Below are 103464 nucleotides of genomic sequence, written 5' to 3' on the forward strand. Positions count from 1 at the left end.
GTTTTTTTTTTTTTTTTTTTTAATTGAGGATTGGAGGGAAGATTAACAAATTCATTCTAGCTCAGCTTTAATTTATACCATAATTTTTGATGACACTTCATTGCAGGATTTTATACTTGACCTTGGATAGGTAAGGATTTTACAGGCTTTCCATTAATTACAATAATTTTGAAAAGTTCCCATTCGCGCTCTGATAAATGTTGGGCCAGGATTTGAGAAAAATATAATTCACTTTGAGGAAATAAGGGAGAGGATTCATAGGGTGAAAGTGAACATCTGTAGAGTGACTTACTGAATATATGGTTTTTGAAACTAACCCGCCTGAGTTATAACGAGAAAGCAGCTGTGGGGGAAGTTGTCACGTTGCATACCGATAAGCATTGTGCAGATGGGCCAGCGTTCCCCTTGCACGCATACACCCATACACTCTGTCATACCTATCCAAAGGTGAGTGCATCACTCAGTATGTGATTCATAAATTTGTTAGCTTCTTACAGCAGAAAATTTGGAAAAATATCATCATATTAGTGCTAAAACTTATTTGGCAATGAAATTAAAACAACAATTAGCCTAAGGTAGTGCTTTTTTTTTTTTTTCCTTTCTCTTTGATTTCCTGGTATTACACAAGCTTATGTATAATACGTTTTATTGTAAGTTCTTTAATGAAACTAGCCTAAGGGTGCTTTTTTTTTTTTTTCCTTTCTCTTTGATTTCCTGGTATTACACAAGCTTATGTATAATACGTTTTATTGTAAGTTCTTTAATGAAACGATGGCAAACCTCTGTACTTCAATGATATTCAGTCGCTGCCAGCCCCACCTCTTGCTGTTGTACACCTCTGCTGCCTCAACAGTTCAGCTGGTGACAGCAGTGCCAACTCCCCATTGCCAGGCACGTTCCAGCTCACCTTATGAATCAGACTTTCTTCTATGCCTTTCACAGGAAATCCACTTAAGTGTAAAAATATACAGTGTATTGTACTTGCATCTCTAAGGAAGCTGAAGCACATATACGTATTAATAAAACTGTTGAGAGTCAAGTATATCAGAGCATGTACCTCCTGCTTTTTTAGAAACTGACAGAATTAATCAATTAAACTCCGATGCTCTATTCATAGCTCAGGTTTTTTATGGTACAAAGATTTGCATTCCAATTAGTGCTTGCAAAGGAAGTTTCCACGTTAACCTGATCAGTAGTATTTCCCCCTCCTCGGTGTCTATCTTACCCTATTGAGACTGCAGCGATGTGTCAGGAAGAGCATCTCTGTTACCTTCTGATTGAACAGAACTCTCTTAGGCTTCCTTTGAAATCTTGAGGGCTTGTCACTTGAGATGTTATTTTTTTAAGCATGAACAAATCTTGTCAGCCTAAGCTGAGAAATCAGCTGTATTTTATCAGCACTTTGGGATCAAACTTCACATTCAGTATTCAGCACTGGGTGCTGTATGTGAGACAAAACTAGAGGTTACAGTCTGCTTTAGGAAGACCATCTCTGGTGGCAGGGGGGATCGGTTTCTTACTGTTTACAGAATACGTTTACAAAAAAATAACTCAGATACTTCCATTTGTGTGATATATAAAGTGCTTAATATCTTGCAACACTTGCTTATTTATGTAAGCATATTATGTTGAATTAACTACAGCTTCTTTGACTTAAAGTGCCTTGAATCCACACACAACTTTTTAAAGAGAATTAATTGGCATCATAGGTCTTTTGTAATTAATCCTTCTTGAGGCTGAGGTAATGCTGCTTTGCAGCAGGTCTATCACTTACCCAATTACACACTGATTGCTGCGCTCCCTAGTCTTCCATCTGGACATCTGTAGAGCTCTGGGACTCAAAGAGCTGCATGCTCAGTCCCATCTGGAGGAGTGTCACAAAAGCAAATGTCTACAAGACGTTGTTGGAGTAAATAAAACCAAGATGGTAATTCCTGTTCCTCTTCCCAGTGCCAAGTCAAAGGAAAAATGCTCTGTGATAGTGACTGAAGACAGGACAGGACTAAGCCTCGGTCAGTGCTCCCAACACCTGCCCATTTTCTTGGGAAACGGAGAGTACTTTGGCAAGTCATTCTACCAATGCACATATACAGCATGTTTACCAACACACAGGAAAGATTCTCACAAATTGGTGTAACCCAACAGGCACCCAGTAGAAGGTGACAGGCTCCCAAAATACCATAAAGGGAAGAAAACAACCCTTTCTACATACATGCTGAGGTCTGACCAGGAGGAGACTTTTAACAACGATCATAAACCATATGACCTAGCAGACAGGCAAGAGCTCTTCGTGCACAGATATTTCTGAGTCTGTGCTGTGGAGCTTGTAAAAGCCAGGAATGGAAGCTGGGTCCCAAGACTGAGCTGTATGCCAGTGCTATAGCGCAGAGAGAGCATCGGGGCTGAAATGCTGCGTGGCATCCACAAATCAGAATATACAGATGTGGCCGTTGATGGGCTAACGTCTGAATTGGGAGCACTTCTTAAGAAATATTGATAATTTTTAAAGCATACTTTGTACTGTGGGTGCAAAGTGAGATCTGTGGGTGTGGGTTTCATAAAGGAGAGCTCATGGCAAAGCAGATTTTTTTTTTAGCATGCCCATTTCAAGACAGGCTTCATCCTTAGAATTGTCCTTCTAACCAGGTCTTCTTCCATTTCTGAGGCAGTCATTTCTGAGGCAGTCATTTCTCACGCAGTGGCAGCTCTGTATATTACAGGCCTAGCTGAATTTGCTTAATGCCTATAGGGAACATCCAAACTACCCAGTACATTCCCTGTTTGTGGCTGCTGCCTTTCAAGTTTTTCCTCCTTCAGTATTGTAGGCAACAAGAGTATCCCACCCCTTTAAATTTGGGGGAGAAAAAGGGTTTTTGCGTGGATGTTCTGTCACTTCAAATGAGTGCCAAACAGCTTAGCAGGATCATCACCTTCTCCAGCATAAAATTCTTCAGCACTGCCTTTCCTCCCAGGATTGCATCCTAGCAGACATTCACAGCTCGCTGAGTAAAGCAGCAATGTTGCACTTTGTGAAAGCATTTGCAGAGAAAAGACTCCAAGGGAAAAAAAAACCCAAACCACACACTGCTTTTTACTTCATCCTCCAGATTTCCTTCTCCTGAAACCATAATTCTACTCCTCCAAAGCTACAAAGCCAAATCCATCTGACTGTGTGAGTGCCAATACGAGACATTATCCTGTTTATATTAAAGACTGCTGTAAGTGAGCAGTGTGTCTTCCAGGCTGCTCTCATGGCAGTTTAGAAATGGAGCTGGCAAAACACAGCTGAGTTATGGGAGAAGCATCATGGCAGTTTAACACAGCAAGTCTCAGGCCTCCTGCAGTTCTAGGAGGCATCTCATAAAGCACAGTGAGAAAAATCACGAGCTGACATGCAAAAGTTTGCACTGGGTTCCTGGCCAAAATTTCCAACTATGAAGTCAAACAAACAGAATCTGTAAAGGAAATGGTTAACATGGGAATTTCTGTAAATCAGCTTTAGGAAGCGGTGTGGAAGCCCTTACTTCCGTTTAACATAGTCTAGCACTGACTTCTTTTCCTCATGTTAAAATCCCCATGTAGACAAGCCTAATATGCTAATAAAACGTCAAGATAGCTTAAAGTTTAGAAGACTTTATTTTTATCCAGCGTAGCTTAAATCAGCTTCTTTTGGCCTTTTATGCATTACATCAGAGAGCAAGAAATATTAAACATTTCTTATTTCATCTAGCATCTTGAGCACACCCATAAATATATATTTTAAATAAATGCTTAAAACATCTTTTTCTTATAATGTAGACCAGTGTGAGAACCCTGAGAAAAGAATAAATTACAAGCATGCATAACAACCACACGTCAGTTTAAAAACCATGCAATAGCTAAGCATGAAAGGGAGAGTTAAGGGATTATATGTGGAAGCAGTAACTCTAACATTTGTATTATTCTAGGCTTAAGTCCCACCATTATCATTATTTTTAACGGTGTTTTTATACGCTGTTGAGTAATAGTTTGTCCACATCCTGGCTTTTATCGAAGGAACTGCTTGTGCAGCAGTTGTGCTGGCAATAACCTCTAATACAGTTATGGTCATATGGTCACTTAATTAAACAATTTGGAAGCTTACTTTAGGTGACATTTAAAATTGAAATTTTAAGTACGTTATTCTACCATGTTCTCTCTTGGTATTGTTCAGTAAAACGCCATATTCAAGGAAATCCATGAAATTACAATTCAAAGCCTGTGATAAGAATGGATTAGTTTTGTACCATTTTTAGCTTTCATTACAATTTTTGTTGCAAGACTAAGTGTACAGATTGAGTATAAAGTATATCAGGCTTTAAATTCAGTGATAAGTCATTGTTAGGACAGAGAATTTTGTGATAACACAGGCAGAAGATTAATCCACTCTGATGACAGCCTTGCAAGTCTATGAGGAACAGAACACAGAGAAAGATTTATCCATCTCATTGACAAGGATGGTAAGGGGAATGGGAAATGGAACAAAATGAGTCCATTTGCATGACAACCTAAGACTATAATCATATGGTTCCACTCAAATCCTACAGTAATGGACCATAAAGGAAAAAGCATAAACAAGGCACATCATTTAAAACTATCTTGTACTCATCAACCTTTCCAGTGTCTGTGGAAGACATAATCAGGGAAGAAAAATTAATTTCAGTCTGCTAAACTACACTGTAAATGCAGAGGGGATACAACAGAATTGTTCAAACAAAGTTATTCATGTGGCTTTCATAAGTTTGAATAAATTCATTCTGCTCTGTATTCACAAAGATGAGACTATCAAACTAGATCCTCAGCTTGCATAAAGCAGCATAGTTCCCTTGACTTCAGTGAGCTCAAAATCTTCTCAAAATCTCCAAGGAAACCCTCTTCTTGATAGGGAGGCTTTGAAAATACTGAAATAAAAGATAATTCAAGATACCTAGGGGAGAATTTTAAAGAATGGAGATTGGCAAACAATGTGAAATATAGAATAACAAATGTACATGTGCATCTTCCACATCCCTGTAGTTCCCTGAAACACACTGGAACTTCTCACACATATCCATTTGTGTGCCCAGAGGTTTCTAGGATCGTGGCTGTAAGGCTGTAGGGAAGGGACTAGTGAGCTGAAGTCCAGCATATCCTCATTCGAATTAAAGCAACTGTGATGAGTGTTAGGGTTATAACATATATAGTATATCATGCGTATACTATAAATCTATAGCTGTTTTATTCCTTAAGTAGTTAAAATAATGCAAACTAAGGCATAGGCACCAAGTGAATATGATGTCATTATTGGAAAGCTCTTAAATGCTTTGTCTAAAGGTCAAAATCAGAATTACATTAATTTAGTCATGAACCTTTGCACTTTCTCATCTAAACAATGGAACCTCATTTTAATTTCCTTTTACTTTAAATACAGGCATTTGTGTGAAGGAAGTTGCATATGAGCATCTGCACGTCTCCTTTCCTGCAACCTTAGGAAAAAAGCTGTGTCATGGGGTATAATCAGCACTGACTATGCCACATACATATAGCAGCAGTGTATTTTGAAAATACTTAAAATAGTTAGTCTGAAAAATCTGAATTAGTAAGTGAAGACTTCAGTGTACCAGTTGAAGCAGTACATGACTAGACTCATTTATTTCAGTTCTTTTAAAGAACAAGTCCTATAGCCATGCATAAAAAAAATTTCCACTAACTTTAGTTTGCAGGTAGGAATTTATTCAGGAACTGCCTGCCATACCTGGGCGTTCACATAGTGAACTATATATAACAGAGGCAAATACATATTTCTTCCTGCTTTTTGAGCATTGCAGACTGTATTCCATTCTGTTTTCGTCATTATACTAATGTGCAGAACAGATCTTAAAACAATTTAGGCTAATCATCCAAAAGGACAAATGGTCCTCTGTGAGTGTGCGTGTGAGAACTTTGACATTGTGTTCACCCAGAGCTTAATGTGGAGCATAGATTTGAATTTACTGAAGCAACTGAAGAGGCTTCTTGTCCTTCTGTGCGCACTTAACACAGTATCAATGCTACTTAAAAATAACAAGGAATAAAGGATGGGGGAAATCAAATTAAACTGCTCACCAGCTACCTCTGTTCAACCTCTTCTTGGCATACGGAAGTCAAATCAATTTAATCTCTCTGCTATAGCAATGTTTCTCATGCATTGTGTCACAGTATTGCAAATTCCCTGCCTTATTCACAGGCTTTGCTTCTCTGTTTTCCCTTTCTAGCATCTGCGTGGATTTCAAAGATAACCTTGATCTAGGTTAGCGCTGCTGTGCAACGCATAACAGAAGTGGTAATAGACTGGACCGGTTCTTAACTGCTATTATAAAATATCTCATTCTTTTATGATCTTGATTTATGACATATTTTATGACGCTGTTTTAGAAATACATGGGGCCACATTTAAAAAGAAGCTGTGCCTCATGTAAGCAGTGCAGGGTGAGGGAGACTTACTTCTTGAAATGGCCAAGATCGGCAGGGGCCCTCTAGGACCGGTTGCCTGCCTGGGGCTTCGTCTGGGTGTGTAGCTGCAGAGGAGAGCAGAGATGTGGTGGCCAGCAGCCTGTTAGCAGGAGCTGCGAATGGCTCAGTTGACCAGTACCAGGTAGCACCTGTGCAACCAAGCCTTCTGGGAGTCCATAATCCCCTACCAGATGGGACTGAACCAGAATGCCAGGACGCATGGAACAGCCAATCCATAAGCCAAAACAGTTGGAAATATGGGATTGGTCAGGAGCCAGTGCAGATGGCAACGGAGGGCTGGTCAGGACTGCAGGTCTTTGCTTGGCATTGGATGGGCGCTGATACAGATGGCGAACGGGACGTGTCAGAAATGCAGTTCTCTTCTTACTTGCCTTGTGTCAGATTGTCTCTGCATGAGAAAGGGAGAGGTCTTCCAAAACATACTCTTAGCTTCTGGGACTCTGTCCCCTCTCTAGAGATAGCCCCTCTATCCCTGAAATGTGAGATTTGCCTAGAAACATGCAGGTTAAATTTTGTTTGGAGGGATTATTTGTATATGGGAGTAAAATGTGAATTTCCTGCATGCTTTGCACCAGTAAATCTTTAGCGCTCAACTGTTTGCAGAAAGTGAACAAGGACTAGTCACAAATGCTGTCAAAATGGAATTTGCTTTTAACTTCAAATGAATATTCATGAATAATTTCCTCCACTATTTGCTCACCACTCATATTTAATGATATGGGAAATGGGATGAATAACAAGGTGCTGAAATTTGCTGACAATACACAATTATTTAAGTTAATATAAACCAAGGAGCAAAGTAAGGAATTTCAGGAGGAGCTAATAAAACCGGAGTGACTGAATACCAAGATACCAGATGAAGTTCAATGCAGACAAGTACAGGATAATGAACGTTGGAAGAAATCATTTGAACTACTTTTATGTATTGATGGGGCATGAATTAGCTCTAACCTCTCTGGGTTAGGATGGACGTACTGTCCAGAGGCAGTGAGGAAGGAAAAAAGGCCGCAGTCCACTCCTGGGGAAGGGTGAGTCCAGATCAGAAGGATCTCTTCAGCCCTCCTTCAGCTGTAAGCAGGGCAAATGTAAGATAGAAATAGTGACCTCTAGACATCTGTGCAGGAGTCCAAGCTGGGGAAAAAAATACTAGATTTATTTATTTATAATTAATTTCTCATCTCAGGGATGGAATTACACCATTTTAAGCCAAAAGGCAACTCTGAAAGGACATAGTCAAAATAAACAACTCCAGAGGAAAGGGCAGACATATGTGAAAAGCAGTCTGAAGGATGCAAGTTAAACAAACAGTTTACTTTCAGAGTCAAAAGAGCATCAGCATCATACAAAATAATATGCAACTCTGTGATGGGCATATTTTGAGTTTCTTCAAGACATGTCACAATCCAGCAGTTATCATTAGAGAACAAACAGAAAGGTTTAGCAGTGAGTAATTAGATTTAAATTAAGATGTTAAGCTTTTCATTGAAGCAACTGAGATAAATTGTTTTGGTGGTGGTCTCTAGCAGAGGGTCAAACCAGCATACTACAGGCTTTAATTTTAAACTGCTTCAGCAGGATTTGCCAGAGCTCAGCCATCAGTGCCCTAACACCACAGGAACATGAGCCTCTAGCATGAAGAAGTGAGTAAGAATATGGCTCTAAGTCACTGTTCCAGGCAGCAACAAAGCCTGAACTTTTCTGTAGCTGCTACGAACTCTCAGCTGTGTAGTACTGGGGTCCAGAGGAAGCTCTTTCTGGAGTCAGTCCACATGAACGATGTGGCTTGCCAAGTGAGTGGGATGCTAGAAAATCAATTAGGTAATAGCGGGGACGCCTGAGGACCTGTCCCTCCTGTTCCTTCTGCTCTTCTCTCTGTCAGAGCATTGTCCATGCTGTCACTGAGTGGAGGGACTTCACTTGTGCTCTGTGGGCTACTGCCAACTTTTCTCCAAACTTTACAACTTCCCGGTGAACTACCATGTTCCTGAAACCTTGAATGAAGGAGGTGATATCACAGAGAAAGACTATTGCAGAATAATTGGTTTCTTGGCCCATGCATCACAGAGAACCTTCTGCCTAGGAAGGGATAATGCAAAAAGTCAATGATGACACAATTGTTTTTAATGCAGGTGTTTTGACTTATAGGACTCTTGGCAGTTCATAGGATGAACTTTCCACTCTAAGTCCTAAACAATCGTCCAATACTTTCCTCTTCTGAGTATTATTTTGCCAAGTATTATTTTGTTCCCTGCTTGTTCCCTCAAGCATTTTTCCTTCTGCAAGAGTTCTCGGATAGGAAGTGCACAAATTCCTGAGGAGTCACTGGGAGAAAGGAGGGAGGGATGCAGCTGGTGGGAGGTGGTGAGGAAGGAATGGGGGCAGGGGGAAGAGGGCTCTGGCCATGACAGGACAGTGAGAAGGGGGGCAGAGCACAAAAGTAGCAGAGAGCCGGCCCTTCTAGGAGCAGTTAACCAGGACATTTGTAACTGTGAGGGACTGAGAGGATGGAAAAGAGCATCTCTATTCCAGCATTGTGTATACCTCATCTAACCACAGTCTTCTCCACCCCTGTGGCCACATCTAGCTGGTCACACCTCCTCCTCTGCTCCCTTTGGGCCTGCATCTCTGCAAGATACAAACCCACAGCAGCTGGAGGTTCCTGGGAAGTGTAGGATCAAATCCCAAGATCCTCACTTAGGATCTAGTCATTCCTCAACAGACATGGAAGTCAATTCAATAAGGATCCAAACCTATGTCATAATTTAACCATTTTTCAGCCTGTTACCTGAGGAGAAAAAATCCAGGTTGGCTTTGTGGGATATTGGCCTGCTGGAATATTGACTGGAACGTTGTGAGGGTAAAAACCTGGACAGGTTAGGACAGTGACTGCCACTACTTCAAGTCTAAGACTGTATGATAGACGAACAAGAAGTGTCAGAACTCTTGTCCCGTGTAAGAAGAAGAAAGAAGACATAATTGTGCTCTTCTAGGAGCTAGTCTGGTTATCTGGTAGTTAACATATTAGCACTGCACTGTAAAAGCCCTTCACATCTAATGCTCTGGCATAAAATGAGTGTGGATTAAAAGCAACTGGTAATCTGGCATTTCATTGGTGTAATTATTCATGGGGTTCACTCTATTCCTCCTGCAGAGACGTGACTATCATTAGCACTACCATAGCATGACCAGTCCCAGAAGAACATAAACAGACATGGAAACTGAATTACTTTATCCCTTTTAGCTGTGAGGATCTTTATACTCAGTCCGTACATCTCTTCTGTATTATAGCAGATGCGGAAACAGAGCCCAATTTCAGGGTAGTTAATCTGGCTTTCAGAAACATTGCATTCACTTTAAATTCCCTCATTTCATGACTTCATCCAAGGTAAAGCAAAGAGCAGAAAGAAACTGGCTCTGAACACTGAAATGTGCAATTTCTTTCAGATGGACATAGCTACGCAGATTTAGTAGGATGTGTGCCTGCATAAGTTTATGTGTGTTTGTGTGTTTATTGCTTCAGAATTGCCTAGAGTTACATCATCCCAAGAGATATATTCAGCCCTGTATGCTCAGATGGAATATGATGTTTGCACATAAAACAATAAGGATTCGTGAGGCACTCAGACAAGAAGGTGAGGCCGTTATAAAACAGATGCTAACACTACTTTTGGGATAGAGTCCTCTGAGGTAGGCTGCTCTATGATAGAGTAGTCGGTGTTCGGAAAATGTTTTCCCTGGATTTTTTTATTTGAAAATAGTTTTAACCAACCATGGAAATTCATTATTTTGATCTGACATTTAAGTACATTTTCAATTGTATCCAGATTTTATTGACTAGAAAAAAAAACTATAATTGCTCTAGTGACTAGGATAAATGAAACATTTCTGAAGTAGTATAAAGACCATCCAAATTCTTGAAGTGATAGGATTTGGTTTGAAACCAATAAATTAATTTGATATTTAAAAAAAACAGCAAGCATCAGAGAAAAATCTTTATCCAAGGCATTTGTGCATCCTCAGTCTGTTTTACATCCCATTTTCCTTTTGGCAGCAAACTTGGTGATTCAAGTGAACAGTCATTTGTCAAAAAATGCAAAGGCTGAAAGGAAAGATCATGATCCTTTTTTAATTATTGGCATTAAATATTTATCAGCCCAATTCAGTAATAGATATATTTATGTGCTTATGTGATAGAGATAAATGTGTGTGTGCATGCACGTGCATGTGGCTGGGGGGGGGGTGGGGGGGGGGGTATATTGGAGCACACTGTTGATGGGTTAGATACCAGAGTCTGAGGGTGCTGAATATATGTGGAACTCAACAGCAAGGAGGCTAAAGATATGTGAACCCTACCTGGAGCATTCAGGATCACTCAGTCTGATACACACTCTCACCATCCCCTCTCAGGATGATCCACAGTGGCCTGAAAGTGGGGTCCGCAACCTATGGCAGATACATGTGTAAGATGCCCATCAGACGACATCTTTTGGCTCTTGCTAAGTATCTACTGGCATATTTAACTTGTAATTTGAGAAAGAAATATATATCCTGATATACCACACTTGTTTTTCCTCACTGTAATATAAAACTGCAAATGTGATGAGACTCTTTGGTATATATCACACCAAATGAATAAATATCTTTAATACTGTAGATCATACTTATGTTAATTTAAAGGAAAAACACCTAATACTAGCTCTGTTCAGTTTTTGCTCCTTTGTTGGTACTATAGGCAGTTTCTGGAATGAAAGCAGTTGCTCTATATTTATCTATATTTATCTTTTGAAAGCTACCAAAGACTGAGCTCTTGGAAGTGTTAACTTCCCTCCCTCATCAGCTGTGGGTGTTAGTTTCATGGCATTGTCTGTACAATCAGCATCCCAATTACCTTTAAAACCACTGTGAATAAATGCATTTTTTCACGATGCCAAGCTTGGAAAATAACCAGTAATTTCTAAGAGCAGGCTGATGTCTTCCTATCCGTTCACCAGCAAAAAACCCAACTTGAGAATTCTACAGTCACACATAAGATATTGTAATCACAGTGATCAGTAACCAAAAATGCGTGGTTTGAAGTCAAGCATGTTAACCTGTGTATATTCATTTACTTATGCTCTCCTAACTCAGTCTTGCAAAGATAAATGAGCCCATTTATAAAATGAACAACACATTTAAGTATAGAATTGGGGTTTTGCTTCCCATGTGTAAGAATGGAAAGGTTGTCTTTTGGAGTGTTTCCACAAACTATTTATTTTTAATGCTTCTTTATTTGGAGGCAAGCAGGGATGGATTCTGCAGTACTGATATTCCACGTTCTTGTACTCTTTTTATTTAGTTCAGACATATTCTCCAGTCTTCCAGGAATATGCATGTTTGTGCATGCCCCTCATCCCTGCCTATAAAGACAGGCACCCATCAATACTTCAATTTTATGACACCTCAATACTTTTTTCTCAGCATATTTTGAAAATTTTGACAGCACAAATTTGAAAGTGTCTTCTTTCTCATGTGTTCACCTGCTCATCTCCACTTGTCTAACTCCTTATCCCTATATGCCAATAGATATTATCAATAAATCCTCCTGGTTTAATCTCCAAAATGTCTCAGAAATCTCCCCTTTCCTCTTCATTCTCCCCATAAAATCTTTGCAAGTCCACCCTTCTCCACATCCATGCCTACTGCGATCTGGCTGTCTTCAGCCTCTAACTGACACTCACATTAGCCAGTTTTTAAAGTAGTCTAATGCAAAAGTAATCCACTGCTCCCAGTATTGAGATCTCATTAAGATATTCCTAAATCCCTCTTCTTCACTGTCTCCCTATTGCCTTCTAAATCTGATCGAAGCTCCTTTTATCACCCAGAGTTCTTCTTGACCTAACCTCCCTTCTTCTGTCCTTGCTCTGTTCTTCCACATCTTTCTTCTTTATGTGCTCCCTCCTCACCCATTGCCTGTCACAATGTAAACCACTTGCCAATTAGACCTATGCACCGCTTTCGATGCTGTCCGCTATACCTGTGAGTGGAGTAGTTCAGCTACACTATTCTGGATCGAAAGTATCCTGATCTGATTGGCATAGTCCCCTTGATAGGTTTGAACCATTGACTACTAAAAAGCAAGTTATCATGTGCTTTTCTACCAAAAAGGAAAGGAGGCATTTGTCTTCTTATAGTGAGATTATGGGGTTTTTTCTGAGTTATCCACAATTTCTCCTGTGTTCTTAGGCCTTGAATCAGAAAAGGAATTAAAGTTTTTACTATAAATTTACTATCTTTATTCTTTATTCATGAAATTGCTCTCCAACCAGTCTATCCAAACACTCATTGCAGAAAGCTGATGTCTAGACAAAGTTGAAATGTACATCTCTGACTTTTCAAAAATATGTTTCCAGCTCTTAAGACCTGAATTTTATGTTGTGACTCCACTCACTTACTACTAAAACATCTCTTAGCTTGATTTTGGGGAGTAAAAAGACACCGGGCAATAAGATATAATTTCTGCATTATAGGCTTTCCAAACCAAGCCCTTAGTAGTCAGCTGAAATTCAGCAGCAGGATCTGTAAGTTCGTTCAGACAAGCCAAGCTTACAATACAGCGCATGTCAGCACGAAGGACAGGATGTGCAGATCAAAGCTCCCCTCAGTTCATCTGACTTTCTGTTCCTCTATGTCTCTGTGCATTCGATTACGGGAAAACTTAAAACAAACTAACTCCTAGTCCCTTCCTCTCTTCCCCTTTAAGTCCTCCCCCCCCTCACAAAATCAAACAGGAGAAAAACAGTCTTCCTACACCTGGACCCTTTGTTCATTATTCTCTGGTTCATCGAAAATTAACATCCGGTTACTGGAGCTTCCTCTCTCCTTGCCAAGGTGCTACAGAAGTATTTTGTGCCAACCAGACACCTACGTGCTATGTCTACATGTCTCACACCTCCCTGGCCTGAGTAGAGTTTAACCCGTTGAACTCCAGCCAGCAGCGATCGTGAAGCTAGAAAATGACGGTGAGGAAATAGTTCTTAACAAGGTTAGAAAAAATGTTTTGACATCCACAGATAATCTCTAAGAGCAAGCTGATGCCTTCCCGTCAGTTCCCTACCAAAGTCCCAGCTTCAAAACTTTCTAGTCAGACAGGAGATATTTTGTCACAGTGACATTCCACAGCCTCGTGTCCATTTTATTTAGTTTAGAGATATTCTCCACTTTTCCAGCAGCATGCCTGTTTGTGCATGTCCCTCTGCTTCCATCTATAAAGACAGGCATACATCAATGCCTCAGTTTTATAATGTTTCAATACGTGAGTCACATCTCCAGGAAGCTGGGAAATGATGGTATGCGCATCATCCGTAACAAGATTAGAGACAATATTGCCATGTCCATGTATAATATAAGTACATGCTGAAGTCTCGTCAATTCGGATGCTGTAACAAGGATACAACTGCTCTCATGTTTAACCCAAAGACATGCCAAACACTTTAGCAAACTGGCTATATTGAATATGTCCTACTGCACAACACCCTGTTACGGTCCCACAAACCCATAGAAACTTCAGCTCCTTTGGCTCCTGAGATTCCCGGCCATACAATTGCCTTCCTGCCTCTTTCCTCCCTGCCTATACGTCTTTGTTTTCCTCACAAAGCAGAGTTCAGTGGATTTCCTGTACCTCCTCACAGGCCATTACCCTTAAAGCAACATTGCTTGGCTGCGGTAAGGATCTATCTCAAAACCGAAGAAAGCAGTGGAAAGAACGATTGCAGTCAGCCAAGATTGTCTCCAAAAAAAATGGGTCTTGGGGCTCACGTATACTCAGCTCACCAGGAAAAGGTGGAAGGAAGCATGTAGACCGTTAACCTCCAAGCTCGTAAACCCTGAGCTATTTACTAATCTCCTCCACCTCTTCCTCACCCTCCCTGATCTGCTCCACCATCCTTCTGTTGCTCCTTCACTCCTTCTGCCAGCGGGCTGCGGCTCACCCCTTGGATCTTCATCCTCCCCCTGTCCCAGGCACTCTCCCGAGCAGCTCCTTTAACCCATGCTTCTCTAACCCACTCACCCCTGCATCTTCTCTGACACCCCCTGCAAGACCCAGGCTCCTGCTTCTCTTTTGCTTTCTTATTTATTCCCTTCTCATTTATTCCCTACTTGCCAGAAGACCAGGTCCCCAGCCCCTCTTGACCCTCCCTGTCCTGCCTGTGAGTCTCAGGAGCTTTTGGAAACGTGAAGCTCGGGACAAAGGGCAGTGTCAGGGCTACGCCTGCACCAGGACGTCGCTTTCCTGATAGGCATGTGTGCGTATTTTGCACATGGTCATACATTTTAAGGCAGGGAGGTTTTTTCTGTGACACAGGGGCTCTGCACCAGGCACCACACAGCAACAGCATCACCAATGAAACTGCTTCCATTCCTAGGTAGGTGAAATCTCCTTCCCTGGGACTGAATGGCAGGTGGGAAGGGAGTGGGGTCTGACAAGGAGAAATGAGTGTGTGGAGATGGTGGAAAACTGCTGGGTACGTGGGACTGAAAGTCCCCGTAGCTTTGATCAGTGCTGCTACTGGATTCGGTAATTGCATGGCTAGGATCATCCCGAAACCAAATCCCACAAATGCCTGTCTTTATCTCACTGTGGGTTTTGTTCTGTAAAAAACAGAAACAATGTGGGTTTCCGTGGGTTTGGGTTTGTTTTTTTTTTCTCTCTCTCTCCATCTGCATGGGAGATTTTTAGATTTCACATTTTATGAACAGTAAAATGACAACAGAATCCCACAGGTTTCTGCTGTAAGCTCTAGAAGATGGTCTCCTCTCTCAAAAACAGAAGGAAAAGATGAAACTTGATACCTAAATTGTTTTGGATTATATATAATTGTTAAAAAGTGTGTGTAATTTTTAGTCTTTTGCAAGAATTGTTTTGGATTATATATAATTGTTTAAAAGTGTGTGTAATTTTTAGTCTTTTGAAATTTTAATGAAATTTTAATTTGTCCAAGGAAACAATGTCTCAGTGAGATTTCCTGAAGCAATGAAACCTGTAACTGTAACACTGAGCTAGAAAATATCCAGAATAATATTTGGGTAGGGAAAAGCAGAACTGCAGGGGAAGACAGTTTCCAAACGGGTCTTATGTGTTCTACAACTTTCGTTATGTCCTGCTAATAATTTATAAAGTACAAAGTAAAAAACTTACTCTGCCTTCCGAGTTAACCACCTCATTTCTAACTTATTACAGGGTGTGTATAATTATTCAGTGAGCTGTTAGTTTTCTCAAAGGGAGAGATTCCTTTTGTCTTTGTGTTGAAAACCATATGCATACATACAATGGGAAATTAGTTATACCATTTAGGAATCATTCAGTGGATGGAAAAAAGAAGACAATACTTTCATAACATGGAAACGGTATTTTAAGATATTAACTTCAAATAATTTGGATAAGTTTTTAAACCCTGGTGTCATAATGCTGTAAATACTGTGACATGTCATTTTAATCTCTCAGACCGTGCATATGTGTTAGCTACACAAGTATGGAAGTGCTTTTAAAAATAAAAACTCTGATCAGGGGAACCCTCTGGTATTTTTCACTTGATCTGTGTAGGGCAGTTTGGATTACACTCAATACATAATTCAGAGTGCAAATAAGTGTCTGTGCTTTACTGGAAAGTACTAGAGAGCTTTGAAAGCCTTTCAAATGTTTTCCCCAGATCACTGAGTAACTTCTACATTGTTTACCAATTTTATACTAGTTGAGCACATATACAAGTTCTTAATCTACAGTGTCTGCTCTTTCTAGTCCCTGGGTAGTTTTATCAAAGTCCCTGTAGTTGATGGACCTTGACCCATCCTGCAATATAGCTGAATCTGTGATGAAGTTAAGTTTACTGGAATATACCAATTTTGTGGATGCTTTTTGCTCAGATCTGGTTTTAGAGCTCGGGATGAAGTTTTGAGATGAAGAAACAAGTCTGTTTTTCCTTTGTTCCAGTTCTGATTTCCAGTCTGCTGGACTATGGCTGCACTTCTGCAAGCTGCAACATGACATGCCACAAAGACGCCAGGTGTCAAGTTCAGGGTGGGACAACAGGCTGCTATTGCTCCCAAGGATATACGGGAAACGGCATAACGTTCTGTTACGGTAAACAGATTTTACCTACATGCATTTCTGTTATGTGCTTGCTTGAAAAACTTACTCAAGAGCCCATTAGCTCAAGGATTAAACTTTATGTCACAACACCTTACAGGAATATGTTCTCAAAGCCAAAAACTTTAGCAGTTTCTGAGAAATTCTACAACTTACTTATGAGACATGCCCACATGTGAGGCCAATATTAATTTTTCCACTACAGCTGCTTGCAAGGGAAATATACCAGAAATCCTACAGAGGGGTCTGCCTATGGATGCCTCTATCTTCCATCCAAAGAAAAGGATATTTTCCCTGCTTTCATTTTTGAGTTGTCCTCCGCTATGAATAGCTCTAGTCCTTATTTCCACTGTTAGATATAGCTATTCCCAGCTGCAGGCAGGCTGAAATCCATATGAATCTTGTCAGTTTTCAGTGTCCAGAGAAGTAGTTATGAATATTAACCATCCATTTGGTCAGGTTTTGTGTTTCATGCATCTTGGGAAATTTAGCAGTAACAGAGGCACTTTGCTTTGGTATGAGCACAGGTAAGCGGCCCACCTTTAGTTTGGATTTTTATAGCTCATTTGCCATGGTGTACTTGGAAGTATTCTTGTTTTAGAATGCAAAGACCTTTTTCCAAAGAAAGCTGCCTAACCTTTTATAAGCTGGGAATGCTTAGAGAGAAATATAGCTGGCTAAAATAATAAACAATAAGGAATAACAAAAATTGTAGAAGAATTTAGTTTGGAAGAGACCTCTGGAGGTCATCTGGTCCAGCTCCCTACTTTGAGCAGGTCCAACTTTGAGAATATTGCTCAGGGCCTTGTCCAGCTGAGTTTTGAGTATCTCCAAGGATGAAAATTGCACACCTCTCTGGGCCCCTGTTCCAGTGTCCGACTACCATAATTTTGAAAACTTTTTTCTCATATCTAGTTGCAATTTTTCTTGTTGCAGCTTGCAACTTTTGCCTCTCATGTGCACTTACCGCTGTACATTTCTAATAATAGCTTAGCGTCATCTCCTCTATAAACCCCCGTGACCCCCCATTCGGTAGCTGTAGACAGCAATATGGTTTCCCCTTTGCCTTCTCTTCTTAAGCCTGAACAAACACTGTTCTCTCAGCCTCTTCTTTGCATCACATGTCATGTAGTCGTTAAACATATTTCTTGAATTTAATGCTAACCTTGCCCAAAATATAGGTCAATCATTATTTGTCTATTGAGCTGGTCAAATGAAAATAAGAAGGAATGGCCTTCACCACACTAGTATTGTATTTGCACTAATTCAATTTTACTACCGTGAGTAAGCTGGTTGATTTGAAAGTTAAGTGCACATTATGTTTGCAGAGTCAAGGGCCTACGCTTGTGAATAATGCAGAGAAAGAAGAAAACCGAGTCAATTTTCAGCAGTACTACCTGGAACAAATCAAACCAGCATTTACTTATGTACCATGATCTGGTATCCACTACATTGTCTGTATTTTTCTAGAAAGTTGTGATTATGAATCATCAGTTCAATTTACGGTAAAGATACCTGTTGTTCACTGACATTACTGATGTTCTTAAATCCGTCCATTATATATGTACCCATTATGGCGTTATTAAATCCATTTGTGTGAGGATGGATTTATCTTACCTTCCATGTTCTTTTTTTTTCATACAGTATCTTTTTCTTGCTTTCTTTTTTGCCTGTGTTTTCTTAAGGAGTTATACATACAAAATTCATAAAAACATTTATTGATCATTTAAAGAAAATTCAGTACAGTGAAATATACATTCACAAGTCTTGTGAATCAATTAATTGTTTATTAAGAATTATACTAAGTGTTTGGAAACTCAATCTTTAAAATAAAATTTCCAATCTCAGTCCAGGCAAACCAGCTACTAGATGTATTTGTGGTGCTTTGCAGTTAAGTGGCAATGTTTTGAAGCAAGCTTCATGTCAGGAGACCAACATTTTCTCTGGTAAAATACCTCAACAACCACCAAAGTCACTTACCCTCCAGCTAAGCAGCGAAGCTTGTATCAGAACTATGTGGCTGTTGCCCCTGAAAGAGAGACATCTCTCTAGGGCAGCACGTTACACGGTGCATTATTAATACTGTGCAGTAGTCCTCTAATAGCATAAACAAGTAACCTGAATTTTAATTGCGTAGGCTCTAAAAAGGATTAGAAATGTTAGAAATATAGGCTAAACCCTATCATAAATACTTTAAAGCTACAAAAACGTAAAACAAAGCCTCAGTTGTTTAATGATGTATTAGATCTTGCTGTTTTGTGTGACGAAAGCAGCAGGTGTATCTGCTGTTCTAGAGAGAGCTACCCATTTTTCTTCAGTTAATAATCTTAGGCTTTTACAATGATAGTCCAGGCACCTTCAAGGAGATCATCAATTATGTGCTAATACAGGCATTTTCTAAAGAGTATATATGTTATGTTGTGTTTACATATTTGCCCTTTTAGTTATTTAGATAGGTTGTGAGAGTTGTAATTACTGTCAACAACATTAATAATTTCGCATAGCGTAGAACCAACTTCTTCATTGTGCTTATCCTGGTAGACACTTAAACCAGAACAGTGTTTGTTTTGAGAGTTTATTCTGGAACAAGCAATTCAAAAAACATGTAAAAATGTTGAACAACAAAAAATGGTAGTTTCCAGGTTAGCCCTCTTAAGCTTCTATAGCTGGAAAACTGTCCCTTTTTATTTACAGGTACATTCTCACTGTATTTAAAAGGTTTACATTTGTTTCTCTACTTTCACTTACTTGTAGCACCTCTTAAATACTTGTAAAAGTTATTTCTTTGCTAGCTCTTTTCGATGTGATACACGTAGACATTTTCCCTTGAGTTTACTGTGCTGCAAAAGGCAATAATGCCCTGTTACATTTATTTCCTAGCACCATTATTGATGAATCATGAATCACTGATGTCAGCATACCTTAGGAATGGAGTTTGTTAGTTTTTACTTTGCTCCCTTTGCCAGCTGGCTAAGTGTCTGCAGAGAGCTCAAGATTATTGGATTTGCTGTGTATAGATAAAGACATATAGATATGAATTTAATTTCCTGGTGTCAAAGTCATGGCTTTTAAAATAATTATCCTCTTACAATCTTTCCCACAAGATTTCAACCACTTTAAATTAGGTCATGTTTTGGACTTTCCGAAGGCATACTTTGGCCAGTCTACCAAAAAGCTAATCCTCTTCATAATCCCATTGTCTTCAGTAAGAATATGTGCAGGAATGCACATAGTCAGGAGAATAACTGATTGTAGGATCTGGCCTCTTTTATATATTGGAATTATAACTTACATAGCAATAAATTCCTTCTGCACAGTATCTTCCAGAAAGCCATAAATGAGTCACCTTGTCAAGCTTTACACCTCTGAGGTACAAAATACTATCCCATTCTTCTTATTTCTTCTCTTTGTATTTATATTCCTTGCTTTATGTAGTATAAGATGAGAGAAAACGGCCTCTGAAAATATAACTATTTGCCTTTTAGGACTCAGTTCTTGGCCAGATGTGTATTCTGAATGTAATGCATGAGGCTTTAGCTTCACATTATTATACACCTAATTGAAGTAGCACAGCTAACGCTCTTGGCATAAAAATAAAAATATATCCAGATAAGACTGATTTATAGACAAGTTAACTTCCTCTTGTGCAAAAATGCCATGGATTTTTTACAGATAAATAGCATATATTTGCCACTTTTGTAAATCCATTTCTTTATATGAGAAGAGTTGGCCATATAAATTAGGTGTTGCTCATAATCCCAGCTTTCTTCCAAAAGAAAATTAAAGAAAACAAACAAAATTTCAGATCCTTTAGAGAAGATTGAGGTGGAAGTAAAACTTCATAGAAGCCAATATTTTATTTTTAAAACAGAGGGGAAAATGAGTTGGCATCATTGATGCTTTCCTAAGCAGCTCTGCTGTTTCAATACTGGCTGCTTCTTGATTGCTGACTGCCAATTTGCTGCTTTGCTGGCACACTGCAGGAAATTAAAGTAAACAGTGTGATCACAGTGTTTACTTTAACTTTGTAAAATAAGGAAGGAAAATGAAGCAGTGCTGTTTGTTCCAGGAGGGTAGGCAGGCAAGCAGGAAAAGTCTGAATACAATATCCCTCCCAGATATCCCCACACAATATTTCCTTGTAAATGTCACCTGCAAATTATACTGCAAAATTAATCAGTCTTACTTGTAAAATAGTTACAGCTCTTCCAGAAATAGTGAGCAGGGACTTAGGCTATCAGGGAAACTTTGTACTGAAGCAAGACACCGACTCTCTTTCTGAAGTGCAGTGCAGGAGGATTTATCTTTTTCCAGAGGCAAGAAATAGTATCATAGAATCATAGAATCGGTTAGGTTGGAAAAGACTTTAAGATCATTGAGTCCAACCATATACATCAGTGCAAAGTGGTATTTTATATCAAAATACATAATCCCTGTTAGAACACAAGGCAATTTGTATAAACTCAGCTGAATCAAATTGAAAGCCTACTCAATATCCGAACACAAACATATTTTCTTGTTTTACCGAGGGTCATACGACAAACTCTCTGGCTTTTGCCAGCTCTAAAAAGGAGCGTTCCTTTGAGACATCAGCTCCTCGCTCTAAGGGTCATATGACAAACTCTCTGGCTTTTGCCAGAGAACTCTCCAGTTCAAAGGAGCGTTCCTTTGAGACATCAGCTCCTCGCTCTAAGGTGATGTTGCTGTGTCCCACTGACTGTTATTGCAGTCACTGAATTTGTTTTGGTGTCACCGTTGCCATTCTGCAGCACCTGATAGGTGTATAGTTTTGAGGGAAATTTTACCTTTCAAATTAACATGGCCCTGTAAAACCACTGTGTATAATCATTTCATTCTATCCAGAAGTGTCCTTCAATAGAAAACGATCTAATCCAAATGCTGGTTCACCAGTGGAGAATTTTTTTTTTTGTTACCAGCAGGCATACATCACTGGATGTCACTTCTGTGTTTACCAAATAGTCTGAAATCACTGATATGGAAGATCCAATCCACACACTTCCTAAATTCATTTCACTGCTATCCGTTACCACAAGCTATAAAAAGGCAAATTGCAGCTGCTCTAGCATAGCACAGCAGGAGAAAGATATGCCTTAGCCAAACACAAATAACAGGGCTCAACACAGTGGGTGACAGCTTGGAAACCTTGGGATATGCTATGCAGGAGGCCAAAGCAGACCACGGATTCCCAGCCCTTTTGACACGCTCCTCATAGCCTCTGGGCTCATCTCTTACTCTTCCTTACCCTTTTTGCTTTTCCCCCTCTCCTCCTGTGTCTCCCAGTCTCTGCTGCTTTGCCTTCAAATGCTGTTGGATCTTTTTCATGGTTTCAAGGTGGAGTGTCATAAAACCAGTGTGCGGGCTGCGTGAAAGGACAGAAATCATCTTCAAATTCAGAATTCCTACTCCAGGCTTAGGTGTCTGGCTTTTTGGTGATCCCAGGAAGTGTTAGGAGGCACCATCCTGTTTGTTGCCTATGTAGGTATTATATTTAATTAATCCCATGCCTTCAGGGTTCCTCTTGCCTTCCATGTCTTCATTGGCCATAATGTAGCTGAATGGTTTTCACCTTTTCTTGAAGTGCAGAGGTTGACTGCTGAGCTGTGTGATGTTACCCAGCTGACATATCTTGATCCCACATTCCGGATTAAACCTGTAGGCAGATCATGGAATTGAAAAGCCTGGACAAATTAGCCGGGAGGATTTGATATTCCGGCGCATGATGGTCCCCTTGCCTGGGAAGGCATGGATGTTAATATATGGGTTAACATAGCAGGCTCCTGGCCATTTGGGGACCTATGGCTTTATGTATGACTTTTGCCTTTTCATGTGCAAGATGTTACACTTCTCTGTGAATTTGGGAAGAGTTTGATGGCTGAGATGTATGTAGACTGCTGGGGACTAACCAGCTGTTGCGTGGTTGCCTTCCAGTTGCAAAGGACAGAGCTATGTTTATGTTCCTGAAAATAGCCATACCCTTGGCTAACATTGTTAGTCAAAACAGTTTTTGTAGAGTTGACTTTACTTTTTATGACTGAAATTGTTTATTGTAACTAGCTACTATTGAAAGTATATTTTAGTTGAAGCTTTTAAGAGTAGATCGGGAATTTGAAAGGGGAGAGTGTGTTACAACAGTGCCTGGTGATGCATGAGAACATTAGTCAGATGGAAAGCAGTGCAATATGTTCGAAGTAACAATACAATCCTGCTGAATAAGACACAGTGGAGTCTGTCTTACTCCAATTGTCTTACCTCTGTAAATGGCTGAGTCCATAAAATTTTTACTCGAAGCATTTTATGCATTCAAAGTGCCAAATCCAGTTTTCTCACTCATATGAAAAAATATCTCCCAGTTTCTCACTTGAATGAGAGAGAGAAATCTTCAGAGGGTTAGCTCTCCTTCCTACTGCTAGAAAACACAGTTTGCCTGGGCCAGAGATACAGCCCACTATAATAACTTGCAAGATTGACCCTGACTTTAATAAGCTTTGGACCAAGCCCATGACAGACTCATTACATTCACAGATTTGGGGGGGGGGGAGAAGAAAAAAAAGGCAGCTCTATTTTTTTTCCATGCTTTTTGTTTACATTTTCTTGAAATGGTACTTTAAGCATGACTAAAATACAGTAATGCATTTTTTGAATGGGCCAGGAAGAAACAAAACTTCCTCTTGTTACATCTTTAATCATATCCAGTCTCTCTTTTAAATTGGTCCTGTTTGCATCTAAAAAGAGTTTTAAAAACGTGTGTAGATGATGTGGTAGAAAAGAGTTAGTTGTCTCTCTCAAAAATGTACCCAAACTTTCAAGCTGATCAGCTGCGCATGGATGGTTTCTTATTTGTTTAATTCAAAATGTGTTTTAACCCTTGCCAAATAATGCTAATTTCCTTGCTTGAGAAAATACTCTTTTCATCCTTCTTTATGGTCCTAAGAATCAATCAATATGTTACATGTTTAGAGGATGTGGGAAAATTAATTTAAGGAGCTTTAAACTTATTATCTCAGCGTCTGCTTACTTTGTGTCTGCCAGAGATATGATTCACTTCCTGTATCTCCAGCATCTGAAGTGGTCCCAAAAGGTCCAACAGTAACAATACATTCTTCTCACTTGCTGGTTTGAAGTAAAAGGATGGAAGATATTTCCAGAACATGTATACTCATACATGTATACTAAATGTACACAAATGTGCACACAGGGACCTATATATAAGTGGATATGTGAATAAAAAGCAACCTTTTCCATGAAAAAAATTTAAAGCAATCTCAGAATTGTCAGTTTTACTCATTCTGTGGTTGTAGAGTTGAAATTAGCTTTTGTTAAGGAAAGACTGGGATTTGTTGGAAAGAAATTGCTTCCATAAATTCCACTTCCTTGAGACACCTTCTGTACCTAGGCCTGCATCACGGTAGAGCCTGCTACAGCTATCAGATTCTGCAGCTGCCTTTGGGGCTATGAAGTCAGTGTTACCCACATAACAAGGAAAGTATCATAAGGAATTACACACATAAGAGACAATTATGTCATTTCTGTGCAGCTACATTGATTTCCATATAGTATTCCACCAATCTGGCATACTGATTTTACTTTTGTCTCTGTTCAGTAAGTCATAGAGTTCAGTAGTAGAAAAGCGTTCTCTTTAGGATTGGTTTATTTTGTTTGTTTGTTTTCCTCTTCCAGAATAAACTGGCCAGGAGTGGTGAAGTTGTCTGTAACCTCATTTGAAATGTGTAATTTATCTAGGATGATTTGCTGGTGCACAATTTTTCTGTGTATGACTGTGAAAAATTGCCGACTGAGCTGTTGGCAGACAGAATATCAAACCCCGCTCAGCCCTGTGTGTATGAAAGTTTAAGAAGGTAATTGACACTTTGGGCCTCTATTTGCCAAAGAAAGAGATAATGACGTCCTCCAAGAAGATTAGAATCTAACCAAACATTGTGCTCTAAATATAGAGCACAAAGCCAGGTGATGTTTGTGAAAATGCTGCTCAGCTGCAGGAGGGGGAGGGGGCTGAAGGACTGCAATTTTGCACTGTATATTTTTTAGGTACACAGATTTAATTTAGAGATTATGGCTTGAAAATGAAATTTACAGTACGTGTGTTTTTCGGCGATAAGAAATTGATTTTGTGACCTTGGTACACACTAATTGAAATATCTGGCACTGTGTTTTGCTGAGGTTAAAGGAAGCCATATATGCCTGGAACCGCATTCTTCTTTCACCTTGAACCACGCAGTTAATCACAACCACAATCACTGGCAGGAAGGAAGCTGCTGTTTCGCTGTGGTACAAGGAAGCTGAATAATCTCTGTTCATTGTCTAATGGATAGGTTGTTGTGTGATTACTTCAGGCTAAGTTTAAGAGATTCACGATAAGTTCAAAATGGAGACTTTTGGTGGAATTAACATTCAACGAGCACCAGGGGCCGGAGCTTCACCTGCTGCCATGCAGCGGATGGAGCAGGCAGGCAGGTCTGCACGGCAGAGGCACGGGGGCTTCTCCTTTGATCTGCCCACCGCAAGCGCGGCTGCTCATTTAGGGCTGAGACAGCTCTGTCCTGTGCTCTCTGCCGCTGTTCCAGGAGATGATACAGGGAAAAGGCTCTCTGGTTGTGCTCTCCCACATGCTGTTCCAGCGACCGGGAGGAGAGAGCAGCACATGGGCTGCTCTGCCCTTGGACTGTTATTCCCGTACATCCTCCCACTTGAAAGACCAGTTGTAGCATTTAGGAACAGCAGCTATGCCCCAAGGGACTCCGCTGGTGGGGTTTTGATTTAATATGTCTGCTTTATTTAACTGGGTTTCTGTCTTAGCTTAGACTTGTACAACTGTGACAGTCTAAAGTTGTCTATAAACTAGTGTGGCAGGGTGGCCCGTTATTTTGCTTATTACTTAATGTTACACATTTGTTAGGTTGGCACAGGATCATGTTTTTCGAAAAGGAAAATGAAAGCTCCTGAAAAGCCTTGACAATAAATGGTTATTTGTTCAAAAACAGCCGAGTCCAATCTTTGTTTATGTTAGTAGGCTTCATGTAATGGTGTTGCAATAAAGAAAAATAGCTCTTCAGGATATGCATTGGCTTTTACGTTTTATTTGCAATGAAAGCTATGCACATAGGCAGCAATCTACATAAGTTACATTGAGGGAAAACATAAGCATAGGCGATGACTTGCATGTTTATATTTTTAATATTTATTTGTGGCAAAGTGTCTGGATCTTGATTTTAAAGGATGCAAAATTAGGCTGAGGTATTGCAGTTTTCATTCCCAGAAAGTTACCAAAGGAAGACTAAGAGAAAAGGTGAATTCATCCTACGCCAGGAGACCACTGCTTCTCTCCTGCCCCACCCATGCAGAGGTGCTGCAGGTCCATTCCCATGACCATTGCACTATCTTCTCGTATTCTCTCCCAGGTTAGGAGAGAGTCCAGTGATCCTCACTGCCCTCTTAATGTTGCAATGGTTTTTGGGTACCCCCAAAGTTCAAATGTGCTGAGGGTAGCCCAGCCCTGGCTCACAGCTTGCGTCAGGAGCATCGTGGGCAGGGGGAGTTATTACAGCAGTGATCTCTGCACCGCATGAAGGTCTTCATCACTGATCTCTTTAACATCAGAGGCCCTAAAAAATTGCCAGAGAAATTCTTCAGGATGTTGGCATGAACTGAAAGAGAAGTTCAGCTAAGCTCTGCGGGCCTAAATAGGAGCTCTGAGCCTTGCATTAGTTCTTCGTGGTGATGGGAAAGGAGTAGGTGGAAAATCATATTACAGTGGAGGCTTTGCCTTACTTTTTGTCTTGAATAAATCATTTTGGTGGGTAGCATTGATCCTGAGGAAGCTCTACCTTTTCAAAATCAGGCTGTAAGAAGTTCAGAAGGGAGATCTGTGGAAGCTGGAGGTACTCAGGTGAACAGGTTTGGGCCCTTTGTACCTATCCAAAACATTTCATTATTTAGAGCTATGACGAAGCATGCATCAATTCATAAATATGACTGACTGTGCAATATAAAAATATCAATATTTCTGTCCCATTGTGTAAGGGATATCTGGTGCATACAGAAAGAATTTCATCTCCTTAGCTACCACAGAGAAAATGGAAAAGGCAAATAGTGTTCAAAAGTGTATTGACTTGAAAGCAGAGATGGGGAGAAGTTTCTAAAACTTAACACAGCTTTTCATCTGTGCCAATCAAAATAGAAACTATGCGGGGTAGCAGTTGTAAATGACGCAGAGCTGCGATTTGGCTGCTTTTTTAGGGTTGTCATGCAAATCTTGGTACTTGATTCCACAAAGCTTGCATCATACTCAGCTCCATGGTTAAAATCTAGAAATTCTTAGTAAAGCTGTCTTTAGAAAATAAGGTCGCTTCAGGGGTGCATTATACAGCATCACTGCTCTCATAGGAGAAGCTAGATATTCAGTCCTAGGTGTGTCGGGACACAGTGGTGAGCTACAGAAGTGTTGAGCTCCATTTGTATCATTTTGCACATGAGGTCTGAGGCTCCGATGGATGTTAGAGGAGAGGCTGGCATAATATTTACACAGCTGTGGGCTGCAAAGAAAAGAACTGTTAACTGAACTTTTTGTACATCCTCTAGAATAAACAGGTAGTACGCTAATACCACCAAATGCTTCTTATTGGAGGGGAGGTATGAGCTAAAAGGCCTCTGGGCTGTATTCTCTGCTCTCAGAGAAGGCTATTGCTGCTTTTATTAGCTGTAAAGTGCTCTTGAATTATTACTCAGGCTTTGGCCTTAGACTGATGAACATTCAGAAAACTTTTAACCTGACAATAGCACATTACCCTCAAGGAATGCCATGCAGACAGCAGGATTCAAGTTTGAGCTTGATATTCAAACTAGTAAGAGGTCTGTGCTGCAATATGGACATCTGGTTATGAGTGCTGCAGCAGAAATCCAAGTGCAGGGCTATCGCTGCTTTCACTGGCAGCGTGTTAAAAATAGTCTCTTGATATACCTGCTGCCTCTGTTCTTGTTACAGTAAGCAATGGCAAGAGCACGGATGACTACAGTAATGTATTTTATTACAGTTTCCTGCAGAAGGGGTGATGCTGATGACTTTCCTCCAACAGGGAGGTGACTTGCGATTGACTCTTGCAAGCCACAATGGCTGTAGGACACAAAGCCACAGCTAGGGGTGGATTTTCCAAAGAAATATTTGTTGAGCACTTTTGAACTGTCTGGCTCTATCCTAGGTGCCTAAAGGAGGACTGAGTTGTTTCAAAAGAATAATCCCAGTTGTGGGTGCTGAGCAATTGAAAATCTGTCCCTGAAGTGCCTTTTTATTTTTTTTTTTCCCCTATCATCTGTTGGCAGTTTGGGCTTTTGATTGATTTATTACTTTATTTTTAACTGCAAAGACCCTTTAATTAGGGAGGGGAACTATGTGAATGAGCTGGAGCTGCTGGCGGTAGCAGCTCCTTGCTGTCGGAGATTCAGGCATCAAATAAGTAGATAATATCCTCCTTATTGAGAAGATTTAAAAAATCATAAGGACGTTGCATTATTACAGTGTTTAACATCCACAAATGGAGGAAAAAAAAACATAATGGCAATTTTCATTAGCTGCAATGCATGTGGAGGGCTCTTTTTCTTTCTTTGAACAGCCAAACACTAAACAGTTCCTAAATCCCTCCTTGTTACTTATGTTTCTTCGTGGTGGTTAAAAACCCCATAAAGCAGAAATTGAAGACTTGCTATTAAAATACTTGCTGACAGCTCCATTCAAAACATCCTTTCAAATAGTGCTATCATGTCATGATTCATCTGCTATTCTGATATAGTTGCTTTAACAACAAGTACCTTCTTTCTTGGTTAGGGCCCATCTCTTTTCTTTGGAAAATTCTTCCTTTAGACACTTTATTGAATCTCTGCTGTAAACAAGTCTTTCTCTGGTGTGGTACTGTTTGTGTTACAGAACACATGTAACCCCCCAAAAAGCACAGAAACAGACTCATTGGGGATGAAAAATGAGAGATGGTCACAGCACAAGAAAGAAACACTAGCCTTATTCAGTTCTTCACCTGGAGTATATTGCCCTGTACAATTAGCATAACAAGTAAGGGGTTCTGGCTCAGCATAATGAGCCCACATCCCTCTGTACCCAGCAAGCGCATGCTGCCCTGTTGGCTGCAGAGCTAGCGTGCAGCACTGCACCTCTGTGCACTGACTCTGCCAGGGCCAGATCTTCACCTGGTGTAAAGCAGCACAGCTCTATCGATTACAGCAGAGTTATGCAGCTGAAGACCAAACCAAGGAACATCCTGGGGATTAAGTGGTCCCCAGTGAAGCAGGGTGAATTTCACTCTTGAAGCTTGAAGTTAGAATTATTTACAGTCACTTTAACAGGACAACAGCTGCTCTTTACCTAGAGATGAGCCAACAGCACTGAAAGAATTTGGATCTGAATTGCAGATGGATGGATTTCAATTTGATTCAAGTAGCTGGACTGCACGATCCTGTACTGTAAGCTCTCAAAGTCAGAGCTTGAGAGAAAAATCATTAATTTGGAAGCTGATACTCTGAAAGACTTTTATGAAGCAATATATTTTCATAGCAGACACAGATCAATTTAAAAGTAGTAATCAAGGGCCATGTGCTACGTGTTCACGGACAGAAAATGTAGGGAATCCAGCCAGAGCCAGACACTTAACATTCAGAGCATTTAGACTAGCACTGAGGATATTGCCTCTATGGAAAATAGTATGGTCCAGAATTAAAGTATTGTGAATTTGTGAGATAATCACAATGCTGTGCAGACATAAAGATGCTGCCGGATCACTGCCAGAAATAAACTCAACATAACTTTTCTAGGGAAATTTGGGTTTAACTTCTGTACAAATTTTGGTGGAAGGAAAAGTCTCTGCAAATATTCCACAGAAAATATGTGTTCAATTCTTAAGACAAAAGAAAAAATTGTAATATAATAAAACCCATTGAAATGACTTTTTACCATCTTTGAAAGGCATTCTCTAAATTCAAAGTAACTACACCAGTTTTCATCAAATGAGATTCAGACCCAGGGATTTTTCCCTTGCTAGTCCTAAGAATTTTATGAGATGTAACATTCCCTTAAAAAATAAAGCATCCACACACTACTGTTTTATGTCATGCAAGTAATAGCATTGTACAAAACCAAAATTTATATTTACTTGGGTACTACTACAACTAAACTCCTCCTGGAAATTTTTAACCTTGTTCCCTTAGTAGTCTCTTTGGGGATACTTACATGAAAAAATAGTGGCCACTGGCACTGATAGATATTTCAAAAGGCTGATTCATTTCATCTCTCATGGCAGTCATTGACAGACTCTGCTCCATACCATGCTAAGTGTCTGAAATCAGATCCTCAAGCATTCAGGATTTGTACTTGGAGCCAGACATGGTTTTCACTCCTTTGCTGAAGTCGTCCTCTGTCATAACTTGAAGCAACCCAAAGGCACCTCCGTGTGAATTACTTACGCCCTCTCAGGTTGATTTTTCTCCTGGTTTTCCATATCAGTCTTTACCAGCCAGGAAGGAAAGTAGAGAATAATGAAATCTTTAATGGGTGGCTTTATTTTAACTGATGTGTTAAGGTTTTCTGTGGGAGTGACATTGAAGTGTGATCATCCACAGTACCTTTTGAACTCAGTTGTCTTCCACTAAATTAAAAAAAAAAAAAAAAAAAAAAGTTTTTTTAAAAAGTTGAAAGTTTTGCATAAATAATCTGATGTGAAAAGTTAAACTGTAAACTCACATATACTGAAGAATCCACATGGAAGGGTAATTTTACTTTGGATCGAGCCATGAAAAAAATTTGACCTTGAGCTTGCATTTCCCTAGCCACCAAAGTCAAGCAAACTCAAGATGTAAAATGGTAAGAAGCCAGGTCTCAACAGTTGCAGGTCTTGTGGAACACTTTTTTTGCTGCAAGTATTCAGAAGCATTTTTATGTGAGATGTTCCTATCTATTTTGCTTGGCTTCATTTTGAGTAATACAATGTTATCTTAAGAGGCAAAATTTTATTTGAACTGAAGAGTCTCGTTAGACCTACAGTCTATTTAGATTTTTTCTACTCCTTGGGCTATAAAGTAGTAGGGAAAGATTCTTTACGAATATACACACGTATATAGACCATACTGTCTATGTACACTTAACAGGCATTGAAACCATCTGAATTCCTTTAATCTATATAAAAGGTCCAAAAACTTAATTCACAAAATTTAGATCAATATCCAATTCATCATACAAATGTGCTCTATAAATGAATAAGAAATAAATAAAAACATATTGTAGTTAAGCACTCTGTACATAGTTTCACTGAAATAGATTAGGACAATGGAATACTTTCACAGGTTTTTCTATAGCACATAGAGCATAGTGCTTGAAAAAAATCTTTTTTTTTTAATTCTGTGATGTGGGATCTATTAGGCAGCTGCTGCAAATAGCTAGAGAATTCATTTTTGCTTTAACACCTCTAAGCAGATTCAGTTGGGGGGGGTTAAGTTGCTTGTGGAGAGCGAAATTCCTGAAAGAGCTTATTACCTCTGTGTCAGTTTTTACTACTTCTGTTCTCCTCATGTTAATAGTATAAGTATTATAGGGATACAAAGAAAATGGTGAGATTTTTACAACTGATTTCTCCTCAGAAAAGTGACGTAATATAGTGATGTGAAGACAGATGACTCTATTACATCACTATATGCTACTTTATAGTAGACAAAATCTCAGAAAATCCCAAACATTTAAACTTATTGAGACTAGAAAATGAGTGTGAAGCCTTTTCTGGGATCGTTTGGGGAAATGTTATAATTAATAATTATCTCCTAGCTGGTTTTGTTGTTATTTCCCTGCTCCGGCCTTTGACAGACCAGATGTAAGCTGCTTTTGGCTGGTCTGTCAGTGGGCTCCCGTTATTACCAGTTGGGACATAAAACCCTCCCTCACATATTGGTATAGGTAAATCTGGTCACTGACTCTTCCCATTCCCGTCCTCTCTGCTTTCCCTCTATATAATATCTCTGTCCTGACTGGTGTTAACAACATCTAGTAATTTAGTATCATCTGTGAATTTAATTCTCAGGCTGTTCATCTCTTTTTCCAGAGCATTAATAAATATGTAAAATAAAACTGGGCTCAACACCAACTCCTGTGGCAACCCAACTGGATACCTCTTCACAGCTCTGCGCAGTGCTGTTTGTCATGACTCATTATCCTTTGTTTACATTCCTTCAGCCAGTTTTCAATCCACATGACAGCACTCTTATCCAAGACATTATAAATTATTTTTCTAATAAGATTTTGTGAGCCACTGTATCAAATGCTATACTACAGCCCAGATATATTGCAGCCACTCTGTTCCTTCCGTACGCTAACCCAGAAAATGGTGAAGAAGCAATTACATTTGTTTGGCATGATCTGTTCTTTGAAAATACAAACTATTTATTGATCATGGTTCCCCTGTTGTTCCAGATGATTTTTACGCTCATAATATTTATTCCATTATTTTAGAAGAGATTGAGAGCAATCATACCAGAAGATAACTGCGGGTCTGCTCTCCCTCTCTTCCCCTTTTTTCTTGGAAGACTTTCAGCAATCGTTGAGATTCACACCTAGGGTTTTCAGGCAAAGGGGGCAGTGTATCCCAAATGCATACCCTTCAGCAACGGGGCGTCACATGTGAGGAGTACTGCCAGAGCACGAGGAATGGCAGAGAGATGGGACTAACTATAATCTAGGCGATACAGTCAGAGAGGAAGGACCGAAAGGCATAGCATGGCTGTTAGGAGGGGGAGGAGGACTGCCATGGTGGTCTGAACAGAAGAAAGGAGCAGGTGAAGTCAAAGACAGTCTCAAAACTGGGAGTTGATTTGACGGGGGAATTCTGGAGCTGTTGGCTCTAGGAGAGGATCCCTAAGCTGTCGTTCATTCAGTGATTTTGTCCGGTGCAGTTCAAACCAGGAGACATGCCTTGCTCTCTTTCATAGTAATTCTTGTGCTGCTGCTTGCATCACATGTCACTTGGGGCTTTGGAAAACAAAAAAATAACCCAGTTTCTCTGTATGAATTCAGATGTAGGCATCATGTTTGTGCACTGTGCAGTTTGCATCTGCAGCCCATCTCTTCTCATGCCATCTGGGCCATGTGGATTACTGGGGACAGGAGCTTTTGCTCTCATAACCCCACGTTTGGGGCTTGTCCCTTACTCAAAACAGAAAAACATGGACAGACCTCGCACTGGCTTTACTGAGAGCTATTCTTGCCTGAGAACTGCAGGATCACACCAAGGATCAAATCCTCTTTGTGGAGGGATTACATTTCCTGCCAAATATGTGACATGGTTCAGTTTCAAGCACATACAGAATAAATCTGTGACAAGACAGACATTTTACAGTGGCTTAGTATCCAGGACTGTCATGGGAGACAGCTCTCAGCATCTGATCTAGCAAGATCTTCTGGTCAATGTCTGCATGACCTTGGGATCTACCTCTCTCAAATAATTTCTAGGGATGGTGTCTAATGGAGTTTTAGTACTAATTTATATATACTGCACAAGTGTGGATTCCTACAGTTAAATTACATTGGGAGATGACTCCTGAGAAGCCACTTCTAAAGAGACTAGTTTTCCTTTCTGCTAGCTCTTGTCACTGCTCTGCAAATCTTCAGTCTTCTTTGTGTTGCTTACCCACGCTTATCCTTGGACTTTAAAATGCATTCATCAAAGAGATAACAGGTTTCATTTTGTATATCACTAGGATTATGCTGTGAAAACAATGCTACTGAAAATATGTGATGTCTGACTTGTAAGGAATGTGTGGACACTTTGTACATATTACAAAAATTTCAGTCCAGCTCCTGGAAAAAAAATGACATAAACTTGCTCAAGTGATTCCTGTTTCTTGCAGCGCTGACTGCCTGTTCTGGGAGCTCCCGAAAGCCAAACTTCCCGTGCTGGGGACAAGCAGAGGCAGATGCTGTCACTTCCACCCTGGAAACTAACAGCTAATGCAGTTAATACCCTGCTCAGACTACTCACTTAGGAAATTATGGGTAATAGCGTAATGAGATTCTTCTTTATACAACTATGCAAAAACAAAAGACAAAAGAAAAAAAAAAGGAAAAAAAATTATAAGGAAGTTTTAAACCAGATATGACAGCCTTAAAGTTTTTGTACCACCTTCCTCCTCTGGAACTAAAGAATGTTTAAAGCAGACTAACTTGGGGTATGTCAGCATGGCTATATGATCCCAGGATCCAGCCCATACTTCAAGATTGCACCGATTGGAATAATGCTCTCATGAATAAAGTAATGCAGGATAAAGTGTTGTTTATTATTTCTTTTCTCAGCAGATTAGCTATGTACATCTTGTAACACAGGCTGGCTCTGTGGAATATCAAGCACAGCAAGAGACCTGTTAGAAAATGAATTACATTATCCAGCCAAAGCAATATCAGAAATGTCCCGGAGTCTACACTATCTTAATGTTGATTTAAAATCATACATTCATATTACCTTTTTATGTCTAGTAAAGCAATGTGATGGAGCCTTTCTTTTGCCAAAGTTGTATTATCTCATTTCTCTGAGTTAGGTAGACCGTAATGTGTCTGCTTTACAGATGGGTAAACTTAGCATAAAGAGAGGGAAGCCATTGTTTTCAGTCAAGAATGCCTAAATGTAAGCACTTTCATCTATATTGGCCATCCATAGTGGCAGGGGGGTTGAAAATGAGCCTCTTTCCATTCAGAATGCTTATGTAAGCCCTTTCATCTATATTGGCCATCCATAGTGGCAGTGGCTCTGAAAATGAGCCTCTCATTCATTTATATGACAGATTATTTTACTTTAGACAATTCTTGGAAAAAATACATCAGGCGGCAGCCCTTTCATCTATATTGGCCACCCATAGTGGCAGTGGCTCTGAAAATGAGCCTCTTTCCATTCATTTATATGACAGATTATTTTACTTTAGACAATTCTTGGAAAAAATACATCAGGCATCCCTAGGGCAGGAACTTGAAATCAAGACTCCTGCATGAAGACGCTACGTGCCCGGCTGGAGAGATGTGCTCATGGGCTCAGGGTGATTGAATTGCTTTTGCCAACTGGAGTAGCTTCAGTAGGAGGGGTGGGGTGCATTTCTGCTGAGGTACTGCCTGCAGTTGGGTGATTGGGGTGCTTTTCAGGACCAGGGGAGAGCAGGTTTGTTTAGGACTTCCTTTAAACTCCTGCATGCTAAAACACTGCTTATGAAGAGGACATTGCCACTACCTCCTTCTCTTTCTCCTTTTCTTCTTCCTGTCTTTGAATACAAGTGACTGCTGCTGTGTGGAGCACAGAGCAGGTTCCCATAGGTGTGTTAGGCATATTATGTTTATAGGACCCCATCCCCTTGGCAAAGAGTTCCCAGTGGAATTGAGGCATTGCTAAAAAATACAGACTGGGCTGCTTATTGCTGGCAGGGTCAAGGTGGTCCCGAGCATATCAAGAAGCACCACACAGGCATTTGTCAAAGTCCTGCTTTTGGTGCCAAAATCCTTTTGTCAAGTTGTGACTAAAGAACTAAGTAGCCACCGAGCAAGGAGTTAAATGAGTACCCCAGTCAGTAGCCAGTCCTTTCCAGCCGGCATTTTGATAAATGTTGTATAAATTATAGTACAGTATAAATTATAGGCATATAAATTGCGACTTGTAGCATGGGATACTGGACCTGCTGGGGGTTTTAGCCTGCATGTATGGCATAACCAACATATTGTTTCCATCATTTTAAAATCCTTTATAGAGCAGGTGGCTCATGCAGTTAATGCTGCTATCATTTTTCTTTCCTTGTGTGATTTGCTGTGATGACAGTTCCATCGTTTCATTTTGAGTATTTAAAGCTATTAGGAAGAATTTTTAGGCAATCATCTAGCGTAGGTATTTTCAAGCATGCCTAAAGCACACAGGGAGTCACCCCCTTTCACACTGCATATTTCTAAATAAGTATACAACCTGTTCCATGTTAATCTGTGGAAAAACTATGGACAAGATCACCAGCTGTGATAAACTGCCTAAGCTTAATTTAGTTAGACAAAGTTATGCCCTTATGTTCCAGATGGGGATCAAGTCCAACATCTTACAATTGCAAAGATTTCAAAGATATGAAACATTTCTAAGATCATTGAAATATATATTTTGCATTTCAAAGATAAAATACAGAAACCAATATGTCATCAAACCATTTAATTTTCTTCCAAGTTTGGGAGTAAATTGACAAGAGATCAGCAATTGGCAGGAGAACAAATGAAACATATTGAAAGAGCCAATTTGCTAGTATCAAGGGAGGCAGATGTGTCAGTTTTACATCTGCTGAAGCAAAGTCCTTGTTGGTGAATTTTTCCCCTCCTCCTTTTAAATTTTTTTTCATTATCTAAAGGTTTAATTATTAGATAATTGAATAATCCTTTGTAAGTGACCAAGGAGCACTGTTCATTGAAGAGCCCCTTTCATCACCGTGCTGTGATTCTGGCAGTTGCAGTTCGTTTGTGGAAGTTTCTGATTTTTTCCCAGAACTCGTCACACCTGACACACACCAGATTTCAATTGCAGCTGAGTAGTTTCCTGGGCCCCAATACTCCAGATGCCAATTTACTGCCTCTTTCTTGAACTAGCTATTAAAAAGGAAGGAAGCGGAAACAGCACTGAGATTTCTACTGACAGTCTGCTTCAGGATATAGGCAGACATCATGGCAATGAGCAGCAGAAGGAAAAAAAGCAGGCAAGGGTAAGCACTTCCATGTTTTTAAATGCAGACAGCAAAGTGGAACCCTTACACGGTTACTTTCTCTGTGAAGCAGGTAGGCAGGCATAAGCTAAGTCTGTCAATAGGTGTTAATCAGAGCTGTAAGTCTGAAGCGTGGCAGCAGCCACTCAATTACAATGAGTAATTCTCTGCCCTTGACTTTCCCAGTAACTATTCGCTAGTCTCTATTCTCTTTATTGTTAGTTTATCATCTGTCAAATTCTTGTGAGGAGGATTTTAAAAATGCATTAACAAAAGGAGGTAGCTCAATTATGTAATTCTTAATATTTCATTAATTTTCAAGAGGTTTGATATGTGGTACACCCAGGGTGTGCAAGCAGAATTGGAAAACCAAAGAATTTCATGAGAAGTGGTAGGACCTCTGGATTTGCAGAAGCTTTGTTGCCAAGTTACATATCTGTGAATCAGATCTCATGTATGCATGCACCCTGCAAACCAGGAAACCGGAAACATGAAAATATGTGATTTTCTTTTATTTAAAATAGATGGTTTTTGTTGCTAGGAGTTTGATACTTGGGTTTTGTTTTGTCTTGTATAAGCTTTGAGTATTAGAGTTGTTAATGTGACTTTAGGAGTTAAAGCTTTAAGTAAAAAAAAAAAAAAAACCCTGAATATTGCAAAAGTATTTGTTTTATATACCGAAGGCATTTCTGAAGCACTGAGCACTGTAGCCTTGAGGTGCCCATTGATGCTTAAAAATAACAAGCAATTCTGCTCAAAATAGACTATCACAACCCTCTTTTTTGTCCACAATTTTTATCTTAAATTCCATTCTAGACAATTTTTTCCACAGGAGAAGAAACCACTTGAGGGAGCAGTTTGGTCTGCTTGAGAGATGCATTACTCAGTTACTGCAAGGAGGGCATCCATTGACTGGGCTGGAGTACCTCCCCTCTGTGCCTCCAGACCATCTCCAGTACTCAGCAATGGGAACAACAGCACAGGGCTTAGAAATGAGTACGTGCAATGTGTAACTTCTCTGCAATATCAAAAGGGTATTCAAGGTTAAATCTCCCAACCACTTGAATCCATGACAGAATTTCCTTTTTAGCCCTGCCTGTTAGTGGGGAAACAAGGTACCCTTCTAACTGTGCAACTTATTCTTGCACCACCCTTCACTCAAAGGAAAAACATTCTGAGGAGCAGTGCTTGAAAGGAAGTTTCAGTTTGTTTCATTTCTTAAGATTCGTTATTTGCTTTATGCTTACCTAAACAAGATCAAGGTGCCAAATGAGTTCATATTGCTATCGAAGCACATGTGACCTTTAGGAGTTTGGGTCTGTTTTGTTTAAATCAAAACAGACAAGGTAGAAGAAAGGATTTGTAGATGGGGAACTGAGACAAAAGCAGGTTAAGTGATTCCCCAGACTTCCACCCACAGTCTATAGCAAAGTCAATAAATGAAAATGAAACCTGTAAGTCTCTTGAGGTCACCTCTCCAAGGCTGCATCCAGCTCACAACTTCCAGTTGCGGAGGTGGCTTCAGGAGCATGGATGGAGGTGGAAAATCAGGAAAGGAGACAACTGTGTAAAGGAAGGAGCAGGATCTGCCTTCCAGGAGAAGGAAGAGCAACATAGACCTGGAAAAATGTGGCAGAACCCACCTTTTGTATCTGGGAATTACTTTGGGGGAAGGGGGGGTGTCATTACGTCAGGACTGTTGGATTCGGAACCAATGAAAATGCCTCTTGACTGTCTAGAGGCATATTGTACATGTAGAACCTTGAAGGTCAACAGAGATTCCTGTATTTGCCAGAACAGTTTATACTTACCTACTTTGCCCTTTGTTATCAGGGGCACCCTCTTGCTGAGTAGCCACCAAAGATGAGATTTTCTGCTGGGCTGATGACTTCTAACTGTGCTGTTCCCATTATCATCCCAACAACATCCCTCAGCAGAAATTTGTGTGCTAGAGCACTGCTGACATAAAAGATGTGGACAGTATTTGTCATGCAGTCCATTGGAGAGTCCACAGCCCTTCCCCGTGATTAATATATATGGGAAGTCTTCAGTAGCAGCTGGAAAACGTTGAATTATTAAATTGTGTCTACAGCACTTCATATAATTATTGCCCAAGTGATAGTACAGTGAGATAAGCATGGTGTCGACAAGCAGACTTTCCACCTTTGGAGTTTAGTTAACAGGCTTGCTGTTTTGAAATTCAAGAACAGTCCACTCTGTCAGGGAGGATTTAAATAGAAAATTAAATGGGTTTGCATATTGCTCTGCATGACAGATTTTTCGTTAGCCTTCAAAGTCTGCATGACCTAACCGAGCATGTGGAAGTAAGATACATATTTCTGAGTGCTGTAATAGCTGTAGTTATTGTGGAGAAGCGTTAAGTATAAGCAGTTACCCCAAATGTTATTTTAATCCATTAAATATTCTGTGGATGAATAATACTGTATGTGGAGGCAGGAGAACAGGGATGGTTTAAATCATTTTTGGGTGGCTTCTCAGTTGGCTGTCCATTCAGAGGGAATTCACTCTCCGGTGATCTTTTCTTCCTCAAGGAAACAAGCGTAGACAAGAGAGATGACTCCATAATTATGTCTTGGCTAGAAATAACTGCGGCAGAAATTCCGTTTGCTCTTCCCATCTCTTTCTGATAAAGTGCAATTAGTACACCTCTTGCCTCTTTCTGTGAGATGTTTGTAGGCAGTGTTATTGTGAAGGAACATAAGCTGCCACCGCAGCCGCTCTTTAAACATGCAGTTGAAAACGACAGCTCTGCTATGGTGACAGAAAACATCAAAGCAGCAAAACACGCTATTTTATCTGATGGGGGTAACAATATCTCAGCTAATAAAATGGCTGTCATCCCTGCCCATTGTATAGATAAGGAAGCTGAGAATGTTTGGATGTTCTTTGTTGGTACGCCAAGTTGCAATTATCCTATGACAGAGCCCTTCTGGGCTATGATTGATGAAAAATTTTGAGGGGGGAAGCGCTTCAATAAGTGAATTTCATTGGATTTGATGATGACACCGCTTGCACAATGGTTGGCAAAAACATTTTAAGTAGGACGAGGAAAACATGGCCTCATTTAATCTGCCTGAGATGTCCTTGCCACATTCATTTATTTGTGTTGTTTGTTGGATGTAAACAAGTCTAATTCTGAAGTTCTTGTGTTGACCTTTTCTGGCAGTGAGATCAAAGTACTGCCTGCAATAAAGATGAGAAGACTTTAAAGACTTCAGTGGCTTGTCAGAGTAGGGTATGTTTAAACATAAAATAACACAACAGTGCAGCCTTTGGCTAAAACAGGCACCAAATGAAGTTCTAAAGAAATTTGTTGCTCCTCAAGAAACCCATCATTATCTTGCAGTTTAATGGCCTAAAAGTGGACCTGCTTTGGAGAAATTTTTTCCTTCTTTCCTGGGCTTTAACTCACAGGGTGACTCTGCCACTTGCCTCTAACAGATATAACGTGGATGTCACCAGTTAAGAGAAAAGGAATGCCCTTTCCTTACTCAAATTCCTGGGTGGATTTGAGGACTGGTAAAGCCCTCATCTGAACAATAGTCAGCCCTCTGTAAAATGCCGGCCTTTCCAAAGCACGGCATTACCCTTTTTGCAACAGTGTGTGCTGCTGTCGCATCCCCAACATGCCCTTTACCCTGGCTCCAGCTGTCCCCTATCCCAGATTTTTCAGTGGGTCTCTGGAGGAGATCCTGAAGGTTGACTTTACGGTGGCTGATCTGGAGCCAAGGCAGCTGGAGTAAGAATTTAAGCTCTAATCCAGTATTTTCATATTTAACAGCTTGAACATTTGAAAATAAATGTCTTTTAAACACTACTTTCTCTGTGCATAGTCTGTATTTAGATTTGAGATGTAAACCTACTCCACTTGACTGAATAAACAAAAGAAATGTTTAATGCTTACTGTAACATAAAGTTTGCAGCAAATCCGAGTGCAGAGAACCTTTCCCAACAAACTATTCTGGGATCTTCAGTATCTTGACTGAACTGAGACTTTTGGAGCAAAACTAAGGATATCCTATAGAACTGCCTGTGCTGGTACATCCAGAGACGGGCGCAGAGGACAAAAGGCAATGACTTTTCTTAATGAACAAAACATTTGATACATGATGTAATAGTTTTCCTGTATTAAAAATAAAGTAACAGTCTTTACTGTTGCTTTTTGCTAAACCAGTTTCTTGACCAACACTTTCCAAAAAGAAGCTTGCAGCTCTTTTCCACATATCTAATAAATGGCCTAATTTTCAGGGATGCTTAATATGCTGTAGAAATCTACCCAATGCTTCTGCAAGTTCAGTCTATTTGATAATCAAGATGTTTATCTTGATTATGTTTGCTTGAACTTAGATTTAGGCACTTACTTTGAGAGGTTTATTTCAATAAATGAAGGGAAGCTACTTTTTTTTTTTGAGTGATTTGCTTGGGAAACAAGTTTTTAGCATTTCCAACTGAGAACTTTGCAGCTGAGTAATACTTAGAAAAATAGTAGTGAAGGTTTCTGCAGTGCCTCCCTCTCTGACAGATCCCCAGCATGGCAGTCTGTGGAAATCTGTTATGTTTTACATGCCTTTATTCAGTACCTTATGACAATCCTCCTTTTCTGTGGCTTCTGCCTTCTTAGTATGTAAATTATACCCCTCACTTTAATCAGTGGCAGCAGTGTTTTCTCTGTGTTTTGTAATTGGGACTTTGTCTCCAAGTGTCTGCTGAGCTGACACAGTGCAGTACTGGATAAACCAAGTCAAGCAATAGCAAGCAGTGTGGCTGTGCAGCATGGTGCTATGCCCAGGCTAATAGAGACTGTGTTTAAAGGGCTAATTAGCCTGGCTAGAGAGCGGCACTAATGCAGCATCGCTGCTTGTGGTATGACCTGCCTCAGAGCTCCACGCAGCCCTCCAGTGTGGCATACAGGCATATCTCCAGTTGCCGAAAGATACACTGCGTTTATACAACATATTTACACCCTCCCGCCTGTCAGTACTCCCAGGCATAAAATGCACATAATAACACTTTATGTGGCAGGTTGTATTATGGTAGACAAACTTGAAAGTGTTTTCAGTTCTGACTTGTGCCACGTTTCAACATTATTCCCTGTTGTAAGTATTACTTCTGACCAAACTGTAGATATGTTTTTAATGGAACTTTTACATTTTTGCCTAAGTGTGTTTCATATCTTTGGGATAATAAAGTCCTTAGCCCCTGTATCTAAGAATAAACACCCTCACTAGAAAATGACAAAGTTATGTAGACAACAGTGGTTAAGAATAAATAGAATATTTCAACCTAGCATGTAATAACTATTGAAGAGCAGAGCTGTTGGTATAGTCAGCAAGGGAAAAGTCATTTTAGATTGAATTAGGATGTTATATACTCCCCTCACATTCAAAATTCATTAAGGGACTTGAGTGGGTTAACTCGTTCTGCCATTTGACATGGAGCTAAGGTTTTCCAGATTGCATGCCTTGGAAAGAAAGGTCCAGAAAAAGCTGTCAAGACCACTTGGCATGAGGAGACCGTGGGCTCCATCACTTCAAAGTTGTAGGGTTCAGGAGAGAGAGATGAAAGAGGAAATCTGGCCTTTAAAGTAGTCTGGTTTTTGGAAGAGGTTGCTCCAGGAAGGAAGAGCGCTATATACTTTTCAAATGAGCAAATTCCACTAAGATGATATTTGGTTATTATATGGGAAAATGACTGTGATTACCCAAAAATCCGCAACCCTTTAACCGAGCCTGAGCAGGCCTAACTTCTTCCAACTTCTATAACCTCTAATTCCACTTGCATCATTATATTTAGCTTTAATTCACTTCAGAAGAAAAAGAGGGGGGGGAGGGCAAACCCTATATGTTTTTAGTGACTTTTTCTTATCAGAAATGAATCGCTGGGGTGGGTCTCTAAGAATATGACTTTCAGTAGTTAAGACATTTTCACCATGGAGTTAAATGCTTACAGCATTGACAGTAGCTGGAAATACTTCAGTAGTTATTGTTGAAGTCATTAGTCTAGCTGAAGTAATGCTGGCATGTTTTCCCTCTGGGTAGAATTCCTCAGTCTAATTGTCTCCTCCTTGCCAGACCATATTTGATATCTTCAGGTTTGGAGACTGGATGTTTTCCAGTAATTAATGGCTTTTCTCAGTTATAGATTGAAATTATTTCCTTTTGTAAATTAGTCTATTATCCAGTAGTGAAGCTATTGAATTCCAGAGCGTTTAAATAGGATAACTTACAAATAGAGCTAATATAAAAAACACAGTCACAAAGCCACATGAAAGCTATGTGGGGCCCTGTAGAAGATGCTTAGTTCACGTGTAATTTTTGACAGGAATGAAACAGTATTGACTTAAAAAAAAAAACCACACTGTTCTTTGCTATTGGTGTTATCTTCTCCTAATGACCTAACCTTAATATTAACTTAGAGCAATATAGGTCCATGCATCTCATAGACTAGCATTAGGTCACCTCATCTAACCTCCTGAATAGTACTGGCAATCGAATTTCATCAAGCTACTCTTGTCTTGAGTATTGTAACTTGGGTTTGACAAAAGTACATCATGAACTCGATGTCTCTGATGCCCAGACTAGACTACTTAAAGTACTTTGTCCACTTGGAGCATAATTAGCCTGTGGTTTCAGAAATCAATGAATACTGTTCCACAATGGAAAAAAAATAGCTTCTCCTGTAGTCACTGTTTTATGGCCTTCCATGTTATTTGAGCTATTACTTCTCTCAAAGCAATTTTACCACATCTTTTACTGTATTCTGCTTTTTAAATCCAAAATGGAACATAATACAGATCTCAAAGCTGAAAGCAAGAAATGTTTTTAATATTGTTTCAGATATGTTACAGCAAATTATCTTCAATAAATTTTGTCCTTTGAAAAATAATGTAGTACAATGATACTTGCACTTCATAATGTACCACCTATTTTTAAGTAGCAGATTCAAAAGCATGAAGAGGGACTTCTAGTTAAACACAGCCCAGTTGTCCTTTCTACATATGGATCTGTCCTTGTTGCCCAAATAAAGACTTCCTACTAAAGCTCTTAAATCATGTTATATCATGATTTAGCAAAAACCTTTTTGGTAGAGGTTCAGTTTTTCTTTTCCTTTCCAAAAATGCTGCTAAAGTGGTAAATGTAAACTGACAGAGTTTATCTCCCCAGCTCCAGGAAGGTAGTCTGGAAATGTGAGACGTAGGAACTCATGTTCATCCTGACTTCCAGCCCCGTGTTTCACTTGCTGTTAGATGGGGTGTTGTTGAAGAAGCCAGAGAGATCACAACCTCTGAGTGATGGTCCTTGTGTAACTGGCTGTAGGAGAAATCCATCTAGTAGTTGTTGGGGATTAGATATGGATAGAGTAATCCTGATATGGTTATACTGCCTTTCTTTAGATGCATTTAACATCTGTTGGATGCAGTTCAGATGGATCCCAAGATTTGGTGTATGGCAGTGTCCAATCTCTTTGCAGCTACTGGGGAACTATTTCCTGTACAAGAAGAGAGTTTAGCGATTCTGTTGTAATACGCAAAAGAAAGTTTGGATTTAGGCAAATACCAGAATGTGCTATACTGAGTTTATGTATTTTGGTTCTGAAAGTTCTGCAAACAGAGTTTTCAGAAATTAGTGTTGGAAATAATAAGAACCAGGTGCATTGGGAATTGAACAACAACTTTGAGTCCTGTTTTCCTGAATGCTATTATACAATGGCTTCTGGAGTATTGGGGGGATATGTGTATGCAGCATAAATAAATCATGGCATTTATTTATATAAACTGAAGAAAGGGTTAAACAATGTAATCAAGATTTCAGCCTCACATTCTGATACATCTTCTTTCATGGTGCTGATTCTCTGCCAGCGTTATGGTAAATGGAAAATGCAATGGGAAGTCTGAAAGAAATTACAATGCAGATATTGTCTGGCTATAGGTTGTTTGGGGTTTGTTTTTGTGGGGTTTTTGGGTTTTTTTAAAACAGTTCTATTTGCAGTGCTAAAATAGAACTTCTACTTGGGCTGCCCATTCAGTTCTGCAGGGGACATAGCTATCCACTGGTAAAACCCTCTCAGTAAGGGACCTCTGTGCTGCTCGCTTTCCTTTAAGCAAAAATATTCTGATTGTGTATGTGCTGTTTTATTTTTCAGTTAAAGGATGAGTTTCAGTGAAAACAAGCAAGTGAGCAACAAAACTGAAAACTGGATTGGGAATGATGTAATTAAATAACAGGGAAGTTTCTAAAACCCTTCTGCTGGTAGCACTGAGAAAAACATTGACACCTGCACACTGCTGGCAGTTCGAATCCAGCATATTCCCATTCAGCTGCACTTCACCTTGTTATAATTCCATGTTTTTGAAGGAGGCAAACCAAGAAATTGATGATGTGTCTCAATTACATTCTGCCTAATCCTTGAGTAGTAAACTTGACACAGGGTGCCTGCCAGGGCGTTGAGGATGCGTCTCGGTAATTAGATCTGTGTGGGGTGAGGAAAGGAAGAGCAATGTGGTCTTCATTCTTGACTTCTTCTCTTGGCAGGTTTTGCCCCTTTGCTTCTATAAAAGCAAAGATGCAGGTTAATGGGAGCCAATCCTTGGACTTCAGTGAGTTTGAGGTCAGGCTTTGTTATGGAAACAGACTTTTCACACACTTAAACCAAACATGAGCATATTGTTGTTCTGTTCACTCAGAAGTAAATGCAGAAACAATCCTGCTGTTTCAGAGCCTGCCACAAGAAGGAGTGATGGAGCAGTGAGGGAAAACCGCCTTCAGAATTAGTTAGAGATGAACCTGAGCTTGCCCTTCAGTTCATACATATCCATCTGCCTGCTCCAGGGAGGAATTCAGCAACTGGATCTTAATTTCTGGCTCACAAAGGTATAATTTGAACTACCCCAAACAAAATGACAGTCGATAGTTCCCATCAACTCCAATTAAATATACCTTTAACATACAACTAGCTCTGTGCCTGGATCCAGTGCCATGGAACTCGTATGCCTCAGTGTCACCAGCATTCACTATTTGAAACTGCCTGTCGTGCTCTGCGGAGGGCTCCCAGAGCAGCACAGTGACAATCCTGCGTGAGCATCTGGGTGCTTCCAGCCCCGGCTCCCTGGCACGGTGGGAACACAGAGCTTCTGTTGCTACATGGCATTCACTTAGTCCTGTATGACTGAAGGGTAAGTCCATATCCTGACAGAGAACAGTGTTATTTCTTATCACAGCCTTTGCTGCATGCTTGTAGCGAGTTCAATAAGGCTCACCAGATAATGCTTAATGTTCCTCTGCCTCATTCAAGCCGTGCTGTCTCTCGCTTACCCCCTTTTTCACATCTTGCTTACCCATACTGTGATGGTGCCACAGTGGTTTTCATATACAAGTTGTAAAGTGGTGATGCATTTCCCAGCTGTGTTTGCTGAATAAATATCTTTCTTTTTTTGTTTTGAAATTTGGGAAAGTGCTGCCTGGAAGTTTTTCTTCCCCCTTAATCAAACTGTTTGCTAAGCTGTTTTCCTTCTGTCTTATCTCTTGCTTGGGACCAAAGTGTTTAGATTTGAGTGGTGATGTCTCACTCATTCACATCCTGTCAGATGGGAGCCTTGGGTTGTTTGAGTTCACAGTATGGCTAACTGGGAGCTACATGTGACTGGAACTGAAAATGGGATTATTGTTTTATCCCCTCCTATTCAGTGTTTATAATCCAGTTTTCCAGATAATTCATCTGGTCATCACTCCTCACCTCCAAAGCCAGTCCGAGAACTCCAGCAGACCATCTTCATTCTGGATTTTTTTCCATTTTACTGTCTCTGGCATTATTCTGCTACAGTCTCTCTCCTTCTTTAGCTTTGCATTTTAACAGCTTATCAGGCCAGGTGCTCAGCTGGTGAATTAATGCCACATTCCTGGGAGGAAGGCAGAAGGGGAGCCTGGAGTGCTCCAGGTGCAAGGAGGTCATGGTCTGCTTCCCTGAAGAGTGAGTGGCAGCTCCCAGTCCCTTGTGCCTGAGCTGCAATGTGGGTTTGCTCTTCACTTGCACCCCTGACAGGTGCCCCAAGACCCCGATCACCACATCAGCAGGGGATGCCTGACCAGCTCTGAGTTTTGCCTGTAATAGAAGGGATGAATCTTCATAGCGCTCACAGGTCTTCCCCTCATGATCCGGTCACGGAAGGAGTGCAGCCAAACAATAAGTAACTACTTTGGGGTTTGGACACCCAAACTGAAGCTCCCCACTTGCAGCTGCACAGCTCTGAAGCTTTCTTCCTGAGTCTCCACTGGTCAGTGCAGCTCTAAGGTCTCCTCTGGGGGGAGCGGTGAGGGTGCGTTGCTGCTGTCTGCAGTGCACGTAGACCCCTGCTCTCCAGAGGAGGAGAGGAGGCAGTGCTGGGGAAAAGGTGGGACAGGGCCACTCAACAGCTATTTATTCCCCCCTTTCCTTCTGTTTCACTAATTTGAGCACCCTGTTCCTTTTTATTCTCAAATTCCTGCAGATGCTCGTCTGGGTAAATGCTTTGTTTCCAGTCAAGGACTAGCACTTTTAAAGATTTCCCCCACTTATTCTTCACATACGAGTGATCACAAATCATAGATTTTCTTTTTTTGATACTTCACAAGTGTTGAAAAGTCAGGTTGATCTGTGTGGCTAAACAAATGACAACTTCATCACTGGCACTTACCCAATAATAAATGCTTTTCATGTTTAATTTGTAATGTCTGAAAATAACAGCAAGACATGAGGGAAGCCATTTAGATAATATATTAACCTCTCTGAACCTTGTCCATTCTCTGAAACAACCTGAGTGTGTGCTGAATATGTAGGAACATGCCTTTCCTTCTTCTTTCAGACTGTTCTGCCCTGTTCCTTAAACTGGGAGTAAGGGAATTTTTTGTTATGAGGCTCTTTAGTTCAGCCAGACATGAAAGAACTGCTGAGCCAAAATAATCTCTGCGTATACACATAGCTTGTGAAGAATGTGAGAGAAAAATACTTGTTTGCTGAACTAAGGACTTCCAGGAGTCCAGCTAGCTGCAGAGCCATCAAGTTCAAACCAGTTGAAAACTCCTGCCAAGCTATAAAAACATCCTGAGAAGGCATTGTGAAAAGCTCTTGCAAGGAGGTAGAGAGTTATGAAATTTTAGCAAGACAGAGCTTGCAGTGGCAAGATTTCCTATGCACCAACTGCACGGTCCCCTGTCCCAGTGTAGGACAAAGATGAATCGGGCCCATTATGAAAGCAATTCATATTTAAATGAGATTTCCAGCCCAGTTCTGCAGTCTCAAGTGGTTTTTCTAAGCATCTGCTCTTTCATGCTGATTTAGACCAAACTTGAATGCTGAATCTTTGGAGAATCATAAACAAATTGTGTTAAATTACCATTAATGGAAACATATCACAAGGAAGGAAAGGCAAGGTTGTTAGTGGTATCACTGTTCTTAACTCGGGCTGTGATGGCTGTAGATGCACAGTCCTGCAGCACAGAAGTAATGTATGTAAGATTACCCACTGTTCTGAGACCTCCAGACAAGCTAAGCACAGCGGGGTGAGTAGCACTGGAATTTGTTTTACAGGAAGCCTTTCATTTCCTTGCTTTTGAGGGGTTAAGTGAGGCACTTCAAGTACTGTTCCCCCATGAGGGTTACACTAGGGAAGGGTAGTTTTAGTTTCCCCCAGGGGCTCCATAGCAGATTTGGCAGCAGAAGCTGCTGTTGAAAGAGAACAGCCGGATGCAATGAATCAATGTATTCCCCAGCTGCTCTGGTTGCGTTTCCTTCCTACCCAACGCTGTCCACTTTTCAGACTACTGTGTCCGATACTGGTCCCCAGCCCTGTGCTGCTGTTCTTGACAGATGGGTATGCCCCAGAGGCCTCCAACCTTGGTTTCAAAAGGCCTGGATTGGGGCAAAATTAATTGTTGATGTTTTAATTGCTTCTTTCTATGTCATTCGGGGAATGCGCTGAATGGAGTAGTGTACAGTTGTATACAGTAATGGCCTCAGTATGAGCTGCTTGTGGTCCTTAGTAACACCAAGTTTTCATTAAACTTATGAAAATCACACTGTCGTGCCTATGCTTGTTCAGGCATGGCTTTCGGAAAACTCAGGTTATCAAACTCAAGCCCTGGTCAGAAGTTTTTAATTCATAAAAATCCTTCTCTAGAATGTCAAGGTGCCAAAAGAGTTCACCTGCAACAGCCAGATTTCTGCTGCCCTAGGAAGCTGCTTGCCTCTCTGGCCAGCTTGGCTGGGTATCCAGGTCAGACCCCGCAAAGCACCCTCACCGCAGCACAGATTACCTTGTGTGGGGAGCCAGGACTGTGGGCCCTGCCAAAGCAGCAGAGGAACAAGAGCCTCGAGTGCTCTGCCTGTAGCAAGGCCCCAGTAGAAAGCCTTGGGAGATATACATCTAGTTGGCAGATTTTGATCCAAGACTTCGGGAATTCCATTTCTTCTGCAGAAGAGCCGGGAGTCAAGCATGGAAGTCAAGGGCTGAGCTGACAGGCTGTGCAGCTCCAGGGCAGGCTTTCCATGTGGTGGGCTCCCAGGCGGCAATCTCCTTCAGCCATGGGCCATCCCACCACAGGAGTCTTCCAGCTAGCTATCACCAGTGACCAAACTCCAAATTCAATATTGCTATTTTTCCAAGTAAAGGTCGCTTACCAATTAAAAAAAGACCATCAGCCTGACTGATATCAATTTAATTCAATGCCAGAGAGCCCAGAATATATTCTATAATACAAAGTTTCACTTCTAAAAAAATCTCATTTTGCATGGATTGGTGAGGACTGAATAGGCACAAATCACTCTGTTTAACTTGGATGGCTTCAACCTTGTTTGCCAGTTACTTGAAGTGAAGGGAGAAACAGTTTACTTCAAAATTTACAAAAAGGAAAAAAAAACTTCTGTGTGTTTGTGAACAATATGGTAAGTTTCACCCCAAAACTAACTCTTCCTATTATATGTCATCATATCATCAAAAAAGTCTATCATAGAGATGTGCTCAGTGCAATGGAATCCCTTCAAAGCTATTTTGATAAATCCACTGCCATAAGACTTTCCCTCATGACATTTTTCATGTAAAATATGTAAACAGTACTACAAAAAATCTTATATCTAAAACTGATAATTCAAAGCATTTTCTCATGCTTGTCACATTAATAACAAATTATGTCATTTTGTAGCTGTAGTTGCCCCAGCATTTTCATATTGTAGATTATCACTTTATAATGACCCAGTATTAAAACAGGATATATGACAGGGTAAAACTTGCACGTTAGAAAGTATATAGAATATGATAGAAGAAATTTTCCCTATCCTTTTTTCCTAAAATCTTATTAGATTCCTCTAGCTTCAACTGTATCATGGCCTTAAAATCCACAAATCATTCTTCCTTTTTGTATTTCATATGTTTTAAAATTTCTAAAAGAATTGAATGTTCTTTATTCATTGTTAAGTAAAATGTGTATGAATTTTGTTTAGCCTTGTTATAATACATTTTTGTATAATGTTACCTGATGTAAAAGAGTGATTGTTCAAGCACTGGATCCAATTTATAGCCCTCTGTGACAGGGGAAGACTTCCTTCAATGCCCAAACTTCTGAGTGGGGCTACTCAATCCTAAACCAATGGTGTTCTCATATTAATGAACACATGCAGTTTTAATACAGAATTACCATCCTCAAATCAAATTGAGTTTGAAAGGGGTATAACAGCTTTTCAGATTTTCTTGCTTTTGAAGATCCTTACACATTTTCAAGAGACGAGTAGAGAAATGATTACATGCAGCTAGTAGCTGATTCCCTCTAACCATAATTACATCTACAGTAAAATACATAGTAGCTGCATTTTTAAGGTGGAAATGGAGAATCAGTTTTAATTTACACCTGTATCATGTAAGCATCCTACCAATATTCAGGTGCATATACATACACATTCCTGTATTCACATTCCTGTATTCACCCTTCTTTGGGTTATTTAACACAAATTTCCTAGGAAACTATAACCTTCCTCACACTGTGATTTTTAATGATAAGGTTTTAGAGCAATCCAAATAGCATAGAACTGCCATGTAAAAAAACAAACAAACAAAAAAACCAAAAACCAAAACAAAACAATACCAACAAACAGCAACCTGCTCCCCACGCCCCCCCCAAAGAAAAACATTTCTCAAGACAGTTCAGCTATTCAGAAAATTTCTTGTGTACCAAACAGACTTGAATGCAGTATTACCATTTAGCCACAATAATCAACCTTGTCATTTGGCCAATCTTGTTTCTAAAAGTCTCCAAATTTTTCATCAGTTACCGGAATAAAAGAAAAAATCTTTAAAGGAACACGCATTCCTGAAATACTGCCTGTAGTGTTCAATGGGTATCTGTGCCAGCAATGAATGCACATGACATAATTAAATTAGGTAGCAACAAAGCAGGTGGATTATACACTTGCTGTCATTTAAAATATCCTCTCTGTATAGACAGAAAATTTTCTTTAACAAAAAAAACACCTAAAACATTTTTCCATCTGTAAATCCTGTTGTTCTTTTCCTGATGTCCTTTAAATCACAAATCCAATAATACCATAAATCATGTAAAATTTGGAAAATTACTTTAAGCCCCTGGGCTTCACATTGAACTGCTGTCTGAAGAAAAAACTCAAATTGTTTATACAGAGAACTAGAAGATATTTTTCCCATCGTTGTTGATCTTCTAAAATATTTTGTGTGAAATTAGGCAGATTATTTAAACACATCTAGTCAAACTGTATATGAAGCTCCTTTTTCTTGAAAACTTCTTCCTTGCTTGCCTTTCTCATTAACCCAGAAGTTTTCCATAGCGAGCACCACCCTGGGCCTACTTACATCAGTGACTTTTATGCAATTAATTTCAACGGAAGCACGATGTGGTCCAGTAAATTATCCCCCAGCATGGTCTGCTCGCTATTACATTAGACCATGGGCATAGTGAAAAGAAAGCTCCTTATGAATTTAACTCTTTAAAAATATCCATTCTTGTGTTTGCAATGTAAGTTACTGCTATTTTTCTTCAACGTTCTAAAGGTTTCTCACATTATCAAAAAGGTTCTCTCAATAGGGAAGCCTTCTAAGGCAATATAGTCACCATTAAACCCCTTACAGACATCCTAAATACTGAGGAAAAACACCAATAAACCAGTAGAGTTAACTAAGCATAATTGTAAAGAATTTATTGATGACCACTGCATGAGTCATTTTAATATTGCTTATAAACTTTTTGGATCACCTGAAAAAGGTACTAGTGCTGGATTTTGAGGACTATAGCTGAGCTCCTAGAAAACAAATCCAAAAGAAAAGTTCTTGTATGTAGCCTGTAGCTTTTCTCTCATCAGCTCTGTTATTCCTCTGCTTTGAATGAAGTCCTGCAGTGATCGGTGTCCTTCTACTTCTCATCTTCCATGACTACTATCCCATGAGCTTTCCAAAGTCAACACGTTATTTTCTAGGATCTATAATATTTTCCCAAGAACAAGTTTACTTGGCAGGTAAAATAGGGTAGTCCACTTCTTTTTGTCATGAAATGCCAGGGTCCAGGAGCAAACTGGGATTGCAAAAGAACCAAACACACAGACACACACAAATGATATTCGAACAAGTGGACCTTGCTACCAGGATTTGTAAAGTGTTCTGGGGCCTGCTTTTCGCAACGCCGTGTGCCAAACTGGTTTCTTCGTATTTTCATGCTACGTTTTGAACTTGGATTAACACCACATTTTTTCCTCCCTATCATAATTGCACTTAGACTAATTCAGTTTTACTTTGGCATTCTTTAAATAAGATCCAAATCATCCACCTTCTCTGCTGTATTCTCATGAATACCGAAGCTGTAGAATAAATATTGTTGACATGTGTTGGCAAAGTGCTTTTATACTTGGATTCCTCATTAAATTACATTCAATTTTAGTTATAATGAGCATAATCCGTTTGATACTGTTGACCCAAATTCCCCTGAGGAAAGCTGCAGTTCTGAATTGATATTTGCATTTCTGAGTCAACTGAGTAACATTCAAAATCACGTCAGACTTCAGATCTGAAAAATGTCCTTTTCCAATGTTATTCTAGGGGTTGTGACTAAGTTATATTGCAGAAATATATTCCTGCAACGCTTTACAGCTCTTGGTGTACTTTAATCTTGCCACTTCCCTAGCTTACGTGACATTTTACTTATCTGTACCCTATCTCTGTAAACACCTTATGAGAACACTGACCATCAGGAAGCAGAAGCACCTTTCTGAAACTCGTCCCTGGGTGTCTTTTCTGAAATCATATTTCTTCTCCCTGTCACGCTCCTTAATCGTTCCTCTTCTGCAATAAATTGTTATTTCTCTCCCTGTTAGAATTCTTTCCTGTCATTCATCATCTTATGAGTACCTTTTGCTTGAGAACAGGAACAAAATCAAAATCCCAGTAGACTTCAGGAAGCCTTTAACTCTTTTCCTTTCTTGTGATGTAGAAAATAGAGAACTCCACTCAGAGTGTCATCTTTGGAAGAGTTTCATTGATTTGTTTGTTTCAGACTTTTGGGGTGCTTTGGGAGAAATGGGCTATTTGGAAAGATGGAATTAACAGTATTGTGAGTGTTACTCTCAGCTTCCTAAGTAGAGTGTCTGGATAAGGAAGCTTTTGAAATTTTTCTCAAGTTTGGTTTGAAAATTATTTAATAGACAACAGGGACCTTGGAAGATTCTGGAGAGGAAACAGTTTTATTGAGTCATTGCAGAAGATCAACTATACAGTTCAAAGCATGAGTTTATGATTTCATTTGACCTTTGATCAAGCTAGCTGGATCCCCGTGCTCACAATGATAGCACACACAGAGGCTCTGCAGAGAGGAAGTAGTCTTAAAACTTGTGTATATAGTTCCTTTTTCATGTATCATTGGGGACACAGGATTAGCCCTGTAAAATAGATCATGTAATTTTGCAGGTACAAAATTGATGACTTGCACAGCAATTGCTAAGAGGTAAAGATCAAGTCATGAATCTTGCTCATCTGTTTGTTAAGATCTTTGGGATAACTAAGAAAAAACAATACACTTGAAGGCTCAGGTCAGTCAGTAGGACAGTCTTTGTAAGTTTGTTATCTGGGACTGCTGAGAAACACCACAGAAGGTCTTCAAAAACAGGCCAGAAAAAAACCTGTCAGTTTAGCTATATTGATCCTGCTTTGAAGGAATGGGTGATTTCTTGATATCCTTTTGAGCTCTGTTTTCTATAATTCTAAAATTCCCAGATGCATCCTCAGGGTGACTCTCTACCTGTAGGTTTTTGGATAGCAAAAAATGTTATCAAATACAACCATGGCAGAACATGTACTTGTCTCAATCCTTTATTCCAAGTGAATATCCAATTAAACCATTCATTTCAGTATCCCACTGGTTTTCTCATTTGTTGACTCACGCAGGACGAGGGCAGAAGAGTGCTGCTGAACACCTGATTACATCCTTGGCAATGGGAAAACTATATAGACAAACACCAAGAGTGCCAGCTCAGCATTCAAAACTTACCTAAATAAAATACTGGAGGCCAAATCAAGCTTTACTGTTTTCTTCAACTGGCAAATGCAAATATATGTCTCCATAATTTATGTCTTGACAGATGATAATGAATGTGAAAATGCTACTCAGCCTTGTGGAGAGCATGCCAATTGCACAAACACGGTGGGAAGTTATTTCTGCATGTGTGCACCTGGTTTCAAATCCAGCAACGGTCAACAAACTTTTGTACCTAATGATGGAACCTCCTGCGTGGGTAAGTTATTAATGTCTGCCAGCTAGCTTTACGTTGTCACTCTTCTCTTATTGCTTCTGTTAATTATAGAAATCTAACAAAATGCTTTCGGATTTGTTAAGTTTGGTGTCTAGATATAAAATTCCCACAATTCGGACTGGTACAGGCTTAATATTCCAGTTCAGGCCCACACTTCTCACTGATAACACAGCAGCTGCCATTGCTTTCAGTAACACTTCAATCTTGACTCTGCCTACGATATTTTTAATCCACGTCACAGTTTTAGATGATGACTATATAGTTAAGGTAACACAGAAATCCCCAATTCTCCCAATTATGCCCCTGCTTCACTGATCTGTGAGCAAGGTTGTCATATTCTTAAAACAAAGCAGAGTGACAAAGTATTCTGCATTCAGGTTGCTCAGGACCAACAAAATTCCCTATACATTTGACCTACTGTGCTCCAAATAACTTTTGTTTGGGGGCTTTGGTTGGGATATTTTTGGTAATTTTTCAAGTCTGATCAAAAGCAATGAGCAAGATCAGTAGTTATCCTGCCTCCTGTGCCATCCATCAGCCTCTGTTTCTGTAGCAGTTGGATGGAACATGTTCAAGATTACAGGGGAGGAAAAGTTCTCTGGAAAAATGTTATTTCTGAAGAACTATGCAATCCTTTAGGATTTCCTTTGAATGGAAGAACTGTAACTATTTCTCTTTTTTCAAACTCCTGGTAATTTTCTCTGTATGTTGCAACAGTCCTTAGAGAATGGGAAAATGAGAAATAAATCTATTGCCCTTTACACCTTTATGCTGACTGTGTCTCATTCTAGATATGTCTCCTGTGAGCTTGTGAGTGCTGACAACCTCTCTTCTTACTGCTTTTAATATCAGCAGAATGGCTGCATATTAAGCCAGAAAGTGATCTAATCAACATTTCTTGCCCATTGCTCACATTCATCTAAAAAAGCTCTGCTTTATCCAGCCGCTATGAATCGTTCTTAAATTAGCTGGGACTGAGACTGTTAGCACATTGAGCTGTAAATATTCTCGCAGTTTCTGGTCCAGGCTTTGATTTTTAAGTTATGACATTTCCTCAGCTTCAGAAGTTTTGTCTTCAAAGTTACTTCTCTGACTGTTCTTGTGTCACTTTAGCTTTTTACCATTAGCTTGTAAATTTCTTTTTTTTTTGCCCTCTTTTCTTTACTGGGCGGACTGATCTTTTTTTATCCTCTACTGGGGGTTAGTTTACCACTTTTCTTCTTTTTGCAAATCCATATGGGAGGAGCTGAGAGCTTCCAAAACTCACACTGAAATAAAGAATTACCTGTGGGCACCTTTTCTCATTAAACAAGTGTACCAATTACTTTACCAAGCAGTGAGTCCTAAAGACAACCTTTTGATCCACAATTAATTTTCTATTTTATCTGTCAGGGAAACCATAATAGGATATTTTGTACCCAATGGATCTGCTGCTACAGGTAGTAGATATGACTTGCACACAAGCAGCTGACAGTAGTGTATTCAGGGTGTACTATACACAGCTGAAGCAAACACCGAAGCTGTCATTGTAAATACAGTGCAAGTTATCCGGTACAAGTCGGAGACAGAGCTACCAAGTATCCCTCCTACCCAAGTTTATAGGGCCCCAAAATATTTTCAGATTCTGCAAAGTCTTAAGTTTTCTTTTTAATATATGTGTATAATGTATATGGCAGTAACTTTAAAAATACAGCAGTTGAATTTTGGAGAGTATGCCATTATGCAACCTGTTTGTTTATGCCATCAAACCTATCTGGAGTTCCCAGTGGTGCAAGTGTGGTACATCACTGTGTGTGTGTGAGTCCATTTCAAAGTCCATGTGCATACGCATGTGTGTTCCTCCCCTGTTTGGATATTATACTAAACTTCCAATTATAAAGTGATTATAACTCTCAAGGTAGTGGATAAAAAGAAAACTTGGGACAACGGCTTTGGGAAATGTCAGTTCACCCTTAATCCAACCAGCATGTTGAGGTTCGAGTTGAGGGTCAGTAGTATTTCATCCATGTTACCAGGCAGAATTGAAGAGATGACAATGAAACATGCAGATAGAGGAGGAACTGCAGGGTAGGAAGGGAGAGAGAGAAAAAGAGAAGGAGAAAGGAAATGGAGGAGAGAGGAATGCAGAGATGTGCTATTTCTGAAGATTATACTTTTGTGCTGTCCTGAACATGAGCTATTAAAATCTATTTACTGTGTAAAAGCCATGCTTTTCCTTAGACTTCACATTTTATTGAATGTTCATCTGCAGATAAAAAGGTGAAATATAAACCTACTTTTTTCACTCCGGTCAACAGAGTAAAACTGTGAAAATGGCCATCTGTAAAATGAAAGTGGCATCCGTGCCACTCTGTCTTTTCCAGGAACATGCTATTAGTTTTCTTCAGGTGTTTCTGAGAGCACTGGGAAGGCACCATTCTCCATCGCATCCTTTTCTGTGACAGGGGAGTTGTACGGTGGATGGGACGTGGCATTATGCCACATTGCTAACTTTTCTTTTACCTGTGCCATTCGTAGGCTTTTTCATTTCTACTTTGTGTGTGCTGCTGCCTTCCACAGTATGGAGACATGGGGAGGGAACATCTAGTCCTTTGCAATTGGACTTTTCAATCACTTGCAAGCTACTAATAAGCAGAAGGTATAATGTAGACATCAAGCTGTCTTGACTGACTGGTGAAGAATCAAAGCGATGTAGGTACAATCCAGTAATTGGCAAGACTGAACATAATAACTGTTCTCAGTACTTTTAATTTAATTGGAATTTCCTTGCCTGCTGCAGAAAATGAGGAGTGACAAAGCACAGAAATAAAATAAAAGGTTATAAATCTATTTTCACACTGGCCTAAGTGGTGTTGGTGATATTATTTTTCTGATCTGAGCTATCATAAAAGCTTCAAAGTTCAGCTCCAGGATTTGTTTTGAATATTTGCTAAAAGGCCAGGGCTTTTTGCAGAGCTATGGCAAATGCTCTTCTGTTTAAAAAGCTGCTGTTCTTCAACCTTTGCTCAGGAATGTTGTCTGTGAAGACTGCTCACGCAAGCCTTGGCAGCCCAGTCCCGCTTCCATAGTAGATCAAGGAGGACGGTTTGAGATCCTTGCCCCAAAGCTCCAGTAAAATTGGATTGCTGAAAGCACTGACAAGCTGTTGTCCGTGTGTGGTCCAACAATTGCATATTCGGTTAAAAAGGCATAACTACAAAATATAAAGAAACAAAAACCTACAGCTACTGCACACAGTATTTCAAAGCAGGAACTTAAAAGCAGCATTCTTGCAACTGTCACAAATTGTTGGCTGCCCCTGACAATCTCATTGATTTAAAAGGGATACAAAGCTGATTAGTACCTTGCAAGATCAGGCACATTGCCTTTTAATTTTGTCATCCAGGAGATTTTTTTCCTCCAGGAAACAGTAAATTAGATAGGCGTGATATGGACTCATTCCATATGGACGACTCAACTGCAGAAAGTCTATTTGCATATACTCGACAGGGTGTCTCTATCAGACTTTAAATAGCCATCCTGTTGCCAGAGATGTGCCTTGGTGCTTAAGTTTCTGCTGTCGTTTTGGATAATCCTGACTTCTCATTAAAATCTCCATTACGCTTAATATCTGACATAATTACAAAAGGAAGGGTAATTTGTATGAATGCCCAATAATGACAAATAAATGATTTACCAAACTAAAGGCTCACAAAGCAAAATATCAGAATAATTTTGAAATATTTGCATCAGTAAATCACATGAAAACCTAATACTTAGCAATGGTAGTCTGGAAAGTATTCAAATATTTATTTATTTATAAGTCGTTGTAAGTTTTAGCAAAGCTTGTTGTCATTTGCTGGTGTTTTAGCACTGCATTACATGCTGAATATCTTAAGATGTACATGTCCTTCTCCTTGTAGCTGACAAGGCCAAAAAAGTCTTTGGTATAAGGCTGATGTGTGTTCTTGTTATACAAACTGGTATTGTCATGGTTTTCACCCTTGCCACTTCAATTCATTCAAAGTTTGACTGTCTTACACAGAGTCACACAACAGGGCACTGACAGGCACCCACTTGTTTCAAAAAGAGCTTTATAATTTACTGATGTGAGAGGTTATTTAAATGCCAAGAGTAAGAACTTTAGCCTTATGTCTTTAAATGACAGCATTTAATTATGAGGTAGCCTGTGTGTAGCACTATATCACGCTTTTTTCCCCTCTTTTCTTCACTTTTGCCAGATTCATTGATGTACAGCCTGGTTAGCTCCATGACTATATGACAATCCAAACGATACAAAGACAGATAATGCAAAACTCAGCCATTAAAGAGAAACATTTGCAGTTTGGGGCATTAAATACGGAAACAAACTATTGCCCTAATGCAGATAATTACAATTTAACCTCATACATTAAACTTCGTGCTTGTGCCAACCCATTCAAACACACAGCCTCCTTGGCGGCTCCCCCTGAAGAGCAGAGGTGGTTGCGCTGGGGAGGGCAAATGCGCTTCCAGCCCCACCTTTCCTTCCCGCCTGTGCCGTGTGGGAGTCTGAATGGCTTTTCAATGGGAGCTTCTGAACCTCATTTCAGGTGCAAAGCAGAGCCACTGCTCAGTGAGGAACACAGGGATGTGAAAGTGAGGTGGGACCCCAACCATCTCCTTGAACCCCAGGAACACCTCTAGGATTACGAGCAGAAGAAAGGGAGCTGAGAATCAAGCACAAAACAGCAAAAATTGTGTGTGCAAACTGTTGGGATACTCCATTAAAAGTTTAAATGCATTTTACAGTTACCCTGTATTAAAAAAAAAAAAAAGTCATCTGATTATTTATAGAGGCTCTCTTGTCATTAGTAAAGAATGTTCTACAAAGTTACCAAAAACGCTCTGCAAATAGGCAGATGGCCCCCAGGTATCCTTCAGACATCCTGCTTTCCCTAGATATATTCACAGAGATGCAGTACATTTTTTCCATTCTTCCACAATTTCCGTTTCTCTAGCAACCTTATTTCACATACGTTATTGCTCATTTTTGTTCTACTCCTTTTTGAAAACCACCAACAATCTTGTATCAAAATAAGAGTGCAAAAATAGTTCCTATATGCTAATAGTGCATTTCCAGCCCCCTATATCTGCTTTCTGTCTGTCTGTCCTTAACACCCATCTGGCTGCACAAAGGCCTCCTGTCAATTCAGGCAGCTATTCTCCTCTGCTGATCGGTTAATCAGTTCTCTTTTTTCACTAATTTCTTTTCCAAATTCAGTGTCATGCCAGTTCTTAACTGAGGTTGTCTTCCTCTCTGGTTCATCCATTCCCCTCTCTACCTTTACCGTCCTTCAGTTCAGTTCTCAGCATCTTCTCCTCTCAGGCTGTTCCTTTAAATCTGCTCATGTGTCACTTCTTCATTTTTCAAGTCTTTTCGTCAGATATACCTGTCCCAAAGCTGTTTGCTTTTTTCTCCTTTCCAGCACAGCATTTCACAGTCCATTACTTCATTCTTCAGAATTATTTGGTATTGTTCCCAGTTTACTTTCTCCGTTGAGTTATTTGATCTTTATCCTCAGCCAACCAAATAATGCAAAAGAATCCCTACGCCAGCCAGAGAGTTAGTACCCAGCTCTCCTAAATTGATCAATTCATTGATTCCCTTACCGGAATTCATCGGTTTTACTCTTGGACTGTGCCCCACCCAGTTACTGAACCTGTCTACCTAATGGCAAATTATTTAGAAGCACAAAAGCCATTTTAGGCAAATGTAATTTAAATGTGGATTAAAAAAAAGACTTGCCAAGCACTTTAAAGGGCACAGAGCTTAAAGTTTAGATTAACGAGATGGATAGAGTGATCTTTTGTAGCATCTTTTTAAAGCCGTGACTTAAAAGAAAAGACTGCAGTTTTCTTTCTCTTTTCTAACTGAATCATAAGGCTGAGAAAATCTATTTAGCCTAATCTCTGGAAAATGCATTTTAGATGATTTGCATCATGCCGAGCATTTTGTTATGATAGAATTAATATTTGCACTCATGGTTTTAAAACATGATCAATGCAGTATTATACAGTAATAAAAGTGGTGGTATAAAAATAAGATCAATTATGATTTATCCTTCTAATCCCTAAGTATTATAATTGGCAGGTGTTTTGCCATTAAGTTTGCCTTTTCAGGTTTTGCTTTTTTTTATTCCATGAAATTTTATTATGAAACTGCTTGCAGTGTGCAGGGCTATTATCGACAAAGCAGCAAGGCGTTAGTCTGTAAATACTTAATAAAAAATTCAATTTCTCACGATATTTGCAGATGTAGATGAGTGCAGCAATGAAGGAACTGTTGCCTGTGGAGATCATGCAAAATGTGAAAACGTGGATGGAGGGTTTAACTGCTCCTGTAAGGAAGGTTTTCAACCATCCACAGGAAAATTGCAGTTTAAGCCAAATGATGGCACTTCCTGCCAAGGTACATGATATTATAAAGGTTTATGTGTTATTATAGAGCTATATCTTCTGAGAAACCCACCAGTGCCTCTTTATCTTCAGTTAGATTAATCAGCGAGACATGAAAAAGAGGCAAGGCAGCGGCATCTACATTTCCCGAGAATAGAATCATTTCGTAAATGTATTTTTGCTAAACAATGTGATTAAATCCATTTGAAATAATGGTTACCTCCTCCTAGTTGTCAGATCTGAACTCCTCTCTGTAAATTTGAGCTGTCTCTTAACTTCACCTGTGGAAGTCCCAAGGAAAGGCGCCAAACCCTACCTGAGTAAAACAAAAACTCAGAGTCCAGTCCAGTGCTGTAACTTTGGCCAAGATAAAGTCTTAGTAGCTGACGTTTTTGAATGGAGTGCTGCGTCTTATGTGCATAAATTCAGAATGCTGGTGGTTTGGGGAATTACTTAGACAAGAGCTCTGACAATGAGTGTATATTGAATATTGATTAAACTGCAATTTATAATTAGTTTCTTTTTAATTTCTACAGAAAATCCAAAGGCCAAGTGTGAGTTATACAAAGACTGTATAACTGAACATATTAATAGAACTTTAGCTGGAGTAAGTAGCATTGGTTTATAGATTAATTTCCAAATCTCTTAATTGCTTCTGTTTGAAACTGTTATTTCAATTATAATAGTTCTTAAGGAGCTTTTAACAAATGCTTGAAGCATACAATTGAACTTAAGCATGTTTACAGAAATCTTTTTAATAATTTCAAATTATTTGAACTGGGTTGTATGTTCAAATCATGATAATAACTTGCTGGGAATCTGTGTGTTCCGTTTCCAGCAAAGTGAGTCATGATGCATGAAAAATTCAGAAGTGTGGTAATCACTCAACTGTTTCTGTAATTTCTGAAGTTACACACTGCTGCATTTACTGATGTGCAATTATTTGCTTGTTCAGAGTGAAAGGCAGCAAGAGAGCTTACAAAAGTAATGTCAACAAGTGACAAAATAGAAAATGGAGCAATAACATCCTGGTATGCTAGTATATTTACTCCTCAAAGCATAGTATGTAAAATGGTACAGAATTTATAGACTCAAAGACTCTGGACTTAAGATTTTTTTTTTCCACCAGAAGCAGAGATTCCTGAAGCAAATTAAAAAAAAAAAAAAATGAATTCACTATTCATTAGTCTACAGCTATAGTATTGTTTAATTTAAAAGGATAAATGAAACATAAGCATAAATAAATTAAAACCAATTGTATATGTTTGCATTTTATATTAAGCAGTTTGTCGAAGTTACGAGATTCAGAAAGATTCATTTAAAGACTTTTATTAACCTAGTGTAAGATATACATCGTATTAACATGCTTTCTATGTTAACCTGCAATGTAATACATTATATTAAATATAATACGTGCTTACCACATTTACGTGCAAAGACGTGGTATATGTCACAGCAGGATCTTAGAGTGAGATTTTTTTTTTAAATATGTAGTCAAACTAAACTTAAAGTAATAAGTCAAAATACCTCAATTTTATGTAAATAACAGCGTGTCAGATTTTAGCCTAGTTTTTAGCCTGTGTTGTAGTTCTATTCAGCTTCAGTCAAAAATGAAGCAAGCCCCATAAAAGCTGTTCAGCAGCAGAGACTACAGATCTTACAAAACCTGGTGTTGGGGGGCTTTTTGCTGGATAAAATCTCATGAGATTTCAGAATTGTGAAGTACGAATTCTTTTCTTATTCAGCCATGAGACTGAAACGTGCAATCTTAATCATCTCACCCTCTCTAGCCTACTACTTTTTAAACTAATTGTTTTATGTAAGTACATTTAGCAGTTCATAAATTGAAGTAGTGAAGGTGAAATAGGCAGTACAGTTTCACTAAACTACGTGCTTTATAATCTGCATTTGAAAAAAACCAACCACAAAATATACTAATGCTGCCCATCTGCTCCCACCTCTTCAGCTAAAATTTAACAGAAAAGAGTCAACAGAGTAACCATTTCACTGATATTTAAATATTTTTGCAGAATGTTTAAAAGTTCATTTTGGAGCATTAGGATAAATAAAACTGAGCTGCAGTAGTAAAAAAAAAAAATTAAGGATTGCACATGACTCTTTTTTTAATCATAGTTGCTTGCTAGGGTTATACCAGACATGTGTAACACCATTACTTTATAGGTCAACCTGTTGATTTAAATAGTGCCTCTTTTTATGCACAAGCATCTTAAAAGCCAGTGTGTTAATTCACAGAAATCAGTCATTTGCAGAAATGTGTCTTTACTTGTTTCATTAAGATGCAAGTTCTTGTATTTTTCAGATTAGTCATTTAAAAACACCCCTGATGATGCTGCAAGAAATTAATAAAAATACGTTGGGACCGCTTTTACCTGTAGATGTGATTTCATATGTTGAAGCACTATCTTATTCATCGCTGAATACCATGCATTACCCTGTTTCTGACAATGAAGCACTTCGTAATACAACCATTAATGTGAGTAGATCAAGCCTTAAAGATGTGGGGTTTTTTCTTATTTTACAAATAGCATATGACTCCTCCGCTTAAAAATATTCTTTTATTTATAGGTTTTGGTTAACACCGTGAACAATTTTTTACAAAAAGACAAAATTACAGTCTGGGAAGCTCTTCCTGTAGATAACCAAAGACGGAGCCTGACTAAGCTGCTGCATACTGCAGAACAAGCGACGCTTCTCATGTCGCAGAACTTCAAAAAGACAACACAGCTAGATGCTAATGCAAGTGACATAGGTAAAATAAAGACAATTAATCTAAGGTATACTTCAGATGTGGATTACACTGAGGAGTTTTTCAGCACAATTATGAAGATTAGAAATGGTGTTATGTGAAACACACAGGTGTTAATTTGTATGAGTTTCATAACTAACACCTGACTTTCAGCGTAGGTATCATAATTTTCAAAGATTGAACATTTGAGCCTAGAAAAAACTTGAGAGGCTGTGGGAAGTTGTCCTTTCAGATTCTCTTTCAATCTCTCATTATAGTCACACCGTCACAGTGAACCTGGATTCATCTTACATGCAGAAAATTATCCTGTGCACCTTATATGCACAAAAAACACCAGTGGAATGAAATTTGGATTTGCTCTATACAGTTTTTTTACTCTTTTTGGTTCAGTGAAGGTATTATAAATGAACTTGGAATAAGGATTGTACCTAGTGAGTCAAATCTTGCGTGGCTTTACTTTCAGAGAAATTTCTCATTTTAAGACAAATTTCAGAGGAGGGAAATTGGTTAGTCTCAATTGCACCATTTTGCTCTCCTACCTTCTTCCTGTGTGCTGGTGTCTTCACATCAATTCCTACTGATTTTCCTGTGGTAATAATAGTTTTACCATTCCTTCGATGGGAGCAGAGTAAGGCTAATACCAGCCGCTTTTGAAAATCCTAACAAAGCACTGCTGATTCCTTTGGCAATGGCCACTCTTTCATTTTTGTTTTTCTGAATGTATCCAAACTGTATGTGACCTGATTTCTTATTTTAGATTCAGTACAGTCCTTCAGTGCCTCTTACTGGTTTGCCGTTTTATAAGATGACTTGATGAGAAAGATTCCTCTTTTGGTTTCGAGGCAGGTCAAACCACCTGTTCTTCCCTCATCTTTCTGAAACTAAATTAGCGAGAGTGATGAAAAAGTAGGGAGGGATTTGTTCCATGACATAAACTCTGTAGAAGCAGATTTATGTTAGTGCAGAGCACCTCTGGTTCTGCAGCAGATCCAGAGCGGTGCCAGGAGCTGGCTGTAAAGCCCCTGTTCCCCCACCACCCTGGCTGAAAGCAGGAGGTCTCTTGGCCACAGAGCTGAGGCCATGAAGGTCGAGAAGAGAGGATTTGGGTGCAGCCTTTGGTGGCAGTGTAGACATCAGTCAGACCCTGGCAACAAAAAAAGTCAGATAAAGAGAATGGGGAGGAATTTCCATGTTGAAAGGTCGATGATTTTTTGGCTTGCTTTTGGTTTAAAATGGGAAACTGTGTAAGCTCCTTTCCAAATTGGCCCCAAACTAAATTTTTTTGTTATTGTTTTTCAGCATGAATAGATTTTCCACGGGGCTCATATGTGCCCCACACATCTATTTTGGGACAAGACCTACAACATTCCCCCTCTCTCTCCACTACTTTTTATGGTGCAAACTCTTGAACAACAAGCTTTTCAAAACTCCAGCCACAGAAAACTATTTCTTACATCCTGACAAACATTTTCTGACAGCTGGTCTATTGAATAGCTCATATTATTTTTGTGTGCTGTGCTATGAGCAATGCAGATGGTCTAGCTTAGTGATATTCCTCCATCAGTCAAGTTTTAGATTTGTTTGTTGTTGTTTTGTTTTATTTTTAAAAAAAGGCCTGATTGACTTTTTTTTGTTCCCATCCTGGGTGATTGAAACTCGGCACTATAATGAACCAAGTAAAGAGCTCAATGTCCTCTAATGTAGTTTTTGTCCTGAGGGGTGATGCTTGTTTGTTTGCTTTTTGACAAGACACATCATTATTTCATGGTGCAATGTGCATTTGGTAGCATGGATAGATAACTATAAAATATATACTTTTAAAAAATTGGCTCTTATCAAATGTTACTATTCAGTAGAGAATTTTATGCTTTGCTTTTTACAATTGTGATTTGTGGTCCCTTTCAGAAATGCATTTTTAATAAAGCAATAGCTCTTCCTAAAGTAACCTACATTATTCTTTCCAGTGCCTAATTTAATGCAAGGTAAATAAAAGACTATATTTTTCATGGAAAGAGTAAAAAGTATGAGAGCAAACTGTATGCATGAAAATGAAAAAACATAGAGGTTTAAGCAAACATGTTATATTAATAGCATTTTTCCTGAAAGATTTGGCACAATGATATATTCTTAAAATTCACGGTAATTATGCAATCCAATAGCACATTTATTAACCCAACTGTAAATTATGGTAGACCATAATGGCACTGTGATTTGTACAGTATTTTTCTTCTTTTGCAGCACTCAAGGTTTTTGCTTTTGATTCACACCACATGAAACACATTCACCCTCATGTGTACACGGGGGGAGATTACATAAAGATCTCTCCAAAGAAGAGAGAGGAATCTCATCCTAATGGTAAGAAACAAAGGTTAGAGAGTAGGTGGGTTAATAAACACCTTGGATAGACTTGTACCCACTAGTAAATAACCAAATGTGCAGTTTACCAAGACTGAGCTTCAGCCCTGCTAACTACAGAGGAGTCAAGGTATTTTTATCACCATCTCTCTTACCCCTTTATTGTCTCAAGACTGATATTTCTAACGTTTCCAGAGACACAGTGAGTATCCAGTGACTTTTAACACTGGATATTGGTACCAAAGACCTGAGCTTTATCCTTTCTCAGCCACTGTGTGACTTTGGACTGGCCCCTTCAACTCTCTGTGTTACTTCTCCTCCAAAAATTGGTGCATCTTTTCTATTTAGAGAGTAGCTCACTGGGGCAAGAACATGTACTCTTCAGTACCAAAACCAGCAGGGCCCAGATCTTGGCTTGGACCTCAGAGTGCTACAGAAATGGCTTACAACTACTGTCATCACTAAAAATAAATAAATGTGTTTAAACAGCTCTGGAATTAAACAACCTAACATAGAAAAGATTTTTTTTAATCTTAATCTTCCAGCTAATCTGAATCTCACCACCTATCAGTACCTAAAAATTTGGTTTATCTTGGTACCAGGGAGAAAAATCACATTTTTTCAGATCAGCACTGCATCCTAAAATACCTTTTGCTTTGTTTTTCCCTACGTGTCTTCCACCCTGGCTCGACTATAATGGAAGTCAAAGCAAGCCAGGTACTTCAGAGAGGCCCACTATTTACCTTAGGTCTGAGCCATTTTAGTTTATGAGGCCTAACACCACACATGTAGCCAACTGCAGAACAGCAGCAAGCATATATTACTCTAGAAAAAATATATATGCGTATATCTAATTAGAATTTCCAATGCGAACACACATTTTTATTTCTAATGGCAGTTACATTGTTTTAAATAAAGCTATATTTCATTGTCTCTAAAACATTTTTATAAGTATTCCACAAAGATTCCATCTGTTTTGCATATTTTATGCAATAGCAGTAATAATGTCTATTGTTTATCGTTTCCTTAATGTCTTCAATTTTGTTCTTCTATAAAAAACCCACAAACTACTAAACGTGGTCTGTTTGATTGATAGGCACCGTTGCAGTTGTCTTTCTGCGGTATACCAATATTGGTTCTTTGCTTTCATCGCCTAAAAACCGCTCCTCGAAAGATACTTCAGAGCAGAGACAGACAGTAAGCTCATCAGTTATAGCTGTTGCAATTAGCTCAAATCCACCTACACTCTATGAGCTCGAGAAAATAACATTCACCTTAAAGTATGCCAAGGTAAGGGCTTTTTATTATCAACTTCATATAAAACAAAACAATAGCTAATCATTTTATGTGATGTAACCATACCTGCAGTGTATGATATATTGAGACATAATTCTGTTGTTTGCTGATGTTTGTCATTTATTTTTCTAATAAGATTAATCTCAAATGTGACATCCTAAGTGCAATATACTAAATATAATACAGCTGAAAATTGCTGTGGCACTAAAGCAAGGGCAACAATGCCATCTTTGCTGAGTTGTAGTATGAATAAAATGTAGATGCTGGAACCAGAGAGTATTACAGGTCTTGACTATTCTGTATTTAGATGGGTTTTTTTCTGAAAGTTTATCAGATGGTTAAGCATGCGTACTAAAAAAAGCGAAGAAATGCTTGAAAGTTCACGCAAAAAGTTAACCTGGAGCTAGGAGGTAGTAGCAGAACCTATCGTATTGCAACTTTGTTATTTCTGAAATCTGAACACATTTATTTAAAACTGAGAATTTTACTTCCAGTATATATAGATGTTGCTGACTTCACTTGTATGTGAAGAATCACCTTACATGGCACAAAGGATCATCAGAAACATAACAAGAAAGTGACTCTGTAGGGAAGTGGGCAGTGGGGCAAGGTGTTAATCTTGGTTATGCAGCTTTTAAATTTGTTACTTGCCTTCTAATATTTGAGCTAGAGATCACCTTTATATAAAGTTGCATATATTTATACAGCCTCTAATACAGTGGGGACCTTATCTTTGACTAGAGTTAGTAAGCACTAACTGTAATAAATAATACTAATGGTCTTATTCATCTCTGTCGTTGCACCTGATATAGCAGGTGTGATATGACCCTGGCTGTATCCCAGATTACTTTGTAAAATGCACAGAATAAGTCTCGGTTTTTGAACCGCTCGTTTGGAAGGGACTATGAGCAGGACAAGTAATGTGGCTGTAACCTTGGGGTTTAGTCCATGTTCAGCAGGTGCAGGGGTATATATAACAATGTTTTCAGTAGGTAAAAATTCCAGCACCTTTGCAAGTGCCAGAAGGGTTCAGTAATCTGATTAGCCTACATGTTTGATGGGGCGTTAGTTGTGTGGATAAAATGCTTCCATCCCCAGCCATGTTTTAATTGCCTGGAATAGGCCTTGCAGAATGTGCTTTTTGTTTCCCAACCTTCCAATGGTAACAAGCAATTTTTAATGAATTGCTCTGGCTAACGTAAGAAAGGTCTCCTGATGGGAAGTATCCTGCCTTTTGCCATCAGTAAAACATCTTGTTTCTGTTCCAGACTGCGGATAAAGATATTAAATGTGCATTTTGGAACTACTCAGCAGACACAATGAATGGCAACTGGGCTACAGAAGGCTGTGAGCTGACACATTCCAACTCCACTCATATCTCATGCAAATGTAATCATCTGACTCATTTCGCTGTTTTGATGTCCTCAGGTGGCTCTGTTGTAAGTGCTATTTTAATTTAGTGTTTTACCTGATACTTTCTCCTGTCTTCATTCCTTATGTTTTTATTTCAGCGTGACTTATGTGCTTCCCCCCCTTTAGATTGTCTCTTCTTTTTGTTCAGCAAACACACAATTTATTGTGCACAAAGCAAACAAAATTCCTCCCATATGCGTTTGAATTTCCTTATGTCCTTTCTGCAGCATTACAGAGCAGTGATGCAGCAAAGTATCTTGCTCCAAATACACAGTCTGTTGTGCTTATTTTTGGTGCATTGCTTTTAATTTTAAATCCCACTTTAAGACTGCTGTGGGATTTAACTGGCATTCATTGGTGGTCAGTAACCATATGGCCCTGAATTTCTCTCTCACAAAACTTTGCCACCCATTTGTCTAACCTTGGCATCTAAAAATCTGCTTTAAGTTCTCTCCTGAGAGTTTGCAACAGCATAATCAATTTGAAGTTTATGACTATTAAACATGGACACTCATGACCAGCACAAAACCATGAGAATGACCACTCAATTTATGTCTTTCTTATATTAAGAGGCCCCATAGATTTCCAGGGTCTACATGGGGATCTGCAGGAGCTCAGGTCCTGCCTCAGGAGGCAGCTTTATAAGGTATCAGAACAGACAGCATGCAGAATATTAGCATGAATATACTGTATTGAGACAGTTCTCTCACACTGTGAATTTCATGCTGATAGAGGCTGTTTCCTGGTTGCTAAATAGCATCCTAAGTCTTCAGTTGAAATTTAAAACCTTTGCAGGTACTTATATAGTTATTTTGAAAAGGAAAGCTGGGAGGAGAATAATCTCTGGTCCTTTACTTAGAAAAAAAATACTTACTTGGATACTTTTATGGTCAGCTGAATACCATCCTTATGCTGATGCACAGTGATGTATTTCAGAGATTCTTTGTGCAAATACCAAGCAGCAAATGTAACTGTATTCCTATACAGAAAATATTCACAAGCAATATTAAAATAGCCTGTGTTTCTTTAGAGAATGTTCATGTTACATACCTTGGAATAGCATTTGTTTGAAGTGATTGTTATTTCAGAGTCTTGTTTTGATCATGTTGCAAATTCAGTAAGACGGTTATTCAATTTTGCTTATCTAAGTCACTGCTGTGATAAGTCCTTTTATATTAGAAAATGTTCATGTCATATTAATATACATCCTACTGCCAGTGTATTTGTCGTTCACTAAAATGATCCGATTTTTAAAATCATATTAGGATATACTGATGGTAATAAAAAGGTTTGTTAAGAAATATCAGAAAATGCAAGAGCAGGAATGTATACAGTTAGTTACTAATTTCCCCTAGAGAATTATCTGTCTCACAAAAAAACAATACTTTTTAGATTATCAAAAGTGTACATTTGCAGTGAAACTCTACAAACAGTTTTGATTAATACTTTGTAGAAAAGAAGAAAAGAACTGTATTATAGAATGAGGTCTTTCTTGAGAAGGTACAAAGCGCTATTTTTAAATATTATATTATAATTTTCCCCCAGGGTGTTACAAATTATAACATTCTTACAAGAATCACTCAGCTAGGAATAATTATTTCGTTGATTTGCCTCTCCATGTGCATTTTTACATTCTGGTTCTTCAGTGAAATTCAAAGCACTAGAACGACAATTCACAAAAACCTCTGCTGCAGCCTTTTCCTGGCGGAACTTATTTTTCTGATTGGAATTAATATGAACAATAATAAGGTGGGTAGTTTTCACTTGTATCTTGATTTTGTGTTGTAAAGTAAATATACGGTATAAGATACAATCTTCCATCTACTTCCAGTATTTCCTAGTATCAGTATGAATATTCTAGTGACACTGACTTCCCAGTCTAGTAACAGGAAATATAAAATGGTCATTTAAAGAAGTAGGGCCTTCATCTGAGCTGGTGTATATTGACTTTGCTCCAGGGGTTTAATTTAAACTTTGTCACCTTAACCGAGACTGTGGTCTCAATGTGTTCAGCATTTTCACTTTTTACATCCGTTTGGATGCTGTACAAAGCCACATTGGTGGCTCTCTGTGTGACAATTTTCCCTAAAATCCAGGCCAGAGCTGCAGTCCCAAGCTGGCATTTAAGATATTGCGCTGTTGGCTGGAGGACTCCTTTCCCTTCTACATGTGAGGTAGCCTGTCCCTGTTACTTTTCATACAAGTTGGGCTGATGACTTTTACACCTCAGATTAGTTTTAGGAAATTAAATTATGCCTAAATTATCAAAATACCCCTACTATAAGTAGCTGAATACGATTTAAAATGACTTGAAAAAATACGAGCTGCTATCCCTGAGGTAGCACTCTAGTATTGATTGACTGAGAAATATAATTTTAAAAACACTTCATAATAACAAAAGTTATTGTGGAAATAATTCCTTGTGATGCCTAATTACACTTAGCAAAATCATAAAAATTTGTCTAGATCAGGAAAGCATATAGACTACTCAGCTGTAACTGTGGGATCAACTTTATCAATTTGTTTATACAGTTTTTCTGGGAAGACATGCACCAATTTTAAAAGTTGAACGTTGTCTATTTTACCAGTTGCTACGGAAAACACTAATGAACAGGTGTGCTCATGGGTATAGGTCAAGTTCTTGTCAATCAGCATTACATCTGGACTGCTGGACCACCACTTTAGAGTCACTAGGTTGCTGTGCATATGCTATTATATTACAGAGACATATTAATAGAATTATGACTCTTGCTTTCTCTGATTGAATTTCTAGCTCTTCTGTTCAATTACTGCTGGATTACTCCATTATTTCCTTCTAGCTGCTTTTGCATGGATGTGCATTGAAGGTATTCACCTCTACCTTATAGTTGTGGGAGTCATCTACAACAAGGGTTTCTTGCACAAGAATTTCTATGTCTTTGGCTACGTCAGTCCAGCCGTGGTCGTTGGAATCTCCGCCGCACTGGGATACAAGTACTACGGTACCACAGAAGTGTAAGTTGCTGTTTCTGTGTCCAAATTAACATACCCAAGAATGCAGTAGTCACAATAGCACATTTCAAGGCATTTTCTGCTGTTTACTTCTCAGATGTTGGCTCAGCACAAAGAATAACTTTATATGGAGCTTTATAGGACCAGCATGTCTAATAATTCTTGTAAGTATAATTTTCATTTTTTATTGTAGTACATAAAACCGATAATAAAAGGTGTTTAATAATCACCCACCCATTGCCAGCATAGCTGTGAGTGCTAATTATAGGGCAGAATTGGCTAATTTAGACCTTTTTATAGTGTCTCTAAATTATTTATATGCTGTACATTTAAATACATTACTAGCCTGAGAAATGAATGTTTGACAAAAAAAGCTCAATATAAGATTAGAGCTTTTTTTCTTACTTGCTTTCCTTCTTTTAACCCAAATGGTTCGAGAAATTCTGTGAAGCATTTCTGGTTTTTAAGAAGTAGCATCTTTGTATGTCGTTGGCATCCCAGCATGGCTCGGCAGGAGGTGTACACAGACATCTATCCTAGCAGAGACATAATCTGGTTTTTCAAATGTTGTGTGACTTAATCTCTTACCAGTGATCGGTCATCTTTGTAAGATTAGATTGTCGTCTTTATGGTTTTATCACTCGCGTGTACCCTGTCATCATCAAAGCTATTTTAAACTAAATTGCGACGTCAGAGAAAAGAACCCGCTATTTCACATGGGCAGACGAGTCAAGTATTGATAGCCCTATTTCAGCTGTGAAGAGGGCCTTTTTAATTCTTACTGGAAGTGGTTTCAAACCTGCAAATTTGGCAGGTATTACATGCTCAATTCTGAATTGAGACATTTTTGGTGCCTCGGGAGCATTTCTAAGTGCTATAAAGTTTAACAAACCATTCCAACTGTAATGGGGCATTATTGTGTATGACTGGGTTGACAGTGATCTGGCAATAGCTGGAGCTAACAGGAGGAGAAGATACAACGGTGAGGCCTCGCGACATCTATGGTCAAGTCAGTTATAACCCTTCACTGCTTTTTAAGCTATTTGGTGATAAATGTGAGGATTTGTAAAAAGGAAGAAGTGGCAGTGCTTAACACACACAAGATGATAATAAAACAGTTTTATTTCAATACATTAGCCATCTCAAAGCTGAATAAAGTAGGTATAATTCTGGTCAAATTCCACCCCAGATTCCTACTGTAGATTGGGGATAGGCCGGGAGCAACATGCCAGATGCAACTGCAGGGTCATGCCTCCCCATCTCACCCTCCTGGTGAGCACAGAAGACTTCAAGAGAGGCAAGGCACCGTAACCTCTCTTGGCTCAGTGTTTCTGGGGTCAGATGGCCCTGATGGCCAACAGATTACCATGGTAAAACAAAATCATGGGGAGAGACCATCCTTTACTAGGAAATTCTTACAATTCTTAGGTTTAAGTTGACAATTTCCTATTTCCTCTTTGGACCTTATCTCTTTCTTCCATGAAGGCAGCAGGGTTGGGATTTTGTTGTTGTTGCTCTCATTCCTGTTCCTCATCTGCCTTCAGGTGAAGATTTATGGGCAGTGATGTATCACTGCACTGTTAGTACAGGAAAACTGCATTATCAAAATATACAAAATGCCAAAAATTTATGCATCTGTAACCTTGTTTTCAGCTCCAGCTGAGCTGTGCCTGATGCAGGATCTTAGGTACACAGTACAGAGGCAGAGCAGGTCTGCAGTGGCTTTGATACCAGTCTAGCTGGCCACAGAGGCAAATCCTGCAAGCTGGGCTCTGAGGCCCACAGCTGTTCTTTGAGCACTCCAGATCTTCCAGCAATCCCTGCAAATTAAAAGAAACAGGGGAAGTGGTAGAAGTTGATACGGGCCCTATGCACCAATGCAGTCCTCCTACGGATGAGGATAACAGCCAGATAGTTTCTTTTTTTTCTCCCACTCTTTTGCCTAAGTGAAGCCACACGAGGAGCTGTAGCTGGACAGCAAATAGCCCTGCGGTTGTTTTGCTGGTTTTGTTTGTGTTATGGAAGTGTTTTGTGATAACTTGTTTTCACAGTATTTGCATACCTTTATATACTCTTCATAATCATGCACTACTAGACCAGGGAGGAAAAGCAACTCGCTCTCAGCAAGCTGCTTCATCTGCTGTGTGATTTTTTTGAGTGTTTGGACAGCTTGTTTTGATGGGGTGATAGCAAATTGAAGTCTAAACTGCAAAAGGGATGCTTTCAAAGAGCGCAGGGAGCTAGCTAATTTGCTCGTGCCCTATCCAGGTTATTGTCTAAGGAAAATATGGAAAACTTTATGAAAATAGGTACTGACTTTAGAAGATGAAATCAGTGTTAGATGTCTGCTCTGTGGAAGGCACGTTGTTGGCGGTAATTCTGTTCCAATTGTCCAGTCTTCCTGTTCAGCATACTGCATGGGCACCACCATAACGAAGATTAAACTCTTTCCAAAGTAGTGGCACTCAGGAAGTCCTTTTAATTACAAAAGCCAATCTCCTTCCAAGATTCCCATTCTGCCCACGGCTAACTAAAAAAAAAAAAAAATTACTGATTAAGGACTCTGAAAAGGAAATGTTATTTTTGTTCTGGGGTAACCAGCTAGTGCACCGCAACCCTCATTTAGAAATCTGGCACCTTCAAGTTTACTTTTAATCCTGAGCTTCATCTACTAATAGCATTGAGTTTGCAGGTTTTCCAAGATAGCCTGGAGAGTTTGGATACCAAACCTCTGGTGAGCTGCTCACCACAAATCTGATTCTTCCACAAAAACATTAAACTCATGGTCAGCACAAATGCCCAGGTACCCCAATGGTGCTTTCAGTTTCTGTGAATGAGGGCCCAGGAGATTTGTGGTTTGGATTATACTGTAATATGCCTTTGAGACAGCATGGTAAATGATGAAGAACAGAACCGGTTCTGTACCAATGGATTTTCTGCACATGATTTCAAACGCATCCTTGGGCTTTAAATCTGCAGTAATAGTGAAGCACAGGGAGCTCAAGTGTTTATCAGGAGTACAAACTAAGTTGTCTGAATGCCTAAGCAGTAACACTACTTCTGAAGGTGTTTGCTTATTACTATTAAGGTTCTATGAGAATTCTTAAGTGTAAAGCAATGGCCTTATTGATCCCACCTAAAATTTTTTTTAGTATTATTATTACTATTATTAGATTGGTGACTGTACATGAAAAGGAGTGGGTCAGAAGCTCTTTAGATGGAGTTAGGAAAGAAAGGGCATTTTAAACCTTTGTAAAGCAAGCTGCAAGCTGAAGATAATTTCTACAACTTCTTTCTTTCTCCTAATACTTGTAATCTTTAGAACCACAACCATTTTAGCTAAAACTATGCAGTAGATTAGATCAAAGCATACAAGTATGGAGAAATTATTTATAACAAGTATTTAAACTTTTTAATAGAAAAGTGAATTTATCACAAGCTTTAAGGGACAAACATTCACACATACCACAACCCATGTCTGATTGAGGCAAATACAAATAAAAGCTCCAGGGATAAAAGGTATGAAAATGAAAAAAAAAAATCCCTAGAACATTTTCTTTTCTTTTGTAATACACTTATAATAATAATCTTCCTGTAATAGGAAGTGTGTAGAATGGAAATAACCGTTTGTCTGCAGGGTAATGCAGCTGCAGTTTTGATGAGCATATAATGTCAGCCAAGAACAAGCTCCTTCCCATTGTGGAGGACTTCTACATGGCTTTCCCCACCTCTGGCATGACAGCTCGCTCTGTGTTGAGGGGGAGCAGACCTGTGTAAGTGCTTTATTCTGTATCACTGACGTTTGTGGAAACTTCATCTTTTAAACTCTGTGATAAGTACCTCCACTTGTACCTATTGTGAGGGACAGCTCTATATTAGCTGTCCAGCTGGCAGCAGAAATGACGTCATTTGCAAGGGTTGGGCAAAGACTATTAACACTGTACTTATGAAAGTCTACAAGCCATTAAAAGGAAAATTTGGCAGAGAATCACTGCTACTCCAAGTGCAGCTATAGGTAACCCTTCTAATATACCTCTCTCCCACAACCTTCTCCCATTAAATCTGTTCAGCTGAGCTTCATGCAGCAAGTTCAAAGTCACCCATGATAACATGATTTGCACGTTTGCAGTGTTGACAGAGTCATGCAGGCTTGACTCTTGTACCCACTGTCACTGCCACAATAAATTGGCATACCTCTGTGAGGAACCAGGACTCAGAAGTGTGACATGTTGTAACATTAACAGGTGTAATTTGCTGTTTAACAGTATAAATCTATCAGTATTATTTGTTGAGATCACCTCTGTAATAACAAAATACAGACTTGCTCTTTGAGGTTGGAACATTTCCAAAATTGAACATCATCCAAATAATCCTCTTTGTGGCTTTTATCCAAACATCCTAGCACTGTGCAGTGAGGAGGTGGCTCCTGTATGCTCTTGCTTGTTTTACTCCTCTAATGTGTGTTTTCAGGGACCTTGAAGGTGTCTGGCTTGGCTTCAAGCTCCGGTTTCTTGAGACAATTGGTAATTGTAGTGTTTGCAACTACAAAAATGGCTTATAAATGGACCCTGCAATCTTCAGAGCATTCTCGTAAACTTGACTTGGAACATACAAGCCAAGAATAGTTCTTGGGAGAGGTGTCCTGAGAAAAGCCAAGTTCTTTTTATTAAGCATTCTTGTATGTAATAAATGTAATGAATAATCAACTGTAAAGCAAAAATATTCTAAGAATCGCAGTGATTGATTAACCATACTGTTTTGAACTTCCCATGTATAAATGAATGGGTAAATGAATAAAATATACAGATTGCAGTTGCAAAATACAAAAAAGTGACATATGAGTGATGAAAGCAGGCTAACAGTAGAGTAATGCTTTTCATTAAGGAACTGCCTGCATATTCATTAGAGCTAGTCGATTACTTAAAAAATATATTCATCAGATAATTTATTTGATGAATTTTATCATTATTTGTCAAATAATTTATTCAACAAAAAAGGTAAAATTAATGGAATAGTGCATTCATCAAATCTTATTGGACAGCTCTGATACTTATTCAGTTCTGTACATTTAGGTTGATTCAGGATTAGTAATACTGCTGCAATCAATGCAGAAAAATTTCCTGCCAAATCCATTACTCTGCTGTTTTCTTATATATTCACAAATTTCATGTACTTAATACTCTAATCTAGGCCATTCAAACTGAACATCTTTCTTGTAGAAAAGTAAATATTCAAGGAGTTTAAAGTTTTACATCTTCCCAGACTTCAATATTGAGCATGATCTGACAGTACGTTGCTCCCATTTAAAAAAAAAAAAGAAAAGAAGGCAAAAAAAAAAATAAGAAAAGCAGCCCCTCTGAGGTCAATCACACCACACTGGTGTAATCAGGTACACTGCCTATTCAGGCTTCTTCACATTATTATTCCTGTTCTTCAGTGAAGCAGCTCTTGTTCGTTACTCTTGATATTTCTTGATATTCTAAGGATTACTATCGAAAAAGTTGTTTGACCTCTGACCTCTGACCTCCATCACAACAAACCATACCACCATCTCACATTTTTTAGTGAATATTTCTGCTTTGGAAAATTCTGTGGGGTTTTTTCCAAAGGGTTATTTGTGATAAATGCCTGGTTATGTTTCTAAGATAGATGAGAAAAGTATACTCTACCATTTACTGTACATTTTTCAGAAAATAGCTGTTTAAAACATTTTTTTATATCTACTCTTGTTCCTCAGTCTGCCTTTTTAGTGGAAATAAATTTCCTACAGGGACGAGCAATGGCTTTATTATTCTTTATGAAAGAATAACAGTCCCCTTTTCATTAGCCCCTCTGTGGCTTCAGTTAAAGGTGTCTCTGTTGCGTTTCTTATGCCATTGAGGATAAAGTGGAGATAATTAATTACATAGTGGCATTAAAGACTGAGTCTGCAACTTTGGTTGAAACAGATTAGTTCAAAATGCAATGTTGTTCAGCAACAACAATACCTGCTGTGCTAAATAATCACTGAGTCGGAAAGTACTTGCCCTGTTCAGTGGACAGAACCAGCTTTAATCTCCAAGCCACAGCTTCCATACTGCCCTACCCAATGGATGCAGTTTCTCAGCAAGACCAGGGCTTTCACATGAAATTAAGGTTTTTCCATCCTTCCCTCTGTCATTAAAGCCCCTGTTCTAAAGTCCCTGGAAATAATACTTGGAAAAAGAGGCTGTGGCCATTAGTCTACAACATGAAAATTACTTGCTCTTATGTTGTTACGTAGGAACAAACTCATTACATAAGGCTCAAAGATCCTTGCAAGATGTTCCCTATAAAAGGTCTTTTAAAAAAAATCAACTTAGCTAGTAGTGTTATAAGAAAAAGCATGTGAAGAAGCTCTCCCTCAGATTCACTGAAAGGACATTAGACTTGAAAAGTCAAGCGTGTCCTCTGTCGTCAAGAGTGAAGCGAGCAGAGACAGCAGGTGAGGGAGTACAGGTGGATGCCAAGGAGAAGGGGAAGAGCACCCGCAGGTGCTAGCTGCCTGTGCAGATTTCCTGAAACCTCCCACAGCTTGGTGCAGGTCGATGTCCCAGGCATCCTTCTTTTCTAGCGAGATAAACTGTGCCCACTATTTTAATGGATCCACGTATATTAAGCCTCAGTGGATTTTTTTTTTTCAGGAAAGCCACACAACTGTCCAAATCAGTATTTTTTTTTTTGTTGTTAATTTCTTAATATGCTCTTGATGATTCTATACATTGCCTTGCTATAAGCACAATTACTGTAAACACATACGCTTACCCTAAATTGTTCATTGAAAGGACACCGTAGGTTTGCTTTAGATAGTTAACATAGACTGATGATGTCTTTTGGACTTTCTTAGTAATTACATAATGAATACATCCACACTACATATTTTCTCACTCAAATCATGTTTTCTTCCACTATTTTGCTGTCCTACTATTCATCACTTGCAGGCATTTAAAGAAGCAAATTTACATTCACAGTAGTAATTGCATGTGAATACTCTGTTTGGAAATCTCACTTGGTCATTGAAAGAACTTCTTGTGGCTTTGAGTAAGATCGTAAGCCACAGCATGGGATTTTGTGGCCACATCCACAGCAGAATCACAAATATTTCTAAAAAGCAAAGGTCCAAATCCTTTAGAGGATTTGGCAGACTGTGGAAGGCATAGACAGCTTTCTGCCAACTATTCACACCTCTAAAATGGCAAATATAGCCTGTTGTGAGACTCAACATCTCAGTCATGCTCCTGATGCTGCCTCCCTCCTGGTAGCTCATCCGTTCACTGAAGCTAGTTGTGCTAAAAGATAATATATAACTATTTCACTCCTCTTTGCCATGTAAAAATAATTCTGCAGGGCTCCTTGCATAAGGCTCTAGATGCAGCCTAACACAGGTTTGCATTTATGAAAAGAAACCGTAGGAGAGGTGTAACATGTAGTCTGAAGTCTTTGATGCACCTGGACTCAGTTCATTAAACAGCCTGATTTCTGTCATTACCAACTCCCAAGTAAATACACCTTCTCAAAAGCTTCTTGGAAAAGAAGAGTAAATCCAGTAATTAATTATACTGCAAGCAAGATAGACCCCAGACCTACCACTGGTTCTAGCTGGACTAATGTTTATGGCTGAGGTCAGATACAGCTCTATTGGTTCATCCCTCCTGCCCTTGGCTGCAGAACTGAGGTTAAATAAAAGTATTTAGGTGAGTATGTGTTTAGCTTTTCAAACCAATAAGAAACAATATTGCATCCAGAAGTCTGAGAAGCTGTTTACTCTGATGAAAAATATCGAAACCCCATCTATTTATTTATTTATGTATTTACAGCTTGCTATAAATGTTCTAAAAATATAAAGGAAACATTTAATTGAGTCTAAATCTACAGCTTGAGGTACGTAAAAGAACAACTTTGAAGTATTCATATATAAAAAGCAACCCTATGTGAAAATTATGTATTTCCTGAGACAGGGTTTGAAATAAACTCATTTAGCTATGTTTTAACTTCTAAAACAAGTGAAATTATTAAATCTTAGAATCATCAAATTCTAATCCTGCATTACTGAAAATATTTCCCCAAAATATAGCCTAAAGGGGTTTTTGTTAATGTTTTTGTTACATTTTCTACTCCCAGATAAGACTCCTGTTGTATACCTAAAGCATTCAAGAAGGTATATTCACTGGGGACACAATAATGAGATAAATCAGTCAGGAGACAAACCCAGGCTGTTTGACTGCCAGCTTGTGTCCAATTTTATGCAATTAATATGGCATACATTTTCATTTTGAAGCTTAAACTGTTGTATTGTTAATAGCTTAATTCCGTTCTCCCGACTGAAATAACGATGACCCACTGAATGTTGTCATTTCACCCAGCCATTAGCCATACAGCCAGAGAGACAGAAATGTATTGCTCTGTGGCAGAATTCAGACCATCACAAGCTCATTAATTCAAACACTCATAATGAGGGTCATTGTAAAGACTGATACAGATACAGCTGCTCTGAACTTCAGACATTTTTTGAAAGAGCCAAATTCAATATGATATATGTAAAAAATTCAAGTATATGCCTAAGAGAGCAGCAGGAGAAATTTCCTCATTCTTTTTTGTGAGATCTGACATCAGCATATAGATGGTTTCATCAATTATTGAGACAAAGACTAAGAAAGGAAAAAGGAATGATTTGGGGGTTTCGTTTTTGAAGTTTGAATGTAAAGTGCTCAGACTGCATCAGAACTAGTATGTCTGACTCTTTAGAATTAGCTGCCTCTTTCTTATACCTTCTCTTCTTTGTAACACTAGAGAGCCTTAAAAGGCTGGTATTTAAAGTGTTTTAATAACTTTTGAAAGGCTGGAGTTTATCTTTTACACAAGGATACCATATATGAAATTACCAATTCCTTTTTCATTCTATAAATACATGTGTATTGGAAATAGCCTCAAAAACTCAGTCTCATATTAAACGATTACTCCGCTGTTAAAAAAAGAACTATCTTTAGATAGTCCTGGATGAGGAACTGGGGGATGAGGGAGGTCCAGGTCTCCCTGCTCCAGTGAATATTTAATTATTTGTATGGCATGGAATAGATCCAGCGGGGCTGACGGAGCAATAGCAATGAATAGCTGGTACAGAGGCTGGAGAAACTAAGGGTCATAGCCTAGTCTGAATATTAAGTACAACAGAAAATTGTGCCTGTGTCTCCAACATCCTGGATAAATGCCTTGTCCACAGGGATTTTCATTGTTCAGGAGTGTCCTTTCTGGTTTTAATCAGAAAAGCTGTCCTAGTCAGGAAGCCTTTCCTGGTGAAAGTATAGCCTAAAACAGTAAAGGTCTTTTAGTGCTAATGAATTGACGTTTTTCAACAAAAAAAGTTGGACAAAATTTTCTTGAATGCCTCTCGTCCTGATCTGTTTCACTTTACCAGATGTCCAGGTGCTAACTGAGCTACCGCCATGAAAGATGGACCATTTCCCTCTGAGCTTTCAAGTGCTCTTTTGTCTTGCTTAAAAAAAGGCAGAGGGGGAGGAAGGAAAAAAAAAATTCTTAGTTGCCAAATTTGACAGCTGTCAGCTACCTTGATGGGGCAAAATGATGATATATCACTTCACTCAGTATCTTACAATTTAATTGTAATTAATTATGAAAGAAACTACAACTCTTCAACATGAGTGCAAATATTTTTATTTGCAGGCAGATGTTTTGCATGCTTTATTAAATTTTGTGTATTTCATACCATTCAGTGCTCAACTAAAAATAACTATCATCCTGTACCTACACAGAGAGTGTTTCATGCAGTGTGAAGCACTAACATCATATTTACTTGAGGATAGAACATTATGTTACTCTTCCAGTATGTAAAATACGTACATTTAACAGTGGAATTAAGGACCTATTTTAAATATAGTAGTTGCTAAGCAATGTGCTATTAGCAGAACTCCAACAGCTTGGAACATTTAGCATTTTAGGACCTATGTGCTCATTTTTATATTATTATTATTATTTAGTTTGCAAAATACAGTTAGTAATCAACAGGGAAGTTTGTAATTTGCTTAGACAATAGATGAGATTGTTTCTCAGTGCTCTTCTGGATCCTCATCTTAGGAAAAAGAACCAAGTAAATATTACTATGTCTTGATATGTATACAGCTCTATTATTTGCTTCTACGAATTGTGGATGAGCGAAATTCTGCTGCGGTGGCCCCAGAACTGCTGGGAGTAAAGCCAAAGCAGCAGTATCTTGCGCTACCCATGCCCACTGTTGGGCAGTTTTCCTTCATTACAGAAGCCTATGCAGAAGTACTCTCTTCAGTTAGCCGTGGTAGCATTGAGACAGAGGAAGGGATGCATCTGCAAACAGATTTACAGAGCTGTCCTCGCTCTAGGTGGAGGTAGGTTAGCACTACACACAGTTTTTCCCATCCTGTCCTAAAAGACATGTGATTGATTGAACAGAGCTCCTCAGGCTAATTCCTTTGGCAAAACCTCTTTATTGTTGACAAGATGATTAGGAAAGCACCAGGAAATTTCTTCGAATTTGCAATTGGTTTTTCTCTCCCATTAATTTCTTTACAAGAGGAAATTATCCAGACCGATGCTGTGGCTGTGGGTCAGATCTGATCCTAGGACCTGTACCACTCAAGACAGCTCTGAACTCTTCCTTGCATGCCTGCTTTATTTCACCCACCAACATCACAGCTGTGAACATGGGAACTGTACCATGGACATCCCCAAAACACAGCTGCAGGAAAATTTCACTATCCTGCTCTATACCACAGTGTGCATCCACGATACATGCAAGTGCTAATCTGCAGGGTGAAACCCAGAGCAGTGTCCACCATTGCCAGTTAATCCCTTGAGACTATTGCTCTCTATGATTTGTAGAGGTAAAGCCTTGACAGCACTGGAGGAAATGGGAGTGTGGCATTTAACAGGAGTTCTGCTGTTGGTTTAATGGGGCCAGAAGTCACTCCAAAGTCCTAAATCCTCATGACCTTTCACACAGATGATCTCCCCAAAAGAGATGTACCAAACACTTAGCATCCTTCCTTTAAACTCAGTCACAGGTGTACAATAAAACCTAGCTCATCCAGATTCGTGGCTCCTCGGAGATTATCCTGGGTTATACAGATACATAAATGTAGTTGCCCATATCTACAAAATCCTGATTTCATGGGATCCTAATAATTGCCCTTATTTAATGTCTATTTCACGTAAACATATTTTAAATTTCCTACCATTTGCTCATTAATATACCACAACATTTCTAGAATTTAAGCAAGCTAAAAATACTTTTACAAATATCTTTAAGGATAAATGATTCCCTGAAGATGCTATGAGCGGAGGCTGTTCCTATATCAACCCTTGTCTTTGATTAACCACTTAAAAAAAAAAAGGAATAGATTAATTATTAAAATTAGTCCTGTAGTGCACCCGAGCACACTGAGCGAAACCTGATTCCCACTGAATCTCAGGGGGAGGGAGGGCTGAGGATGCTCAGCACCTCACAGAATTGGGCTTCCAGGGAGAAAGTCAGAGGTTTCCCTTGTGAAATAGTAAGGACTGAGTGCACTGTTTGCCCAATAGCAGTTTGGGGTGGTTTGTTAAATAAAAAAAAAAAAAAAATTCCGTTCTGGGCTTGGAATCAATGCAATTCCCCTTTAGCCTATTAGACTTGCCGAGAAGCCGCTCTCAGGACATGCAGCAGTTTCTCTGACTGCTCAGCCATGTAATAACACTGAAAACAAAGGCACAAGAACTTACCGTGTCACACTGTAACATCATTATTCACTTGATAAAACTGTGGCCATGCCACAACGTTTCACGCTTTGGGTTTGCCCAAAGCCGCGGGGTAGCTCTGCTCATTATACAGGCAACGTCTCCCCAAAGCCGGCGCGTGGCAGCAGCAGTCCCCAGGCTGGCCCTTTCCAGGCCCGTGCAAAGCCTGTCCTGAGCTTGGTGTCACAGTTGCCTGCACATCTTGCTCTGCTCCAGCTTGCTGCCTCTCCGGAGACACTGTGCCTTATGTTTGCCATTTCATTCTCATTCACCTTGCCTGTCACCTTAAGGCAGCCTTAATTATAATGTCATCGAAGGTTTATTCAACAAGATCTGAAGATTGTGCTTTAATTAAAAAAATGAAAACACGTGATTACAACCAAAGTAAGAATAAAACACAACATTTGGCTCTAAGTAGCAGCTGAAGCCTTTTTAGATGTTTCAGTGTCTCTCATCCAGAAGTCCCTCGGTTTGTCCCAGCTGGAAGATTTGGGGATCCAGGATTCCTCGTGCCTGTCTATATTTTGGGTGACTTTTACAGCCTACTACCTCCATGTCTGCTCATTTTTTGATACAAATTCAAATATCTTAAGTGGTTGTATCTTTGGCCAGGCATTTTGGGTGATTTGACTTCCCATCCCATTTGTTGAAATATGTATGGCTCTTTGGGAATATCAGTTATACCAGTTATATCAAGGCCATTTCCCCTTTAGTCCTACTCCAACTTCTCCATATTCCTACTCAGTCCAACCGCCCATCATGAACTTTTTACATTACTTTTCCCAGAAATAGCTGAGGCTACTGGTATGTTCATAGCAAAGAACACACAGATTATCAGGTTGAAGCAGAATATGTTAACTTTAGGATACCTGTTGGACTACCAGTTTTCTCTAAAGGCCACACTTGACATATTATTAACATTAGCTAGTTTTTTCTCCTGGATTTACCCATGAGTTCATGTTATTGTTTTCCCTCAAGTTCTGCTGCATTTCTGTGTCACAGGACAGTTACAACTACTTTGTTGTTACCTATTTTGTCCCCCAAAGGACAAAATGCAGTTCCAGAGGCCTCTAACTCAGGTTGAAAAGGAAAAAAAAAAAAAACAACAAACCACGCTACGTTGCCTAAAAGCTACTGTTTTGAGACACTGAACATTGTGTAAAAGCAGTCTATGCACTTTGCTATAGATATTTTTTATTAATGGAGTGCTTCAAAATGGGGCAAAAACTGACTTAAGACTTTAATAAATCTTGGAAATGACCGGGTATTTCAGAAGTTAAGCTCACCCTCATTACCCTGTAATACTACCTCCTGCCAGGCTACCTGAGACGTATTGTACAATAATTGTGTTCTGGCAGCTGACTCCAAGAAGCCGGCGTTAACCTCTCCCGTTCCCCAGATACGTACAGATTATTCCCATTAGAATGGATTGATGAATGAAAAGATCGTGGTTAATGGGTATTACTTTAATGCAGAGGGCCAAATCCTATTATCCTGTGCAACGGACAGTGTAAATAGTATTTGTGTAAAGGAGTCCCGCTGGGACAAAAAGAAATGGAGTCCGCTGCTGTGAGGCCCCACATTTGCCCGTTGCCTGCCCCATCCTTGCTCAGCAAAACCTCTCCAGTTCTGCAGCTGGTTTACGTGGCCGAAGAATAAGGGGGTTTGGCCCATAGAGCTTCTTACAGAGCCTATTAATGGCAAAAGGAAGGCTCTCATTGACGTTAGTGATCTTGGTGACGGGCCGGCGGAGAAGGTTGGTCGCGTTGTTTGTGCTTGCGATCTTGATAACAGTTTCTGAAGAAATAGCGGTGTGTATTCTCCATGCTCGTGGTACTTTGATCACAGTTCACTCTACCTTTTTCAGATTAATAAGTACATTAGGTGGGTTATGCAGATTACAGTGTGTGCACTAAGTTATTTGATATATCGTTCACCAACAAATATAAGATAAAAAGTAAGTCTGCATATAATTACCCACAACTGCTGACTGACTTATAATTAACTTTGAAAAATTGCTGGTTTAGGAGATATTATAGATTACAATTTTAAATATAAGGAGCCTCAGAATAGCTCTCACGATCAGCGCAAGTACAAGGTATTCAGTGAAGGATTAATTCCCTAAACTGCTAATCAGCTCTATCTCCTGTCTTATCAAATTGTAAATACATTATGCTGTATTAAAGTATGAGCATGCAGCTAATTAAAGCAGAGCCTGCATTTAATATCAGATACTCCCCCCTTGACACAACAAAAATGTTCTAAGGACAGACATAACAAGTGTTAACAAATGAAAGTGATTCTTTTTAAAGTGATGCTGTGCTCCTACAGCAGCCTTTTGTTTTCATTTCGGAGGATTTTTTTTTTAAAGAAAAAGAAGGAAGGAGGAAAAACCACACAATCTTTCTGGAGAAACAAGTTGGGGAATACATTAATTCTATTCATTCTACAGCTGGAATTCCACAGGAACCAACCAAGGGATTACAACCAAGGATCTACAAATAGTATCTGGATGACATCCAGCTAAAATTTGGTTCATTTACTAACATTTTTAATAGATTCTGATGTTAAATGCTGCAAAACAAAATAAGACTTATTTAAAAAGCGAGAAAGCAAGCCCATCCACATTGTTAAAGGAACGGTGTAAATTTAAATGAAAGATCAGTGAAGCCTAGCCGAGCAAACAGAGGTTCAGAACCATAATTGAGCATCATTTGCAAAACTGCTTCTCTTAGTTGCTTTTTTCTGTTTCAAATTCAAATAAAGCAATGCCATTATAAAGAAGGCAGGAAAAAAAAACATACTGAAATTATTCACCTATGAAACAAACATAAAATATGAGAGAATACGCAGCAAGGAGTCTTTCAACCAAAGTTAGGGTTTTTTTAATTCTTTGTGTAAACCTCAAAGTTTTTTTGTGCCACTTGAAAGTTTTCACACCCCAAAGCCCTCAGAACATATCATGTTATTAATGTTATTGAGCAACAAAAGACATACATTTTGTTAAGATCTACGCAATACAGTACAATAGAAAATCCATGGGGGGGGAGGGCTTTTTTCATTTTCTCCATTCCCCTCTTCTCTTCTCTTCTCTTCTCTTCTCTTCTCTTCTCTTCTCTTCTCTTCTCTTCTCTTCTCTTCTCTTCTCTTTTCTTCTTCTCTTCTTAAATATCTCTACTTAGAGGAAAAAAAATCTCAGCAGGAAATCAGAGATTTACCAATAAAATCAATAAACATTTGCAGACTGTTGGTAGTGATATTGTTGAGATAAGGTAGAGTTACAGCCCTGTTTGATCAATGTTTATTACAGGGCTCATATTTTTTTAATAGAAGTGGATCAGAAAAGCGTGGGGTTTTTTTCCCTCCCGGCACTGGATTCGGTAGGTTTCATATACACAGAAACTTTATCTGGCTTGTTTCATTTAAATGTGTAACAGTGATTGAAATTCAAAAGGATCCTGGTTTGAACTAAAAGTTCCTTTCTTCACTCCCCCCAGGTTAATTTGTTGGCTTTTGGAGTGATTATTTATAAAGTATTTCGACACACTGCAATGTTAAAGCCAGAAGTTAGTTGTTATGAAAATATAAGGTAAGTTTGCCATTTAATAGAAATTCTACCTTCTGTGAGTTTAAATACAGCCAGAGATGAAAGTGAGTATTCAGAAATAACAATTTAATCTTCTGGAAGATTTGTAGAAAGATTTTTTTTCTGTTATCCCCTCATATAGATTTGGAGACAGATTTTGCAATCTTTATTCCCATTGAGCAATACCTTGTACAGTAACACTGGGGTTGTGTGAGAGGTGTACGAGGAATACAGTGAGTGACCTGTATCAAGCAGAGGGTAAAGTCTGACGGCAAGGTTAAAGAAGTAATTGTCCTTTTTTCTTCAGTACTTTCCACAGCCTCTATGCAAGCCAAACTAGATTTCAAAACTTATGCCTGAATTGGGACCAAAATATTTGCCTTGAAGTAACAAGTAATACAGTGATAAGAGAATCAAGCCATTCATGTTATTTGTAAAAAGTCTACAGTAGGACATTGTGCTTCTGTGGCGTTGGGGGTGGGGGGGATTCTCTCCAGGATTTTTACTTTGCATGCTGCTATGATTTTTCCATCAACTCACTCTCTTTAAAACTGATTTATAGGGACCTTGAAAACCGTTTGTGCAGGAAAAGCTGAAGTGTACTACAGGGAACATTGAAAACAACTTACTGTTTGTGTTGCTTAGGAACACTCCTGCAGTTTCAATGCATTGCACTAGATTTATAGTTAGGATTTAGCAATTGTTTGATTGATTATTTTCTCTTATTCCTCACCCTTCGTAGCTTCATGTGGTGAGCTGGTTTTAATGAAGTTGAAAATTATTCATTTTCAGAGGAACAGTGCTAAAAATGTCTGTTGTTCGAAGGAAGTCCTGCAATGACTGGGCTGAGAATGAATAAGAAAGTAATCAGTGGCTTCATTTCCAAGACAACATGCTGTAATTGGCTCAAGCCTGTGAGCAGGGCTCTACAGCATGTTGGAAAAAAAAAAATCAGAGCAAATCAGTTCCTATAATTTTAAAGCATCAATATGCTGACCCAGGAACTATTTGAGAGTATTTGTGTTCTAAAAACAAAAATAATTTTTTTAAAAAGGAAAGAATGAAAGAAAGAAAGTCTAGTTTTACAACTGGCACCGTCTTCTGCAATGAACCTGAGAGGCAGCCTGGGAACCCTTTGATGTCATGCTTATGTACTGACCTAAGAGCATACTGTACATTTTTCTGGGTTATTTTTTGAGGAGGATAAGGGGGAGGAGGAAAAGTGGGGGAACGCTTCATAGCAGACATATGTTTTTCCTTGGGGAATTACACTAACAGTAGATTTAAATCAAATCATATGGTGCTGCAGTACACCAGAGAAAACATATCTGAAGATTAAAGAAGCCAGTGTTTTAAGGCCCTCCAGTTTACTCCTTTGCTCTTCTGCAGCGATTATGTGAGCCTGTTCGTGCCACAGTGCTGCAGCACACCCTAAAGAGCAGCCCATGCATTTGCACTTCTCAGGCCTTTGCTGCTGTGAAAAAATTGCCCAGGCAGCATTCACCATCCAAAGCGGTGACGGAAGGAAAATAGCACGCACCCGCATGTTGTTTGCAATGTTTCCTTCCTGTCTAGATCCTGTGCCCGAGGTGCTCTTGCTCTCCTCTTCCTCCTTGGGGCTACCTGGATCTTCGGGGTCCTCCACGTCGTACAGGGATCTGTGGTTACTGCATATCTTTTTACTATCTTCAACGCATTCCAGGGGATGTTCATCTTCATATTTCTTTGCGTGTTGTCTAGGAAGGTAAGTGTCCCATTCCTAGTGGGAAGCGACTCAGGTAGTCACATGTACCTACACAGGCAGGTGCCCAGCCCCGAAGTGGGGTCGCGGTGCAAACGTCTTATCGAAGCAAGGGAGGAAATCCTTGTGCCATTGATGGGGGAGAGGAGGGAAAAGGGGAAATTTTCCCATTGCTTTCAGTGGAGACAGAACCTCTGCCCCAATTCTTACCTGCTCACGTATTTTCTCCTAGTTTTAAAAACAATGTATGAAACATGGAAAAATGTTTTTTAAAATTGTAAAACTGGTTACAGTGCCATTAACCCAGTGAAATAATGCAACGGGTGCAATAAAACTCACTTCTGGTCTTCGCAGTTAGCGGCAGGATTAACGCTACCCACGCTATCCCGAGATGACACTTTCTTCAGCATCCTGTCCTAAAGTCAAAAGCAGCCCCACCTTAAAACATCTAGTAACAGGAGCAGTACAAAATGAGTTAAAAGACATATAGACCTATTAATAAATCTATTTCATATTTGAATTCAATATTTTTATTTCAGATTCAGGAAGAGTATTATAGGTTGTTCAAAAACGTTCCTTGCTGTTTCGGCTGCTTGAGATAAATGGAAGGAAAACATGCGTGAGCACCTCAGTGGAAGAAGGGAGCAACCTAGATGATGTTGTTATGGATACTACAGGAAAATGTGGTATTGTGAAAGTATGAAATGAGCCAGTGAGCAGGAATATCTCTTAACTGAATTACTGACTGGTTTTGTACATACGTGTGCATTCATGCAGAGCATTTATATTATGCTGTATACAAACAGTATACAAAACCAAATGGATTATTGCAAAACAAGTATTAATGAAGACCAGGGAAAGAAGCAAATTTCTAAAGAAGCTCAAGACTTTTCATGATTTAGGATTTGTTTCTAATATTAGAAATATCTGCAGTTCTTGAAAGCAAGATACCAAAAACCAACTGGCACAGCAGATTTTGTGAATTGCTTTGCTAGTGGAAACATGTTCACTGTCTTTTTGCAGTAATGAGCTTCTTACATTAAGTCGTATGCGGCCATCTGCAGGGAATGGGTTCCATTAAGGAGTCAATTGATAAAGATCTGCTTCAGTCCAGACTTTTGAAAACACTTCTTTTAATTTAAAGTAGATTAAAAAAGGAATTTGTTTAATATTATTCTCTTATCACTCTGAAATATATATTTGTATATTAATCAATTCTTTATTTTTATAACTTTTAAAGAAGTGTTTAGATCTAAAGAACTGAGGTCAGATCTGATACAAGAATGGTGGGACAGCCATTTTATAAGTGAAAGATTATTTTGTGAATACTTTGAAAAAGATCTGGTTCTTGTTTTATTTAATTGACAAAAAGACTGAGATCTGCTAAACTGGCACTATGATTTTGGAGGCTGTGGGAAGAAGATGCTTTCACAAGTTTGTCACTTGATAGAGATACTTGGAATCCAGACCTTGTAGGATCAAATTAAAAATAAAGTGGTAGAAATCACCCATGCAGAAGAATACAGATTTAAATTCAAGGTCACGTGCCTCCATACCATGTAAAATTGTGATTACAGCAGTCTTCTGTACTCATAGCATCTTTGAGTCAAGCAGTTGTCTTCCTCTGAGGCTCCTGGCTTTGAAACACTTACCCTGTGTTTAACCTTAGGAGCATACATAGACCTACTGAAATCAAAGGGAGTATTTGAGGTGCAAGTTTTGCTGGATCAGGGCATAAACACGATGCATCAGCAGTTCCACCTTTGCCATACTACTTATTTTAAAAGTATGCTTTACTTTCACCCTTTTAGCACCTAGCTTATGTGAAGTGCTGAGCAATCCTCGGTCCACGTTGCCTTCTCAGGAAGTGTCTAGGATCTCAGATGAAGCCCCATATTTTTACCAGTGAGGCACTGTAAATATGTAGTTGTTGATAAATCCCACTGTTGCGTTGTCTGTTAAAATAAGCACTACTCTGAATTTTATTTATATTAAAGGAAACCTTGTTTTGGTAATGGTCAAATTTGTCTGGTTTTTATCTTTTTTCCGTATAGACAAGGCTTTCATTGTATGCACTGCAGTGACATGCTTCATTAAGTATATTCCATGTCTCTTTCAAAATTTTGGAAAACACAAAAGGAATCTTTTTTTCTGAAAAAAAATTATTTCTGTTGGTCCTTTGAATGTAAAATATGTGAATAAACTGAAGCGCTTAGCTTTCACATTTCGACATGTTTGCTTTCATTTAAATAAATACAGTGGTAAAAGTTCTCATGGTTATATATTATTTGCCCTGAATTATTTGCTGTATTGCCTTTGCTGTTGTATATGTTCTTCAAGGCTTGCGAAGATGCAGATACATATTACTTAGAAGAGTATTTTTAGAAGGATATCTACTAATACATCATTTTTAATCTCCTGCAGAAATGTAACCTATAGTACGTCTGTCTGGACAAAGAAGCACCTCTAGTAACTATCTAATGACTTCAGCATGTTCAGTCAGATTGAAACAGTTCCTTGGAAAGAAAATATATCATAAAGTGTTTAGGTTACAATAGTCTTTTTAATGAAAGAACATCTTTTATAGGAAAACTGTGCTCTCCAGCCTCTGGGTCAGATCTTCATTGAAACTCTGTTTTCCTTACATGCAAGGATGAGTTTTCACCTTTTAATACAGCACATAAGGAGCAGAAAAATTTTGTTTAGTTTCATTGCCTTAGAGCCTGAAGGATATTGTAATTGTCCTCCCTAATGCATGCAAAAATACTGACGATAAATAAAAGGGTTGGTTTGTCACAGCCCTTAGTAACACGAGCCCCAACCCAGCAGAGAGAGAGGAGAGACAATGGACATAAACTAAAAAAAGAGAGGTTTCAGCAAGTTATGAAGAAAAAACCTTTTCACCGTGAGGATAGTCAAGCATTGGAAACGGTTGCCCAGAGAGGTTGTGCAGTTGTGTTAAAATCTTTGGAGGTTTTTAAGACTGGATAAAGCCCCCAGCAACCTGATCTCATACCTGACCCTGCTTTGAGCAGGAAGGTGGATGAGATGACCCTCTGAGGTCCCTTCCAGCCTGTATTGTTCTATGAGTCTATGATATGAAATATCAAATCAGAAAAATAACAGTTGGGCATTAGTTATGATTTTGTTAAGCAAACTTGCACTCAAGTGCCATGCATCAGCTGAAGAAACTGTTTTTCCAAACAGAAATTTGGGTGACATATTTGTCAGATCAACTGGTAACTAGTTGACCGGTTTGAAAAATAAAAACTTTGTTCGGCATCTTTTCAGATTACAGGCTTTTGAGAGGTATATGACATCTCCAGGTGGGGCCAGCAGGAAAAAAAAAAAATCAATATAAAATGTTAAGGTTTCACTCTGAAAGCAAGTGCTTGCTGAAGAGAGAAATTGTTTCCATTAAACCAAAGAAAAATTTGTGTTCAATGTTGCATTTCAAGGTGTGCTTCAGAATATAATAAATAAGGTCTGGATTAAGAAAGACTGGTTTATTCTGAAATAATTATTTCCTCAAAGAATTGGAAGTGTATTTCAAAGAAACCGCAACATTTCGGAGTTAATTATCATCACAGCCTTTGGGAGGTTCAGTCTGCCAGAGCTGTGCTGGTGAACAGATTGAGCTCTTTACCTACTGGAAAGAAGCAGGTAGGCATTGAAAACACCATAGATACTGTTCAAATTTATTTCAGACTTTCCTCCACTCTCCAGTTGTCACAGTCCTTCAGCTCAGAACATGGTGGTGCGCCGAAGCCAGGAATTTCAAACTCATGCATCGTATTGACCAGCCATATAAAGCAATGTTGCACATGGTGACGTTAGGCAGAATGAACAAATATTTGCAGGGCTGATTCCTCCGGCTGCTGTACCTCCAGCATCACTTTTCTCACCAATAATACCACTTCTTATATCTTTGTCATGATAGTTGCTTAAAGCCCAGTTCAGAATCAGTCTTGCCAGATGCCAGTTAGTCACAGGAGAAGTCCTACTTCCTTCTTTGAAACCTTTATAGATGAGATAAAAAAGCCAGAACTTAACCCATGAAGAAAGTTAAAACTTTCTTTCCTTTGGAAAAAGAGCTAGTGGGAGGAGGGCTCCTAGCTAACAACCTGCTCCAGCCTGTGTTACTCTTTTCACTTTGTTCTCATACATTCAGGACATGCACATTACTGTGCTGTGAGATTACAGAAGTGAAGACGCTACCTCACCGAAGTCATCCCCCAAAACTATTTTTATATAAAATTAAGCCTTTAAGATGGATGCAGACTTGAAAACAGCTGGTCATCCATGCACCAATACTCCATTTAACCACAACCAAAATGTCAAGTGCAAACGTGCTAAAGCATTTTCACAAGTTGCCTGGCTCCCTGCCAGCTTAGCTCTCACGGCCATTGCTGTGGGCAGCCTGTCCATATCAACTGCAGCCACGTGAAAGGCTGTACTGCCTTTTTCAGACTCTGCATCTCCATGACAACCCTCCCGGACAAACCCTATGGAGAACCAAGAGCCCTTGCAATATCCAGACTTCGCCAGGAGTCAGATACACGGCCACGCAGGATACCCGGAGGTCCTGGAACTGCCGCTTTGAAACAAGCTGCAAGATGTCACGAACGGAAAGTACTGTAATTCCGTCAACTTTACTGTTACACAGCAAAATTGACAGCAGCAACTCTACTGGGTAAAAAGAACAGAAAGTATGAAAAAACTCACACAACAAAAAGTAGCAGTAAAACTGACTGCTGAGGATGTACTAATTTTTTTCAAACTGGAACAAAAAAAAAGCTTAAAAAGCATACAGAAATTATCATGAAACATAAACATGACTTTTGACTGATTATATTTATGATACCAAGACCTTATTTTTTTTTTGCTGAGGCCTTATTTTTACATCTTCCCAATGTAGGGTTGCACTTTTCCCAGAACTCCTTTTCCAGAGCTATCCCTTTAAATTTGGCAGAAGCTTTACTTCTACAGATGTTGGTTTACAGCTCTTTGTTTTTTCTTGTCTTGCTGGTAAGTACTCAATTTTTATTGTATTTACTTTTTTGGATTCCCAAGGAAATAGCATATTTTCATCCGGTTTCATAACATAAGGGAGCTCTTCTGTTTTCTGAAGTATTGCCGAATATTCTAATTAAAACTAGCTCTAAGACTAGCCATCACTCTTCACTGCAGTGCAATAGGCACCTCCCTCCAACGTAAGCCTTTGTTATTTATTGTAACTATTTATATAAATGCTGCCATCAGCTCTGAATACACATAAAGCTAACACCATTTAAATTAATTCTGTAAGATTTTTGTGAGACACTGATGAATAATTTAGTCAAATCCAAGTTGATTATAACCAGTTCTTCTTTACAATAACCAAGTTTGAAATCTGTGGTTTTAAGAAGCAATCCAGTTTATCTTGTAAAATGTGATGGGAAATACTATGTCTCCAACACCCATAATCAGTTATATTTTAATCTGGGCAGGGATGTTTTCCTCCTGTGTTTGAACCACCATTATTGGGCCTAATGGATTGAGTTAAAGGCAGCAACCTTCAAAATCCCACTCCTCTCTCTCTTTCAATGTTTCTACACTAAACAGACTTCTGGCACCACCTTGGCTTCTGATGGGTTTCAGAAATAATTGTTGATGATACAGTAAATTTGTTTTCTATCCCTTGTGTTTAAATCCCAGTCTTATGCTCATGCATTTGCTCAGTTTTATGCACGACTAAGTCTTTGGCGTTAATGAGACTGCTCATGTGCATAAAGTTAAGCATATGTGCAAGTGTTGCATGATCGGGGTCTTAGGATGCCAATTTGCAGTAATAATAGATTTGCATAAACTCATGATCCCAAGCTCTGGGTTTCCTGTACATTATCAATAGTGAAATTCGTTTAGCTGTTTTTCATTTACTGATGTTATGAGCCTTTTTCTTTTTTTTTTAAGGTGAACTTAAAGTTGCTTTTCTTGCCATTCCTGAGCCATTGTTGATTTCACCCCTGTCTTCCTTAACGTATGTGAGGTTTTTCCCTCCTGTTGACACAGTTATAAATGCCCACCTTAACCATGTTAGTATCAGCTCATTTATGTTAGTGATGAAAGATCAGGTCACACTTCTTAAGCTGAAAATATGTTCCTTGCTGTATAAGAGAGCTGCAGAAATACCATGTGCAAATACCCAGCTAGGACTCATCAAACTCCTGTGCACAAGTCATGGCTTCTGTCATCAAGGGGTTAGGCCCTAAATGAAATTAGTAGCAGCTGTAACCCATTTAGTATAGATGCTAGCTAAGGGAGAGGCAGCTTGTGCACCTCTTCGGCAGGTGGGTCGCATGGAAGCAGATAAAAGCAAAGTATATCCTCACTGAAATTATAGTGCACGTCCTAGTGACGGATAACCTTCCTTCTTACGCTCAGCTCTGGTTTGTCGTTGTTATGATCGGCACTTAATGCCTATAATATAACTTCTAAAGATTTTCGGTTTGACTCCTTGTTCTCAGAAGCAGTGGTGCATACACTCCCTCTCTAAATGGATGGGGCAGAGCCATGTATCCACCCTCCTCTGGTAGGTACTAATGAGGACGTACCTATCCAGAGACCCTCCCCTCCACAGTGTACCCAGCACCCGCAGACTACCTGCAGTTGCCTTCCAGCCCCCAGTCTAACCACACAACTGAGGAGGTTGGAGACCAACTTGACTTTGCAGCGAGTGAGGGATCTCAATGCTGCAACAGGGAGGCAGAAAGAGAGAGAACTGGGTTACAAGGGTAAAAACGGTGATGCTTGGTGAGTAACAGAACAAAGGCATCAGTGTCTCCTAACCCAAATATGTAAAGTTTTCAAAGAGGGGGGAAAAAGTGAAATAATGATTTCTGGGACAAAATGGATAGTTTAGAGCTATCATCTAGAGAACCACACGCTTTCCTGTCTGAATAAGTGAACTTGACAAAAGAAGAGGGGAATAGTGATGGGGAAGAGGACATGGTGTCATTTAAAGGAGGGGGAAAAAAACACAACCAGATTTGTGGATTATTGGGGAAAATGAGAGAAGCATCAAATGGGAACAGTTTGCAAGAATGTCTCCCCTGAAGCTAAACAAAACTGAAAAAAAAATCAACTGAATCTTAAAGCAACTCCCAATGATATCCTATATGCTACCTTTTTAATGAATGATTTGTATGCAACATTTCTAGGCTAAAAATATTACAGGCTAGTGAATCAGGCAGCATAATCCTGCAGAAACAGCGGGAAAAAGTTTACAATAAGAGAGGAAAAGGAAAAGAGCCTGTGGTTCTTCTCAGCTTCCATGAAATCATGTAAGCCTATGAGACCTGCTTATACTGTCACATGGCTTGAATGGTCTTGGTTGTTTGGGTTTTTTCTCCTTTAAAAATATTGCTTTCTTCAGAAGGAAACTGTGTGCATGGAATACGTATGCTGTAAGCCACAAATGAGTAGCATCCTTCTGGATCTGACAACCCCAGGGTGCATCCATCTCAGAGATACTCTTCTCTGCAGATGTTGTATGTCCGTGATGAAACGGATGAACAGAAATATACTCTGTACTTATACATAGTGTACAACAGTTACATAAAACCAGTTTTTAAAGTAAGCTGTCCTTCCAAGTGGTCAATGCTATCTTAACTACTTGAATGACCAAGAAGTTAGACTCTCTCAACTATGTACCATCCACTTCAAGCCCATTCAGAAATTATTACATGTTGCATGGCTATTTTAGGCCTCCTCCTCCTCCAGATCGAAGTTCAAGCAATACTAATGGAAGATGTTACAAGTGACAGTTGTACCGTGTCTCTTCTGCGTACAAGAGTTGCTGGTGAAGGGCTTTATGTAATGACAATGAAGCAACAGTGTCTTCTCCAAGCCTTGTACAGTGCCAATGCAGGCTGACCTCGGAGGCTTTACCTGTCAGGTTCTGCAGATGAGTGTTACAGGCTGGTTGCCAAAGCAAACATCCTCTCCGAGACGCGGCCACATTTTGGATCTCTCCTTTCTATAGCAGGAAGAATGGAAGGGAATTTGTAACAAAAGCATGCTCTGGACGTGGTTCTCAAGTGTGCTGCGTGGAGGTAATGAAAAATCTGTCTACTTTCGTGACAAAAGCAGTGGTTGAGATGGGTTCTGGTTCAGGTTACTTTAGGTGCCTGTTGAACTAAATTTACTGAAATATCAGGGCTGATACCAATACAGAATTAGCGCCTGGCTCTGGCTGTACGAGGAAGTGAGCATCTGAGGCAGGAGGCCGGCGCTGTGCTGTTGGGGATGGTGGGAGGCATGCAAGATGGCCCAGGAGAAAGTGCTTCCAGGCCTGTTACTGCTGTGCCCACCGCAGTGAGCCACCAAGCTGCGAGACTCTGGGGGCTGCTGCTGTAGGGGAGCAGCAAAAAGCCAAGCGGGAGACTCCCAGGGAAGGCTGCACTGGAAGTCTGAGATAAAGTGGAGGGGGGAAAAGGAAAGTGATGTTGTTGGTAATAAAGTCCCTTGTTCAGCATTATGTGAGAGCATGTCTTCTGTGATCTGTACCACTGGTGCATTTAAGAGTGCTTCTGTGGGTTCCTGGGATTTCGCAATGCTTTACTTTAGTGAACCTAAATTTCAAATTATAACTCCCACATCTGTCACTAATGAGGGCAGCACAACTTTAGAGATTTCTGAAAGCCATCTGGAGCCACAGAGAGCAAAATCTCTGGAGGCCAGCCCAGGAGGAAGGTATTAACCCTCTTAGTGTTGATGGAAAAGCAGGAAAGCCCGTTAATATTACTAAATAAATGAGTCTGTGTGTATCTCAAAGCCTTACTGCAATTATTGTCAGTACAGCATGCTTGCTTTACCCGTACAGAGCCCTTGAAAGCGTAATCATAAGGGGAGCGCACAAAGAGGCTTCATTGTCTCTTTGCACATGTTGCAGACTGGAGCAACCTGAGGGTGCCAGGTACAGGTCCACGAGGGGTGGAAATGGCAGCGGGGAGAGTCTCATTGTGTCCTCCCTTTTGAAAGGCAGGAACTGCCCTTTCTTAAACAGCTCTGCTCCCCTACCAGGGGCTGCTCTCGGAGGCTGCATCTGGTTGTTGTAGCTTCCAAGCTCTGGCTTGGCTCTTGCAGATGATATTCCTGTGACAGACAAGCCTGCTCCTCCGACACTTATTTGTTTAAACGGGTTCAAAAGTTCTCGGCTTCCTGACAACTTTTTTTCCCCTTTTGTTTTATACCAATCAGTTAATTTGCTAACATCACCCTCCGTATCTTCTGATCTTAGGCAAGCTGGCTGGGTTTACTGGTGCCTTTATCGCCACATTACAGCCAGCAGTGAGGAATGCAGGTCAGAAAGGAAATAAGGAGGGACGGCTCTTTTGAAATGGGGAGGAACAAGGTCAGAGCCATGGGGCAGACGGGAGAGGATGGAAGTGCAGAAAAGGGATGTACTTTAAAAACAAACTCATGCTGCACTAATCCAACTGCTATTCAGCTTTATCCCGCTTTGCTTATACATCGCTAGAAATCTCTTTTTGTCTTCCTTTGTCTCTTTTTCTCTTTCTTATTCTGCCTGTTATAGTCTTCAGGACGCAACCCTATTTTTCTTATATCTTTTATAAAGTGCTCTGCATATTTCATGTGACATACTTTTATTAACTTCTGATCGAGGAGTTTGTTTCAAATAGAAACATTAGAACTGATCAGAAATGGGAACATTTTTCACAAAAGGTGATAGTTGTTGTTTTGAGACCGCTTTACTTTGTATGCAGAATTTCTGTCCTAATCAACTACAGAGCTTTTTTAGCTCTCTTCCAGTAGACGTACAGTTACTCCAGATTTACAGGAGTGTGAATGAAAACAGACCGCAACTTTTGTCTTCATCACAAGAAGGACAGAGATTTAGAAGAAAAAGATTCATTGAGCAGTTTTATTAGAATAAAATGATGCTGTTTGGCTTTGGTAGCTTTGTGCTTGTTTATATCAGTGGAATGATCAGAAACCCTCATATTTGTTTTTTCCACTGGTCTGTATGTCCTAGGTGAACGGGATGGTCCTGTTTTATCTCTCACAATGTTCTTCCAGATCATGCTTGAGCACAGAGGCACGACCATGAGGAAACCTGCCTTTACTTCTGCCAGCTGTATACCAGTCAATAAAGAGAAATCCATTTTCTTTCTACCTAGCACTAAAGTGGAAGAAGAAAGGGTCTCTCTTCTCTCTTTTTTTTTGTGTGTGTGTGTGTGCGCACAGCAAAGCAAACAAAAGTTTAAAGTAAACTTTTTCAAATAACTCTTTTTCCTGGCAGAACTTTCTCTGCCTTCTGCTGGCTGAAGGGCATTGTAATTCATGCAATAAAAGGGGAAAAGATCTGCTGGTAGAGACTGTTTACTTTAAACTTCTGTTTGTTTTGCCTCCACTCTAGGAAAGAATGCAATATTTCTGTGAAGCTCTGTTAATTTTTTTTCTTTCTCCCTTTGACTGACTTGAGCACTGGTGAAAGCACTCGATCAACAAACAGGAAACCCAAGGACTTTGAATCCCTGTAGGACAGAGATAGCATGAACTGTTGCACTGCAAGCTTCTTTTAACTGATCCTCTTTGTGAGTGAATGGCTGTTACCTGGTAATAACCCATGTACTTGGGCCAAAATTTTCAAACCGGTCTCCTAAGCTCAAACACTGGCACTGAAATCAATGGTGGAGTTACTAAACCACTTCAGACACTAATTTTAAAATAGAATATGGTATATAAGTGCCAAACTGGGTTTAATCAGTTGGTCACCGCCACTTTGAAAAGCTGTGTTTCAGATCCAGTTTCCAGACCAATAGACCAGACGTGCTGATCTGGGAGCTGGTCTCCACGTTGGGACGGAGGTCCCTGGGTGGTGAAAGCCCCGTGGTTGTTGCAGGCCAGTAGCATCTGTTTGTGGTGCCTCATCACTTTGTGGGCAGCAGCTCATGAATTGCCCACCTTAAAGCAGCTGGAAACTGAGTTTCCAATACAGACCCTCCCTTGTCACCTGCTCTGGACCCTCTGTGTGTCTGAGTGTGTATGTGCTTTCCTCCTTACTGAAGGAGGCTGAAGATGAGAATATGCAAAGGATCATGTGGATAAAATGCTTGGTCCAGAGTAATGTTTTTCAGGGTGGTGTGGTATCTGACATTTTGTACTATTTTCTCATATTTAAGTACAAGGTTGAAAAAGGAGGAGCATGGGGTTAGTCTGTCCTCTCAACACAGAGGTGATTGCTAGGAAAGCAACTGCCGTCGTATGTGCTGGATCCAGCGTTTCTGGGAGATGTAACCTACATCCCGTTGCTTAATAACAGAGCAAGGGTTGTTTTTTCCCCTCTTAATTCATAGCCAACAGCAATGGCAACACTGATCCACTTATACTTAAGTGCCCAGTACCTGGGAGCAGTGGATCTGGGTAGGGTATGCTCCAGCTCCTGTAAGGGTCCAGATCTACATCTCTTACTTGTTGGGAGCATTTGCCAGACACCTGCCCATGAACTGGGACTTGGCAGAGTAGGGGCATGTTTTTCTGGCAAATCTCGGCTACTGAAAGCAAAAAAATCATGGGGCCAAGAGGGGCCTGAATGTCTCTCCCTTTGGAAGTGCACTGAGCCAGGAGGTGGAATCCTGTACTCTGACAGCTCCTTCCAAGATTTGTTTCCCTTTTCTTCCCCCCCCACCCTCCGCCACCATTTGTATTGTCCAGCTGCTAGGTATGAACAGGAAAAGAGCAGAAAGAGTGAGAGAACAGAAATAGCCCTGAGACTAGAGGCCAGAAATCAGGACTCCTCCCTGCCACTGTCTCAACTGCGTGACTTTTTACTGCGAGAGTCAAGTGCTCCGGCTAACTTATCCACAAAGATGTGTCAAGGAAGGGACAAGCATCTGCTCTCTTCTGCCTTTCCCTCGCTCATTATGTTAGGAGAATGAAGTTGACGCTATGGTGTTTTTAAGGCACTCTGCCCTGTCATAGGTGTTCACTGGCCTCCCCCTTTGAACAATGCTTTGCAGAGGACTCGGGTACCACTCGGGCACTGTATCGCCGCAGATGGCGCAGAGGACTCGGGTACCACTCGGGCACCACTCGGGCACTGTATCGCCGCAGATGGGGATCTACCTGCTCCGCTCTGCGCAAAGGTACAGGCAGAGCTGGAGGCTCCTGCACAGCTTGGGGTCAGGCAGGGAGATATCTAGGGTTGCAAGATAGATGCTGAGAGCAGATTTGGTGGTCCTGATTTTGGTGGTTGGCCTTTAAAGAGCTCCTTGATGTGCCTTGAGCTTCTGTAAGATCTGACCCTAAATATTGATCTAGAAAGTGTAAGATTTATTTTGGCAATATGAGCTCCATTCCCAGCATGTTCAGGAACATAGATCTTCAGAGCCAGAAGGGATTAAAAACTTCACCTCTTGTGTAACGAAAAACTAAGAACCTTATCCGAAAATGTCTGCCTCGAGCTCGTAGCTTGTGATGAGATATTGCAAGACTCTTAAAATTCCAGGATCTCGAGAATTCTTGCCTATTCAGCCCCTTTCCCTTTCTCAAGTCTGCCGCAGTTCTTGAATAAAAAGCTACTGAAAATATGTATGTAAATGTGGGGTATTTTACAACATGCTTGTGAGGCAGGCAAATGGGTTAGGCCTTTGAGGAAGCATGAATAGGTTAGGATTATAATTCATTGTAATGTCATGGCAAGCTGCAATTTCAAAGGCATAAGTCCTCCATTTTGTAGCCAATAAAAAATTTAAAGGGACAAAAACCCAAATTGCTTTATAATCAATAAAATGTACAACTTCTTTATCTTATTAGAAGAGGCTGTCGGTTGCAGTCAACCATTGTCAACAGGCCGTTTGATCTATCAGTGAAACAAATCATTACTAGGAATACAGCACTGCTGCTGTGGCTTTTGCGGTGTTTTTAATGAGGACTGGCAATACTTCTATTCCATTACAAGATTCAAAAGTTAATTTGTTGGAGTCACACCCAGGCTTAAAGTGGGAGAGTGGGGTTTAAAAATAATTAACTGTGCTATTCCAAATAACTCAATAGATTAAGGAATCATTCAGAATAAAGCAACTCCCTGTCTCTATGAATGGTATTTAAATCAAGGGTGGCGTTACATGCAGGTCTGCTTCAGCCTAACCTTGGGACTGCACAGGATTAAAGGGCACACATGGCTGCTCTCGAGTGGGCTAATCAAGGGGAACGAAGAGCCTGGGCACTGATATGAAAAGAGACAGGAAGGAGGAGAAAATATGACAGAGTGGGAGGGGGTGAGGGGCTGTTTGGCAGGTGTTTCCCACCATGGTTGTGGCAGTCCCTGTACACAGTTGCCCTGAGGCTTATGCTGTCACCCAGCACCATTGCATCCCTGCGGCATGTAAGCTGGACACCCCTGGAAAGGGGACCCCTCCCTGCCATGCACGCGCTGCTGGCTCAGGCCCTCCACACCTGTCCTCTATGCTTTCATGTCCCTTTAGGTGTTGGGCCATATAATAAGGTGATGAAGGTGACATAGAGCAGGCTGAAGCCATGGCCGTGGCTTCTTTAGATATGTTTCCCCATTAGGAGCTCCCCAACTCCCATGGCATCTCTCCTGCAGTCCTACAACTACTCACTCATGGCTGCTGACACGAGGGTCAGGACAGGGTTTCCTTCCTCCCAGCCCCGAGGGAACATGCACAGCCTTGAGAGGAGGGATACCCTGGGATTAAATCTGATCTGAAGTCGAGATGATAACCATGGGACAAAAGCTCCTGTGAAAGGCATCTTCCTAATTCAAAGGTGATGCTAATGGAAGGCATACCATTAGGTCACATAATTCCTGAAATAAACTGCAGAGTAGCCCAGTAAGTCAAGAACTGATTTGCAGCTCCTCCTCCACCTCAGACTGTGCCTTAGGCACTTAGCTCATAAGAAAAAAAATCTCATCCACCTGGCAAAATACAGGGGGCCAGGAACAGCAGCATCTCTGCCGAGTCTCACCTATCGTTTGTGCTTTGGGGTGGGAGTGTGCTTGGCAGAACAGGTAACTCTGCCCCTGGGAAAGGATTGTCCCGGGAAGTGGCTGTGGACAGTTAGCCTTGCCCTGGCCACGTCTCCCCGAGGAGGTGGATTTGGAAGTCCCCTCCGTGGCCTTTGGAGCCACTTCAGAAGCTGCCTGAAGGTGGATGGGACTCAGAATTGTCAACAATCTGAGTAGCCTCTCGCAGTCCTGCTGTGAACTGATTATCACATCTAACAAAATAATTTGCTGGAACAAATAACACTGCAGGCTCTGTTGTTTCAGGTGAAACTTAGTCCTAGTAAGTATAAATATTTAATAACAGCCACAGCATTATGAGTTTCCCAACAGTCAGGCTTAATTCAAATGCATATTTCAGACCCTTACAGGGACACTCTCATCTTTGTACACTGGGATTTGGGGATTTACACACATAATTCCCATTAGCACTAATAGGAGTTACAGTATGCACATATATTCCCCTCTTGATGCGGAGATTTCCCCCGAGGATAATAACTACGTTTTAAATTCTGCTTCCATGATGGTTTGCTGTGATAGTACATATGCTCAGACATAAGCCCCGGCTCCTTCCCTTAGTCCTAGTAAGTATAAATTTATAATAACAGCCACAGCATTATGAGTTTCCCAACAGTCAGGCTTAATTCAAATGCATATTTCAGACCCTTACAGGGACACTCTCATCTTTGTACACTGGGATTTGGGGATTTACACACATAATTCCCATTAGCACTAATAGGAGTTACAGTATGCACATATATTCCCCTCTTGATGCGGAGAGGAGATTTCCGGATAATAACTACGTTTTAAATTCTGCTTCCGTGATGGTTTGCTGTGATAGTACATATGCTATGCT

At 39.6% G+C, this 103464-nt stretch overlaps 1 protein-coding gene across 2 annotated transcripts; it reads left to right on the top strand.

The window, feature by feature from the left end:
• Window positions 1-14387: 14387 nt before the first annotated feature.
• ADGRL4 (adhesion G protein-coupled receptor L4) lies at window positions 14388-91911 on the top strand. Of its 2 annotated transcripts, XM_009287239.2 has the most exons (16): window positions 14388-14912; window positions 16478-16627; window positions 54056-54208; window positions 60501-60656; window positions 61180-61250; window positions 62964-63137; window positions 63230-63413; window positions 65649-65765; window positions 66862-67055; window positions 68330-68500; window positions 70020-70223; window positions 71248-71468; window positions 71563-71629; window positions 86747-86838; window positions 88411-88579; window positions 89116-91911. In XM_009287239.2, exons 1-16 carry the CDS (start codon window positions 14891-14893, stop codon window positions 89176-89178), a joined length of 2208 nt encoding a protein of 735 aa, XP_009285514.1. In that variant the 5' UTR covers window positions 14388-14890; the 3' UTR covers window positions 89179-91911. The 2 variants fall into 2 exon arrangements, with proteins under 2 accessions (XP_009285514.1, XP_009285515.1); XM_009287240.2 differs by lacking the exon at window positions 60501-60656.
• Window positions 91912-103464: the final 11553 nt, after the last annotated feature.

The sequence above is a fragment of the Aptenodytes forsteri genome, unplaced genomic scaffold (genome assembly GCF_000699145.1).
Source record: "Aptenodytes forsteri isolate BGI_AS27 unplaced genomic scaffold, ASM69914v1 Scaffold119, whole genome shotgun sequence".
Lineage (NCBI taxonomy): Eukaryota > Metazoa > Chordata > Aves > Sphenisciformes > Spheniscidae > Aptenodytes > Aptenodytes forsteri.

Bases quoted from the DNA above. Each gene is read 5' to 3' on its own strand.
- ADGRL4 (XM_009287239.2), top strand. From the start codon at position 14,891: ATGAAACTGCTTCCATTCCTAG. The intron at 67,056-68,329 runs GTAAGGGCTTTT...TTTCTGTTCCAG, and splicing joins TCACCTTAAAGTATGCCAAG to ACTGCGGATAAAGATATTAA. The intron at 86,839-88,410 runs GTAAGTTTGCCA...CTTCCTGTCTAG, and splicing joins AGTTGTTATGAAAATATAAG to ATCCTGTGCCCGAGGTGCTC.